Source organism: Diceros bicornis, unplaced genomic scaffold, assembly GCF_020826845.1.
Source record: "Diceros bicornis minor isolate mBicDic1 unplaced genomic scaffold, mDicBic1.mat.cur scaffold_55_ctg1, whole genome shotgun sequence".
NCBI classification, from domain to species: Eukaryota; Metazoa; Chordata; class Mammalia; order Perissodactyla; family Rhinocerotidae; genus Diceros; species Diceros bicornis.
In genome coordinates this window covers 5428634-5572812 of record NW_026691429.1, presented here as the reverse complement: position 1 = coordinate 5572812, position 144179 = coordinate 5428634, and the positions used below count along the sequence as shown (strand labels likewise).

The 144179-nt window shown below is 45.6% G+C and overlaps 2 protein-coding genes and 1 long non-coding RNA gene across 3 annotated transcripts; 2 read left to right on the top strand and 1 right to left on the bottom strand.

Annotated features, from left to right (window-relative positions):
• The first annotated feature begins 44536 nt into the window (after window positions 1-44536).
• LOC131403188 (ral guanine nucleotide dissociation stimulator-like) lies at window positions 44537-45490 on the top strand. The gene is made up of 2 exons (XM_058537498.1): window positions 44537-44887; window positions 45255-45490. Exons 1-2 carry the CDS (start codon window positions 44774-44776, stop codon window positions 45480-45482), a joined length of 342 nt encoding a protein of 113 aa, XP_058393481.1. The 5' UTR covers window positions 44537-44773; the 3' UTR covers window positions 45483-45490.
• Window positions 45491-61446: 15956 nt separating this feature from the next.
• LOC131403200 (uncharacterized) lies at window positions 61447-97303 on the bottom strand. The gene is made up of 3 exons (XR_009219288.1): window positions 97290-97303; window positions 66012-66147; window positions 61447-61585 (listed from the first exon to the last, which is right to left on the bottom strand). It is a non-coding gene; the product is annotated as an uncharacterized LOC131403200 (long non-coding RNA).
• A 42162-nt stretch (window positions 97304-139465) lies between these two features.
• LOC131403133 (PHD finger protein 21B-like) lies at window positions 139466-140917 on the top strand. Its single transcript, XM_058537471.1, has 2 exons — window positions 139466-139788; window positions 140615-140917. The coding sequence occupies exons 1-2, from the start codon at window positions 139735-139737 to the stop codon at window positions 140915-140917; spliced, it is 357 nt and encodes a 118-aa protein (XP_058393454.1). The 5' UTR covers window positions 139466-139734.
• The last annotated feature ends 3262 nt before the right edge of the window (window positions 140918-144179 follow it).

Below are 144179 nucleotides of genomic sequence, written 5' to 3'. Positions count from 1 at the left end.
TGCCCAGCAGAGGCTCTTAGGCAATTCTGAGGCCGACGCAGAGGAGGAAGAGGATTGACTGGCCAGGGTCCAGCCCTGGGGAAATCAGGTTCCAGAAGAGCACACTCCCTGCAGTCCTTCCCACACGATAGCCGCAAGTGCACACCCACACACACTTGCACATAGACATACCCATGTGCATACAGATGCACACAGCTGAATGGGCACATGCACACACGTGCACACACACGTGCATACAAAGGCAAAGGACTGAAACGGTGAACACTGCCTGTTAAGGGCACTCCTCAGTTTCCACTTAATTCTTAATTCCCTTAGAATTCATTCTTTTCCTGTAATTAACGTACATTGTCTTTGTAATAAAAACCTTTACAAAGAAAAACGAAATAATGTACTTCAGTCCAAAGATGAGTGATAAATGGATAACATTAACATGTGATTTTAATCTTGTTAGAATTATAAGAGGAATAGAGGCACATTCTATCAAGTTGAAACATCACGCAGGCCTCTAAAGGAGAAGAGAAGCGAGTGGCAATTCCCATCCCCAGAGGTGAGCCCCATGGATGATTTGGTGCGTATCTCTCTGGCTCTGTCTCTCTCTTTCTCTGTCTGTCTCTGTCGCTCTCTCACACACAGATTCATGTTCCTAGATGCATGTCTTCTGGCTGATATCACATATTAGTGGTCTTACAGATGGGACGGATGGATCCCATCGCCTCGCCATGGACAGTAGCGTTCCTTCCAATTGCTTGCTATTGCAACCAGTGCTGTGATGAATAGTCTGGAAAATACATCTTTGAAAAGTTGGGCAGGAATTTCTGTGGGATGAAGTCCTGGGATCAGTACCGCCAGCACAGGCGTGCCCCTGGGGACTGCGATGGGTCCTGCAGGTTGGTCTCCAGAGAGGAGTGTCCTTTCACACTTGTCTCTAGGGGTCTACTGGGGCCTCTGCTTCCTCACATTGTCACCAGGTCTGGTCGTCACCACACTGGAACCCAGCCCGTCTGATGGGGCCCAGTGCCCTCTCCACAGTGTCTCCATGTGCGCGTCTCCTCCTCGGGGAGCTCGCGCATCTCTGACACATGCTGCCCCTGTGTATCACCTCTCGTTGGCGTTGAATGTGTTTGCTCTTTATCTCTTTTTAAAACTCTGACTTTCGAGTGTTTTTTTGGACCACAAGGATGCGTAACATTTCCCTGGCCTTGTGTCATGAGGAATACATTCCGGTTTGTGGTTTGTCTTTCCAGCTTTCTACCCTTTCTTGTTTTTGTTTTGGCCGCAGGAAGAGCAACGCGTTTCGTGTGTGGCTTCTGGCTCTGGTGTCCCACGTAGAACAGCAGTCTGTACCCCAAGATTATGCACATATTTACCAGAAGGGCTTTCTTTGATACATCAAATCTAGACTCCATCTGGGATTTTCCTATCAAATTAGAGAAATTCTATTTCAAATAAAAACAGAAAAGGAAAACCTATCAGGCCGTGCGAAAAGAAATGGGCAGACACACATGGCCACCTATGGCATGATTTCACTTATAAGAAACATGCAGAACAGATTAAAAAAAAAACAAAACAGTGACAGAAAACAGATTAGGGGTTGCCAGGGCCTGAGGGAGAAAGTGGGAGTGAGTGCTTTTAGAACAGGGTGTTCTTTTGGAGAATGAAATATTGTAAACGCATACAGCGGTGATGGCTGCACAGCATTGTGAATGTACTTAATGCTCAGGAAGTGTACAATTTAAAATGAAAAACAGTAAACTGTTAAAAGATGAAAGTGAAATTTATTTTAAATAATCAAGATATAAACAATAAAAAAAGCAATGAAAGGAACCATGAAATAGAGAAACACAATTAGGAGGATGGGGAAGGAAATTGGTGGTAAGGGAGCAGGTGGAACAGGTGGGACTGGAGGTGCTAATGAGGGAGGTTCCCGAGCCAGCTCTCCCAGGCCTCAGAATTTGGCCTCAGCTGCCTCTCTGTCTCATGCAGGCGCCTGTGCAGAGCTTGACTCTCCTTACACAGAGGCTGGGCCCTCAGCCGCCTCCTGATCTCCTGCAGGAGCCTGTGCAGGGGATGGCTCTCCCTGCACAGAGGCTGTAGCCTCAGCTGCCTCCCTGTCTCCTGCAGGAGACTGTGCAAGGGATGGCTCTCCCTGCACGGAGGCTGGGCCCTCTGCTGACTCTCGTTCTCCTGCAGGAGCCTGTGCAGGGCATGGCTCTCCCTGCACAGAGGTTGGGGCCTCAGCTGCCTCCTGTTCTCCTGCAGGAGCCAGTGCAGGGGATGGCTCTCCCTGCTTGGAGGCTGATGCCTCAGCTGCCTCTTGGTTTGTCTTTCCAGCTTTCTACCCTTTCTTGTTTTTGTTTAGGCTGCAGGAAGAGCAACGCATTTCGTGTGTGGCTTCTGGCTTTGGTGTCGCACTTAGAACAGCAGTCTGTACCCCAAGATTATGCACATATTTACCAAAAGGGCTTTCTTTGATACATCAAATCTAGACTCCATCTGGGATTTTCCTATCAAATTAGAGAAATTCTATTTCAAATAAAAACAGAAAAGGAAAACCTATCAGGCCGTGCGAAAATAAATGGGCAGAAAACACATGGCCACCTATGGCATGATTTCACTTATAGGAAACATCCTGAACAGATTTAAAAAAAAAAAGGAAACAGTGACAGAAAACAGATTAGGGGTTGCCAGGGCCTGAGGGAGAAAGTGGGAGTGAGTGCTTTTAGAACAGGGTGTTCTTTTGGAGAATGAAATACTCTAAACGCATACAGAGGTGATGGCTGCACAGCATTGTGAATGTACTTAATGCTCATGAAGTGTACAATTTAAAATGAAAAACAGTAAACTGTTAAAAGATGAAAGTGAAATTTATTTTAAATAATCAAGATATAAACAATAAAAAAAAATCAATGAAAGAAACCAAGAAATAGAGAAACACAATTAGGAGGATGGGGAAGGAAATTGGTGGTAAGGGAGTAGGTGGAACAGGTGGGACTGGAGGTGCTAATGAGGGAGGGTCCTGAGCCAGCTCTCCCAGGCCGCAGAGATTGGCCTCAGCTGCCTCCCTGTGTCCTGCAGGCGCCTGTGCAAGGGATGGCTCTCCCTGCACAGAGGCTGGGGCCTCAGCTGCCTCTCGTTCTCCTCCCTGAGCCTGTGCAGGGCTTGGCTCTCCCTGCACAGAGGCTGGGCCCTCAGCTGCCTCCTGTTCTCCTGCTGGAGGCTGTGCAGGGGATGGCTCTCCCTGCACAGAGGCTGGGCCCTCAGCTGCCTCCTGTTCTCCTGCTGGAGGCTGTGCAGGGGATGGCTCTCCCTGAACAGAGGCTGGGGCCTCAGCTGCCTCCCTGTCTCCTGCAGGAGACTGTGCAGGGGATGGCTCTCCCTGCACAGAGGCTGGGGCCTCAGCTGCCTCCCTGTCTCCTGCAGGAGACTGTGCAGGGGATGGCTCTCCCTGCACAGCGGCTGGGCCCTCAGCTGCCTCCTGTTCTCCTGCCGGAGAGAGTGCAGGGGATGGCTCTCCCAGCACGGAGGCTGGGCCCTCAGCTGCCTCCTGTTCTCCTGCTGGAGGCTGTGCAGGGGATGGCTCTCCCTGCACAGAGGCTGGGCCCTCAGCTGCCTCCTGTTCTCCTGCAGGAGACTGTGCAGGGGATGGCTCTCCCTGCACAGAGGCTGGGCCCTCAGCTGCCTCCTGTTCTCCTGCTGGAGGCTGTGCAGGGGATGGCTCTCCCTGCACAGAGGCTGGGGCCTCAGCTGCCTCCTGTTCTCCTGCAGGAGGCTGTGCAGGGGATGGCTCTCCCTGCACAGAGGCTGGGGCCTCAGCTGCCTCCTGTTCTCCTGCAGGAGACTGTGCAGGGTATTGCTCTCCCTGCACAGAGGCTGGGCCCTCAGCTGCCTCCTGGTCTCCTGCAGGAGACTGTGCAGGGGATGGCTCTCCCTGCACAGAGGCTGGGCCCTCAGCTGCCTCCTGTTCTCCTGCAGGAGACTGTGCAGGGGATGGCTCTCCCTGCACAGAGGCTGGGCCCTCAGCTGCCTCCTGTTCTCCTGCTGGAGGCTGTGCAGGGGATGGCTCTCCCTGCACAGAGGCTGGGGCCTCAGCTGCCTCCTGTTCTCCTGCAGGAGACTGTGCAGGGTATAGCTCTCCCTGCACAGAGGCTGGGCCCTCAGCTGCCTCCTGTTCTCCTGCAGGAGACTGTGCAGGGGATGGCTCTCCCTGCACAGAGGCTGGGCCCTCAGCTGCCTCCTGTTCTCCTGCAGGAGACTGTGCAGGGGATGGTTCTCCCTGCACAGAGGCTGGGCCCTCAGCTGCCTCCTGTTCTCCTGCTGGAGGCTGTGCAGGGGATGGCTCTCCCTGCACAGAGGCTGGGGCCTCAGCTGCCTCCCTGTCTCCTGCAGGAGATTGTGCAGGGGATGGCTCTCCCTGCACAGAGGCTGGGCCCTCAGCTGCCTCCTGTTCTCCTGCAGGAGCCTGTGCAGGGGATGGCTCTCCCTGCACAGAGGCTGGGGCCTCAGCTGCCTCCTGTTCTCCTGCAGGAGGCTGTGCAGGGGATGGCTCTCCCTGCACAGAGGCTGGGGCCTCAGCTGCCTCCTGGTCTCCTGCAGGAGACTGTGCAGGGTATAGCTCTCCCTGCACAGAGGCTGGGGCCTCAGCTGCCTCCTGGTCTCCTGCCAGAGAGAGTGCAGGGGATGGCTCTCCCTGCACAGAGGCTGGGGCCTCAGCTGCCTCCTGTTCTCCTGCAGGAGACTGTGCAGGGGATGGCTCTCCCTGCACAGAGGCTGGGGCCTCAGCTGCCTCCTGTTCTCCTGCAGGAGCCTGTGCAGGGGATGGCTCTCCCTGCACAGAGGCTGAGGCCTCAGCTGCCTCTTGGAGTCCTGCGGGAGTCTGTGCAGGAGATGTCTGTCCCAGCACGGAGGCAGGGGTCTCAGCTGCCTCCTCGTCTCCTGCAGGAGGCTGTGCAGGGGATGGCCCTCCCTGCACAGAGGTTTGGGCCTCTTCTGCCTCCTGGTATGCTACAGGAGACTCTGCAGGGGATGGCGCTCCCTGCACGGAGGCTGTGGCCTCAGCTGCCTCCTGCGCTGCTGCAGGACATGGTGGGTATGATGGTTTTCCCGGGATTGAAGCTGGGTCTTCTGGTGGCTCTGAGGGTTTTATCACTGTCACTGCAGACCGTCTCCCGGTAGCTGCTGGTCCAGGCCTGTGGGACACCGGCGCCTCCATCGGGGAGATGGATGGAATATCCCCTTCCGCCAGCTCCACACTGATCTTCTTCGTGGAGCTCTGCAAAGACAGTGACTGGCTCCGTCCCAGAGGCATCAGAGCCCTGCCCAGCTGTCCCTGCTGCTCTTCTGCCCTCTGGTCCTAATTCTCCCAGATCAGGCACACACCTGTGTCTGCACATTATTCCACCCCTGAGGAAAGACCTACACCTCAGGGGCTTGGGATAAACCTCAGGCAGAAGGGCACCACCCCGCACTCCACATCCCACCCAGCCGGCCTTGACCTGGGCTTTGAACCTGACCGACCCCCCAAGGCTTCTAACACCTCACCGACTGCTCCTGCTCACGGTGGTCTACCCACATGAACCCGCCCATCCAGGCACACATGGGGAGGGGATGTAGGGCTGCCCAGATGGGACCACAGTGGTAGTCTGGTTTGGAATGGCCTTCCCTGGGCCTCCCGGTGTTACCTTTCCGTCCCTCCGGGTAAACGACCAGAGCCGTCGGCCGCGAGAGGGGCACCAGCATCTGCATCGGTCTTTGGGGGCTTTCCTGGGGCTCCGGCCCCTGGTCATTGGGAAGCAGCAACTAAACATGTTGCTAGAGAAGTGAGCTCGCTTGGGGGCTGTGTTTAGGATGTGGGTGCCTAGTTACCAGGGTTCCAAGTTCTATTGGGCTCTGTGAGGTCACTTCCTGGGATCTCCTTACCTAAGCTTCCTCCTCACACAAGACCTTCCTAAGGGCCCCCCGGGCTGCTGACTGCTCACTCTCCATCTCCACACCCTGTCCAGACACAGTCACACTGACACAGTCCACCCCACAGCCTCTGGGGAGGTCTGGACGCAACCAGGGCCCCAGCTTTGAGGACACAGAGTTGAATTCAGTCCCGCTCCTGCTTCTTGCCAGTGATGTCACCCTGGACAACCCTGCGCCTCTCAGGGCCTCCCCTCTCAGGGTCTCTCCTGTGTTCATGTCCCTCTCTGTAGTGGGGGTCATTCTAGCATCTACTTCCTAGGGATGTCATCAGGTGTATAGACCTAGAGATCCCTTCAGAGTCTGTGAATCCCGTGGGCTGCTCCCACACGTAGCTCCTGCACAGACTTGGCAGTGCAAGGATTACAGAAAGGGCTGGCTGTGGCAGAGAATACAACGCAAAGAGGCTTGGGTCTGCTGGGCGTCTGGGAGAGGCACTTCCCCTCTTGCCTGTTTCCAGTGTTCCTAGGGAGAGTTGAAATGAAATGACGTTCAGACATCATCTCCTTCTGGCTCGCAACCCTCCAGGGCCTCCTGTTATGTTTAGACTCAGGTCCAAGTGCCTGAGTGGTGGTCATCTCAGCCTATGTGGTGGGCAGCCCCCACAACGGCTCCCAGCGTTCCCACTTCCTAGGCACACATCCTATGTAATCCCCGCTCCTCTATGAGAATGGACTTTGCGGCTGGCTTCTAACCAATAGAATAGGGCCGAGTGATGGGATGTCACTTCCACGGTCAGCTTAATGAAAAGTCTGTGACTTCTGTGTGGTTCTGTCTCTCCTGTGTTCATTCTATCTCTCTGTCTCTGTCTCTCTCTCTCTGTCTTTGTCTCTCTCTGTCTCTGTGTCTCTGGCTGTCTGTATCTCTCTTGGTCTCTCCCTGTCTCTCTGTCTCTCTCTTTGTCTCCCTGTCTCTGTCTGTGTCTACTCTCTTTGTCTCTCCTCCCCATCTTTCTATCTCTGTGTGTCACTGTCTCTCTTTCTCTCCCTCTTTCTGTCTCTCTGATCCACTATTCAGGAGAAGCCATATCAGATATTATGAGCTTCCTTCCCTATGACACCCCCTAATGCAAAGAACTGGCAGAGGGTCCCGGCCCACAGACAGAAAAGGCCTGAAACCCCCCATCCAAACTGAATCCTACCACTGCCCCGATACTTGCGAATGATCTCCGAGATGGCTCCTGCCTCTATCGAGCTTCAGTTGAGAACACAGCCCCAGCCTCCTGCTAGACCTTGACAGGGAGCCTCCCAGCTGACCTGAGCCTGGACCCTGGTAGAGACACTGTCAGATGCTCAATGATAGGTCTCGTAAGTGCTAAGTGAGGCTAATGCTGTCACCCAGCATAGACAGCTAGTACCTCCTTCCAGGCCTGGGTCTGGCCCTGCCATCCTCTCTCCCTCACTTCTCTCCTCCCCAGCTCACTCTAGCCACACTGGCTCTTTTCTCACCTCCTCTCTCGTCAAATCCTCTTCTGCCTCCAAGTCTCTGTGCCTTTGAGCTTCCCCCCAGCACGCTGTTTGCAGACAGATGCAGGGCTGGCTCCTCTTGTCCTTCTGCTCAGGGCACAAATGTCCCCAGGGGGCCCTTTACACCCACCTAGGGGCTCCAGGCCCTCCCTCCTCCAGCACCCTGCTTCATTGCTCTGTAGCACCTTCTCTTCTTTTTCACATGGATTTGTTCATGATTTTGTCCTTTCCACCTCCAGGCTGTGAGCTCCTGGAGGACAGGGACCATGTGGGTGCTTTCAGCACTGCCCTCAGGACTAACATGGGCCCTGCTCAGGGTGAGTGCTGGGGCCACAGTAGCTGAAAGAATCATGAAAGGATCTCAGGGTCCCCTCCCGCCTCTGAGCAGCTCCCATTGTGGACGTGGATGCCAGTAATCAAAGGTGCCTGTTGCTTTGGACAGGGGAACACCCAGAACGAGCCCTGGGCGTCCCTTCCCTGCTCCACTTGCTGCATTGAGCAGGAGTGGACACAGGACACCCCTGGTGGTCAGCCCCAGCCTTGCAGCCCCAGGCAGGAAAGCAGAAAGCAAAACACACACATTTCTTTGTTTGGGGTCCTCAAGGCAGTGGTTCCACCAGGGCCGAGGACGCAAAGGAGCAGGACCTGTGGGCTCCAGGAGGAACGTGAGGGACCTCAGAAGCCTCTCTTGCTCCCCGCTTTCCCTCCACTGGCCGTGGCGTGTCCCGTTGACTCACAAGGCCTCCTCGCCCCAGCCAGGGCAATGACTCCACCTCACTTCCAAAGGAGGCCCCCAAGGCTCCGACAAGGATGGCCTTGTCCCTGGTCCCCAGACAAGTCGACCAGTGCTCTGCCATGTTCTTCACTGCCCGGGCCCCCAGTCCCCAAGCTCTCAGGCTGCCTTCTGCTCAGCAAGACCTCGAGGGAATGGAATGCATTTTACAAGGACTCAGAGAACAGTGGGTCATGGATGGAGAACGAAGGTCAATAGACTCTTCTACAAGCCTGTGGGACCCTTAGAGTCACCCCATCTATGAACCCCAATTTACAGAGGCGTAAGATCTAGCCTTCTCTGCTGTATCCCCTCCCCGCTAGGGGGTCACATCCTAGTTCCCAGTGCCCAGAGTGGTGGCCACAGGACGCCAGACCTGGTTCTCTACAGGCTGCTCTAGGGATGGCCCCAACCCCTGCATCCCCCTGTGTACCTTGGGGACCCCCTGCCCACCAGTCTGGCATCTCTCCCCTTCATGCTATGGGCCTGGGCATGTTGTTAGGGGACCGGATGCCCATGCCCCATGGCAGAGCTGCCTCCAACCTCTTTCTTCCTTCCTCCTGTCACCTCCCCAGTGAGCACTTCCCTTCTGAGACCGGGCTGGGCATTCAGAGTGTGTGTGTATGCTTGTGTGTGTGAGTGTGTCCACGTGGGGATGCGTATAGCAAAGGGCCCTACATGGGAGGGCGTTGGCAGGGGTCCCCCAGGGTATTAGGGGCTCTCATTCCCAAAGCAAACCCCTTGGAAGTGCTGAGGCTGGCCTAAGAGCTTGGAATGCTCTCTTCCCCTCTGGACTCTGCCCACCTTGTGGCCCCAAGGCCTGTCCCTGCTTCTCCTGGCCTCAGTTTCCCAACTGTCCTGTGAGGGTTGGACACGGAGCAACATCAGCCCCGATGAGCATGGACATGGCCCGGGATCTCTGCCCACATGAGTGTGGCAGGGATACCCTCACGGTCTCACAGGCCTCTCTCCTGTGCGGCAACCAGGCCTCCTGTCCATGGTCAGGCACACAGAGGGGCCCTGCAGACAGCACTTCTGGGTGACACAGCTCGCAGCACACACGTGTAACACAACGGTCCCTTGACATGGCTGCTTTCGTCTGTCCCCTCCCCAGCCAACTGCTCGGTGACCCTCACATCCCCTACGTCACAGGAACACGCCACAGAAGCCAGGTGGGCCACACGGTGCACAGTTGGGTAGGTTGGACATCTGGGGACGTGAGGGTCACTGAATATACACCAACCTCACTGTCCTGGTCCACAGACTCCATCCCAGGGTCCAGCTCCATGCATGGCTGGTCCTGCGGACACGAAGACAGTGGTGGACACAGACCCTGGGCAGGGAGAAGGCCAGGCTGCCCTTTTCCCTCCTCCTCTACACCCCCTCCCTACCACATGAGGTCCAGCCAGTCCCTGCCTGCAGCCCTGGCGGGTGTAGGAGGAGCTGAAGGGAGCCCAGCTGGGCAACTATTGGAGGGAGTTACTGTTATTAGGGAGCCCACTGGGTGCTGAGTGATTGCACCCCATTTTACAGATGACCAGTGGTCCCAGCATTCAAGGTCACTCTGCTCTAAGTGACCAAGTCCAGACGTGAACAGGGGACTAGAAATCCTTGATTTTCACCAGCATTGAGCCCAGCATTGACCATCGAGGCCTTGCCCTGCGTTGGGGCTCCCCCAGCCAGGCGACCTCCTGAGTCCAAGCACTTTGGGCAGCTTCGTCTCCCTGCTTGAATCCCAACACACCCTCCTGAGGTCAGAGTCACTGACCGCATTTTTCATGGAGGAAACTGAGGCTCCGAGAAGACACCACATGACCTTGCCTGTCACAGGGCTGTGAGGTGACCCAGCTGTGGGTTTGACCCCAGGTCAATCTGACCCTAAAGGCTCTGCTAGCACAGGAGCCTGAGGAGGTGGCCTGTGAGCCCAGCACAGAGGTGAGTCCATCCTGGATGGGGGCTCGGGGGAGGGGCACTGCAGGCTAGGAGCTCTGAAGGGGGCAGGGGCTTGGCAGGGTCCTTGGGGAGGAAGGCTTTAGGGAGGGTGGGGTGCGCTGAGGGGTGCACTCTGGGGACGGTGTCTGGACCAGATCACACAGGGCCGTGACTCAGGCAAAGAGTCGGGCTTCACTACAGGTTGGTTGGACTTGAACGAGCAGTCTCATCAGAGCCTCAGGCGGTTAGATCCTAGATTTGGAGGGAGCTCGGTGGGCACCTTATCCACCTCCACTCAAGCCCAGATCCCCAAGAACCAACAGGATGAGAAGGCTGCCTCCATTTCCTCCCGTGTACAGTGGGCACTGTGGCGGTCGCCTACCTCCTGCCTGGGCTGGGCCTGCTGCCTGGAGGGCCCAGAGAGGGCTTCTTGTCAAAGTAGCCATTGAGGACAGGTCTGTGCTCAGAGAGCTCTGAGTGACGGGACCAAGGGCACGTCCCACCAGTGGGCTAAACAAGATGCTCCTGTCCACGTTGCTGTTGTTTACTCCAGGTGGACAGGGATGATGCAGCATCGCCCACCGTGTGGATGGAGAGGGCCAGCGAGGAGCTATGGTTGAAGAGCCTGAGACACGACGCTTGTGTGTGACCAAAGCTGCCGTGGGTGTGGTGGAGGCCAAGATGAAACCAGAGACCATCGGGGACCAGGGGGCGGTTGATTTCCATAACTGTGGGGGGGTGGCATGATCAGCAGAGTCTCTGGACCCGGCAGGACACCCCAGGCCGGCATCCAGCTCCTGGGCTTCTTGGCCCCTTTGTAGGTGTCGCTGGGGAACACTGGTCCCGGGCAAGAAGGGACTGGGAGTGGGCTGTCAGGGAGAATGGGGAGGGCAGCCACCTTCTTTTCCTTGCCGTCAGGGGACTCTGGGTCAAAACTCATGTTGCTCTCCTCTACCTTGGAGCTGGAGGAACCAGCCAAGTGCTCGCTGAGCATTGGACAATGTCCCTGCCACTGAGGTCCTGGCCCCACCTGAGGTGTCCCAGCACTGGGAGTGGGAGCTGTGCCTGGTCCTGAAGCCTGTGTTGGGGCCTGTTGGCTTGGAGGCTGGACGGAAGGGCTGCATTTGCAGAGGTCACGCCCCCTGGGTGAGTGGGGACTCTGGGACACCTGAAGTCACAGATGCAAGTGACCCGCACCTGGGAAGGTGTGAGGGAGGTGCACAGAGGGCAGTGCCTCAGTGGCAGGCAGGGCTTCATGCCCATGGGCAGCACTCCTTGGCAAAGGTCAGCTAGTCCTTTGGACCCTAGAGGGCAGAAGGCACCTAAGGGTCCCAGTGGTCCACGGGAGGCCAGGACAGCCTGCTGACTGGCAGGCATCAGGCCTGCAGCACGAGAGGTTCAGGGTGAAACTGCTCCTGGGTAGCCTGGGCCAGCTGGTTGGACAGAAAAGATGGCCACCTGGTTTTTGTCACTCTAGTCTGTACGTGCTCATCTCACCAGCTAGCCAGACCCTGGGGAGGGTGGCCCTGTGGCTAAACAGCACTAGGGACTGAGGAGAAGGTGCCCTTGGCAATATCGAGTCCCTCTTCTTCATGTGAAGCAGGGTTGAGCTGGCTCCATGCCTGACCTCACCCCCTTGGTGACGGTGGGCTTCCTCAGGTCAAAGTCATACTAGGCATCGGGTTCATGGCACTGAACACATTGGCATCCTCAGGGGTCTTCAGCATGGGGGGGAGGGGCCAAAGGAGGGTTGGCTGTGCTCAGGACAGCCACACCAGGGACAGGGAAATGCACAGAGACAGGAAGCAGATCAGTGCTTGTCAGGGGATGGGGGAGTGGATATGGGGGCATGGCTGCTTCATGGGTACAGGGGTTCTGGTGGGGTGAAGCAATGATCTGGAACTAGATAACGGTGACGGTACACAGCATAGAGGATGTAGTTAATGGCCGGCCCTGAATTGTACAACTTTAAGTGATGAAAACATTAAACTTTATTGAATCTAAATTGGAACACATAAAACATAAGAAATCATAAAACATAGAAAAGGGAAAGACATCTCTGGGTGGGGGCTGGAGCCGGCCGGGCCTTAGTTGCTGGCGATGTGGGTGGTGCTGCAGCTGCCCTAGTGCCGGAGCCACTGCTGTGGCTGATGCTGGAGATCCCACCAGCTCTGGCTGTGCAACTGGCTCAGGAGCTGGACCTGAGCTGGGGCTAGAGCTGGGTCTGTCTCAGGCGATGGTGCCTGACCTGCTTCTAGAATTGGCTCCGGTCCTGAGACTGACTCTAGCTCTGCCTTATTGACAGATTTGGTGCGGGAGCTAGTGATGGGAATGGCTGCGGCTCTGGAGCTGGTCAAGTGTGGGAGCTGGAGGAGCTCTCGTTCTGGAGCTGGCTGCAACTGAGCTCTGGAGCTGCTGCCAGAGCTCTCACTAGTCCACAGCTGGAGCAGGATCTGCTTCTATGTGGCTCTAACTTTGTAGGTTGAGGTAACTCTGGCTCTGCTGCTGGTGACCGAGCCTTCTCTAGCTCCACAGCTGGTAAACAACGTGTCCTGACCTTTAGATGGTGTCAGTGACATCACCAACCCGTCATGAGCTGTCCATCAGATGATGGGAGCACTCCAGCAAATAGCATCTATTACATTAGTGTTATTTCATCTCAGTTCCAGTTACATATTTATTTTAAATATACTTAGAAGGAGAATAGGATAACAGAAACCATTTACTCTTTGCTGAGATTTAACAGAGCACACCTTATTGATGTCGTTTTTTAAGAAATATTACACAGTGGAAGACACCCTTCTCCTTCCTCTCTCTTTCCTCCCCAAAGGTAACTACTGTCTTGAAGTTAATATATGTATTCTATACACATTTTCTCTTGCAAAAAACAGTTGTCCCCAATTTGCTGAGATTTTTTTATGTGTCTATCAAAGATAGGCTTCTGAGCAGATGCTGTTAAAAACTCTGTCCTTTCAAAGTAAAGATGACAAGTCAACCATTAGTTGAGAAACTACCTGCTTTTTAGACATCATTTTTAAAAGAGAGGTTTGAAAATATCTCCATCATGTTACCATTGATCTTCCCTATTTGGAAGAGTTACATTCTATTAATTTTTAGCAAACACTGCATGAGGCAGACTGAACCAGGGCTTCTAGGGGAAGGACAAGGTTAGGTTTCTGCAGTCTTTGGTCGTGACATGTTTGGGAACCTATCAACGCATAGCCTTGTTTTATGTTTGTCTCTTTTGAAAAGACCTTATTTAGTATAGACTGTAGACACATTATTTGAACTCCCAGCCAATATCACTATCCATAACCCATGCCTGGAGGAAGCTCATCTAACGCAAGTGTTTTCTACATATGGCCCAGCACAGGCTTCCTGTGCTTAGGAACACTACACAACACTTCAGCACTATGTTTGAGGATCATTACAAAGAGGAAAAACAGCAGCAAGAAGCAAAAAAGGTGAAAAACGTACCATTTCATAGACCAGGAAAAGGACACTTGTTGCCCTGAGAGCTGAAACAAGAGTGTCACCTTGTTCTACCTCAGCTGAGAACGTGCGCCTCAGGCAACTCCCACTTTCTGCCACTCTGCACCCGTCCAGGAATTACCAGGGAAAACACAGTGTGTGTTGGGTTTGGATTCACCTGTAAATGTTAGTGACTAGGTGAATTCACGAATATCAAATTACTGAATAAGGAGGATTGACTCTGTTCTGTTGCCAAAAACAATGAGTGTGTGAAACTCATACTTCAGAACTTCAACATGGAAGGCTTTCTCATCTGCTTTAAAATCTACATGAAGAGTTTCATGGTTTTGAGCCATTTGTTAAAAATGTCAAAAACATCTTCTGATTGGTTTAAAAGAACAACTGATTGACCTCAGGAATGGCTGTGTGTACTCACCATCTCTGATTTCTCTCATTCTCTCTTGAACCCATTCCAATGAACCCCCAACACCCCACTACAACTCTTTTTTCCACGGTCACAAGTGACCACCACATTGCTAAATCCTACAGTCATTTGTCAGTCTGTGATTTACTTGATCTACCAGCACTTGACATAACTATTCACTATGTATGTTAATAAAGTCTGGTAATAGCCAATAAATTATTTTGGGACAATCAGATATTCATTTGACAAAATATTAATAAATATTCTATTTGGTCTCACATCACTCCTTAAAAATCAACTCCAAATCTAAATATAATAAACAATAAAAGTTGAATGAATATTAAAAGTATTAGATTGTTTTAAAAAGATTATAGAACATCTTTATATCTTGGATAATAGACAGTCTTGCTAAACGAGACTCAGAAAGCAGAACTCTAGTCGACAAGATTCATAAAACTAACTACAGCAAAATACAACTTTGTAAGACCAAAGGCACCGTAAATTAAGTAAAAAAACAGAAGAAAACACTCCAACATGTAATCAAGGGTTTCTCTGCAGACTATATGAAGAACTCCTGTAAACTAATGAGAGACAAACCATTCAGTGGAAGTGTGGCAAAGGACACGTACAGCCAAACAATTCTCAGTGGAGGAAATATGAAATGCCAGTAACCAAGAAGTGTTCAACCTTCCCAGAGATGACAGAAATACAAAATAAATCAACAAAGAGACATGCCTTAGATATCAGATTGACAAACATTTACAAAGTTTGTTTCAGGTGTTGGTTACATGGAAAAATGAATCCACTCATACGGTACTGAAGCACAACTTTTGGAGAACAAATTGAAAATACCTGTTGAATTTCTCAAATGAGCATTTTCTATGACTCAGCAGTTCTGTTTATTAGTATCTGCCCAGGAGATACCTTCACACAGATGCAAAAAGAAACATGTATAAGAATATTCTTCATAATATTGTAATAGCAAAAAATGGGGACAACCCAAACGTGCACCAAAAGAAGAATGGTTCAACAAGACGTAGTTTATTCATAGTAACATGTCAGAGTGACAAAGAATGGAGTAGATCCAAGCAAATTGTTACAGAAGTATCTCCCATACAGTTTTGGGTGAAAAGAGGAGGCTGCAGAATGAGGTGCATATTATACCATTTTCTTTAAACACACAAAACAAAAAGAAAAGAATATTTTTTCTACAGCGACAGATATATGTGGGGCTGTGGTTAAAGGAGCCTTTAGCTTGATCCATATATAACTTTTAATTAATTAATGTTTTACAAAGGTACTGCTTCATATATTATTTGTATAATGAAAAATTAAAATACATAAGACGACTAATTAAGTTCATTCTTTCCTACTAGAGAATTTCAGCTACCCCAAAGTAACTAAGAAATCAGAACGTCCACAGGAAAATGTCAGCATAGGTGGGGGACAATTGAGCTTGGCTAACATGAGCAGACATTTTTCATACATTAGGGGAGCTGATATTTTGCTGTAGGACCATCTTTGCCATGCAAACCTTGGGACAAAATTGCAAGTATTTGCCAGGATACAGCCAAGATATAAAACCAACCAGGTCTTGAAAATAAAACGGAAAAGCCCAGTTGTCACTCTAAATCTACCTCTTCATTGGCCAAAACCAGCTTTGAAGCTGTTTTAGCCTGGTTCTCCACGAACAAGAGCCACAAAATTGACGGGCCAGCATCACCACCTCATGGCTCTGCTTCTCATCACAGGGTCCATCACCATACCCTTCGGCCCCCAAATCTCAAACCAAGAGTTCTGTCTTTTGGATATCCCTTCAAAGTTAAATGTTTTAGAAATACAAGAGACCCAAGTAGGGTTATGGATTTTTTAATTTTGACAAGTCAAGATTTTTTAAGAGACTACTATCTATCATCATTGCCAGTTTGTAAAAGAACAGCTATTTAAAACCAAGAAATCAGAAAGGCCATAAACTCATATCAGAAGACAGTCCTGCTTATCAAAGAACAGTTGAAAGTGGTATACACATTTCATAAATACGTAAATATCCCATAACTATATTAATAATTGTGATCATTAGTTAGGCTGTTAAATAGGTCAACTTGACCAGGTCATGAGGTGCCCAGATCGCTGGCTAAACGTTATTTCTGAGGGTGTCTGTAAAAGTGTTTCTGGAAGAGATGAGCAGTTGAACTAGTGGGCTGAGTAAAGCAGATTGCCCTCCCTGTTGTGTGTGGGCCTCATCCAACCCACTGAGGGCCTGAATAGAACAAAAATGCCGAGGAAAGTTGAATTCTCTGTCTCTCTCTCTCTCTCTGCCTGAAGGTTTGAGCTGGGACATCAGTCTTCTCCCACCCTTGAACTGGAACTTATACCATTGTTGTTCCTGATTCTCAGGCCTGTGGACTCAGACTGGAACTACACCGCCAGCCTTCCTGAGTCTCCAGCTTGCAGACGGAAGATCATGGCACTCCTATGTCTCCTAGTGGTTCTGTTTCTCTGGAGAACGCTGATTAACACAATCATATTTACATACTTCTCCTTTATCAATCTGTGTCTCAGCTTTACCAATAAAGGCAGAGCTGGAGACAAGGTCTTGTACATAGATACTTAATTTGGGAGGTACCAGGAGTGAGAGAGCAGGGAGAGGTCATGAGTAATACTGTCCTTCTCATGGAGAGGTAGCCTTCCTTTGATCCTCATTGATCAGACTGGCCAGACGGCTCTGTCAGGTTCCAGGCACCCCCAGGAAACCACTGCTTGTCTGTCCTCACTCCTCCTTGTACATGGCCTGAAAATTGGCTCAGAGAACTTATGCAATTCACCAGAGATAGACTCAAGTTGGCCTGGCAGAAGAGGCATTGAAAAACAGGCTGACACATGTTCTGGTTCCTTTCACATCAGATTTTATTCTTCCCTTTACTCACTTATTCTTTCAATAAAAAATGTATCAATATCTACCATGCCTTAATAATGATAGCAACATTTATTGAGCGCTTACTATATGCCTGGTACTGTTACTGCTTTATAGGTATTATTTCATTTAATCCTCACAACAGTGTTATGAGGTAAGTGCTTTTAGTATCCCCCATTTTACAGATGAAGAACAAAACACAGAGAAGTTAAATAATGTGCTTGAGGCCACACAGTCAAGAAATGGTGGCGCTCAAATATGACTCGGGAGTTTGGGCTCCTTCCTAACTGCCAGATGTCAACTGTGTTTCAGCTGCTCTGCTTCCAGGTTTCAGGCTCGTGATGGGGCATAGAGAGAAAGAGAATGCACAGCGGGAGACAGGTGGGTGCCATCCCAACCCAACACAGTAAGTCGGATGGAAGTGGGCACCCAGGTGCCATCGGAGCATGGAGGGGTACTCTCACCCCAGAAGTTGGGGCCACTGAGCTGACTCTTGAATGACAGAAAGTGGAGATGGGGCGATGTAAGTTGGGGAGGAGTCCAGGCAGCAGAAATAACAGAAGAATACCACTGGGAACACCACAGAAGTGTAATGGTTTCAAATTTCAGTGCACACGCTCAGGTGGCAAACCATGCCATTGCCTTTTTTCTTTGGGACCTTAAAGTCCATTAGGATCCCCCATTCTCTAGGTGTCAGAAATAATCTCCTTCAATTCAGAGGCTGAGTCCACCCTGGCCCTGGGACCGTGTCCTCAACTGGGGGCTTCTGTGGAGCCATGGTATGTAACTGCATGGAGGACAAAGGTGGAGAAACCATCGTTACTCATCATCAGTCCACATGTTTCTGCTGACACTGCCCACAAGGGGTCCTTGACACAGAATACCGACTTGCTTAGTAAGCCTGTCTTATCTCCTGCTTCCTTGACCTTCTGGCTTCCTTCAGTGATGGCTCTCTCTCTGCTCTCCTTCACTGACAAGCTTCTCCAAAGACTCTCATCACCATGTCTACACTTCTTCCCCTCCCAGTCTTCATTCACTATTCAACACACAGTGATGTGTATTCTGTTCCTACAACACACCCAAAATGTTCTGCTAAGATCGCCACTGGGCTCCACGTTGCTAAATCCAATAGATGCTCTTCTCTTCATCTTAGCTGATTTCCTGGCTATATTCAACTTTCATGACCCGACACTTTCCTACTTTTCTTTCTACAATGTTGACCACCTCCAAAAGTCATCCCTGATTTTTCTCTCATCTCCTTGATTTTACCTCTCCCCAAACATTTAATCTATCACCAAGTTCTATCAATTGTATGGTCAAAAATTACACATCAAGTCTATCCACTTCTCTGCAGTTCCGCTGCTAACACAGTGGCATATGCTACAATTCTCTCTCCCCTGGATGAGTGAAACAGCCTCTTCACTCATCTCTCTGCTTCCACACTTGCCTCCAACAATCCAGTCTCTGCACAGTAGACGTGGCATCCTCAGTTCTGTGCAACATCTCATCATGTCTGGCTCCAGGAAAATTCAGGTCTGCTTTTCTTATGAAAATCTTTGGTTTTGTAAGATATCCTTGATGTTTTCTGGCATATAGTTTTATTTATCTTCATTTTTACTGTCAAAAGACACATATAATCACACACACACAGAAACTCTCATTAAGGGCCTATTACTTGTAAATCATTAGCTTGATATAGTGAGACATAAAAAGTAACCTCATTCTTTTAAAAAGTAACTTGATCACAGGGACTCTGGCTTAAGGAGCTCATGAATTGGTTGGAGAAAAAAATAAAACAATGAAAATGTAAGCAAAGAGAAAAAGGTGTAAACAACAGTCCACCATAAAATATCATCACAAGATGGCACAAGATTAGTTGCCAAATTAAATATGAACAAATTATTTGCTACAGAAATTCACAGGAAGGAAAATACTGGAAGCTGGACTGGAAAGAAAAAACTTCAGGGAAGACAGAAAATAAATTTGAATTGGCCCCTGAAGAATGAGGAGGATTTATAAAAGCACAAAGAATTAAAAAGTCATAAAAGCTCAAGTAAACTAGTTTTGCTAAAGAAGAAAGTATGGTTTACTGAGTCGTCAGAAAGAAGGCTCACAACAGAATGAGGTCAGCTCAGCGAGGACCACGAATGCCAGGGTGAGAAGTCTGACTGATTTTATAGGCAATGAGAGCCACTTAAGCATTCGATGTAGGGCTTCCCATGATCAATGTGGTACTTTAGGAAGATTATTCTGGCATGGTGTGAGACTGAAGGATGAGAGGAAGCTGTCACTAATCCACTCAGCCTCCCTATAGGGAGCTCTCATTTTTTTTTACATAAGCTTTGTGAACAGTTATCCTCCAACAACAGTTTCTGGATGAGCATCTCCAGGATGGTCATGGCTGCACATATCTTGTTTAATTGGAAGAAACCACAGATAACTAAATCACAGGCTGACACATTTATGATGAGACTGAAGAAGACAAGTCTTTACTCAGCCTGTGTCCACTGGGAAAGCAGGAGGTGCCCTCCACTCTGCTCCCTCCTCCCTTACATCCAGACAAAACACCAGCATCTCCAGGCCACCTCCCTTTGTTCCAGTCAGGTTCATCTGATGCTGTTCCTTACCTTCTCCTTATATCTGACGTCACTGCTCATGCTATTAGGTCCTAAGACTTTGGGACTTCAGCTCCTTTGGCCTTGCCTTTCTTTGGCTATGACAGCAATGGTCACCTCTTTACAGCTGAGACAAAGACCGATTATTTGCATCTTGGTCTCTCCTCTTTACCTTTTAGGGCTTCATCCTCTGGGGCAGATGCTACAGAAAGAAGAACGCCAAAATGCTTTTGCTATGTGATGACAATAAGTTATTTCTACTCTTCAAAGCCCTGTAGATCTATGGGCAGGTCTGTGCATTCCGTAGAACAATATCTTGAGAATGAAGCTCAAAATGCACTCACTCCCATTCTGTGCCAGGCATAAAATATACCCGCCAGCAGAAAACTAGGGGATTGCAACTCCAACACTTCAGTCTCAGACTTACCTTTAGTTTATTAAACACTTTAAAGTATATAACAGTTAATGATGTATCTTCCTGCTCAAATATTATCCATATCTCCTAATATTTCCAAATAAAATCCTTTGGGAGGAAAGAAACTAATACTTTGGGGGATGTCTTAAGTACCAGGCCCTCTTCTAAGCAGTTTTCATACATTATTTATTTCATCTTCTAAACAACACTTTTAGGTGGGTACTATCCCCGTTTTACTGAGGAGGAAACTAATGTTGAAGAAGGTTAAGTAATTTGGCCAAGGTAACACAGAATGTAAGGATTGGATTCAACCTAGCCCCATCTTCACTGTACCACCCGGCCCACTCTGACTTCACATGGCATTCAGGCTCCGGAGAGTGTGGCCCCAAACTGCCTCTCCAATCTAGTACACATTTTCCCATCTTTTATTTTGTTATATATAAATCACAGTTGTTTGTCCAATCTAATTTCATGATTTCAAAAACATAACATCATAGAAAACCAACCAGCAGCAGTTGCTAAGCTGAAATACACATACTTTACAACCTAGCAATTCTACTCCTAGGTAAATACCAAGAGAAACATGCACATATGTTCATCAAAGACAGGTACAGTACTCAGAGCAGCACTACTCACACGAGTCAAAAACAAAAACATGGGCATAACCCAAATATCTATCTACAACAGAAGGGACAGATATTTCTACAAGGAAAATACAAACAGCAAAGAGAACAAACCGTAGCCATACACACGTATGAATCTCACAAACATAATGCTGTGTGAAAGAAGCCGGGCACGAAAAAGTATATGCTCTATGATTCCATTTATATGAAGTTCAGAAACAGGCAAAACTTATCTGTCCCACTGGAAGCTGGGACAGAGGTCATCTGCCCCCAGGTGGAGGGGAGCAGATATGACTGGAGAGAGATGACGCCTCAGCACAAATCAAGGTGGTTGCACCAAACTATATTAGAGTCATCGTAGTCCTCACAGGCATGACCTCACGCTGGAAAAAAAAAAAAAAAAAAGCCAGTTTTACTAAAGAACATTCCTTTTTTGTTGTGAGGAAGATCAGCCCCGGGCTAACATCCGTGCCCATCTTCCTCTACTTTATATGGGATGCTGCCACAGCATGGCTCGACAAGTAGTGCGTCGGTGCGTGCCAGGATCCAAACTGGTGAACCCCGGGCCGCCGCAGCGGAGCGCGCTCACTTAACCGCTTGCGCCCGGGGCCGGCCCCTAAACAACGTTCTTGATGGAGCAGTAATATTATTTTTTAAAAAATTTTATTTATTTTTCCCCCAAAGCCCCAGTAGATAGTTGTATGTCATAGTTGCACATCCTTCTAGTTGCTGTATGTGGGACGCGGCCTCAGCATGGCCGGAGAAGCGGTGCCTCAGTGCGCGCCCGGGATCTGAACCCGGGCCGCCAGCAGCGGAGCACGCGCACTTAACCGCTATGCTACGGGGCCGGCCCGTATGTTATTAACTTTATTAAATCTTGACCTTGAATATACCTCTTTTTAATATTTTGATATAATACGTAGTATGTGATGAAATGGGAAGTAGGCGGGAAGCACTTCTGTTACGCACTGAAGGACAATGGCTGTCTTGAGGAGAAGCACTTGTGTGACAATCTGAGCTGACCTAGCCACTCTTGATAGAACGTCATTTTTACTTAAAAGAACGACTGACAAACTGAGGTTATTCAGTTTTGGGTATTTGGCACACATTTTCTCAAAAATTACCTCCAAGAGCCTATCACTTCAAGGAAAACAACTGACAGTATTTGTTGACAATGACAAAATTCAAGCTCTCAGCCAAAATTATGGAAAACTTACACTTGATACAAAGAGCTTGACAGCTTTCCACTATGTAAGACTTTTCTGATAGGTCGGGGGTAGTGTTAAGCACTGTATGCTATTTTGTTTTGTTTTGTTTTCGTATAATGAAATGTGTCAACACTTGGAAGATCTGCAGAACTCAATGAGCAGAGGTCTAGAATAGTAAATCCTTAGAGACGGAACAGTGGTTGCTTGGGGCTGGGTCAAGTGATGGAGCAGGAATGGGGAGAGATGCTAATGTGCTCGGGGTTTCATTTTGCGGTGTTGAAAATGTTCTAAAATTAGACTGTAGTAATGGTTATAAAACTGTAAATATACTAAAAACTACTGCACTGTGTACTTTAAGTGGGTGAATCGTATGGTATGTGACATATATCTCAAAAAAGTTATAAAATAAAAACTCTACCACCGTAATAACATTGTAACATCTGGAGTTTATTTTAAAAAAAACAGGTTGTCAACCCAAAGGCCATGGTTTGCTGACCCCTGTTTTATTGTACAATGTACCATCATCTTTGAGTTTATCATTCTAGAACATCTCTGGTGTCCAGTATTTCAAAGTCTATCTTTAATCTACTATTTTTTTATTCTCCCAACATGCCCTCCTTTTATCTGTGCATCAAAAAAATGTTCTTTAAAGTGAGAATTGCCTCTATTATTAAAACAAGCTTACTTCTAACCAACACTCCACAATCAACACACACAACAACAACAATAAAAGATATCAGCTGAGGCTACAGTCATCTGAAGACTTGATTGAGGCTGAAGGATCTGCTTCTAAAATCACTCGTGTGGCTGTTGGCACGAGGCCTTGGTTCTTCACCTCAAGGATTTCTCCATCTGTTGCCTGAATTTCCTCATGACATGTCAGCTGACTTCCTCCTGAGCAAGAAATCCAAGAGAGAGCAAGGAAGACACCTCAGTGCCTTTTCTGACCCAGTTTCTGAAATGTACAACATCACTTGTACTTTCTTCTATTTGTTAGGAGTGAGTAGTCAAGTTTTGCCCACACTCAAGGAGAGGGGAATTAGGCTCCACCTTTTGAAGGGAAGAATATCAAAGAATTTGTGGACATATCTTCAAACCACCATAGCCACCTTGGCAGTATACAAACAGGCTCTCATCTCCTCTGGGGGAAGGCAGAGAAACTGGGGACCAGGCCCAAGACTCAATGGTCAGAACAGCCAAACTCCAAAGAAGGATAAATTCCCAACAAAGGTAGGTCTGCTGTACCAAGGTCAGGGCCCGGTTGGGAAAAAGATGGATGGAGTTATCTAGATTGATGTCCCTGAAGATCCTGAATCCCCAGATTCCCCTGAACCCTCTGAGCCTCCAAAGGTAGCCCACTCATTTCCATTATGCACTAACCTCCTGTCTCCCACTTGCTTGGAGATGATGCAGAGGCTGCTTCCCCACAAGACAATGTTCACCCACCCACCTCCATCTCAGTGGGGTGTGGATATTCAGGATCTGCCCTTCCTGGCCACCAGGACTTTAATCCCTACAACTGTGATTTAATCTCAAAATTAGGATTAAGTCACAACATAACCAAGCTGCTGACACATTGAGGCTGACAAGGGAGCAAAGGGACTATGCACCAGGGAGCTACAAAACCTACCCAGCATGGACCAGCATAAGTCAGGAGAGCATGTGTGAGACTGGAGTCTAGGGTGCTTGATCAAGAGGACTGGAACATAAGTTGAATAAGGGAGAGTTGATCCATTTGCAAGCTCTTTCCTAGGATCCAGGATTCAACACTTACTCATCAAGAAAATGAATAGGCAAGCTACAGATTGGGGAAAATATTCTCAACACATGTATCTGACAAAAGACTTGTGTCATGAATATATAAAGAACTTCTACAACTCAATAATAAACAGACAATCCAACTTTTTTAAAAGGACAAAAAACTTGAGTAGACAGTGAACAAAGAAGAAATGGCCAGTGAACACATGAAAAAGTTCTCAACATCATAAGTCATCAGTAAAATGCAAATTAACCCCATGAGATACTTCCACACACCCATTAGGATGGTTAAAATGAAAAAGACCGACAACACCAAGTGTTGGTGAAGATGAGAAACAACTGGAACTCTCATATTTTGGTGTGTAAAATGGTACAATCACTTTAAAAAACTGTTAGGCAGTTTCTTAACTGAAACCCAGCAATTCCACTCCTAGGTATACATCCAAGAGCAACAAAAATTTAGGTCCACAAAAAGCCTTGTACAAGAATGCTTGTAGGAGTTTCATTCACAATAGTGCCAAAATTGAAAACAGCTCAGGCGTCCATCAATAGAAGAGATAAACTGTGGTATGGTCATATAACAGAAAACTACTTTGCAATAAAATGGATTGAATTACTAATAATCATAATTTGCCTTTTTATTCATATATCACATAGTGATTAAATCTCAACCTCTTTGAATCCATTCCCTCATCCATAAAATGCAGCACCTTCCTTGCTCACTCTACAGGACTGTCATGAGGACCAAATTGGTTAAAGTTGGTGAAAGCTCTTGAACTATGTGCTTCACCTTGGAAATATGGTACAGTGGTATAGTCCTAGTTCTAGAATGCTTTAGACTTGCAGTCAAGGAGTTGTTATTTGTGCACTTATCTTACAGTCACATGTCATCATGCTTTGAGGGCAGTAACTTTTACAATTGGCTTTCTTTCACTGGTATTTTGCCTTATTTAAAAAAATATGTTCCCAACAATTTATCACAAATGGTCAAGCAGATTGCACACTAAACACCCAAATACCCACCACCCACATTCTACAATTGCTAACATTTTGCTATATTACTTTCATCACTTATTTATGCAGATATCCTTCCATCAATCACCGCATAATGGGTCAGTTTATTTTTTATGGTATTTCCTTCTCTTCTCCCTTCTTGACCACATCCTTGATTCTTACCTCTTTGAAGCGTTTCTTTGGCAACCCTGCCTGAAAGTAAGATTTCCAATCTCTGGGAAATATAGTCATTTTACACTGATTATGTCTGCCATGTATGGTTACTATTTCATGTACTTACATCTTATTTCTCCACATCAGTGGTTCTGAACCAGGGGTGATTTGTACCCGCTAGGGGACATTTGGTAATATCTGGTGATATTTTGGTTTGTCATGATGGCAGGGTGAGGTTCTGGCATCTGGATACCAGGTTTGCTGCTAATCATTTTATAATAGACAAGGCAGTCCCCACAACAAAGAATGAACCAGCCCCAAATATCAATATTGCCAAAGTCAAGAAACCATGCACTAGATAAGTTATAAGTCCTCCAGCTTAGCAGCTGAAGGACAAGTGCCCATTGAAATACAAACCTGGAAAATACCCAAAAAGAATGTTAAATATGTGGTTAGACTGAGAGTGACCAGTCGCAATCTTTCCACCCATGATTTCATTATTCTAGGACACAAGTTACTTTATTCAATAACACTCTGTGGAAACTTCATGACTCCTGGCCTGTGTAGGTTCTGAAAGGGTCTTATTTTCATTGTGGTCCATGAATTTTTTTTGCAGAGACAACCCATTTTGAAACACATTCATCCAAGCAGATGCCTTGTGAGGAAGAGTGACCGGTGTGGGCTTACCCATAAACTGTGTCTCTACCCTCCGTTTCCGCTCTGTGGTTTGTTTCTGAGCTGCACCGTATGCTGCTGATTGAACACCCTGAAGACGCAGAGTTAGCACCACAGCCGTTTCTTCTTTGTCTCCAGAAGTTCCGTAGGCAGTAACGTTTGCGAGGAGATCAAAAGAATTAGCTATCCCCTGCCATAAAATATAGAAAATGTCACTAAGGAAAATGGAAAGAGATGCCTGAAACTGAATATTCTGTGCCCAAGACCTTTCTCTAGAGATTTGGAACTAAAGAAACACCTTCCTTGGGGATGCTTGTCTTCCTACATATCGAGATGATGGGTGCATTGCAACAGAATGCTTGGAAAATCAACACAATTGTTCAAACCTAGTAGGAAGTAACTGTTCTCCTGTTATCGGGTCGCTTCTCGAAAAACTATGGATGAATACAGCTCTGCCTTCCTGTCCCACATTCTGTCCTTTCTGTCATTATTTTTCATGTATGTGTTGCTTTTCTTGTTCACGGTCTCCCTGTTCTGCTGTCTGCTATTCTCTTACCGTAAATATTCATTGTTAACCAATTGAGTAAAACAACAACTATATTAAAAACTAGTAAAAATGAATAGAGTTAATCAATATGGTAAAAGAATCTGGTGAACTATCAGAGACTTCATGTATTGGGCCAGAAAAGAACATCTGTTTTCACCTGTTTACCTACTGAATTAAGCCAAATACATATACGTCTGTGGGCTTCTAGACTGAGGAACTTTTAGGGGGTGGGTGGAAGGAGAGAGAAGCATAGTATCCTCAGTGCAGACTCACAGACCCTCTTTTGGAAATAGTTTTAACTATTAAAATCTCTCCGAACCTCCTGTTCTCCTAGTGATTTGGATACTTATTCTGTATGTGCTCCCTTTTCCTTCGAAAATGAACTAGGATTCCAGTGATCTGGCCTGCCAGCCAGATGATTGAGAGGAAACCCTGGGAGCCATTTGTGATGGTTCTCAACCACCCTTGTATATTAGAATCATTTGACAAGTTAAACTATATAGACAATAGGGCTCTAACCTCAGAGATTCTGATTCATCAGAGACCCAGGTATAAGTACATTTTGTACAGCCTTCCATGTGTTTCTAATGTATGGTCAAGTTTGAGAATCACCAAGCATGAAAAGATATTAAAATATTAGAAAGGATTTCAAACCTTTAAAGAGAGTGTTGCATTCCCATTTCCACACCTATTTGAGAGCCTCACTAAGTCAGAGCAAATCCATTTATTGTTATTCTGATAATTTGTGAAAGTCAGCTAGTAAAACACACACTAGAATGGCAATTTGGACATTTTCTTTATACCACAGAGATCTGGGCTTCATAGAAATATGTGTATTTAACTTGGGCAGCCAAGACTTTGAGTGGCTGATAGTTCATGTGACCATGATGTTGACTTAAAGCTAATTATGCATTTATAGATGGTTAGTACAATTTGCCAGTAGTTTTCTCAGAACAAGTCAATATGTAAAAATCAAAATCAGTTATAAGAGATTTAGTATCTGAATTGACCACTCGAGGGATATTTTCTGGCATTCAACACATTTAGTATTAAAGAAAGGCATGCTCAACTGAGATTCAGAAAAAAAGGAAAATTTTTAATGCCATGACCTATGAGTTATTAAAAGATATAAAGCTGCATTAATTAAAAATGTTGTTCCTGTTAGGGAAATAAGAAAATAGGTGAAACGAAGAGAGCAGAGAGTGTAAGAACTAAATTCATGTGTGTGTGGGGGGGATGCCCAGCTCCAGGGCTGCAATAGGGCTAATGGTCACTTCCCCACCCAATTCACAAAAAAATTGCAAAACAGTACACAGAATTTCTATACACACCTCACCATGTTTTAGTTATCACATTGCATTTTGAAAAGTAGCATTTTAAATTAGCGGGTATCTAACGAATAAATAGAGCTGGTACATTTAGATTCGTATTTGGAAAAATGTCTACCACACAACATATTGAAAAATGTTGCGAGAGTCTTAAGTATATTCTATGTCTGCCCCTTCTCATGCCCAGTTCACAAGATGATGACGGTATGAAACTCACTTGGACTTCACAGTCTCTGGAAAATTTATTTTTGCCAAGTTGAGAAGAATTAGGGTTGATTTCTAAGAATGAAAAATAGAAGAGAAGCTGGAGAGAGTTACTTCCTCAAGGTCAGGAACTATTTGACCTTACAAGATGAAAAAACGTCTCCCCATTTTTCTTCTCACATTCCTGTAGCATCAAGTATCTAAACGTGAGACAGGATCAAGTTTTCTAAAAAAAAAAAAAAAATGTTTTGGAGACCCAGGGAAACAGAGTAACATTAATGAAGAATGTTTACCTTTAAATGTTCCTGAATATTTCTCTCAAACTCCTTATACCATCTCTATAGACTATTCCCTATACTAGCCACGGTCCCTGTTTTATTATATAAAACAGTGTAACCTATCACCAGCATTGGTGGGCAAGAATTCTTGACATGATTTTTATGGCGTGTCCCCTGCCACCTTTTTTGACTACTGTTGTAGGTTGGGCTAAGGCAGTGCTTCTCAAACTCTGGTGTGCATCAGCACTGCCTGGAGGGCTTGTTCAAACACGCTGCTGGGTCCCAGCCCCACAGATTTCAATTCAGTAGGTCTGGGCTGGGGCCTGAAAATTTGCATTCCTGACAAATTCCCAAACATTCCACTCTCCTGGCTGACACGGATGCTTCTGCTTCTGAAGCAAAGACAACTCTTACCCAACTTCATTAGTCTCTTCTCCTACATGAAAGTGAAAACATCCAGTTATCAACTTGCACTCATTTCCTGACAGGACCATTTACAGAAGAAACCCTTGCTTCTTTAGCTTTCCTCAAAGCCACGTGGCATAAGGCCAGACACTTCAATAAGCCCCTTCTAGCATCTTCTTACTGAGACACCGAAGCTTCCCAATGGGAGGTGCACTTTGCTGCAGCACATTAATAAACCTAACACTTTGGACATCATATGCATTCCTGGTGGTCCGCAGGCACTGGGATTTATCAATACTTACCCGTGCGTTCTTCCTCTTCATGTGTGAAGTTTGACTTTCCCTTACTTGGAGCCAAACCAGGTTGAGGGGTAGGAAGGTAGCTTCCAATTGGATAGGTCCAATAATTTTGGGGTGGTCAGTCAGTGGCATTCATCCTCATCTGTGGAATGCAGCAAACAGTTCATAATCAAACCAGCTGAATGTATACGCTCCACCTATCCATTGGCAGTGGTGCCCAAGACGTTTCTGTGGACTGACAGCATCAGAAATATTTAGAGATAATTGTTGAAAATATAAATCCCAAAGTAAATCTCAGACCCAGTAAAACGAATTTCAGAGAAGTTGGGACTCAGAATCTGATGTTTTCAGAAAAACGCTGGGTGATTTCATTCAGCATACAGGTTTGGGAGCCACTGATAAGGACAGCTGGACTGAAGAGATAAGAGATTTTCCTAAGATATTAAGAGCTTAAAAATTATCCGAGTGTATGTTCTTTGGGAGAATTCTTAGCAGTAACAGCCTGCTGTGCACAGAGGCAATAATTCTCCAGTATCATAGAGAGAATCAAAATGGGAATAGAAGACTAACCTGTTCATACAATGTCCACATCTAGGACAGGGACTGGATAAATGGGAAAAGTCAACTGTTATGCTGTTACGATTCCCATTTGTTTCCTGGGTTTTAATTTGATAATGTGCACAGGCTTCTCTATCTGCTTAGTAACGTTTCCAACTATGGATGGCCTTGGGCTTTGATTGAAAACCCTGCTCTATTAGGCTGTTATTGCAGAATGAGTTAAGACTCTAAGGTGTGGACTACTTTCAACATTCACTGTTATTTTTTTAAAGCAACCAATAAAAGAGAAAAATCAATTGTAGGCCTGGTGTCACATTTCGGTTCTATGACCTGTTTTCTTCCTGGCATCTTTGCTCACTTCGGTAGGTTTTCTCCAGAATTTCACGTCATAGTCTAAAGAACTGGTTCAATTTTGCTGCAACTAACTCTGTTCTGATTTTTGAAGGCTGTTACTCTGTTTGGACTTACCGTTGCAATCTTCTGTGCCATTTGTAAAATTCTCCCTTCCAGGACATGATATAAATCCTGTGTCAGTGGTAGATTCATAACCCTTTGTGATGGTATTGCACGTTGCATTTGGGGGACAAGTAGTGGAGACATTTTCACAGTCACAACAACCGCTAGAGTGGAGGAGAGGATAGGAACTCTGTTTAGACCCTGGGCTGCCTCAAGTCAACTTGAGTCTTGGTTACTTGAATCCTTTTATGTGCTGAGTGTGACACTCGGCAAGTGGTACTCACTTTGTAAACATTTGTTCAATGGATGATCAATGAACACGATTGGTGTTGCCAGCTTATGTTATTAGAAAAAAAAATTTTTCTTTCAGCAGGGACTCAAACTCTTTTGGAAAACATTGGAGCAATCCTCTTGAACTGTCCTACTCAAGGTGTGGTCTCTGGACCAGCAGCATCAGCATCACCTGGGAGCTTGTTAAAAATGCAAATTTCCTGGCTCCATCCAAGCCCTACTGAATCTAAGTCTGGGTCCTGGGCTAGGAATCTGTTTGAACAAGTTCCCCAGGGGATGACGATGATGCTCAGGCTTGAGAACCTCTGCATCTCAGCTGCTTCTAGAATAAAAGAGTTCTCTCATGAAAACCCTAAGAATTTTTAATAAGACTTGATTTAGAATTTCTTGACCTTTATTTCATTCTTTTACATCAACTCAGTGAGGTGTCATGAGTCACCCTGTCACTATTTAAAGCCATGGTTTTCCATCAGCCAAAATTCCCAGGTTCATATTGGACTTCTTACACCTCAGATTGTTTTCAACACCAGTTCTATTTCTAGTTCTTCCTTCTTTATCACCTCACCAAACCTATGACTCATTTTCTCTCTCCTCATGAAGCTTTCTCTCTAATCCCCTCCATCTCCTCTCCTTTTCCCAAGATCCAAGTCCCTTTCATATCTTCTTATCCATTGTCCTATCTCACACCCTTTCTCCATCATCTCTGGAAGCAGATGGCTATGATTCAGGGGGCAGATTTATTTGTATAAGATTTAATTTTTAAATTACTTTTAATTTCATTAGTTGTGATATTGAAACTTTTGTATTTAATCCAAATGAGATAAAATTATAAAGAAAGAGATTCATCCTCTAACATATGATAAAGTAAATAAAAATTTTTAAAAATGTGTGCCAAAACATGCATCTAAATTGTTCACCTGGGAGATTATGTACTCATTTAAATAAAATCACTCCATCTAATATCTTTTAATTCTTTTCTCTTCCTTTTATTTTCCTTTTTATTTTTCTGGTCTTCTTCCTTTTTTCCTCCCTCTTCACACCTATACAATTTGTCCTTGGACTTTATTGCTGAGAAAGACAAGAAAATTCACCTCATTTTCACTTTTTCTTCCAAATAGTATTTTTGAAAAGACATAAAAGACCTACCATCTTCAACTGAAGAAGAAACAACACTTTGAATACCATTTTGTATGATTTCTGACATTTCACTTTGACCAACCACCTGGGGAAAGGATGAAATGATCTGAATCCATTGAGCCCCTATGTAAGCCCTGAGTCCTGAACTCACTAATGCATTGCTTCTGCAGGCCTCTGAAGAAGTGTTCTTCATTGCTGGTGTGCAATAGAGAAGTCATCTTATTTCCAACATTATGATCAGTGTTTGAGTCGGAGGAAATAGAAACAACACTTATTGTGCACTTATTCTGGCGAGTACTGAAATAGGCAGTTTACTGGAGTTATCTTACTTAATCATTGAAGCAGGCCTCTTCATACAGTAACTCTTAAAGCCATTTTAGTGACCAGGAAAATGAGGTTCAAAGAAGTGAAGTCACTTGCCCTTGGTCTCCCAGCTGGTAGATTGCAGGACGGATAGAGTCTGGCATACTAGGGAAAAACCTTCATGGAGGCTATTACGGCACCATGTTTCAATGTGCACACGCATGATTGTGGACACACAACAGCAGTTGTAATGGGGTCTCATTTTAGGTTTTCCCAGGAGAAACTACTGATGGATAATTCTGGTCTTTAGATTCCATGTAATTTTCAAATTATGTACAAATATTTTGCACCCTCTTATCTTCCTTAACAGCTATAAATCCATATCCTTTCTGAATCTAAATCAGCTTCCATTTTAGCGAGTAATGGAATACTCAAATGCAAATACCGTAGATTTACTTTCCAATGAAAACCTATACATGCTCATTTGATTAAGGTGTTATTTTTAGGGAAAAAAAGAAGTATATTCAAGTAGACAAAAGAGCCATATATAGTCTGCAAAATATTGCAAAAATGTTACCTATTGTAGCTGCCCCTCTATGGCCGCAGGAAGTGAGGAAACAGTGAGATTCCTCTCTTCTGGTTATAAAGAGTGAGTATCAGAAGCATTTGAAGGGTCATGATTTTTACATAATGGAAACAATGGACAAAATGCCATTTTGCATTATTTTGTAATAAAGTTATTTATTAATAAAGGAGTGAAGCAATGTGCCTTCTCTCATTTTGCCATTAAGAATCTAGTTAAATGAAGCTTTGATTAAAATAACGCCTATCACTACTAAGCGTTTATCACACATAAGGCATCCCACAAAATGACATTCAGATGTTCTATTTATTTTATTGCATTTCCTCAAAATAGCCATAGCATGTAAATATTATCATTCCCATATCAAGTTGAGGAAGAAGCAACCTAGAGAGGTTCTATATTCTCCCCAGGTCATCTCTTGGTATCTATGGGAGCAGAGGTTCAAACTCACGATTGTCTACCTGTAGAGCAAATAGCGTTGGCCTCCATTCTCTGTGTGATATTCCCTTCATTACTTAAGAAGCTCACTTACCATCTCTATGCCACACTTTCTCCATCGGAAACAGGTTGAGGACAATGTTTGTCTTTCTTACCTCCAAATGGTTGTAGGATAATATAAAATCACACACAGGGACTGTGTTGAAAACCCAGTGCTGTAGAACTGCAAGAGGTACTAACCACTTCCTTCACCATCAACAAACCTTGGGTTGAACACTTTTGAATCTCAATGAAAGCAAGAAAGCAGTAGAGTCCTGAGAGAGAACAAAGATAATTTAGGTTAATAGCTGGCATCCACAAATGCCTTCTGGGTCTTCGAGTCGGCCTGGGGCTGACCTTTTTTGCCATCCTGCACATTGCAGAGTTCAGTACTGTCTCTTAGTTTCGGCCAAACCAGGTGCAGAAGTTCAATTAGGGAAATACAGTGTGCCACTGGCATAACTCCAAGATTTACACTCTAGCCAACGGCCTTTCACATTTTTGATCGTGGAGAGACCATTATAAGAGTGGATAATTGGCCCTTGGGAATCAGATTCGATGTTTATTAAGGGACTGTTTCCTAGGAGTTTCATTCTTTAGAAAATAAAGTATTGCCAAAAAAAAAGCAAAACACGAAAGTTGGACAGAAACTCAAGAGTGAAACAGAGTCAACAATTAGAGGTGTATTCTTATTTAGTTGGGATTGTCACCAATGTCACATTGTAATGACACAGGATTTTAAGGTGCATGTCAGATTAAGTCTGGTGGCTAGTACTTGTGAAGGCTCAATTTTATGATGCCATCTTTGCCATTATTATTTCCTTGACCTTTTCCCTCCTCTCCCCTTTACCTCGACACAAACAAATACACACACACACAACCACCACCAGCCTCAACAACAGGGGCGCATGGATGACACAGGATGGATAAGGCGATGCTGCAGCTTAGCAGACTAAAAGAAGATGAGATGATAACAGTGATCTGAAGACAACTGTCTTTTAGGTTCAGCAGTTTATCTGCAGGCTTGAACTGCACGTTAGATCATTTTCTCCTTGGAGAGGGAATAAGCTGTTTAAGCCCTTACTCCAGAAAAGCAGCACTCCTCTTGTTGCCAGAGATTTGAGCGCTGTTTCCTGACAAAAGTCAGAGACACACCTGATCCCTTATTTCTCCCACCGGTTTCATAGAATCTTCAGCGATGATGGTCTAGTCATGTAAAACAATACACAATTTTCCTTATTACCAAAATTGCATGATCATTTTAGCAGAAAATCGGGTAAGCAAAGAGAAAAAAAAAATGAAAACTGAGTCAACTGTAAGTTCATCTTTCAAAGATATTCCCTATTAATATTTTGGTGCTTTGTCTTCCAGCCAATTTTCCTCTTATGTAGATAAACATAAAAATTTCATTTCACAACGTTGGTATCCTATAATAGCTAAACTTAGTTTTTGCTCAAAAAATAGACTCCGATTTGATTTTTAATGTCTAGAGTACTTAATTTGAATTTATTATAATAGCTTTAACCGGCATCCTATCAACAGACACTTAAGAGTTGGGAAAATTTTCAATATTATAAATCAGCTTACATGGAAGGTCTTCTTTGGTTCATCATGAATTGGACAAGGTCCCATTTTTCTCAGACATCAGTGGGGAAGGGCAAGTCGGACCTGATTCCAATAACCTTGTGACGGCCTTTTCCCCAGTTAAGGACTCTTGAATCACAAATATCTCCAAAATTTCCAGCATAATAGTTAGAGCTCCGCATACCACTATCTCTGTCTCCTCAAACAGCCCAACATCTTCACCAGCTCCTGTGGCCCCAGAAAAACCACAGTGACACCAGGGACCTCTGCTACAGCAACCAGTTTTTCTGGAAACCACTCCAACCTGGAAGGAAGAGAATAAATCCCCCTTTTTCTGCCTCTGTTTTATGTTTCCTGTGTGACATGAGCTCTGCCATTTATACTTGTATGACTTTCCAGGGCTGCTGTAAGAAAATAGCACAAAGTGGGTGACTTAAAACAAAAGACATTCAATCTCTCCCAGTTCCGAGGCCTAGAAATCTGATATCAAAGTAGCAGCAGGCCCTTCCTTGACTCCCCCAGCTTGCGGTGGTGGCCGCTAATCATTGGTGTTCATTGGCTGCAGCTGCAACAGTCCAATCTCTGCCTCTGTCATGAAATGCTGTTTCCTCTCCAACCAGTCATATTGGATTAGAGTCCACACTAATGACCTCATCTTAACTTGATCACATCTGCAAAGACCCTCTTTCCAAATAAGGTCACATTCACAGCTTCCAGGGATTAGAACATCAACATATCTTTTGGGAGACACAATTCAACCCATAGCAATAGCCTTGTTCCAAGTCAGGAGAGGTGGGTTTGAGTGTGGGAGAACATAAGTTTATGAGGTGGTTGCAAAACCTAGAAGACTCTGCCTCAGCCAGAGTCTTGTGTGTGTGTGTAGTTGTGCATCTTGCAATTCCCAAGTCAGTAGCCATGTAAGCCTTTCATTTTTTTATCTTAATATATTTTATTTAACCCAACATCTCCAAAGAATTATCATCTCAACATGTAGTCAATATATAATTATCATTGAGGTATTATACATTCATATTTTTATATAAAAGCTTTGAAACCCATTGTGTATTTTACACTTACAGCACATCTCAATTTGGACTAGCCCCATTTTAAATGCTCAATGGTGACATGCAGCTAGAGTCTACCAGATAGGAAAATATGGTTTAAAAAAATAGATTTTATTTCTTATAACGTTTTACAGTTATAGGTTTATCGTTTTAGGTTTACAGAAAAATTAAGTGGAAATTATAGAGAGTTCCTATATATACCCTAATCCCCCCCAACATAGTTTCCCTATTATTAACATCTCATTAGTAATCTATATAACTTATATAACATTATTACTGTAACATTATTAACTACAAATTATTAACTTTAGTGTGGTACATTTGTTATCATTCCTGAACCAGTCCAGATACCTTATAATTAATGAAAGTCCATAGTTGGAATTAGGGTCACTCTTTGTGTTGTACATTCTACGGGTTTTGACAAATGCATAGTAATATGTATCCGCCATTACAGAATCATATAGAACTATGGTTTCACTGCCCTAAAATCCCCTTTGCTCCAGGGCCATAGAGGTGTGTAAGTGTTACCTTTGTCTTAGTCATAGATGTTTGGGGTGATGGGGAATACAGGGGCTCCTTCCAGCTAGTATCCTCTGCTTTAGGGTGAGGAAAGGGAGGAATTTCTCACAACAGCATTAATAATGGAGGAAACCAATGTTGAGGGTGCAGAAGTGGATCATCACAACATATTGATCCCGGAATTAACATGGTTAAAAGAACTGAGGAAAAGGAAAGGAGATCAATTTTTAGAAAATCAAAATGCAACTTTATTTCTGCATTGATCTTGAGTTACTGATTTGGAATCTTATAAATTCAGCATGACTATTGATTCCCCAGGCAGGGACTCATGGGTTTGTGGTGTTTCTACACTCATGATTGGTGTGCAGCCCTGCATGGGTCACACATAGAATGTTCTGTGGCTGCCCTGGGCCCTGGGTGTGTGAGTCTGTCCCTCCCTATCTTGCACTTTGGAGGCATTGATGCTGGATTGTTCTTGTCTGAGCCCTGAGTGGCATGGGCCCTGTCTGTCACCTTCACCTTACACCTGACATCGCCTCCTCTGATGCAGTTCATTTGCATCACTGCAGAGGTTGTTCATGCAAATGGCTTGTTGACTCAGGCTTGGGACCCAATCTAGCCAAGAGCAGATGGTCCCTGGAACCTTGTTATCAATGGACATGGATGAAATCATAGAGTTTAGGGATACCAAATAAAGGAAATGTGCATACCTCACTAAGACTCTATACACTCGTCCTTGGAGATTACATCCTGTGAGAGATGCATAAACACAGTCTCCTCCTTTCTTCCTTTTCAGGCACCTGAGAATGGCATCAAAGTAGACATGGTTTCATGTCTCCCCATCCCACACAGCCAAACCTGTGGAAATTTGTACAGTTCCAGCAGTGTTCCAATCTGGGCAGAAATTGCACATGTTGTTCCAGTAAGGGCTGCTAGAGACTTGCTCTCTCTCCTACAGGTGTAATTTGGGATGTCGTTGCCCAGCCCTGAGAGCCAAGTGAGTGAACTCTTCAGTGTCCTCTGTTCATAGTGCAGGACATTATAGAGATCAACTCCCAAAGATATGTTGGGTAAAAAATGGTGGTTTCTGTTGATTTCCTCAATGGCAAAAACCAAGGCCACAACATACTTATAGTTCTTGTACTGAAACCTGCTGAGACGGATGGGGCTCCTTAGGGAAAAGACTCAAACCACAATTATCTTCAAATCCAATGTAATCACTTAATTAAGGAAGAATGCCAAGCCAACTCATTCCATCTGTGGCAACAGCGCTCCTGAAGCCTTAGAATTTATAGCTAAATCAAGTAACATCACCTGGGCTCTGGAACATCCTTACTGAATTCCACACACATGGAGAAAAGTGATGAAGTTTATGAGAAAAGTTTAATGAATGGAAAAGCAGATCACATTCAGAGTGTGTTTTGTAAATGGTTCTTTGGTTCAGGATCCAAAATGCTTGTTCATTTGAACACGTCATCAAATGCTTCAGAGAACAGCAATAATATCAACATGAGATTGGAGATAGCCCTGGGGAGGAAGAGTAATTACAAGTGAAGGCTCTGGGACAAGCAGAGAAGCACGGCATCTGTGGGTTGAGAATGGGGCAGCAGAAGGCTGGCAATCAAACTGCCTAAACTTCTGCCCCATGAAACTCGTGTATCTGCCACTGTCAACAACAAGGCAGCTAGGAAGAGCTTCAGAGCTCCCATGAAGAAGGAATCACTGTAAGGCAGGAACATCTGGGAGAAGTTTGAAGGAGTTAAAACAAAACACTTAGGAGTCTAAGAGACACAGCCCTGTACAGTTTAAAAATTGAAAATATGATTACCAAAACTGACTCAAATAGAAAATAAAGAGAGAATATTATACAAATGTGGCCATGTGGTTTCAAGAGAACATTTGAGAAAAAAATTCCAAATATCCACCAGGCCTGGAAGAATTTACATGGGTCGTTGCCTGCACGCCAACTTGGCCAGGAACAAGGTCTCCTGAGCTGGTGTGAATGGAGAGCAGAGGGCGAAAAGAAAAGCATTCAGCCTTTCGTCCTGCAATGAGAACAAGCTCTCCCTCCAGCATCCAGGTGCCTGAAGCTGCGGGGACACATGAGTTGAGCTTGACTTCCGCCCCCAGGAGACTCACCCCAGACCTTCCCTGACAACACACGTGTCATTATAAATAACATGTCAGTACATTTGAACATTTAGATGAAATTCACAAATTGCCAGGAAAATGAAAGTTACCAAAACTGTCTCAAGAAGAAATGAGAATTCTGAATAGTCCCATATCTAAAGAAGAAACTGAATCCATAGTTTAAAACATTCCCACATTTCATCGTGGCCAACACCGCTGCTGGCAAATTCCACCAAACATTCAGGAGAGAAATAATACACATTGACTCTAGCTCTTCCACAGAACAGGAAAAATGGGAAAAACTTTTTTATTTATTTTATGAGAATAGCTTAACTTTGCTACAAAAATCTTACAAGGTCATTACAGGAAAGGAAATTTACAAGCCTCTTTTTTTCTGGAACTAAACTCATGTATTCCTAAAAAAAATTAACCTTCCAAATCCAGCTACATATTTGAAGCAGGCCACATCATGACCAAATTTGCTTTAAGCATTGCTATTCAGTGTGCTACTTCCTGAAAAAGGAGAAATAATAATCTGGGTAACTGCGGTTATTGTCTATTATATATATCATGTTTAATCTACTATAAATAGAACTGGTCATGTTCTGTTTGTTGGCCTGGGTGGTGTTAACACATGTGTACACTTTTTGATCTTTACACTTGGGTTTGTGCTCTATTCTGATTGTATGTCATATTTCAACAAATATGTTTATTAAAAAGAGAATGAAAGCACAACAACGAATGAAAACCATAACAGTTATCCAATTGAGAAGTGCCCAGAGGACTAACCAGAAAGTTGGGGGAAAACAAACTGAAACAGACCTAACAAGTTAAAATGCAGAGTTATTTAGAGTCAATACAAACCGGAAATTTACCTTATTGAAGGTGAAATTGTAGAGATATACACATGTGCATGTGAGTATTCTATCATGTATACATACATGTATGTGATATACATAGGTACATGCATTATATATATGTATGAGTGTTTGTGGACACACACGTACATATGCTTCTCTCTATATATAGAACTTATAGGGGGAATATTTATCTGTGTGTGTGTATCCATACATATACATACGGCGGCTCTGGAGACGGCGGGAGGGACAGATGTTTACTGACCACCTACAAGGTTTCTCAAACTTAATTTTTCCAACATTTGAAATGTCATTTTTTAAAACTTAATATATGTTTCAATAACACATTTGTATTTTAATGTGTTATACCAGTATAATCCCAGCATTTTTAATTTGTTCATTAATGGCAGAATTCTCCAGCTTGTATGCATTCTCTTGATGCTGTGATGTAATAGGCTGGGCGCTGACAGCCTCCCTTTTGTATTCCAGAGGTTGTGTGAAACCTCAAGTTTGTGGTCTCTCTCTGGCCTGCAGATTTGGACTAAGTTTCTGCACGTGCTCACTAGCTGTCCTCCAAAATTCACTCTAACCACCACTGTTGGGAGCATACACAGGGAAGAAGCCCTAGGGTGGAGGTGTGTGTATGTGAGGCACGCAGAGCACTGGGGGTGCCTAAGGGCCAGCTGGGGAGATCCATGGGTGAGGCATACCCCACAAGTCATGGGAGACTTCTTGATGGAGTGCTCAGTGCAGTTACAGGATCCACAGCCTTTAAAGCCCTCTAAGAGTACCTATCTGCCAATGCCCCCAAACTCTTCAACCCATCCACACTCATATTTTTGTGCTCCAACAGAGGGCTGGAACGTCTCTTCTTGAAACCTGGACTTCCACAAAGGCCCTCTCCTCTGTGTGTCATGATCTAAGACAGTGTTTTCAGGGGTTTCCATGCAGCAGCTGAAAGGAGCTTGAGCTGGTTCACGGGCCACTGCAGGGTCCAGAGCTGGGACGGAGGTCTGTCTGCCTATTACCAGATGCATGGGTGGGTGAGACGCCCTCTGGGTCCCTTGGCATATGGTGCTGGATCCCACTTCTCCCACAAAGGCACTTTTGTCTATGGATGGATGCCAAAGCATTGTTAGTGCAGGAGTAGAAAAACAGAAGGTGTCTTATTCCACCATGATGCTGATGTCACTCTCCTTCTTCGAATTACAGAGATTCAAATTTGACTCAGTTTTTCAGGAGCCTGCTATTTGCCTACAATTCTCTACAACCTCAGACCCTCCCAGACCCACTCTATGAAGGACATAGAAAGAATGTTCTCAGATCTACTTACAAGGGCCAGGCAAATAAAAGCCAACAAATTGGTTCTGGTCACTCTGCTGGGAACAGAGGGCAGTGGACGTCTCATACATTCTGGTTTGGAAGCAAGAATTCTTGTTCTCTGTGGAGGAATAAACAACAAGAAAAGAGAGCCTGTGGTAGGTAAATACATGCTTGATTCATCTGAAAAGATCATCTCCTCCCCTTCAACTTGAAGGTTAGTGTAGGGAGAGAGCACGGGTAGTTTCCACTGTTCACCTTCTCCCTTAATATTCAGAACAAAGAATCAGTTTTATTTTGGGTGGCAATTCAACAAACTAAAAGATAAAATTCCTAACCCCTCTTGCAGATAAGAGTGACCAGACCAAATTCAGGCCAATGATGTGTGACAAGAAGTATGGAGCGGGGGTTTGTGGAGGCTGCACAGATGGAACTGACATAGATGGGAGGTTCAGCATTAGACACATGTGACACCAATCCACAGGTGTCGTAGCTATTATCTCATATACACCTGACGATGATCCTAGAAAGCTGTTTTAGCACCATCCCCATTATGCAGGTTGGGAGACTGGGGAGATATTGAGAGGCACAGTGGCTTTTCCAGGACACAGAACTGGTAGGATAAAAGAGGTGTGACTTCAGCTCTGTCTCCTCAAAGCTGGCCACTGGTTCCACTCCCAAGGAGCTGTGGGGAGGGTGGTGATGGATATTTGTGTACAGTGATGGAGATGACATGGGCAAGGAGGGAGAGCAGCCAACAGCCTAGAGGGGGCTTTGGGTGGGTCTGATTGAAGGAAGGGGCCAAGTAATAGAACCTTGAAGAAGTGACCTCACTTCCTTGGTGACAGCCCCCAACAGAACTTAGAACTCTGGTTACCAGGCACCCACATTGTAACCACAGCCTCCTGTCCAGTTCATTTGAGTGGAGACACTCGACACAGCAGGATGTTCTCGTGTTGTCCCGTGACTTTCCGAGGCTCTGGCCCCCGGAAAGCCAAGAATGAGAGCATGTTAAGTCGCATTAGACATTGGCTCAGCCCTCACCTCGAATGTCTGTGGCCTTTTGGCAGGAGGAACCATCAGGTAACAGTGTAGCCCAGGGCAGGCCACTCTAGGTCAGGCCACAACTGTGATCCCAAATGGACAGCCCCACACCCCTTGACCCTCATTGTGTGTGTGTGTGTGTGTGTGTGTGTGTGTGTGTGTGTGTGGGAGGTGGAGTTAGAGAAGGTAGTATGAGGAGGAACCACCCAGAGCAGGAGCAGGTAGCTAAATGGTGGAGATCTGGTGGTGTGTCATGTTCATACTGAAGATTTGGCTGCAGGAGAGGATGGTGAGTGCTGGGGACCAAGCTCTTCTACCCACACGTGAATCCCAGGCCATCGAGGTGTCATCACATTCCTTCCCTGATGGAGACTATGCAGATGCCCCACTGTGCCTGAACTGTGGTGGGGTTTCCCTCTGTGGCGAAGTCCAGGCAGGCCCCTGATGCCTCCTGGCCTGACTTCTGGGCACTGTCACTGCAGAGCTGCACCCAAGTGATGGTTGAGGAGCTGGTAGATGGTTTCCAGTTCGCCATCTCCCTGGAGAGGACACAGGTGCACCAGTCCATCAATGAAGAGGGCTGGTCTGAGGTGAGTGTGGGTGCAGAGGGGTCTTCATACCCAGGACTCTGAGATGACCAAGGCACTACTAGAATGCAGACTCAAATCTGAGTCTCCCCTGGAACCCCCCAGGGTTTTCTCATTAGAGTGCTCCACAGTCCCACTCCCAAAGGAATCTGGACCTCCACTCCCTCCCACCAGCTACACAGGAGGGTAGAAAGTCACCTCAATCCTCCCGCTGGTTCACCATGATGTCATTGAGTGTATGTACCTCCTCCTCTCCCTCAGTGTGAGGATGAGTCCACCGTGAATTTAAATGAGGCCTGCAGGATGCGGGCCCTCCAGACAGGCATGATGGAGAAGCTGACAGAGTCCATCGCACCAGCTTTCCTGAGGAGGAACATCTCTAGCTTCACCACCTTCATGGTCAACTACTCGGCCTTAGACACATCCCACCAGGTCCTGGACCAGCTGTTTACTAGGTGAGTGGCCACTCCCTCCTCAGCACAGTGCTGACTCTGCCCCCTGCCAGCTGTGTGTCCTGGGAGTGTCACAGAATCTCTCTGAGCCTCAGTTTGCTCCTCTGAAAAGTAGGGTGGGAGAGGATAAATTTCATGGGGATCTTGTAGGAACTCATGGGATCAGCCATGGCGGGTGCTTACATGGTGCCTGGCTCTGCAGAGAGGGCTGTGGACGTGCTGTGGTTGTTCATGGTGTTTATTTCTCTCTTCCCCGTGAAAAGTAGTCTGCCTCACCCATCTCTGAGATGCGGCCTTTCTGAGTTTGGAAAAGCACATGGAAACCACCCTGTCAAGGAGTTGGAGATTCCATCCAGCTGGTCCTGGTCCTTTTCCTTGGGGTAGCCAATCAAGGATCTCTGGGGCAGCAGAGAGGCCCTAGGCCCACTCAGGTGTCTGGGATGGTTCTGGGTGGACAACATTTATTGAACCATGTAGATTAAGCACCTACTGCATGCAGGACATTTGGAGACAGTAAACTCAGTGAATGAAGGAGACACAATGCGTGGCCTCAATTTCCATCTGAGAGTCAGACATTGACATTCGACATCATTTGCAGGTCTTGTCATCCACCGTCCATCCCAAGGGATGCCCTCAGAGCCTCCTTTACATCTGGAGGCATCTCCCCTTATTCCAGCCAGGAGGGCAGAGCGCAGGACCACCTAAAAAAGTGAGTGGTGTTTGGGTGCAGAAGGACGGGCTCCTGTCTCTGAAGCACAAGCTGTGGGGGAGAGATGGAGGCTGTGGCTGAGGGGAGCCTGTCAGAGCCGCATCTCACGCGTCTGTTGGTTCCCATGGGAAGGCAGAGGCCTGGTGGCTTCCACTCCAGGAGGACAGGAGTCACAGAGCTATGGATGGGTGCCAGGACCCCTGGGAACCAGAGGGGTGGCTGGGCTGCGTTCTCCCCTAGAAACCCATTCCCACCACAGACCCATTTGAATCTGCCTCCCCTTCTCCACATCTACCTCTTCTGACCACCGCCTCCAGGCCCAGAACAGGAGGTGTGTGAGCAACCTGGTCACACATCTGTCTCAGTGCTCAATCCAGTTGCACAAGTGCATGGAGGGCTGGGGTGGGCTGTGTCCCAGACCTTCAGGAGAAGAGTGTCAGTGGGAAGAGAGTCACAACAGACTCTGTGTCAACCTGCTGGATAAGCAGGCCTGCCACTGCCAGGACAGCCTCACAGGGGTCAGGGCTGCCATGTGGCTCTCACCTGGATGGAGAGGGGCAGGCATAGGGCCCAGTCCCAAGCCAGGGTGCCTTGGGTGAGAAGCGTGGAGGGAAAGGCCAGGCCTCTGACTCTGTTGCCCAATTGCCTCCCCCAGTGCCATCTCTTCTCTGGTGGAAACCTGCCTGGACTCAGGGCAGGATTTCTGGGAGCTCCTGCACTATCCCTGCTTCAGCATGAAGCTGGCCTCTCTGCATCTCAGCTTGCCTGGCTCGGGGCTGCAGGGCCACGCCTACCTTCTCCAGGTCCAGCTGGAGCATCCACGGCCCATTGAGGCAGAGCTGGAAGGTGAGGCGACTGCAGTCTGGGAAGACAATTTGCAGAGTGTTCAGAGGCTTGGTTCACTTCAAGGCAGTGGGGTCTTTCCTGGCTTTGACAGGACAGGGGAAGTCAGCTATTTGAGTGAAACTGTTTTTTTCTCCTATTGCAGTACCATCTCCAGAGCTCCCTCCAGCTCCAGAGCCAGAGCAAGGGCCAGCTCCACGGCTAGATCCAGCTCCAGCTCTAGTTCCACCACCTGTGCTAGAGCTGGAGCCAGTGTCACCTCCATCAGTCCCTCCAGGGCCAGAGCCACCACCAACATCAGCTCCAGCCCCAGTGCCAGCTCCTGAGCTGGAGCCAGCTGGACCATTGGCTCCAGGGAGAATCCTCCCTCCACCTGGAGAGATAACAGCAGAGCCAGATCCAGCCCCAGAGCCCGCCTGCCCCTGGGACGTGACCACCAAGAACCTGCTGAGGGAGGAGAAGCCTGGCTTCTTGGAGTTCCCTCCCCGGCTGGTGGCAGAGCAGTTGACACTGATGGATGTGGTGAGCAGCGGGGCTCTCAGGGCAGGTGGGGCCGGCCTTCCCTGTGCCATCAGCTGCCCCAGACCTGCCATTTCCTGATCCAGAATCCCATGATCTCGGTCCAACCTCTTGCTTCCCCAGTTACCCTCATGTGACCTGAGCAGCCTTCTTAACTCCCAAGCCTTTGCTGTCCTCATGTGGACAGTAGGGGTGGACTTTGAGAGCAGCTGCCATGCAGAGCGGCTGTGCAGGTGGATGAGGTGGAGCAGAGAGGAAGTTGGGCAGAGTCTGCGCTTTGGTGGGGGAGTGGAGCACACTGAAGCGCTGTCTCGTCCTTGGGTAGTTCACTCATTTGCCCAGGAGGCCTCAACAGCCTCAACACTAATTAGGCACCTCATGTGTACATGACTACAAGGCAGACAAACAAAGCCCCTGGTTGTTGCTGCCTTCGGGGAATGTGCATCTGAAAGAGGAGTCAGACCCCAGGATGGTCACAATGGGTGAAAGATGCCCCTAGAGATGGTCAAGCAGGAGCCAAGTTCTGGTGCTTGGAGGAAGTGAGACTGGGCGGCGAGCAAATGCCACTTCCCTGCGCCACAGTATTGGTTCCTGGGTCATCCTGTGCTGGGTGCCCTCAGGGGACACAGGCAAGACCCAGGGACTCCCACAAGCCTCAGGCCGCATTCTCAGCTTCCTGAGCTCCAGCTCTCACCACTGACCCAGCCTGGGACTGGGGGCTGCAGATGCTGAGCTAGGCTGTGGCAGGGCTGGGTGACACTCCCTGTCCTCCCCAGGAGCTCTTCAAGACAGTGAGGCCCCACGAATTCCTGGACTCCATCTGGTCCCAGGGTGACAACAGGGGCATTGAGCACCTGGCACCGACCATCCATGCCACCATGACCCACTTTAACAGAGTGGTCGAATGTATCATCACCACCTGCATTGGGGACCCGAGCATGACGGCCCAGGACAGGGCCAGGGTGGTGGAGCTCTGGATCCAGGTGGCCAAGGTAAGATGTGGGAGGCCCTGGGAGCCCCTCTCTGGATTCAGGGGAACTGCCCCTTCTCCTTTATCAGCTCTCACGTTTGAAGTCCGTGGTCTGAGTCTTTGCACAAACTTTAGGCCCCTCCTGTCAGGACTCGATTACCTGACTCCTGGTCCCAGTGGTAGGAAGCTCACCACTTCCTGGGCTCCTTTCTTGGCTTGAGCTGAAATCCTCCTCCCTGGAAGTATTCCTCATCAGGTTCCAGCTGTGCCTTTTCCGGGTTACCTGAGCCGCTGTCTCATCCAGGACAGGAGACATCAATGAGGGGACAGAAGCCAGAGGAAGCAGGGCTTCAGCTCCCCCTCACAGCTCATTCTCTTCCCTTCCCCAGGAATGCCACGGCCTGAGGAACCTTTCCTCTCTCCATACGATCTTCTGGGCTCTGGAGGGCCCCTCCATTCAACGTTTAAAAGAGACGTGGAGACAGGTGTCCAGGTGGGTAGGCCTCTCTCCATGCGAGCACCACCTGGGTGGACCAGACACCCCCCACAGGGCTGGCATTGCCCTTCAGTCAGTTGGGACCTCCTGGGAGACAGCAAACCCTGGGGATAGGGTCTGACCTGGTTGGCAGGCTTCAAGTCTTTCTGAAAACTTAGGCCAGTGGTTCTGCCTCAGGAATCAGTTTCCCTAAGTGACAGATCATGGCTTGAACCAAATTGAAGATTTTCAAGTGTTTGCAGCAACAGAACTCTCTGTCCACATGAAATTAAGACTGTTTAAAACACATCTGCTGAGAAAATAAGAGAATGGAGGCCCCAGGTGACAATAGGAGAGCCCCTCCCCAGTCCCAGACACCTCAGGGCTCAGACGACACAGTGAAAATGCTCATCCAGGCTGTCTGGATCTTCTGGGTTTTCAAACAAAAGGGATTTACCCTCAAACCACTCCACAGTGTTTCTTTCGTTTTTTCCCTCCTCAGAAAGAACTGTAAAATAGTTAAAAAGATCTTCCAAACATGCCACCGGGAGAGCAGGAAGCTTCTTAAGGAGGTGAGTGGAGGCTGGAGATCTGGAAGGACGGGAGGTGAGGTGGGGAGGGACCAGGCAGGATGTGCTTTGGTAAGTTTTTCACTTAAGGTTCCCCGAGAAACAACGGTCTGTCTTGTCCAGCTGGACAGGAAGCGGGGGTGGGAGCTGCAGGGGCAGGTGGGGACTGTTTGGGGCAGGAGGCCTTGGTCACGGGATACAGTGGTGTCGCCTGGACTGTTCCAAGAGGTGAAGAGCTGGCAGAATGAGCAGGTGTCTGGCTTCCATGCGGACCCATCAGCTGGCCCTCATCATCCTCCAGGCTGGTGGGTGGATGGAGTGGGTGGGGGTTCCTTTCTTCCTAAAGCAGCCCAGTCTGTCCTCAGGAAGCCAGGCCCCTGCTGCTCCTTCTGTCTTCACTGCAGCTCGCAGGGGAGGGACCTCTGCCTGCCCCAGGGATGGGCACTGTGAGGTCACACAGGCCTTGTGGACACATGGGCTGCACAGCCTTGGGCCAAATGGTGGATCTGGGACAGAGCTGTGTGCTCTCTGGGACTGTGCAGTCTAGCCCGATAGTGGTCACTGCTGACAAACCAGTGAGTCTCCCCCGGGGCGTTGTCGACAAGGATACGCCCTAGATGGCAATCAGAATTATCAGGGAACCTACAGATTCTTAGTGGACCTTCCTGACAGATTCTTAATGGCCTCCATCGAGGCCCTGGCAGGAGGGGCCTAAGCATTGTACAAAGGCTCAGACCACAGACTTCAAACATGAGAGCTGAGAAAGGAGAAGGGACATTAGAAGTTTCCAAGTGAAAAAAGATGCAAATGTCACCATTACACAGTGCCGTGGTCTCCCCCTACACTGTCACTCAGATGTGGCACACGGGGGTCCCCTTCTTGAGTGAATAAAGGAGGAGTTCTGTGCAGGGACCATCCTGAGGGGATCCTAGGGAGCTGAGCACTTTGGCATGGCTTCAGGTCCAGCCTGGTGTCAGAGAATCCCAGGGGGCTGGAAAACACAGAAGCCACTTGCATGGGACCCAGAGACACCTTGTGCCTCTCCATCCATGGCTCAGGTTGACTGAGGGCCTCAACACACCCCGAGAGTCCAGAGGACAGGACATTGGTCAGAGGTGTGTCTGGAGGCGGAGTGAAGGCCAGGGGCCAGGGCTTCTGGCTGCGAGGGGGAGCGGTCTCCTCTGTGGGCCCCTTAGCAATTCACTGCCCCTCTGTGGGCCTCGGTCTCTTCATCTGGGAAATGGAGGGAGATGATCTGTGGTGCAGGCCTCACAGGGGTGATGAGGTACAAGGGGGAGAGGAATGTGCAGCAGCTTTGTGCTCCTCCTCCTCGAGGGGGGAGGGAACAGCACTGGTGACAGTCAGATGACACTGAGTCCTCAGGGGACCCTGGGAGGCATGGGGAGTCCTCCTCACACTTTCCTGATGAGGAGAGAGGCTTAGGGGCCTGGGCAGGCCTGAGGGCACAGAGGAGGGAGTGTTGGAGCTGGGAGTGATCTAGCATCAGGGCACCCTGGAATGGGAGCAGCCATAGACACCAGATGGCCAGGGTCCAAGATCAGGGCCCTGGGAGACACGGGGAAGGGAACATGGCCTCCCTGAGCCTGTCCTTGACCCTGCAGGAGGTGTCATCTGTGAGGGCCACCCATGAGATGGACCCGCAGGGAGCCCAGGAGAGGCAACAGCAGCAGGTGAGGTGGCCTGAGGGGGAGGGTCCAGGTGTCAGTGGAGGGGTCACTCTCCTCACAGCTGGAGGCTTCCCTAAGAGAGGGGTCCCTCCTCCTCCAGCCCAGCTCCTGGAGCCCAAGAGCCTGAAAGGCCTGCCCTGGAAGTGACCAGGAGGAGGCCTGGAAGGGCTGGGCCCAGAATGTGTTAGGGAGGGGAGGGGCAGGGACCACATACCCTGGGATTTGCCAAAAGCCGCCCCTGGGAGGTGACTGGGGAAGTTGGGTGGTCCTGGAGGGGGTAACTGGGGGGAGGCCGCTGAGGGTCCTAGGCTGTTCTCTGTGGGAGTCTGTGGTGGGCAGGAGGCTGGGGTGAAGGGATTTGGGGGAGGGTCCATGGGGGCACCTGAGAGGTTGGACTCATCTCACCACTCCCACCCTGATTTCACAGGGTGTCGTCCCCTTCCTGGGCATGTTCCTCTATCACCTGAAGCTGCTGGACATTGGGATGGAGGATGATGTGGAAGTGAGTGAGACTGGAGGTGGGGCCAGGGAGCAGGATCCTGAGGTTTGGGAGGCGAGAGCCCTGCACTGGGACCTGAGCTCTCAGTACCTGTCAAACCTCCTCTCATGGGAGCCCCATGGCCACCCCTGGGAGTTGGGGAGTCAGGCCCATCTTAGCAATGCGTGAATAGACGCTCTGCATAAGCCCCCCACCAGTCTACCTGGGCTGGTGAAGCTCATAGCTGCCTGCCTGCAGAGCTGCAGGAGGCTGTGTCTGAGGTGCATTCAGCCTCCCCCTCGGGCTGTGCCCCTGGGGGAGTGCCATCAGCCCCTGCAAGTGAGGAAGCACTTCTGTGTTCCAGCTGTCCCTTCCTCCCTGAGGCCTCAGTCTCCCTGTCTGTCATCAGAGAGGGTGTGCTACATAAGGTCTCTGGCCTCAGCTCCCCTGTCCCTCCTGCTCTGGAGCCCAGAGCCTGGCCCAGTGTCAAGTTCTCTTTGTGGAAGGTCTGCCCTCTGCTGGGCCCTGACATTCCTGCAGCCTGAGAAGGGGTGGGATGAGGCTGGTTCTGGGCTTAGGGGGCTGTTTCTGATGGACATTGGCTGTCTCCCTTCCAGGGAAATTGGGTCAACTTTCAGAAATGGTGTGACGTCAGCAGCTATGGGGAGGATGGGGATGTGGAAATCAGAGACCTGGCCTGGCAAGACTTTCTCTGGCCTCATCCCTTGGGTCTTACATTTATTGGGAGAGTCAGATCCACAAAGCTGGGAATCCCATCACGTTGGCGGGTGCGGGAGGGCCTGGCATCAAGGACACCTTCCTGGATGAGGAACTAATTCAAGCCAACTGTGACGACAGGCAAGTCCTGAATGGAGTGGGAAGGAAGGAGGGTTCCCGAGTAAGCAGAGACCCCAGAACAGATCCTCACTCCGCACAAGTCCCTGGCAGCGTTCCCCACCCAAGCCCTGTCTGCATCCTGTCCTTCCTCCCAGAAATTCACACTCATCCGGAGGATCCAGCTGCTGCAGCAGGCTGCAAATGCATATCACCTGGAGCCCGACGAGCGATTTGGGGCCTGGTTCCAGGCCATGGAGCCCATCAGTGTCCATGAGAGGTGAGGGGGACAGGAGTTGGGTGAGGGCAGGCCAGACTCTCTCTGATGGCCAGCTCCAGAGCCTGTGGCTTGGCTCGCTGATGAGCCACAGAACTCGTAGCGTGGTGACCCATGGGGCATCAGGACTCAGCTGCTGGCAGGCTCTGGGAGGGGCACCTGAGGTGTGGCTCCTGGTAGCTCACAGGTCCACTCTGTCCTGTAGCTACTGGGTCTCCTGCCGGCTGGAGCCCGCACACCAGAAGGCGAGCAAAATGCAGCTCTTCAGGAGAAAGAGGAACCGGACATCCTCCAGTTCAGGGCCGAGTGAGTGTTGGGACCAGGAGCGACTGAATCCAGGGGCTCAGTACAGCTTCGGGCTAAGCATGAGACTGGATCCCAGCTCCACTGCTGAGCAGGCCTGGGACAGGCCGCTCCCCTCTCCTCTCTGGGATTCAGTTGCATCCTCTGAAATGGGTGATGCTAAATGATGCCTCCTGCCTCAGGGACAAACGGGGTGCTGTTGATGGACTGACCACTCGGTACAGGGTTTGGATCAGAGTGCAGTGGGGCAGGGAGTTGTGCCATGAATCTCAGGAAGGTTCCTCAAAATAGTCTGTTTCTTCTCTTCAGCCACCATGCCCTTGGTGATGAGCCGTCACACTCTGGAGACCACAAGTGCAGCTCCTCCTGACCAGCAGGGACACTGGGACCCTCGGCGTGCACCGGGCCAGCTCTTCCCACCCTGAGTGAACGAGGACATCCTAAGACTTTCCCTGGTTCCCCTAAAGCCCCAGAGGGAGGGCCCCACCCCCTCCAACTCCCTGACATCTCCATGCCAGCCACTGTTAACCCATTGGGGAGAAGTGATATTATTTCTTTAATAGTAAATGATAGATTTGACTCTTACGTTATATCCTGTTTCTGTCACAGCCTGGGTGTTGTGGTGTGGTTCTTTCACTTCTTATGCTCATGTAAATGAGACACAGAATCTCACTTTCCTCCTTGAATGAAGAACTTGTGTATGGTCACAGCTTATTGTATGTGGGAGAAGGGAGGAGGACCAGCCTCCTCCCTGGCTACTGAATGAAACCCTCAAGTCCCCCTTCCTCAGAGGACAGGTGGATTTCAGTGTGGTTCACCTGGGCCAGGAGCAGAGACAGCCCCTCAGATCTCCCTGGATGTAGAGGTTGGAGGGACTTTCCCAGGCAGAGCAATAACCACTGAAATGTGGGTGTCTTTCAAATAGCACTTACCAGGACCATGTCCTTCCCCAGGACAGCGGCTGTCTTTCTACAGCTTTCCAGGAAGAAGGAATGTTTTTTGCTTCTCTTGTTGAGGTTTCTTTGATCAGATATTGGAACTTGCCGTTTTCTAATCAGTGTCTGGATTCGCATCAACACTAAATGAGGAAAAAATGTAAAAAGATAAAAGTTTGCATGTGGAACAGACAAGGACAGAGGAAGACCGTGTGCAGATGGAGTAAGGGCCAACAGGACATCCCCATCAGGCCTCCTCTAGGGCTCCCTGATCACCCTTCGCCTAGACTGGAATCCTCCTGGGATCCTGGCCCATGCCCGCGGAAGTCCTTTTCCTGCTTGTTTCATGTCACTTTATGATGAAGTGCTGCTGTTCACGCCCAACTCTAGAGCTTTATGGATCAGATAATACCCAGTTCATAACAGTCATCTCAGACTGTCCCATAATTAGGTATTTAGTCCCAACCAGCACCAAGTAGCAAGAAAGATGCCATTTCTCAAAAGGAAAATGGATATCTGCATGGTTTTGCTTTAAAATCCTAGGTGCATGCATTGTCATTCTCTTTTGGAGGGCTGCCAGAAGATCCCGAAAACAGCCCTAAATGCCAAAGACCTGTTGATTCATATGGCCTAAATGGTAGAATAGCTTATACTGTACCCTGGACCAGCTTCAGAGACTTCTTTTGCTCTGAGCCCCATTTGAAACTCAGTAAATATGCAAAGTAAATCACTCAAATGAGACACATATTGGCTCCAGAACCCAAAGAGGCCTACAAAGCATTGGATCTTTTTTAATGTTAATAGGTGGAAGATACATCAACTTAACTTTCACATTGAAGGAGGGATCTCAGCATGCCCCAGAACCCTAGAGCCCTGCAAACCCACCAAGTCTTCATGGGGTTTATCTCCCACTTATATATCTTACTAAAGCTTCCAGGGTATTTGCTACTTCCTGCCCAACAAATTTATTAGCATGATTTCATGGATTATTTAGCCTCGATTATGACAGAGAGGGCTAGAGCTGAAAGCAACAGTGAATGTTTTGTTGACCCGATCATGTGGAAGCAAATTACTTCTTGGTTGATATAGAGAGAATAAAGCATTTGCCAGAACAATAGTTGCATACCAGTTTTTAGAGACTGTGCTGTTTTGCTCCAGTAAGGAGACTACATCTGTAAAAGCAGCAGCATTTAGGATCACCACCTGATTAAGTGTAGGAAAATCTGCTACCACTCTCCAAAACCCCACTACCATGCATACAGGCCAAGTCAACACACTTGCATCTCTCAAGACTTGCATGGTGGCATTACTCTCCACAGACTTCCTCAGGGAGGCAATATTGCTTTTGATTTATTATTTTGGTTGAGCAGGGCAATTCCAGTGGTTTCCAGTTGGTCTTTCCTATTATATAAGCCATTGTTCTACAGGCAGGGAGCCAGTGTGAAGAGTCTGCTAGTTTGCAAATGTGTTCTTGAGAACTATAAATTCAGGTAAAATTTAGATACAAAGAGAATTCCTATTGGGTTGTATGTGTGGACCCACTGGGCCCACTGTGAGAAGGAATCAGACCAAAGAACTATTTATCATCTAATCTCTATCAATCTCCACTCTGACTATTTGAGCAAAAAGCATTTGGGATCCCCAGGAATTAGCATCAACTCCAATTCTATCTTAGTCGTTCCAAAAAATCTGGCTGTTTCCCTCTTCCCATGCACAGATACCTTGGTAAAGGGTCCCAGGTCACTTTCAGAAGGGCAAAGAGGAAGATTTACAGTATACTATGTTGGCAGGGTTATAGCATTCTTCCTCAAAGGGACCCCACTCATATCTCAATTTCGAATATCTATTCCTGCACCAGTACCAAACTGTTTCTATTAATACAGCCTTATAATGTGTCTTGAAAATTGATAAGGCAATTCCTAATATATTCAGAGATTGTTTTGGCATTCTTTTTTTTTTTTTTTGGAAGATTGGCCCTGAGCTAACATCTATTGCCAATCTTCCTCTTTTTTCTTGAGGAAGATTGTCCCTGAGCTAACATCTGTGCCAACGTTCCTCTATTTTGTGTATGGGATGCTGCCACGGCATGGCTCGATGAGCAGTGTGTAGGTCCGCGCCCAGGATCCGAATCCTCGAACCCCAGGTCGTTGAAGCAGAGTGCAAGAACTTAACCACTATGCCACTGGGCCAGCCCCATATTTTGGCATTCTTATATATTTTCTTGTCCTAATGAATTTTGGAATCCATTTGGCAAAATCCACACACACAAAAATTCTATTAGCATTTTTATTGAGATTGTTTGGATTTATAAATTAATTCAGGGAACACAGAAATTTTTCATAACATTAAGTTATCCCGTCAGTGAACATGATATATCTACTTATTTGGCCATTTTATATCTTTTATTAAATTCTATAATTTTCTCAGTAGAAGTCTTGTACATTTTTGTTAGTTTTAGTCCTAATCGGTCTCACATAAAAAATTTAAAACTTTTATGGACTCACATTCTCATCCAGCTATTTCCCTTTCCACTTTATAGCCAAACATCTTGAAAGAGTTGTCTACACTACATGTTTCCATTTACTCATCTCACTTCCTCTTAAACATAAAGCAATGTGGATTCAATGAGCTCCACTTCATCAAAACTGCTCAGTCACTGATGACACACACAACTTTAAAAATCCACAAGTTTTTTCCTGACCCTTATCTTGCTTGATTTTTAAAAAATTTATATGTTTTCACTTTCAGTTTCCAGTTCTGCTCGTAAGGAGCTTGGAAGTTACCGCTCCATCCTGATAACAAGCAAAAAGCTGAACAGACTGAAAAATCAACAAACAACTATTCTTGGATCCATAAGACAGGGGAGGACACAGGGTAAACTGCTGCCCCCAAGAGTAGAGAGATGGACAGGCAAATACAGAGAACCGCAGCTTACCAGAGCAGAGACTCGCGCGCAGAAACCACCTCCAGAACCAGGGCCAGGGTAGGAAAACCTGAACTGTAATGGACAGATTGGTGAAGGCTCAGTGTGGACAACTCTGAAAGTGAAGAACTCTGGGGTGATCCAGTCATAGAGGGGCCCCCAGAACATTGTGAGATTTACCTCCAGGAGCTTGACTAGGTTCCCACAGTAAATATCTGAGCAAAATCCCCTGGTGCTCCTGGCAGGAGGAGGGGAAAAGGAACCATTCTAAAATACTCCAGAGCACTCTGTTCTTCTTAACAAGGCCCACCCTCAGGGAAAACTGCCTAACAAGAGCTTAACCTACTGGAGTATTATCAGAGCCTAACTGACCTAGGGGAGGGGAAATACCCAACTCCAGCCCACTCTAGCCATCCTGTCTCACCTAAGGGGGCAAAAAAAAAACTGAGAAACAGTCATGAAGTTCACAGTGCAGAGGCATAGGCTCACTGAAAAACTGAGACCTAATCTTAGGACTATAGAATGCTTCCCCTCCCCAACACCTCACTGCCACATCACTAAAGGCCTATTTACAGCAGTTCCTTTTACCCAGTGCATCACATACAGCTATCAAGAAAATTTACCAGGCATATACCAAAACACAAAAAACATAATTTGAAGAGACAGAGTAAGTATCAAAATCAAACATGGCAAGGATGTTGGAATCATCAGACTGGGAATTTAGAACTGTGATTAATATGCTAAGAGCTCTAATGCATAAAGTAAACAGCATGCAAGAACAGATGGGTAATGTACGCAGAGAGATGGAAACCCTAAGAAGGATTCAGAAAGAAACGTTAGCAATAAAAATCGCTGTAACAGAAACGAAGAATAGCTTTGAGGAGCTTATTAGTAGGCCAGACATGGCTGAGGAAAGAATCTCTGAGCTAGAGGATATATCAATAGAATCCTTGAAAACTGTAGAGCAAAAAGAACAAAGACTGAAAAAAAAAAAAGAACAGAATATCCAAGGACTGTGGGACAACTACAAAAGATGTAACATATGTGTAATGGGATTACCAGAAGGAGAAAAAAGAGAGAAAGGAACAGAAGGAATATTTGAAAAAATAATGACCAAGAATTTTCCCAAATTAATGTCAGACACCAAACCACAGATCCAGGAAGCTCAAAGAATACTGAGCAAGATAAATGCCCCCCAAAATTACACTAAGGTATATCTTCAAATTATAACCAAAAATAAAGAAAAAATCCTGAAAGTAGCCAGAGTATAAAAACATCTTACCTATAGAGGAACAAAGATGAGAATTACATCTAACTTCTCAGAAACCATGCAAGCAAGTAGAAAGTTGAGTAGAATATTTAAAGTGTTCAGAGAAAAAAACCCACCAACCTAGAATTCTATACTCTATGAAATTATTCTTCAAAAGTGAAGGAGAAATAAAGACTTTCTCAGGCAAACAAAAATTGAGGGACTATGTTGCCAATAGACCTGCTCTGCAAGAAATGTTAAAAGAGGTTCTTTAGAGAGAAGGAAAATAATATAGGTCAGAAATTCAGATCTACATAAAGAAAGGATGAGAGTTGAAGAAGGAATAAGTGAAAGTAAACCAAAAACTCTTATTTTTCTTATTCTTAATCTATCTAACAGATAACAGTTTGTTTAAAATAACAATGTATTTGATTATGTACACTTACGCATATGTATGCTTATGTGTGCTTACATATAAGTGAAATGAATAACAGCAATGATACAAGGGATGGGAGTAAGGAATTAGGATTATTTTGTTATTATAAAATACTTATGCTACCCAGGAAGTAGTATAGTGTTATTTGAAAATGGACTTGGATTAGTTGTAAATATATATTGCACTCTAGGGTAACCACTAAAAAAGTTTTAAAAAACTGTAAGTGATATGCTAAGAAAGGAGAGAAAATGGAATCATACAAAATGCTCAATTAAAACCATAAAAGGCAGAAAAAGAGTGGAAGACAAAAACAGGAACAAAAAACAAAAGAAACAGGGGCCGGCCCAGTGGCGCAGCGGTTAACTGTGCGTGCTCTGCTGCGGCAGCTTGAGGTTCACAGGTTCGGATCCCGGGCGCGCACCAACGCACCGCTTGCTAAGCCATGCTGTGGCGGCGTCCTGTATAAAGTAGAAGAGGATGGGCATGGGTGTTAGCCCAGGGCCAGTCTTCCTCCAGAAAAAAGAGGAGGATTGGCATCGGATGTTAGCTCAGGGCTAGTCCTCCTCACAAACAAAAAAAAACAACACACAAGAGAAACAAATAGAAAACAGTAATGAATATAGTAAGTATATGTCAGCTATATCAAAAAACACTTTAAATGTCAATGATCTAAATGTACCAATTAAAAAACAGAGAACGTCAGAAGGGATCAAAAAACATGACCTAACTATATGTTGTCTACCAGAAACCCACTTTCAATCCAAAGACACATATAGATTAAAAGTAAATGGGTAGAGAGAAATATACCATGCTAACAATAATCCAAACAAAGCAACAGTAACTATAGTAATCTCAGACAGAGCAGACTTTAAAGTAAGGAAAGTTATCAGAGATAAATAAAAGCATTATATAATGATAAAGGGGTCAATTCTCAAAGAAAACATAACAATTCTGAACGTGCATGTGCCTAACAACAGAGTGTCAAACTATGTGAGGCAAAAACTGATAGAACTATAAGCAGAAATAGACAAATCCACTATAATAGTTGGCGACTTCAACACCCCTCTCTCAGAAATGGACAGATCTAGCAGGCAGAAAATCAGTAAGGACATAGTTGAACTCAACAGCATCATCAATCAACTAGATATAATTGACATCTATAGAGCACTTCATCCAATGATAGCAGATTACACTTTCTTCTCAAGCTTGCATGGAGCATTCACCAAGATAGACCACATCCTGAGACATAAAACACCTTAACAAATTTAAAAACATAGAAATCATACAATGCCTGCTTTCAGACCACAATGGAATTAAACTAGAAATCAATAATAACACTTTACATGTTTTAAATTTACATAATTCACTCTTTGTGATGTATATTTCTATGGATTTTGACAAATGCATAGAACTGTGTATACCATCAGTCATGATCCAAAAAGTTTCATCACCCCAAAAATTCCTGCTTGCTGCCTCTTTGTGATCAACCCCTCCCCACACCCCACTCCTGGCAACCTCAGATTTGTCTTCTATCTCAATAGTTTAGCCTTTCCCAGAATGTCATATAAATGGAGTCATACAATATGATGCCTTTGGGTTCTAGCTTCTTTCACTTAACAAAATACCTTTGAGATTCACACATGTTGTTGCATGAATCCATCAGGGTTACTTTCTCCCTTGTGTTGCTAAGTAGTATTCCAGTGTATAGCTATACCACAAACTGTTGATTCATTTATTCACATTTGAGTTGTTTCCAAGTTTTAACAATTAAAAATAAAGCTGAAATAAACATGCGTGTACAGATTTTTGTGTGCACATAAGTTTTTAGTTCTCTTGGGTAAATATTTGGGAGTAAGACTGCTACTCCCATATAAGAATAAGTAAACATATAAGCACTGTATATGTTTAAATTTGTTTGTTAAAAAAACTATTAAACAGTTTTTCAAAGTGGTCATACTGTTTTATAGTCTTATCAGCAAAGCATGAGGATTTCAGTTGTTCCACATCTTTGTCAACACTTGGTAGTGTCAGGATTTTTTTTTTTTTTACCTTCTAATAGACGTATAGTGGTGTTTCATTGTGATTTTACTTTGTGTTTCCATCATGAGTATTGGCATCTTTTCATATGTTTATTTACCATCAATATGTCTTTTTGAGTAAAGTGTCAGTTCAAAACTTATGTTTATGTTTTTTGAGTTATTTCTTGTTGAATTTTGTGAATTCTTTATATTCTGAATAAAAGTCTTATTTTATTCAGGTATAATTGATATATAACATTATATTAGTTTCAGGTGTATAAAATAATGATTTGCTATTTGTATATATTGGGAAATGATCACCACAATAAGTCTAGTTAACATCTGTCACCATGCATAGTTACAAAATTTTTTCTTGTGATGAGAACTTTGAAGATTTACTCTCTTAGCAACTTTCAACTATGCGGTACAGTATTAACTATAGTTATTATGCTGTACATTACATCCCCACTACTTATTGATTTTATAACTGGAAATTTGTACCTTTTGATCTCCTTCATCACTTTGCCCACCCCCCCACCCCTCAACTTTGGCAACCAGCAATCTGTTCTCTGTAGGCATGAGCTTGTTTTTTTGTTTGTTTGTTTTAGATCCCACATGTAAGTGAAATCCTACAGTATTTGTCTTTCTCTGTCTGACTTATTTCACTTAGCATAATGCCCTCAAGTTCCATCCATGTTGTCATAAATGGCAAGATTTCATTCCTTTTTATGGCTGAATAATATTTCAGTGTATATATACACCACATTTTCTTTATCCATTCATCCATCAGTGGACACTTAGGTTGCTTCCATGTCTTGGCCACTGCAAATAATGCTGCAATGAACATGCAATGAATATGAAGTCTTTTGTCAGAAATGAGACTTCTAAATATTTTCTCTCAGTCTGTAGGTTTATCTTTTCCTTCTCTTAACAGTGATTGTTTCAGAACAAAAAGTTTTAATGTTTATAATTGCTCACGTTTTGGCAGCATTTGACATTGGCTTTCTCATCCTTCAAGACTCAGTTTCAGGAGGCCTACCTGAATTAGGCTCCTCCAGCTCCTTTATCTTAGCAAATTTCTATCATATCACCCTACACATTTTCTTTATGACACCTCTCACAAACTGTAATTATTTTATTCATTTATTATGTTTATTATCTGTATTCCCCACTACATTATAAGCTCCGTGAGGAATGGGGGCTGCATCTGCTTTTTCACTAGTACTATCAATGACTAATACAGCGCCTGGCAAATAACTATGGAAAGGAAGGAAACAAGGAGAGAAAGAAGGAAGGCACGAAGGAAGAAAAGGAAAATCTTGAAGGAGAGGTCCAAGATTATTCTGAGAATTCAACTTCAAGAAACTAGCTAATTGTTATGATTTAAATGGAAATAGAAAATACAGGATTGAACAGCAACTCCCCACTTCCAGCCCACCCCCCATCAGCCCTTGGCAACCACCATTTTACTTTCTGTTTCTGTGAGTTTGACTACCTTAGATACCTTATATAAGTGGAATCATGCAGTATTTGTCCTTCTGTGAGTGACTTATTTCACTTAGCATAATGTCCTCAAGGTTCATCCATATTGTAGCATATGATAGCATTCCCTTCTTTTTTAAGGCTGAATAATATTCCATTGTATGTATGTAACACATTTTCTTTATTCATTCATCTGTTAATGAACATCTAAGTTGTTTCCACCTCTTGCCTATTGTAAATAATGCTGCAATGAACATGGGAACGCAAAATATCTTTGAGATTCTGTTTTCAATTCTTTTAAATAAATATCCAAAAGTAGGATGGCTGGATCATATGGTAGTTCTATTTTCAATTTTTTGAGGAACCTCATACTGTTTTCCGTAGTGGCTGCACCATTTTAATTACCATCAACAGTGCACAAGTGTTCCAGTTTTTCAACATCCTTACCAACACTTGTGTTTTTGACAATGGACATCCTAACAGGTGTGAGGTCATATCTCATTGTGGTTTTGATTTGCATCTCCCTGATAATTGGTGATGTTGAGCATTTTTCGTATAGCTGTTGGCCATTTGTATGTCTCAGCATCACAGACCCTTTTACAGGCAGAGTCACAGGGTCTGCACCAGCGCCAAGGGGAAGGTTCGTTTTCTCTCCTTTCTACTCCCTGACGTTGTTACTTCGTCTTATCTCCCCTCTACCAGCTCATCTCCACGTGAACACCTCAGGCTTCCGCAAGTCAGCCCAAGTGGCCCGAGTCCCAGCTGCCCCCTAGAGTCCCTTCAGAGCTTTACCTAGGGCTTGGCTGTCCCACAACATCAGGGGACCATCCCATGTAAGCAGCTCCCAACGGCTGGCTGTGTTAGGCTGACCTGGGACACCAAGCACTCTGGAGAGAAATTGAGAAGTAGAGTCCCCCTGACTTTCCCACATTCCCCCGACCTCAGGCTCCCTCCTCCCCCACTAACCTGGATGCTGCCTTAACTGAGGTGTGTACTAGAAGTTCTAGGAGCTGGAGAATCCTGCAAGGATTTAGGGGAGGGCCCAAAATGTGGTGAGCACCTGAGCTATCTTCCCAGAGAGGTGCGCTGGGGTTAGATGCCAGCTGGAAGCGGCCTTCCTCTCTCCAGGGCAGGGACCTAAATGCCACCAGCAGCTTGCCAAGCAGCATTCAGCTAAACCCGATACGCTCAGATCAATAAATCTACATCCCTTCAGCTAAGGGTCACTCAATTCCATCTCATTTAAAATCCTGAAATTCATTCCAGAGAGTCTTCCTCCACTCCCAAATACACTCCTGGAGCCTGAAAGAAAACCCAAGTGAGGATAAAGTATTCCTTCTTTCTTTCACACTCTGAAGCTTATGCTTTTGAAGCTGCTTGGGGTGGGCGTAGGTGGGAGATGAGTGGTGACTTCAAGTCTGAAAACCATTATTTGAAGGCAGAGAGAAGGCTTGCTCCCTGATTTAGATGTGATAAAACTGACTATTTGTACATAACCGGGGCTATTAAACAGTTTTGTTTTTGTTTTTGTTTTGTGAGGAAGATCAGCCCTAAGCTAACATCCTTGTTAATCCTCCTCTTTTTGCTGAGGAAGACCGGCTCTGAGCTAACATCTATTGCCAATCCTCCTCCTTTTTTTTTTTTTTCACCCCCAAAGCCCCAGGAGATAGTTGTATGTCATAGTTGCACATCCTTCTAGTTGCTGTATGTGGGACGCGGCCTCAGCATGGCGGGAGAAGCGGTGCGTCCGTGCGCACCCGGCATCCGAACCTGGGCCGCCAGCAGCAGAGCACGCGCACTTAACCGCTAAGCCACGGGGCCGGCCCGTATTAAACAGTTTTGAATGGCAATTACAGATTCTGGAACCTGAACAATCAAGAAAGAAAAATATAGAAATAATTATAATCTATCTTCATGCAAACGTAATACAAACTATCAAGTTTACCTTGTAATACATTTAAAACATTTTTATGTTTCTTATGTCATCATCTTTTTTTGCATAACAGGAAAGAAGAACAATTAAATGATGTTTAGGGAAACTTAAGTGGTAAACGTCTTAGTGAAACGCTGGGGCTGGCCCTGTGGCGCAGTAGTTATGTTTGCGCGCTCCAGTCTGGCAGCCCAGGGTTCGCAGGCTCGGAGGCCGGGCATGGACCTATGCACCACTCGTCAAGCCATGCTGTGGCAGGCGTCCCACGTATAAAGAAGAGGAAGATGGACATGGACATTAGCATAGGGCCAATCTTCCTCAGCAAAAAGAGGAGGATTGGCAACAGATGTCAGCTCAGCGATAATCTTCCTCACCAAAAAAAAGTCTTAGTGAAACATGATGGAGCAGACAAAGCACTGAGGGAAGAGGCCTATTACGGAGACTCTTACATGACCCAAAGCCCTCACGAGGTGGCCCGGTTCCCTTATACACTGGAATGTTATTGCATTGGTAATAATTAACACCACTGGTGAGTATTCAGAATCCTACTGTTAAGCAGCATAAAATTTTCCATTTCAGTGAGATTTAATAGGGCAAATTTTCTGCGTCTTTCAGAATAATTGAGATTTGAGACTGCTAAACATTTATGTATAGAAAAAACAACTCCATGAAGCTCAGAACAAAAACGGGGAGGAGGAGACTCCCTGTTTATATATATTTTTAATATGCTAATGTTTCAAGTTTGGGGAAACTGGATTTTTTAGAGGGATAGGAATTACACTAAAACTGTTGTTACTAAAAACCAACGTCACTATCCCATATTTATATTTTAAGAAGAAAAATGTTACTTTTGTGTAAATTTCTAATCTGTGGTCTGAAAACAAATTATATAAGTCAAGAAGAGTGTCTTCTGTGTTTTTTGTTTCTTGTTAATCCAGTTTTGTTTTGAGGGGGAAAAAAAAAGGCAGAAAAGCTTACTCAGTTTGGGTACCGGCTGCGTGTCCCAAAACTGGTATCTGTGTTTGGCAGCCTCATCGATATTCCTGGCAGGGCCCTGGCATGCAGATAACAGCTCCATGGCTCTCTGGATATCCTGCAACTTCTGCATTGGAATGGTGGGATTCTACAAAAGCAAAGAAACACAGACACAAAATATAAGGAAGCTGCCACTGCTCCCAAACCTGGGGCGGGTACACGTGCATCCGCCTTGGCGATTACAGCATCACAAAACGAGCAATCCTCCTCTATGCCCGGTCAGGGCCTTGGGCTCAAGTATGCTAACAGATGAAAATATAAGCAAACGTTTTGTTAAAGATAAACAGCTTTGAGTTTTAGTGGGGCTCTAAGAGTTGGGGAAATCTAACATAAATCAAACCACCATTTGCTTCAGTATCCCACCCACCTGCCAATGGCCCCCACCATTACTCATCCTGGCGGAGCAGCAAAGAGGAGTGACATGCAGTACATGCATTACTGTCACACAGCAGCCAGTCAGCCACTAGCCTTGGTTTCACTGTTAGGGTTAATGCTCTGCGGTAGCAATGTGGGGACAAAGGAAATAACTTCTAGAATGGAAACCAGGCAGAGAAGGGGAATTTTAGTTCATTAAAAAAAACGAAAGAAAGAAAGAAAGAAATCTGAATGTAGTGCTGAGCTAGGAAAGAAGTCAATCAAGAAAGGAAATCTCCAAGGATGCCTTTCTCCTGGACCACACACTGCCCACCCCCAACACTGACGCTGCTCCAGAGACAAACCTTCCAACACGAAGAACGAGCAGTTTCCACTATGAACTCAGATCCTTGGCAACCACAGCCTGTTCTCCCCAACCGAAGTGTTGGAAACCGACCTCCTTTTCAAGTAAAACCTATTCTCAGGCTAAATACCTTTAAATTCTAAAGTTCCTTCCTCAAAGCCAATATTCCTGCCATCTCTGAAGATTCCCAGCTCTTTTTTTTGGAAAATCCCTCAAATAATGTAATGCTACTCGGAAAATGAGACTATACTTGAAATAAGACAGTAATATAGTATGTAGGACTGGATGTGGAAATCAGGGAGTTTTTCCGGTATGTGAAATAATTGATTTGCTTTAGAATTGTGATGCCACACAAAGAGCACTCTTCCCTGTGGTTCAGAAGCGGTTAGAAGGAAATTTCAGAGCCCTTGGGTTTCCTGTATGTCAACACACCATGGGCACCAAGGAAAGGTACCATCGACCCTTGGTGGGTTATAAACAGCAGCTCTGAACTTCTGCTCAGTTTTGAACCTGAAGTCTGTGGTCTGGAGCAAATCTTTTACCCTGGGAAGCTTACCCGTTTCACAGTACAAAATGGGGTTTAATTAATACAGCCCAACCTGTGGTTGTGTTACTTAATGGGTTTCTTTAGGAATCTTGCCTCTAAAATGATTGAAGGAAACAAAGTACTGGAGACTAACCAGAGGCAGGTTAAAGTCTTAATGTCTCCACTTAACAAGTCTAACAGCATCGCCCAGGGCTGCCCAAATTTTTGTAAGCTGTTCATCTTATATTTTGATTGAGGTCTAAATCATAAGGTCATATCTCAGTTACACATACTAATTTAACAAAATACTTTCGCTGTTCTAATTCATCGTATTTTTAGATTTTTCTTGTTTGGGTCTCTTGTAGACCTCCAACATAAAAGGAAATGATGTCTAGCAAAATGAAATTTACACCCATTTGAACCCCCAACAACACAATCTATGAGGAAACCTACAACTTAAATAGGAACTGAGAGCACAGCATATTTCAACCAATAAGGCCTGAACATGCATCCACTTATCTTTAAAAAGGCAAAGTGGAACCCAGTCTTACAAAAATATACCTACAGGATCTGCACTGAATTTGTCATGCTAATTCTTCTTTCCTGATATTTGAGTTAAATCCTCCAACACTAAAATATCAAACTCAGACTTCTGTAACAAACGTGAATCAGCATCTTTGCTCCAAAGGAGCCAATGATATCCCAACTCCATGAAGAAGCCCTCGGAGTGGATTCTACTCGACTGAATTGGCCTCATCAGGTTGACCAGCAGTCTTTACACGAAATCACCATTCATGAAACAGTTTATCCCAATGGTCTCTATTTCCATGCTTTCTTAAAGCAGATTCAAGTAAGCACAATTCTCAAATCCAAGGTGACAAAGCAGTAAGGAAAACTCAGCTATGACAGACTCGTAAACCTATCCATTCACCTTCCGTAGGAGCACCACCTGGGGAGAAATGAATTAGTGTTAGGAAAGGTGAGCACGTCTATCAACCCCACGTTAGCATCCCACTATTATATTCCTAAGAGCCAGGCACGCCTCTTCTCCTCCACATTGCTCCATGTGAATACTTAACACCAACTCTACTCTCTACCCATTATTTTCCAAATTTAATACCTTGGAAAAAATGTCCAAGTCCCCTACCACTAAGAAGTCTCCAAGAATCCAGACAAATATCATTTTATTTTGGTTCTTGAGTGTAGACCAGAACAGTCTCTAAAGACAGTCCACTATAATGTACCGTGTCACCCAAAGCTGACATTAGCTTAAGGGAAAGAAGCCTTAGTTTTAAAAAACGCAATGGAGAAAAGCTCCCATTAAGACAATTTAGACAATTAAAAAAGAAAAGAATTTTTGTATCATATAATGCTACCAGTTCCTCCTGCCTGGGCTGGCTCTAGTTTCTTCTAAGTGACGAGAGGTGGGAGAGGGCTCAAAATGACAAGGGGTACAGAGATGGGCAGAAGCTGATGGTGATGACAGAAGCAATAAGATATCACAACTGCATGTAAGTAAGGCCGCATTTACCTGATGAAGCAGCGCTCAGAAATGGAGAGAATATCGGGCAAGCTCATGGGGGACCTTGTATGAGTTACCTTGGAAATGATGTCTGGTGGATAGAATATTTATTACCTGAGAACCAAGCTGAAAAGCTAGGGAGGAAGATTCCACTTTCTTCTCACCCCACAGAGGCAGGCAGGGAAAAATTGGGGCAAACAATGCTCCTTCTCAGTGATTCTTGGTCCTTACGTGTAAACAGGTAACACCAACAAAAACTACCTGTAAGACTCACTTCATGTGATACAATGTAAACTTTGTACAAGAAAAAAACTTAAACCCCATAAAACCTGCATCTTGCGAATAACGGCCACGGAGACAGTGCTCTGTAATATAAAAACCATTTAATAAAAATGATCTAACTATAACCTCATAACAGCCCTGTGAGATGGGGAGAAGGCATCATCCTCATTTTGCAGATGAGGAGATAGGATTATGGGGGTGCAGAACCTTGTGCAAAGGCACACAGCTTGAGAGCTGTGGGGCCAGGACTGAGCCCAGGATGCTCACTCCACTTCCTGAGCCCTTTCCACTACACCACGCATTACCCAGGACCCCAGGACAACTTATTTGGAGCTTTGCTGTTAGTGCTCAGTCGATTCCAACTCCCAGCACAGCAGAGGGGACCCCTGGCCGTTCCTGCGCCATCCTCTCACCATCGGGCACTACATCAGACAATGCTCCGCTGCTATCCATAGGGTTTTCATGGCCAATTGTTGTGGAAGTGGGCGGCCAGGTCCTTCTTCCTAGTCTGTCTTAGTCTGGAAGCTCCACTGAAACCTGCTCACCCTGGGGGCCGATATTTGAAATCCCAGTGGCAGAGCTTCCAGCATCATGGCAACACGCAGCCGCCACAGTATGACACCCGACAGAGGGGTGGTGGGTTCCCTGACCGGGAAACAGACCCAGGCCAAGGTGATGCAGGGCTGGCTTATTTAGAGCTACGACCATCAAAATATGTCATTGTACTTCTAACTCTACCCCTTTTCACTGCGAGCTGCTCACACCAAGAGGGCTCTGTGCCTCCCTGGGCCCAGCACACAAGGCCTGTGTTCACAGCCAGGGCGACTGGGGTTGGCCCACAGAAAGGGGTGCCTGCCCTCTGCACCACCACACACACGAGGCCGGCAACCTGCCAACACAGGGCCCAGCCGGACAACTTCTGCTTTGGTCTAAAATTGGTGTGTTTCTTCAGGGGGATCGTTGGGAGCTATTTCCCACCCTTCATCAAGATTGGCCACTGAAGACTGGTCCGATTCAAAGTCAACGTAAGACTTACCTGGGGCTGCTCCCGCTGAAATCTGCTGCCAGATGATGATGTGCTATTCAGGTAATTAGACAGACACCCAGAAAAATTAAAACGTGAATATCTTCTGAACTAAAAGTCATCAAAGATTAAGTGTAACTTCAAAAAAAAAGAAAAAAAACTAACGAGCTCACATGAGACTTTCTTCTAGAACTACAATCAACATACTAATTCACCGAGAAAGGGGCAAAATGCAGGCAGAATCCACACGCACACACAAGCACAGTATGTACCTCCTAGTTATTCGGGTGCCAGCGTCAGTTCGAGCAAGGCCATAAATACCTCCAGTTATAGTGGCATCTATACACAGTCACAACACAACCCTGATGACACCTCTGAGCTGCACAAACCCCTCTCGCACGCACAAGAAACCACAGAGGTAAAAATAAACCGGGCCTCTCACTTTTGAAGGCTGCTGGATTTTAATCTCCTGGGAATCCGATGCCGAGTCGGACTTGGTGCCTCCGGAATTTGGTTTCTCCTTTTTTCTCTTCTGTTTCTTCTTTTTCTTTTTGGCACCCAAATCCCCTCCGGGACTTCTGTTAGTAAATTCACAGAGGGTAAAACAACAACAACAACAAATTATTATATAAGATTAATCATCTAGAACAACACACATTATACACAGGAAAAAAAACTATGTTAGGATGTGCAATGCTGTGATTTATAAGAATAGATGTATATATTTTTGATCACTCAGATGACCAAATATATATTTCTCACATATTTGCTCTTTATCCATGGTTCCCGGCTTACAGCTCCTAAAACTTGGAATTTCCTAAGCGATGAGAGCTTAAAGGTGTCTCAAGTTAATGCGGTGACTTTTAGAAAGATGGGGGCTGGTTGCCAGTAGAGCCAACCATGTGATTAGAGAGTGGGAACTTTTAGTCCCAGCCCCCAACCTCCAGGGAGGAGAGAAGGGCAGGAGAATGGCCAATGATTTAATCAACCATGCCCATGTAATGAAGCCTCCATAAAACCCAAAAGGAGAGGGTTCGGAGAGCTTAGCTGGTGAAGACGTGGAGGTACTGGGAGAGTGGTGCACCCAGAGAGCATGGAACCTTTACGCCCCTTCCCACGTACCTTGCCCTATGCATCTCTTCCATCGGGCTGGTCCTGAGTTATATCCTTTTATAATAAACCGGTTATCTAGTAAGCATAATGTTTCTGAGTTCTGTGAGCCACTCTAGTAAATTAATCAAACCCAAGGATGGGGTCGTGGGAACCTCTGATTCATAGCCAGTCGGCCAGAAGCACAGGTACCAACCTCGGCTCTTGACTGGTGCCTGAGGTGGGGGGGTTGGAGGGGGTGCAGTCTTGTAGGACTGAACCCTTAACTTGTGGAATCTGATGCTACATCTGGGTGGACAGTGTCAGAAATGAGTTGAATTCTCTGACACCCTGCTGGTGTCCAAGAATTGCTTGGTGTTCTGTGGGAAGCTCCCCCTCTACACACACACATGTTGGAATCGGGTCCAAGAACCCAAAACAGGACGTAAGCAGGGAATGAAATTTAGTCAGATTAGGAAGTTAACGGGACAAGTAACTCAGAAGAATATTAGCCTACACTCAGTCATACTGCAGGGTGCTTAGATGTCAGTTAAGCAGAAAAATTGTGGCTATAAACCATATTTATAACGGAAGTCAAATAGCCTTCACAGTTATCATTGCTCCATGGATCTACTTTATCAGCCTTTTAAGAGAGAGATACATGTTGCAAAAAATTCCATTATAATCATCTCTCGGGTACAAGAAACCACTAATTTTGACACCACAGAACCAAAGAAAATGCTTCTCTGCAGAGGGAGGAATTCTTTCTGATAAAGACTTTTACAAAAGAGGCCGGCCCCGTGGCGTAGCAGTTAAGTTCGCATGCTCTGCTTCAGTGGCCTGGGGCTCACGGGTTCAGATCCTGGGCACGGACCTACACACTGCTCATCAAGCCATGCTGTGGCAGCGTCCCATATACAAAAAAAAGGAGAGGAAGACTGGCACAGATGTTAGCTCAGCGACAACATTCCTCAAGCAAAAAGAGGAAGATTGGCAACAGATGTTACCTCAGGGCCACTCTTCCTCACCAAAAGAAAAAAAAAAAGATTTTTACTAGAAGGATTAACAATTAAAAAAACTCTACGTGAAAAAAACATTAACTGGTAAAACATTTCCGTTTGGAACCCTCGTCATCCGATGGCAATCATCTTCTGAAAGAGCAAAAGGAAAAAAAATACACAAGGAGACTTAAATTTTCCATTTGTTTGGGTCTACTCTACACAGTATTCCCAGAAGGTAAATTAAAATTTAGAGTCAGAGATTATTATTACATTATTGCCTGATGTAGGGAAAAGTGATGGAAACAATCAGTTCTGTTCTATTGTTCTCAGTCATCTCTATCTGTCCCTATTTTCTTTCTTGAATTTTTACTTAATTATCAAATACATATTCATCACACAAGACACAAATGTCATTAATATATATTAACAGCCTTATAACATTGTCGCTCAAAGGCAGCCAATAGTTTTTCTGGTATATATTCTTCCAAAATTGTCTTTCTTCTCTAAGCATGCCCTCGTTTTTACTGTGAATAAGTTTTAAACAAAAACTGAATCTTAAACATACTGTTTTACAACTTCCTTTTTTTCTCCTTCCACTTAACAACGTGTCTTGAACGTCTCTGTATCTTTTCAAGATATATTGAGCTACTTCATTTCTTTTTAGCAACTGGATAGCATTCCATCGTGTAAATATAGCATATTTTATTTAACCCTTTCTATATTAAAAATGCTGCAAAAAAATATTCTGATACATCTTTGTGCATTCATGCTAATAGGTCCAAAGGTAGAAATGCTAGGTCAAAGGGCATGCACATTTTTAGTTTTAATGGATAATTAAGACTGCTTTACTAAATACTGTACCAATTTCCATTCCATCAACAGTAAATCAGTTTCCAGTTCTGCACGGTAAAGAGCATGGAAGTTGCCACTCCATCCTAACAACAAGTAAAAAGCTGAATAGACCGAAAAGTCAACAACTCTTCTTGGATCCGTAGAGAGAGAAGGATGCAGGGCAAATTGCCGCCCCCAAGACTGGACAGACAGAGATGAAAACAAGGAGTCACAGAGTGAGAGGAGAGACTCACGAGTGGAAACTTCTGTGGGAACCAGTGCCGGGGTAGGAAAACCTGGACTGTAACTGATGAACTGCTGTGGGTTGAGTGTGGGCAAGTCTGAGAGTTAAAAACTCCAGGGGGACCTGGTCACAGGGGTCTCCCACACTTTTGTGAGTTTTACCTCCAGGAGCTCAACCAGGTGCTCAGAGTAAATATTGGAGAAAAATCCCTTTGTACTTCTGGCAGCTGGAAGGCAAGAGGATTCATTTTGAAATAAGTCAGAGTGCTCTGTTCTTAACAAGGCTTGCCCCCAGGAGAAACTGGTTAACCAGAGCCTAACCTGCTGGAGTGTTATCAGAGTCTACTTGACCTGCAGAAGGGAAATACCCAACTCTAGCCAGCTCTAGCCATCCTGTCCCACCTACGGGGGGAAGAAAACTAAGAAGCATGTGTGAGGTTCACAGTCCAGAGGCACAAATTCACTAAAGACTGGGACCTGATCATAAATTATGGAACGCTTCCCCTCCCCCCAGCACCTCACCACATGACTAAAGGCCAGTTTGCAGAAGTTCCTTTTACATGGTACATCATGTTCAGCTATCAAGAAAAAGTTACAAGGCATACTGAAAGGCAAAAACACGGTTGGAAAAGACAGAGCAAGCATCAGAACCAGCCATGACAGGGATATTGGAATTACCAGACCAGGAATTTAAAACAACTACGATTCACATGCTAAGTGCTCAAATGGATAAAGCAGACAACAGGCAAGAACAGATGGGCAGTGTAGGCAGAGAGACAGAAATCCTAAGAAAGAACCAAAAAGAAATGCTAGAGGTAAAAAAAAAACTGTAACAGAAATGAAGAAGGCCTTTGATGGGCTTATTAGTAGATTGGACACAGGTGAGGAGAGAATTTCTGAGCTTGAGGATATAGCAAAGGAAACCTTAACAGAAACCACCAAAGCTGAAAAGCAAAGAGAACAAAGACTGAAAACGCAGAGCAGAACATGCAAGGACTGTGGGATGACAGACAAAAGGCACAACATACGCGTAATGGGAAAATCAGAAGGAGAAAGAGAGGAGGAACAGAAGAAATATTTGAAACAATAATGACTGAGATTTTCTCCAAATTAACTTCAGACACCAAACCACAGATCCAAGAAGCTCAGAGAACACCAAGCAGGATAAACACCAAAAAAACTACATCTAGGCATGTCATTTTCAAACTACAGAAAATCAAAAATAAAGAAAAAAATCCTGACAGAAGCCAGAGGGGGGGAAGAAAACACCTCACTTACAGAGGAACAAAGAACAGTGAACAGGAACATCAATTTCCCTACATCTTTGCCAGCACTAAAATATTACCATTTTTTCCATCCCTGACGGTCTTACAGGTAGAAAAAAATCTCATTGTAGCTTTAATTTCCCTTTATTTAATCAGGAGTGAGGCTACACATGTTTTCTTATGCTTATAGACCATTTATATTTTTCCATGAATTGCTCATTCATATGCTTTTTTTATTAGCTGTCTTTTAAAAAAATTGATTTATAGGGGCTCTCTATAAAAGCATGGATAGAACTTGTCATTTATTAAGTATTTACTTTGGGCACTTTAATCTCATTTAATCTTTGAAATAGCCTTATGAGAGAGATTCTACGTTATGCTTATATTACACTGTCTAGTTTGTTGTCTATTATTTACATTGCAAATACTTTACCCAGTTTATTTTTTAGCTCTCGGCTTTATTTATGGTCTCTTTTCCTGTACAGACATTTAAAATTTTTATGGAGTCTAATATTTAAAATTTTCCCCTTGTGGCTTCTTGGCTTTTAAATCTTGCTTAGAAAGGCCTTCCCTATTCCAAGATTACCTAAACATCTTTCTATACTTTTTTCCCTATTAATTTTATGTCTTTTGGGAATAAAAAATTTAGTCTTCTAATTCATTTACAATAAAATGTGTATATTGTGAAGTACTGTGTCCCTACTTTTCAAAAATATATTATAAATACAAGAAAGCCCTATTAAAACTATTACAGGGGTCACACTGTATTGTCCAAAGACTAATAAGCAGATATAATCAAAGAGGCAGACATGCCTGCTTATTGGATGCAGTTACGTAGTGAGGTCCTCTTTTTGCCAGACACTGCTCCAAGTGCAAGCAGTTTCAAAACATGTCCAAAAATTCTGATACTTCTCCCATTGAAAAGTGGGATTTCTTCCCCTTCCCTTGAATCTGGGCAGCTTGTCACTTGCTTTTAATGCAGCAGAAGTGACACTATGTGACTTTCGAGTCTGGGTCACAAAAGGCCATGCAGTTTCCACGTGGCTCCCTTGGGATGGTCATGCTGGGGGCAGCCAGGAGCCATGGAGGAGGTCCGACTGCCCTGAGATGACAGCTGGAAGACAGTGAGGGAGACAGTGCAGCTGAGCCCAAGGCAACCTCTGAGTACATCTGCATGAGAGACCCTGACACCAAACCTCTTAATCTCAAGTTTGTGTGCCCAATGCACAATAAGCCAATCACTGAGACAGCAGTGTTTGGAGGTGGAGAAAGGTTTATTGGAATTGGCCAAAGTGAGAAGGCGGGAGGATAGGTTCTCTCAAATCTGCCTTCACAAGAGAAGAAAGCAAGGGGTCTTTATAGAGCTAAGGGGCTTGCAAGGAGGAGTTTTGAAGAAACAGGGGAAACCCATGTTTCTTTCACTCCGGATAAGCCCCTGGGCAATCAGACTTCTGGGCCTCAAGGCAGCTGGGGGCTGGTTATCTGGTGGTCCTCACTTCCTTAAAGGCACGCTTTTTCTTCTGCAAAACAAGCTCATAAATCCTTGTGACCCTTGAGCTACTCCTCAGGTTAAACAAGAAAACAGCAAATTAACAAGAGTAGCTTCTTTTCATCTGTGTCTGTGTTGGGAACCAGGTCAAAGGGTAACCATGTTCTTACTGAATATTTACAGTAACCCTCAGGTACCCTGCTTCAACCCCAAGTGAGAAACGGCCTTTTCCAGCTTCTGACCCACAGAATCCGCAAGAACAATAGAGCGACTGTTGTTCTATGTCACCAAGTTTGTGGTGATGTGTCATGCAGGGATAAAAACTGGAATGGAAATTCGGCACCTGAAAACGGAGGTGGTCTGCGACAAAAACCTAAAACATGTGGCTTCAGGACCAGGTGGAAAGACCCTGAGGAGACCTGGCAGAAGCCTGAGGGCCCAGAGGCGGCTGTTGGTGAGGGCACAAAGGAAAATAAAGGAAATATATGGGAAGATCCAGGGAAGGAGACTCTTTGTTATGTAACAGAGGAACGGTTCCTAAAACTGTAGCCAGAGATAATGTGGAAAGTAGAAAATGTACCTAATGAGCGTGATGATCTAACTAAAAGGATTTCTGGGCAGAGGGTTGAAAGTGTTGGCTTCTCCCAGCTGTCTGAAATAAAATGAAAGAGGAGAGATTAAGGAATGAGCTATTCAGTTTTTGAGTGGAATTTGGAGAAAATATACACCCAGCCTATAACCCAATCTATAAACTTGCTAGATTCAAAAATACAACTGTTCCTCAACCCCAGCATCTCCAGAAGGCAAAGCATTTGCACATTAAGAAATGGCCTCAGTGTAGTGGTTCAAGTTCGGCGCGCTCTCCTCCGGCAGCCTGGGTTCACGGGTTCAGATCCCAGGCGCGGACATACACCACTCGTCAGCCATGCTGTGGTGGTGACTCACATACAAAGTAGAGGAAGGCTGACACAGACGTCAGCTCAGGCTTAATCTTCCTCAAGCCGGGGCGGGGGGGGGGGGGTGGGGGAAGCAATGGCCTCAGGGCAAAAAGTCAAATCTGGGGTGGAGCTGTAAGACCGTCGTTTGTCAGGGCCTCAGGAAGACCTAAGGTGGTGCCTCACTGACCATCCCAAATAGACAAAAGGCCTTCTAAGTTTCTGAAGCATGCGTCCTGTATATCCTCTCTCTAAACAACGTGGCTTCTAAGAACCCTTAGGTCATTGGGCCTCACAGGGAAGCCAAGGGAGAGAAAAGCTTACCTCGAAGACATTTGTGGTGGGGGCTTTTGTCTAAACCCATGACATTTTTGAAAGAATTACCTTGAAAGAGACAGAGCAGAACAAAACAAAAAGAAGCCTCTGGAACCCAGCCTTTCACAGGCAGGAAGCAGATGGAGGTTACTCAGGTGCAAACTCAGTTTTCTTTTAGAAGGATGACTTAAAGGCGGAACCAAGAGCCCCAAAGACAGAGGCAAGAGCCACGGAGAACAGCTCCTAAAGGATACGCGTGAACTCAAGTCAAGGATCTGGCGACATGTTACTGTCTGGAGTTCAGAAGTGCTGTGGACCACTGACTGCTGTGTGCTCTCTGTTTCCCCCTTTTTGAATGGAGATATCTATAGTGGCTCTCCTACATCTGTCCACCACTTCACAATGGGTGTGTGGGGAGCAGACGATGTATCTGCTCAGTTCATGGATATTCATATCAACCTTGAGGGGCGTCATCCATACCTAGACTTGGTTTAGATGATGCGATCCTGGACTTCAAGCCTGCGCCTAATACATACACCAAAACATGACATGATTTTGGGGACGATCTTAGGGAGGGTAAATGTATTCTGCATGTGGGAGAATATAAATAATTTTTGGCCAGAAGATGGACTGTGGTAGTTTTCAACATGTCCTCAAATTTTTTAAGACTCCTTCCAATGAAAGATGGAATCTAGTTCCCCTCCCCTTGAATGTGGACAGGCTTGTGACTCACAACCAATCATTCACAACAAATGTGTCAATATGTGACTTCTGAGTCTAGGTGAGAAAAGGCCACACAGCTCCCACCCACTTCTCATAGAATGTTCTCTCCGTCAGAAGACCTCGAGACCCGCCATGCTGGTGAGGCCACGTGTAGGCATGCCGGATAAGAAACAAGCTGAGCTCCGGCCAAGGGCCAGCCATGTGAGTGAGCTACCTTGGGTGTCCACTCCAGGGAAGCCTTTGGTTGACTGCAGCCCCAGCTAAAATCTGACTGTGACCACATGAGGGACTCCCAGCAAGAACCCCCTCCAACTGTGCCCTTTCCAAATTCCTAACCCACAGGATCTGTGAGTGTTAATAAAATGGTTGTTGGTTTGTTACACAGCAATAGTTACTGGAACATAAGGATACAACCACAAACAAAGCAAAGTCCTGTCCTGTGGAACATAGAGTCTTAAGGCAACAGATAACACACAGATGGGAGGTCTACAGGAAATTAAATGAGACAGGGCCTGTAAGTGTGTAGCCTAGTGGCTGGCATGGAGTAAGCCATTCAATAAATAATAGGTACTACTATTATTACACACTTAAGCATGTTGTTTCCTCTGCCAGGACACCCTTCTTCTTCACTTCCTGGTGAACTGCTTGTCATTCAAGATTCAGGCTAAGAATTACCTCCTCCTAGAAACCTTGCTCCTCCCCTAATCTGAATTAGGTGCCCCTAACTCAATGATCCCCCTGCCATCTGAGCATCCTTCCATCTAGCACACTCTAAATTTGGTGTTCTTATCTGCTTTTTCCATTAGAGTGTAAGCACCTTAAGAACAGAATGTCTCTCAATTCTCTATAAAATGTGTGAAATAATAGAAAAATATATATATTGGTCTCTGCCCCTGCTTCTGGCACAGAGCTCCTAAAACCCTTGGAATTTCCTGGTTAACAAGAGTATCTTTTGCTCTAATGAGGTGACTCTTGGTGGGCTCCTGGATGAGGGTTGATCACCAGAAAGACCAAGTCATGATTAGAAGCTTGGAATTTTCAGCCCCACCCCCCATCCTCCAGAGAAGGGAGAGGAGCTGGAAATGGAGTTAATCCTTGATCATGCCTACACGATGAAGCCTCCATAACCATCCCAAAAGTACAGAGTTCAGAGAGCTTCTGGGTTGGTGAACACGTGGAGGTGCTGGGAGGGTGGCGCGCCTGGAGAGAGCACGAAAGCTCTGCGCCTCTTCCCACAAACCTTGCCCTATGCATCTCTTCCATCCGGGAGTTCATCTGCATCCTTTATCACATCCTTTTACAATAAACTGCTAAACAGTAAGTAAACTGTTTTCCTGAGTTCTGTGAATTCAAATTAATCGAACCGGAGGAGGGGGGCATGGGAACCTCCAATTTATAGCCAGTGGGTCAGAAGCACACGGGACAACTTGAACTTGCAATTCGCATCTGAAGTTGGGGGGGAGGGCAGTGTTGTAGGACTGAATACTTAATCTGTGGATCCGACACTATTTCCAGGCAGATAGTGTCAGAATCTTATTAAATTGTAGCAAGTCAATCCTACAGCTAGTGTCGCAGAATTGCTTGGTGTGAAAATGCCGCCACATCTGGTGTCAGAAGTGCCGCGTGTGTGGTAGCAGTGTGAGAGTAGAGGAGAAACACAGGAGGAGACCTGGGTTTTTCCCACTCAGATGTGTAGCAAACAGTCGTGCTCACCAATATTTCTGAATCTCCTCTCCTGCGGGCACTTGAAAGTATGGGGCATACACTTCATGGCCCCCTTGATGTCAGGCACGGGCGGCAGTGTGCTCAGCAATGGAGGATGAGTAGAAGGCACAGGTGTCCCTCCCATGGGAAAGCATCTGAGAGCCCTTACACTTTCCTCTGTGCTGACTTCCCTCACTTTCCTTCCAGCTGAGCCCTACAGCCTTGACAAGATGACGGCATCAGGAGGTGACAGAGCCTCCTTCAGCACAGGCAGAGTCCCCTACACGCATGCAGTGTAGGTGGGAGACAAACTTTTGCTGACTCATGCAACAGAACTGTGGGGTTGTTTTTTTACCACATCATAACTCAGAGTATCCTAACCCATACAAAGTGCTGGTCTTATCATCCAATACCTAGGTCATAAAGAGACTCCTCTTTCTGTCGGTTATTCATGTATTAAAATCATAAACTTTCAAATTCAGAATGGATAATTCATTCCTCTGGGAAGTCAAAATAGGAAAGGTACGTTCAACAAGGAGAAAACTGTTTAAGAGACAGGCGCTTAGCTACAGATTCATAGTTCCCTGTTCCTAATGCTAAAATAGAAAGTCGTGCTCGTTTTCGGAGACACATTAAGACCCCGCCAAACGGTACCCTAGAGGTCTACAAATAGTAAGGCATTCCCACCCCCAAAATGAGCAGTTTATATTCATCAAATCTGAGTAGAATCCAATCTGTACTATTGTGGTGTTTATATTTAAAATCATCTGGTGGCCCATAAATATCTGACTAGCAATCGGACTTAAACAAATATATCACAGCCAGATCCTGGAGCTCGAAATATGCCATGGGTAGTATGGTTTTGTGCTTGCTCTGCTTTGGGAGTCTGAGTATTTCAGGCTCTCCTCCCTCCATGCTCCCATGGCTGGCACCCTGGAAAGCAGCAAACTTGCTGTGCTGTGATTACGTGATTTATGTACGCATTTGTGTCGGGGTGTGGGGGATACAGAAGAAAGCTATTCATCCTTGTATCCCTAAGCTCTCTAATGCTTCAGTGCCTGACACTAGTAGATTTCTATAACAAATGTTTGTTGAATGAATGAGTGAATGATTCTGGCTCTTGAGGGGGCTCCAATCACATACTGCCAGGCGGTAAAACAGCTCTGAAAGCTACAACTCTCTCTACCTGGGTGGTGAAGCCTATTGCAGCCTAGTATCATGTATTTATACCTGCTCAGCACTGTGCTGCGTGCAGGGAGGGTCGCAGTAACTGAAGTCATTGAGGACATGCCCTTAGGTTTGCAACCCAGGGAATCATTCCTCGCCTGCCTCAATCCTTTAACTGCTGCTGGTTATGGCTTTTCTAGAAATCACTCGACCTCAGAGCTTTTCTGTCCAATACACCCAGTGTAAAATATCTCCAAATTTCCAAGAAGCTTCCATCCAGAGGGATATAGACCAAGAGGTTAGGAATGGTATGGATGCCTATCCAACTGGATGGAAATAATATCCACCAATGAAGAATCCAGGAATTTTTGTCCTGAGTGTGACCCCATTTTTTTCTAAAACAGACAAATTAAATTCATGGAAGCTGGAGTGAATAGAGAGACATAAAAAATAAAAACAGCAGACTATCTCACCCAAAATTCCTTAAATATGTTCATAGCACCTATCCTGTAACTTACAGGAGACCTGCACAATGAAGTGTTCTGTTAAGTTACATTGTTGGAGTTAATTGATAGTACACACTAACCTCTCACTCAAACTGTATTATTAAAATTATACTATCTTATTTTGGTAAAATGGAGAAACTGCAATCATTTTTGTTAACTCTAGTTCACCAAGGCATTTTTTTTTCTTTCTCTCCCTCTCTCATCTGAACTTTAAAAACAAACTGACAGGGACCTACACTGCTGATGGGAGTGCAAACTAGTGCAGCCACTATGGAAAACAATACAGAGATTCCTCAAAAAATCAAGGATAGAACTACCATACGATCCAGCTATTCCACTGCTGGGTATTTATCCAAAGAACGTGAAAACACCAATGCGTAAAGATACATGCACCCCTCTGTTCATTGCAGCGTTATTCACAATAGCCAAGACTTGGAAGCAACCTAAGTGCCCATCAAGGGACGAATGGATAAAGAAGATGTGGTATATATACACAATGGAATACTACTCAGCCATAAGAAACAATGAAATCCAGCCATTTGTGACAACATGGATGGACATTGAGGGTATTATGCAAAGTGAAATAAATCAGAGGGATAAGGTCAAATACCGTATGATCTCACTCATTAAATAGTAGTAATAACAACAACAAACAAACACGTAGAGACAGAGAATGGGTTGGTGGTTACCAGAGGGGAAGGGGGGAGGGAGGAGGGCAAAAGGGATAATTAGGCACGTGTGTGGTGATGGATTGTAATTAGTATTTGGGTGGTGAACATGAGAACTTGATGTAATCCATGCAGAAATAGAAGTATAATGATGTACACCTGAAATTTATACAATGTTATAAGCCAGTGTTACCGCAATAAACAAAAAATAAAATCAAAAAAAAAAAAATGGCAATAAATTAACCATCCCCTCCTCCAAACTCCCAGACACATGTCATCATTATATAATGATGAGAAGCAGAACTCCCCAACCCTGGAATGAGGAAGAGCTACTTTTCCATTTCCCAGAAGCCTCCAGGAGACGAGAATTTGGGAATGGGAGCTGACGGGGTACACCTTCACACTCACTAGGGTAACAATAATCGAAAAAGGTAACAACAAGGTTGGTGAGGATGTGGAGAAATCAGAACCCTCGTATCCTGCTGGTGGGAATGGAAAATGGTGCAGTCACTGTGGAGAACAGTCTGGCAGTTCCTCAAAATGCTAAACATAGAGTTACCACAGGACCTAGCAATTTCACTCCTAGGTATCTACCCAAGAGAAATGAACACACACATCCACAAAGAAACTTGTACGTGAATGTCCATCCATAGCAGCATTATTCATAACAGACCAAAAGTGGAAACCACTCAAATGTCCATCAACTGATAAATGAATAAAGAAAATGTGGTGTGTATATATATATACACACAATGGAATATTATTCACCAATTAAAAAAATGAAGTGCTGACACATGCTACAACATGGATGAACCTTGACTTTAGGCTAAATGAAAGAAGCCAGTCACAAAGGACCACACAGTGTATGACTCCATTTATATAAAATGTCCAGAATAGGCAAATATATAGAGAGAAAATAGATTAGTGGTTGTCAGGGGCTGGGAGGATGAGAAGGGTTGGGAGTGATGGCTAAGGAATGCGGGGTTTCTTTTTGGAGTGATGAAAATGTTCTAAAACTGATTGTGGTGATAATTGCCTAACTCTGTGAATGACTAACTGTATACATTAAATAGGTGGATTGTAGGGTATGTGCATTATACTCAACAAAACTGTTAAAAAAATTGACAGGTGAAATTCCTATCCCCGGGGGTGGCAAATGATGTTAAGGCCCCAGGAGATCAAGAGTTGGCTATGGCTGCCTAGTGAAAATCTGTGCTCAAGAAGACTCTTCTTGGAAATCCAATCGAAGAAAAACTGACTCAGACTCTCAGGGCTTGAGGTCGTTTACTGAATCACTGAACTTTAGCCATAGAAATCACACAGCCCTTTTATAGAGATCTCTTGGTCTTTAAGAACTGAAGTCCACTTCCTGCTTCCCCAAGAATTCATATGAAAGATCCACAACAAAGAGCCTCTCAATTTCGCTACCCCAGGAAGGACAGATACTTTCGTCTGTGTCTAGAAAGAATCTCTGCCATATTCAAGCCCCAAGTGTAATCTAATAAACTCCTTCTCGCCATGGAAATGTCAAATATTTAATAAGAACATCCAGCAAATCTCTTTGAAGTGTCCAAGGATTCAACAGACAGGACTTGATGGAATGAACAAAGGAACATAGCCATGTAAACATTTTACGGATGTTCCAGGAGAAAACAAGAAAGGCAGGGACTCCAGCTGCTCACAAAATCCATCCCCTCTTTCTCCCTGGGCTCACAGCTGGACTATATCTCCCAGCTCCTTGCAGTCAGGGATGGCCGTGTGACTGAGTCCTAGCCAGTGGGATGGGAGTAGAGGTGATGCCTACCACTTCCTGCTGGCCCAGAGACCCTCTTGGGTGTGGTCCTCCATGCTCTTCCTTCCTCGGGCTGACTGGACACAGGTGTAGGATGAGACACTAGAGGGACGGCAGAGCCACGTGATGTGAGAAACCTAGCCTCTGATTGACAGAAGAAAGGCAGGTCCCCTTGCCATCCATCTGAGCACCTGTCCAAGACTGTCATATGGATAAGAAGGAAACTTCCATTGGATTCAGCAATCACACCTTGGGTGATTTTGCTATTTGTTATAGCAGCTTAGCCTATCATAACTAATACATTAATTTTAAGAGCAACATCAAAAGAGCTCAATTTATGGTATGTGAATCCCAAGACACAATTTTAGACTTCATAGGATTCCACCAGCGAGATCATATAGCTCCTCCCCACAAGAACCATTAGTAATTTGATACAATTACGTTATACTTTTTCCCCCTTGATTTCCAATTTCCTGCACTGAAAATGGTGAGATTATAGGTGATTTTAATCCTCATTGTATTTTCATGCATTTTCTAAATTGTTTACAATAATCACAACACCTCTGCAACTAAAACCTTATTAAAATACAACAGAGCTCAAGAACAGACAAACAGATCAATGAAATAGAACAGACAGACCAGTGCCAACCACGGTATACAGGACCCTGAGACATGATAATGATTACATCACCAAGAGTAGCAAAAAATGAACTTATTTTAATAAAAGTATCAGAAAAATTGACTTCTTATATGGAAAAAAATAAAATTAGTTTGCAACTTCCCACAAATTACAAAAACAAATTCCAAACGAGTTCAAGACCCAAACTTGGAAAACAAAATCTTAAAACTGAAGGCAGGGCTTTTTGGCAGTTTCATTAACATCTCCCCAGTGTCTAGAACAGCGTCTGGCATATGGCAAATGCACGAGTAAATGTCTGTTGAATGAATAACCAAAAGAGTAAGACAATAACTCCATAACATCAGTGAAGGAAAGAATTCCTTAAACAAGGACCCAAAAGCACAAACCACAGATAAGAGATGATAACTTGACTACATCCAAGTTAACTATTTTGTGGCAAAGGGATTACAAACAAAATTTTAAAACTACAGAACAAGGGAAGATATTTATAAAACACATGATAAAGTATTATTAATAGCCAGAACATACAAAAAGTTCTTTTTCGCTTCACATTTTATCTCCAGCTTAGTAGAGAGAGAGAACATAACATCTTGGTCAGGATGCAGACATTAGCTAGAGTCTGACCACCTGGTTTTGAATTTCTGGCTCCACTACTTTCCAGCTGTGTGACTTGGAGTATGTTACTTAACCTCTCTGTGCTTCAGTTTCCATAGCTGTAAAGGATGAAGTTCTCAATAAAGAGTATTACCACAACTGTGAGGATAAAATGAGTGAATACGTACAAGAACTTAGTATAATAGTTGGCACATAGAAATCACTCAGTCAATGTTAGCTATTATTATGACAGTCCTGCCTTACTTTTTTTCGTATAACTTATTGCTAGCTAAAATTGTATTATTTATTTGTTTGTCTTCCTCTAACTAGAACATAAGATCCTTAAAACAGTGTTTTCCTTTGTATTCTTAGCACCTAAAACATATAAAAGGTCCTCAATAAATATTTTTTGGAGGAATGAGAAATCAATAAAAAAAATCACTAAGAAAAAGACAAAAAACTGACAGAAGGACGGGCTGAGGATATGAATTAGCGCGTCACAACAGAGGAAACCCTAACAGCCAAAAAAGTTAGGAAAAGACGCTGTACCTCACCAGCAGCAAGGAAAATTAAAATAAAACCACCTAAGATTCGACTTTTTATCCACTGATCTGCCAAACACTTTCAAGTCTGATAATATTGGAAGAATGTGAGGAATGCTCATATACTGCTGGTGACATGTAAACTGATACAACCACTCTGGAGAACAATGTGGCACTGCCGCCGCCGCCACCATCACAGCAGCTAACACTTCAGCGTGCTTACTGTAAGTCGGGCACTGTCTAGGCACCTTACAGATTTCAACCTGGGGCACTGTCTCAACAACTTTGTGAGGTAAGTCCTATTACTACTGCTATTCCCATTTTAGCCACTCAGCAGAGGAAACTGAAATATAAGGAGGTTGAGTACCTTGCTGAAAGTCACATGGCTAATAATGCAGAGCCAGGACCCGAATCCAGCCACTCTGGCTCCAGAATCCACGTAATGACTACGCTGTATTGCCTCTCGCTTATGCGTTTCCACTGGCTGAACATCTTTTTAGATACTTATTGGCAATATTTAGGTCTTCATTCTATTCACGATCTTTGAATATTTTTTATTAGCCTATTTGTGTTTTAATGATTGTAACAGATCTTTGGTACTGTGTGTGTGTGTGTGTGTGTGTGTGTGTGTGTGTGTGTGTGTTCTGTTTGAGATACCAAATCACTTCCCTAGAAGGAATGGCACTACAAGGGAGAAATAAATGAGGAGGTTTTGGTGCAGTTTATGGAAAACAGTAAAGGTGACCCAAAGGTGCATGGCAGTGCCCTGCTGACGGAAGAGAATTCACACCCAAAGCTATGGGAAGTCAGCCAAGGCAGAGTCAGATTCTCCGGATGTACTGGCCACAAGTCCATCCTCAGGCTGGACCCGGGGCACCCATCTTACATGAGCGCATCACGTAGCCACTCAGCTCAGCAATGGATTTCACCTGCAGTTCAAGTTCTTGAAGAAGTCACATGAGTGAGTCTGGTTTTGTCAGCGGCTCATCTATCCTTTCTTCATCCTTTTTCTCCCCAAGTGTAATGCACAAACCAGAGCCAACCTTCCAGCTGTCATCATCTGGCTTCCTCCTGACCTGATCGAAAGTAAGATTTCAGTGGCTTCATGGGTTTGGTAGCGGCATCCCTTTCTCAGCACGCTCCTTCTCCTCTTGGGACTGACGTAGAAAATACCAGAGGTTCTTCAAAGCCACACCACCTCCGGCCAAAGCAGTAAGTCACGGACAAGCCCTTGGAAGGCTCAGAGTCAAAGCTGCCCCCAAAGATTATGGCCAGTGAGGGGCAGAGATCATTACAAACGGCAGCCAAGGGGGCAGGTGGCTGCAGCTACTGAGGCTGAAGCGCTGGGTAGAGGTCACGGTGGGACCAGCCAACAATTTCAATATTTACATGGGTGTTGGCAGCAGAGAGCGGCTGGCTCTGGGCAGTGGCTTCAATCAGCCCGGGATTCAATCCAGGCCTCGCTGGAGTAGAAGAACGTGGATGATGCCCTTTGCCAGCTTCTGGTCTACAGTTTGTTAACCAATCCTCCTTTTTCAGTTATTGGGTTGTTTCCAAGCTTTCAGTCCTTTCAACTCTTGCCATAATCTAAATGTGGGAAAATGTATCCTACCTCATTAGCCTTCTCTTTCCACAATTATTTCATTATTACCAATTTTCACGCCTACTTCCCATAAAACCCAATTCTGATAAGAGTTAATATTAAATTTTAATAAAACTTGATCAATACTCATTGGCCAGAAACTAGTCTAGTGTGAATTTTAGTTTGTGAAGTAAGACCTGTCATTGCAGATAGCCCAAGATCAGAATAAAAGAGGAAATATTTAAAAGGCAAAACAAAATTTGTTAATATATCTTCAAGATCATTACATATAATTGAAAGACTAAATGTAAATTGTTCAGCTATTCAACAAACACATTTCCTAAAGGCTTAATTCTTTGCCTCTTAGGTAAAATTGTTCTGAAAGATGAAATGATGCACAAGAAGAAAAATTAAATTTTTAAAAAAGGCTTGAGAGAGTTGGCAGAGTATATCCTTTAAGATACTCCAAATCAGTGAAAAATTACCCTATTTCCTACAGCCTTTTGTCACCCATGCTCACAAATGTTTTCCTGATAAAATAAGAGACATACAGTAGCTCCTACTCATATGTTTTTTCTCATTTCTAGGTCTTTCAGAGTTTACTAAAGGCAGATAGTTAACAAGTCAAAAACAAATCATTTTTCTGGCTGAGATTCATTTCAATATTGTATTAGCAATTCAGTATTGGATTTATCATTGTATTTAATCATATTAATATGTGTCAGTAAAGTTAACAATTTGATGTACTTTTCAAATTATATTCCTATTTCTGAATTCCCTTGCATATCAAATTTTCCGTTTTCACTTCTCTTTTCTATATCCCGATGCTGATCATGGACCTAGTCAATTCTTTCATTAAAGGAATGTTCCATATTTAGATGAAATCCTTGTAGTTACAGCACGTGGCAAAATATGCTCTTCTCACCCAGAAAAATCTGGTGAAGAAGTAAGGGCTGAGATCTCATGGTGTGGAAGGAAATCTGCCATCTCAGGCAGTTACATCTGGGAGGAGGGGCAATGAGGCTACAACAGCAATAAGGTAATCAAGCGTCAATTCCTAGTCAGGACAGAGCTGTGGCGGACGCGGGTTAAGAGACTCCGGGAGACTGATGGCTCAGAAGGAGTAGAAAAAAGAATAGAGAAAACGTGACAGCTCGATCCAAGGGAGAAGGGCTGAGAGATGAGTCTGTGACATGTGACCAAGAGCAAAGGCCAGAAGCGAGACAGACAGAAAACAGGATTGCAATGGACGTAGTCAAGGGTCAGGGGCCAAGGTGAGGCTGTGCAGGGGCACCTGTCACCGGGAATCACCAAGGTGAACTGGACTTCTCACACAGAAGGATACGAGCTCCCAAATCCAGAAGGGAGCTAAAGGTCATGGTCCACTTTGGGGTGCTAGAGGAAAGAGACAAGGACATTTTTTAAAAGCTCAGAAACACCCTAGAGCTCAGAGAAATTGTCTAAAAGGAAAGGAACAAGTGGTGGTGCCGAGAAAGAACGGCTTCAATCTGGGACAAGCCAGGAGAGGAGGCAGGACTGGGGTCTCTTTTTTTTGCCAAAATTTCTCTTTTCCCCTTACCCTTGGGCTGTGATAGCAGAAAGTTAATGCGAGGAGCCCACTGGGGCCTGATGGGCGCCTAGGGCACAGGTCTATGGTCCCACTATCCCTGAGGGTAGGGACCGGGCCCAGGATAAGGTGTATACTTGCTAAATCATAAGACTTGGAGAGCCAAACTCTTCAATTTCCCGATGAAGATACTCACATCCAGAGAAGTGAACTGACTATTCCAAAATCAAACTGAGAGTCAGTGTCAGAAGTTTCTTGATTCCTGGTTTAATACCCATTTCGACACACCACACTGCCTCCCTAAAACTGGTTAGCTAAGAAAGATTTTAAAATATTCATTAAAAAATATTCTGGAGAAGTAATATATATACAAGGATATTAATTTCAGCACAAAACATTGGAAACAGCCTTAGGATCCATTAACAGGCACAGATTAAATGAATAGCAGCACATCCATTCAATGACATGACATACAGCCTTTAACAAACGAGGTTGGTCCACGTGTTCTGATACATATAATGATTTCCAAAATACACTGTAAAGTGAAAAATGCAGGTACAGCAATGGTGTGGCATGCTACCGTGTGCACTGAATGCATGTGCAGGCACATGCATGCCCGTGTACGCGCACACTTATCCTTGTATACGTCTGGAACACCAGCAGAAGGACACGGCAAGAACTAGCAACAGTAGCTGCTTATGGGAAGCGAAACTCAGTGCTGGAGAATGAGACTTGTCACTGGATGCCCTCTGGTGCCTTTTGAATTTTGTACCATATGCTCCTACTACCTACTTGAAAAATAATAATTAAGAAAATAATGCTGTCTACAAAGACAAAGCTAACATACAGGTGTTATATTAGTCAGCGTACAGGTCAAACTGTGTGGGGTAGAGGCTCAATAACAGCAGCATCGAAACACAGGAGCTCACTTCTTTCCCTCCGGCTGTCAGCTCCCCACGTGGGAGTTCTGCTGGAAAAAGACAGGCCAGCCTCCCTCTGCGTTGTTCTCGGCCATCCCTAGGGTGTCTGCTGGCTTTACCTGGTCCCAGGTGACTTCCCCTGACATGCACATCCCGGCAGTGGGAGGGAAGAGAAAGACACTCAAGTGCCAAGAAAAAACGGTGTTGCTTTGGAAGGAGGGGTCCAACAATAGGGCGCTAAACAGATGATGGTGCCATACACGGAGCCGCACACTGGACTAGCCAGCCATCTCACAGGACTCAGGGGAAGGCTGTGCAATGCCCCAGAAGGTCTTCCTGGTATATCAAATGACAAACAGGAATTTCCAGGACAATAGAAGTAGTATATTTGCATTTTTATAAATATATATGAATAGAAAAAGGTATATATGAATATACCAAGGCATTGTCTTTTTGCTTGATGATACATTCTAATGTTCTATATTAAAAAAAAATGATGTGCTTTTGCAAAAAGAACTTATTTTTTTATTTTTGATTTATTTTTCTCTTTTGGGGGGAGGGGAAGAGGAGGCAAGACAGAGAAGAACAAGAATTTTTTTAAAAACTTCATTTGGAAAAACAAAAAGAACGCTGCTTCCACTAGTTCCTTCTTTGGTTTCTTTAAAATGTTAATAAATACCCAAAGGGTAGTGAAGAACAAGTATCCTTCCACTCCAAAAAAAAAAAAAAAAACACAAATGAAGAAACTATGGGAAATTATCCTATTAACTGAGTCGTCATCTTTCTCTGGGAAAGTGCTATATGAACTTGAACACTGAGAGAACAAGCCGTGGGAATAAAGGAGCCCATATTTCGCGTGTGTGTGTGTGTATGTGTGTATGTTTCAGCCAGTAACAGAAGCACCAACGTGCTAACAAAACAGAAACTGTAAAGTTAAAATCCCAACTCAGTTTGAGACCCCCAGCGAGTGACTGTGTGCTGGGTTTTCTCCTGTGGCTGGGAGAAAGCACTTCTGGCCTCAAGCGCTAAATAGGTGGGCTGTCGAGCTGGGTACCAGCATGCTAAGTGGATTCCTCCAGCAGCACTCTCATCCAGAGATGCACAATACCAGATTCCTGCACCCATTCTGGGAAACTGACTCTGCGGACGCCTGAACCATGGCAGTGCTCGGGGGCTGGGGGGCACCAGGGAAAGGATGCTGATATGTATGAGGCTACAGTGGGGCAGCTATAGAACTTGAACCGGAAAGGAGATGAGACAGCCATGAAAGAAATGTAAAAGAAAAAAATCTTATTGCAAATTATATTGATGCTATCATTAGAAGTCCTTTAAGAAACCTAAAGAGAAACTCAAAAGGGTTCTCTATAATCAAATTGCAATATTTTTTTAAACAAGGGAATATATGGATTTATTTACTTTTTTTTATGTATATCAAAGAATAGGATGATTAAGCAAGGAAGAGTCAGAGACTGGGGAAAACATATTTCTTAAAAAATATGGCCATTCTATTATTTCAGGGCTGCTGAGCCTAACAGAATACCAGGCCTCCTCTGAATTTCATAGTCCGTAGCAAGTCAATTTTGGGTCATCCCATCCATTTTAAATGTATGAAAGAACCATATAAGACATACAAGGGGGACAGAAGGAAAAATATTTTGGAATATATAAATGTTTATTAATATCAGCAGCAATATCAAACTTAAAATTTCTTAAATATGTAAATGCCAACTCCCACTGTATTTCTTTTTTTTAAATTGAGATATAATTGACATATAACATTATATCAGTTTCAGGTATACAACATAATTACTTGATATATGTATATACTGCTAAATGATCACCACAATAAGTCTAGTTAACATCCATCACCACACAGTTACAAATTTTTTTTCCTGTGATGACAACGTCTAAAATCTATTCTCTTAGCAACTTTCAAATACGCAACACAATATTATTAACTATAGTCACCATGCTGTACAGTACATCCCCAGGACTTATTTATTTTATAACTGATTTATTTACTTTTAAATTCATTGACATTTAGTGTTCCCATTACACTGGTGAATTTTGGCTGCAGAGGCACTCGAGTTGGTAATGTATGACATACGGGGAGATAAGCTTGAAACATTACCAAACTAATTACTCTTTATTTATTTATGGTCCATGAGACCACGCAGATTAGTGCAAAGGCAAGAGTTTAGAGTCAGACAGCGAAAGGCCCAAGACCTAAGTCTGTATCTGAGATGCAGCCCCGGCAAGTTATTTCAACTTGGATAAGCCTCAGTCTCCTTCAAAAAATTAGCTATTATTTTACAGAACTGAGAGCCCAGAAATAAACCCACACATCTATCGACAGCTAGTTTTTGACAATGGAGGCAAGAACATACAACAGAGAAAGGAAAGGGTGTCCAATAAATGATGTTGGGAAAACTGGACAGCCACAAGCAAAAGAATGAAAGTAGACTATTATCTTAATCCATACCCAAAAATTAACTCAAAATAGATTAAAGACTTGAATGTAAGACCTGAAACCATAAAACGCCTAGAAGAAAACATAGGCAGTACACTCTTTGACCTCTGTCTTAGCAGTATCTTTTTGAATACCATGTCTCCTCAAGCAAGGGAAACAAAAGAAAAAATAAACAAATGGGACTACATCAGACTAAAAAGCTTCCGCACAGCAAAGGAAACCATCAACAAAATGAACAGACAACCTACCAAGTGGGAGAAGATATTGGCAGATCATACATCCAATAAGGAGTTAATATTCAAAATATACAAGGGACTCATACAACTCAACAACAAAAAAACAAACAACCCGATTAAAAAATGGGCAGAGGATATGAACAGACATTTTTCCAAAGAAGATATACAGATGGCCAACAGGCACATGAAAAGAAGTTCAACAACACTAATTATTAGGGAAATGCAAATCAAAACCACAATGAGATATCACCTAATGCCCATCAAAATGGCTATTATTAAAAAGATGACAAGAAATAACAAGAGTTGGAGACGATGTGGAGAAAAGGGAACCCTCACACACTGCTGATGGAGTGCAAACTGGTGCAGATACTATGGAAAACAGTATGGAGATTCCTCAAAAAAATAAAAATAGACCTATCATATGATCCAGCTATTCCACTTCTGGGTATTTATCCAAAGAAGAGGAAAACACTAATTCGAAAAGATATTTGCACCCCTATGTTCATTGCTGCATTATTCACAATAGCAAAGCCTTGGAAACAACCTAAGGGCCCATCAACAGATGAACGGATAAAGAAGATGTGGTACATACATACAATGGAATACTACTCAGCCATAAAAAAGATGAAATCTTGCCATTTGGGACAACGTGGTTGGACCTTGAGGGTATTATGCCAAGTGAAATAAGTCAGACAGAGAAAGCCAAATGCCGTATGATTTCACTCCTATGTGGAAGATAAAACACCAACAACACACACACAGATACAGAGAACAGACTGGTGGTTACCAGAGTGGAAGGGGTTGGGGGACGGCAAAAGGCGTACATGGGCACATGTATACGGTGGGATGGCAGCTAGACTTTTGGTGGTGAACACGATGTAGTCTATACAGAAGTTGAAATACAATGATGTACACCTGAAATTTATATAATGTTATAAACCAATGTGACCTCAATAAAAAATAAATTAAAAACAAAATAATAAATAAATAAACCTGAATAAGCCTCAGTCTCCTTCAGAAAATTAACTATTATTTTACCATGTTGGGTCCTATACAGCATAGAACACAACTAAGAAATCTACAACCCAAATCCTTTCAATGAGAATTGGAAAAAAAAAAAAAACATCTTTCACATATTCCTAATGCACATAGGGGAAAATTTTTTAAATTAGAAGTTAATTTGTCAATGGAGATTAAGAACCACTAGAATCCTGGTGGCCCAGGTTCGGATCCCGGGTGCGCACCGACGCACTGCTTCTCCGGCCATGCTGAGGCCGCGTCCCACATACAGCAACTAGAAGGATGTGCAACTATGACATACAACTATCTACTGGGGCTTTGGGGGGAAAATAAATAAATAAATAAAATTAAAAAAAAAACAACAACACTGGAATCCATTCAACAAATCTTTATTAAGCTACCAACTGTGCAATGTACCAGATATTGCAAGGATTGGAGGCTGCAAATGTGGTCTCTGCTCTCACAGTCTACCTGTGAGCAAACAGGTAGGCACACGTCCATCTTCTGCAGGCGTGTTTGGAGATGCCAGCCTTGTTCACTATCTTTCTCTGAAAACTATTTTGATCACAGACCTCAGTAAAGGTGTGACCCTAAGTGGCCATGTTGTACCCCACGACAATCCCCTCTTTCCACCTTCCCACCTTCTGCCCCAGCTGACTGGACCCAAGCCTTGCTGGCCAGAAACCAGCAGACGGTGAGATCCTGTCTGGAAAATCCAAACTAAGAAACAGAAACTAAGAAACTGACAGAAGGCGGGAGCAAGGGAGGGAAGGCTAGAGAGACAGACAGACCTTATGCTTCTCACCTTCTGGTCCCCAATGCTAATAAAGCTCATTCACACTTGATTTTGTGATAAGCTACTGTATGTTTAAAATAAAACCCTCCTTTATTGGAACCAGTTTGTAGAAGATGTTACACACACACATTAAACAACAGACACAAAGAACTCTGTTACCTACTTACCAGCCACGTGACCCTGGACAAGCCACTTATCTCTATGAGCCACAGCTTCCTTCGCAGTAAACAAAGGTCTGCCTGAGAAGACAAGTGGGGAGATGGGGGGGCGGGGTGACTGGTGGAAAGGTGCCAGGTGAAGGATACGTTCAGTAAGGGCTACGGGCCTTTGACCGGGGTTATCACCCTGGGTTATAATGACCACGGGAGGCCTCATGAAAGAAAAGGCCCTCGGAGCTGGACCTTGAATTTGGAGAAGAGGTGGAGGTGGGCCGACGAAGAGACCACTCTCAGAGGGAGAAAGGACTCCCAAGAACGTTGCAGGCAGCTGAGGCCTACGGAGGGCACGGACTGTAATAAATCCTTTTAGTGACCAGTGATGTCTGACATTGAATCTGAAGTTGTTTTCTGCCCTATGCGATGATCAAAGAGATGAAAGACAGCTAACTGTATTCCACCCAGGGCCAAATGTCTAAGGAGAAATGCTAAAGGACCCAACGTGTTAGGAAATAGTGATGGGGGAGCTGGTGGCAGGACCACGAAAACCTCAGCTCCCAAGACACCCCATCAATACGTATGAGCTTGGGCCACTGTGTTTAGATATTGAAGAGAGTGATCCCAGGAGGTCAAGGATGTGGAAACCCTTGGGTTATAGAAAGATGGGAAGAAAATCCTACAAGCTGCTAGACTACAAACAAGTCAAAACAAAGAAAAAGAAGATGGTTACCTATAAAAGAAAGAGAAGCAGATTGGCAGAGAAACAACATCTGTACCACTAAATGCTAGAAGAAATAAAACAGTGTTTATGGAGTTTGAAGGAAAATAACTGTTATCAGAGAATTACACGCACACCCAGACTATGGTTTATGCATGAGGCCAAAAGAAAGGCAGCTTCAGACATAAAAAAATTCAGAAAAAATATCATCTGCATGCGCTAATAAAAATATTAAATGAGGGGCTGGCCCAGCGGCATTGTGGTTGAGTGCGGTGCACTCCGCTTCAGCAGCCTGGGGTTCATAGGTATGGACCCCGGGCACAGACCTACACCACTCATCAAGCCATGCTGTGGTGGCATCCCACTGTTATGAGAGGTTCGGGGATTCGATCGGAGATGTAAAAGACACTTTCCACTCCAAACAAATGGACTGAAGGTATATTTTATTATATAGAGGATAGTAAAGGCGATAGTCTGCAAACAGATCCAAATAGGTCAAATATTAAGAGGGAAAAAACATCAGCCCGACTGGAAAGGGAAAACACCCACATCGGCTGAAGAGAAATGACACAAATCAACCAGAAAGAGAAACACCAGGTTAACTGAAAAGAGAACACACCAAATCAATTACTTCATATTAAATCAATTACTTCACATCAAATCAGTTACTCACAACATCCACGCCCCACTGCCGGGAGAGCTCTGTCAATCGACGCGGCTGGGCAAGGATCACACGTCCTGGGCAAGGTGTCCCTTCCACAGGTGAAACTCTCACCGGGGCTCAGTTTCCAGCAGTTTTTATACCATCAGTAATTTTCAGAGTAAGCAATTACAGAGTTTGCAGAGCAAGCATTTAGTGTTTCCATGCACAAATGGTTATCAGTGGCGTACGTGCACTGAGCCCCCTGGCTAACGTCCCAGCCCAGTAGTTGTGTACGTGCATTGTTCTCTTTGGTTATCATCTCAGCCCGGCACAGATGGCCAGTCCATTCCGGGCTACAACGCTCCAAGAGCCTTGAAATGTTACAACTTGCAACTCTCTCGGTGGGAGAAGGGCCAGTTCCCACCACGCAGAAAGCAGCTTTGTATTTCTTTTTGTGCTGGTGGCTGTAGGTCAATGGAGCGGCCAAACATGGCTGTACTCATGTCAAGACACCCACATACAAAATAGAGGAAAACTGGCACAGATGTTAGCTCAGGGCCAATCTTCCTCACCAGGAAAAAAAAAATTAAATGAGAAAGTACCCAAAGAAGAAAAGCAGAGGGTGTAATTTATACGGAATAGTGGTAATCAATAAAGACAGTCAAGTGTCAGAAAAGTAAAGTCTAAGACGTTTTTGATACTATGGATGTCAATATAATGTAATAGTTAAGAAAAAAAAGTTTTAACAAGGGCAAAAATAAAGAAGCCACATGGAATTAAAATTCCAGATTATTTCAACAAAACCTATGAAATGTAAAGGAAGGAGAAGTCAAAACATCCAACACATTTTGTCTTGTTTGGTAGTAGAATATTTTGGAAAATGGTTAATTTTTGACATTGATAGAGAAATACAGAGAAAAGCACCCGTGTTCAAAATTTTTAAATAGTTCCCAGAAGAAGAAAAGAAGGATACAGAGCCTCCAAACTACTAAAGAAAAAAAAAAGGAAAAATGAAAACTTGACATATTCTGCAAATCACAAGGAAAGAATAAGGAAATACTTTGAGTACCACGAAAGCTTATAAAATTCAAAGGCAGGATATGATCTGTGCTGTCCAATATAATAGCCACTACCCACCCTGGGCTACTTAAATTTAAATTAATTAAAATTAAACAGGGCCAGCCCGGTGGCTTAGCGGTTAAGTGCGCGCGCTCCGCTACTGGCGGCCCGGGTTCGGATCCCAGGCGCGCACTGACGCACTGCTTCTCCCGCCATGCTGAGGCCGCATCCCACATACAGCAACTAGCAGGATGTGCAACTATGACATACAACTATCTATTGGGGCTTTGGGGAAAAAAAAAAGGAGGTGGATTGGCAATAGATGTTAGCTCAGAGATGGTCTTCCTCAGCAAAAAGAGGAGGATTAGCACGGATGTTAGCTCAGGGCTGATCTCCCTCACAAAAAAAATAAATAAATAAAAATTAAATTTAATTTAATTTAATTTAAAATCCAGTTCCTTAGTCACACTAGCCACATTTCAAGGGTCTATCGACCTCCATATTGGACATTTCCATCATGGCAAAAACTTCTAGCAGACAAAACTAATAGTCAGTGAAAAATATAAGATAACAAATGAGTCCATGTTAAGTATGATCCTATTTATGTTAGATATACACTTCTATATATATATATATATATATAAATGTGACCAGATTAAACTGTCAATGGTGGTTTCTCTAAGAAATAAGATGACCAGGGGGTTCTCACTCTCTATACACTTTATTGCTTACATTTTTAATAAGCATATTTTATTCTTATAATGAGTAAAAGTCATTGACATATTTTCAAATGGAATAACAAACCAATCAACCAACCTCCTTCTTGAACTTGGTACAGAACTTGGTTCCAGTCCCTGAACTAACCAAGTAACTGACTTCAACTTGTATATATTTTACTGTGTACACTTGTATTAATCAACAATTTCAAGATGGCACTGTCTGTGTCCCGTACTTAGAAATTTTCTATAGTTTCGCCAAGCTCTGGAAAAAGTTTGTTCCGGGCCCCAGGGCGATATCACCATTTCAGATGAAAGTCTGAGCAGACATTTGATAATTTCAAACTGTATTTCTTGAACTGAGAAGGTTGCTTGGGCAGAAGCTGTGAACACACCATTCCATTTAGATTTATATAGTTGATAGATCAAACTTCAGAAAGGGCAGCTTTGAATTATCCCTTAAATTTTCCATGACAAGAAAAATCTATTGAGAGTTATGGCAATTTTTTGCATCTCCCCACCGATTCCACACAGTTGATTAAGAAGTTCCCACAGGGGCCGGCCCTGTGGCTTGGCAGTTGAGTGCGCGTGCTCGGCTGCTGGCGACCCAGGTTCAGATCCCGGGTGCGCACCGACGCACCGCTTGTCCGGTCATGCTGAAGCTGCGTCCCACATACAGCAACTAGAAGGATGTGCAGCTATGACATACAACTATCTACTGGGGCTTTGGGGGAAAAAAATAAAATTAAAAAAAAAAAAAGTTCCCACAGCCAATCTCAACAATACACAGATCAAGTCAGAAGCAACAACATACCACACAGAGAATAACTTCACTTTTTTTTCCTAAATTGGGGGTGAGAGAAGAGAGGTTATGTTCTTTGTTAACAGAATTCCAAAGTTTTAATTTTGCCAAATACCAGATCTTTAATTTTTCTAAGAAAAAAAATTATATTAAAAATATCTACTGAAACTACTTCATATCTACCCCAGGGAATAACTTAGTGATTTATCTGCCAACAAAAGCATATTCATATATGCTTATTTTATCCCCTATATAAATATTCTTGGTGGCTGCCTCCTATTCCACCATAGTGAATATGGAAGATAAAAGCTCTCAGAGGAAAGGAGATGAACAACATCAATTTGTCTAGGAAACATGCATTCTGAAAGTCAGTGTTGGTAAAGCAAGGAGAGAGATTTGATTTTGTTGCCAACTTGAACACTAATTTTATTTGGGGCCAGCTGTGTGACCCTGTTTCCAACACTGGACAATAACTATGCTTAATGTGCGATGATAGGCTGAGTAAGAGATGATGACCACTACCCATGTACTGCACAAAGGGAAAAGGTGCATATCAATGGGGCAAGGATAAGAAGATAGTTAAAATTAATTTTTATCTACGTAGAAAGTCTTTGCTAAGAAAATAACAGTATAAACAAGATTATCTTAGAACTTTTAATTAGCTTGAAAGTTTTCAAGATCCTTCAAGCTTTTTACAAAGACCTACTTACTTCTCCCAAATGTAAATCAAGTGTTAAAGCAAGTTATTTAAAGAATCTTTCTGGGTAATCCTCTATTACTCTAGCTCTAATTGCTGCGTATTGTTTGAAGATAATAAAACTACACTGCTTTGAATATAGTTTCACTCAGTAAAAGGGACAATCCTTCTCCTCCCTCATGTTTTTTGGAATTATGAAATTTTTGTAGTGGTATGCCACTTGTCAACCAAAAAGCTAGACAAAGAGCACATTTTCCATGAAAAATGAGATATAAAGATAGCAAGATGCAAGTATTCTATCATACTTAAGCCATTGCTTTTAATTAAACATAAAAGCCACTGCTTTTAATTGAACATAAATATTTCATTCATGGTTTTTCAGCATTATCCACAAAATGAAATACTCTTCTTAGCCCATAAAGAAAATTCTATGAAAATGAAAGAAAAACCTACACAGTAATAGTCACATTTTGGGGCAAAATCATCTAATTGGGTATTTTGTTTTTATCTGAGGCCGTAGTTTTAACTTCATATGTCTAAAATAACTAGTAAATACATTATACTCAATTACGGGGGTAAATTAATTCCTTCAGGCCACAAGGGTACTATTTAGTAAATTATTGCTTTATGCACTGACCAATACCTAGTGGCTTCAAAGCGATAATTCACCTTTAAAAGGTAAAGTGTTCACCTACTCATTCCTCCAAAGGCTCATTATTTGTCAATTCATTTAAATTGGTGGAGACGAAGAGGCCAAGCATAGAAAAGAGGAGTCTTTCAAATTTTTAACATTTACAAACTTGAGCTATTTAAGAAAAAAAAAATCTAGGTTTCTACTGAGCCATACCATCAGTACACGAGCCAAATGAAACACAATCACCCCCAAATTTGGCGCACATCATCTAAATCCAAATCCAAAAAAGTAGTCCCACAAGCGCAGCAACTTGGATTTTGACTAATCTCCTTACATTTTAACAGACTACAATAAATCCATTATATCCACCTCTTCCCACTAGGAGCTGTTATCATGTTTCTGCTCTTGGTTATAACATTTCAGTCCCCTGGGCGTCTCTAAATGTTGAGTAACTGTGCTAACATATAATTAATGTGCTGATGCACAAAACTGAAGGCCTCTGAAGAGCGCATGGAGATGCCTTTGGGTGCTAATCTGGGAAGTTCACACAGCCCACGGGCTCCTGGGGACAGGCCCGGATCAATGGACCCAGAGATGAGTAATTCTTTGTACCATAGACATTCTTGACTGTGTAAGCAAAGAAGTACTAATGAAATCTTCAAAAGAACGAAGAACGATCAACAGAAATTACAGTGGAGAAGAGAAAAGTCCAGGGTCTCGTCAGAAAGATAATGGACAGATGCTGAAATTATCTGGGTAATCCATCATATTTGCATCTGGGTCCATTTCTGGCACTGGTGCTATTGTTTCAAAAACATATCTATATTTAGCTACCTATCACAGGCAAATTTCTATCACTGCATAAACAGAACTTAGGCTCAGATTTCTGTAGAATCTCCTTTCCTCCGTTTTCAAAAAATATTCTAGACTTGAATTATAACATTCGGTACTTGAAGCTGCCACTAAAGTACGTATTCACTGCAAAAATAAAAAAAGCAGTTCGCAAATGCGAGATACATTTAGTCAGCTTTTTTCTTGATCTCTTTTAATATTTTATAACACGTTAAGGCTCAGTAAAAGTTCCTTTCTTAGACAAAGCTTCAAACAGATGTTAGAATGCAAACGCTTTACGCTTTAAATCATCAATCACTTAAAGAATTCTCTCCATGAACTGAATAAATAAGCCATCTGCGACTAAGGCCTCCCTATCATGTGTTTAAGCTGACCCACTTCATCAGTCACCATGGTTTGCAAAATCTCACCTCTAAGGGGCAGCATTAAGTGCTCCGTGCCAGCGCATAGTTAGAATCCAACAGGGCGAAAGGATAATGTAAAGACCTCTCTTTATTTAACATGACCCCCCTGCCTCTAAGAACAGAACTTCAATACCACCCTTAACCGGAAGCAATCTTTTCTCCAACAGGAGGGCAAATCAAGTCTGCGAGGGAGAAAGGGAGCCGGTGAATGGAGTCAGAAACCCGATCAGGTGTTAAAACGCACGGTGTACCTGGCTTTGGAGACCGAACACCAGTTTTGCAAGCAGGATCTGGACAGGTCTGCGGGAACTGCCCCCACGACAGAGCCTAAAGCAGCGGATCGGACCTGCCCTAGAAGGCTCTGCAGTCACCTCGGCGGTGGCAATCCTGCGCAGCCCCGGGAGCGGCCGGTCAGCAGCGCCGAAACGAGCGGGGACAGATACCAAGCCACTCCCCACCATGGGCTCTTCTTTTTTCTGGTGGCGGCGGCGGCTGGGGGAGGGGTGGGAGGGTCTGGAGGGACTTAAGGAGAGGATGACAAGGAGCAGAGAGAAGGACGACTTGCCACCACCGCGGCCGCCACAAAGGGAAGGGCGACGCGCCCCCGCTCGGTCCCACTGAGTCACACGCCGGCCAGGGCAGCGCGGCGCACCCGCGGGCTGGGCGGGCGGGCGGCGGGGATGGGCGAGGGCCAGCCGGCCGCGCGGCAGGTGACAGCGGCGTCGCCTGTCCCCGCACCTCCCCGCCCACCCCGGGGCCTCGCTGCACCGCGCCGCTCCACCCGGGAGCTGCGCGACCCGGACCTCCCCACGGTCTCGGGGCCGGACGAACCCCACGCGGGGCTGCCCGCCCGCGCCCCGAACCCAGCGCCCGAGCGGAGCCCGAGATGCGCGCGGTCCCCGCAGCCCCGTCGCGCCCCGTGGCGCCCGCGCGCCGCGCGCCTACCCCTTGGCGTGCTCGGTCTCCTCCTCATTGTCCCCGTCTATCCCGCACGTGTCCTGGTCGTCCAGCTCCAGGCTCTGCTGGCTGGCCGCAGACTCGCTGTCCCCGCCATCGCGGCGGCGCGGACCCGGAGGCGGCGCTCGGCCCGGGCGTGGGGCCGGCGAGGCGGCGGCGGCGGCGCGAGCAGCTCCCTCTAGTGCCGCCCGCCGTCTCCTCGGAGCCCGGAGCCCGGGGCGCCGCGCCCCGCCCGCCCCGCCCGGCCTGGGCCCGCCCACCGCGATCGGGGCGGGGGCGGGGGCGGGGGCGGGGGGGGCGGCCGCGCATCCCCGATCGCCCGGGGGTGGGGGCGCGGGTGGCAGTCCGGGGTGGTCTCGAGCTGCGGCCGGGCGCAGGAGCCGAGCTCCAGACCCCGCAGCCTGCACGCGCCTCACCCTTGGGCTCGGCTCTGAATGCAGCAACGTGCACGCTCCAAATCCGAGTCTTCATTTTGGGAACACAGGCCACGCGATTTTACATCCTTAATGTTAGGAAGCGCTTTTACCCAGTGGAGGGATTTTTTTTTACTCAGGAGTAGGCGTGCCAATGATTTCCAGAAGCTTCCCACACACACACATATGTACACTTTTTAAAAATTCCATTTCACGTGTCTATATCTATCTTTCCAATACACTATAAAATCAAAGTCAAAACAGTGCTTCCAACCTTTCCACCTCCCCGTTCCAAAGATGCTGGAGCTGCCCCAGTTTTCGATGGACACCGCACACAGTCGGCTGAGACCAGAACAATCATCTTGAGGGAAATGGGGGCGTTGTCCATGATTCAGGGGGATTTGACAGTGTCAGGTAGGCCACTCTGGCTTCCGCAAGTCAAAGTCATGACCTAGACCTCAAGCAACGGAGTGGCTTTGTGGGCTGAAATCCCGTGTCTCCAGGTGAACGGAGGAGGGGCAGGAGGCACTCCATGGATTGCCCAATAAAAGGCAGGGAAGTTTAGACTCATTTGCTCTTGCAGCCTGCACCCAGCAGCGCTTCCTTTGCTGTCCTGTAATGGGTGGTGTTCAAAGGTCCCGCCAGGCCCCGGGAAGGTTTTACAAAGGCAGTGGAAAGTTACCAGAAACTGTTCAATGAGGAAAGTGAGACTTGAAAAAGCTGGCTGAAATTGTTGGTGTGGGTCCTATTTTTGCAGGAGGTGTTGGGAGCATTTTGCGGCTTTTTTTTTCCCATAAGGGAAAAAATGCAACAAGACAGAAGTATCTAAAGACAAAAATTGCAGAGCGATTTCAAAGTTCACCAGCCTTCTGTCACTGACTGATGTTGAGCCAGCTAAGTTTCTGTAAGAAGGGCAAAGTGGGGCCAAAACACAAAGGAAATACAAAACTTTCACAATCACAACTATTTCTGAGGCAGAAAGTCCCACGTGGCCTCTGGCTTCAAACTTTAGGATAAACGTGGATAGAGATGAGTGAGTTTCCTGCAGCTCATCCCTATGAACATGAGGAGTTGGATAACTAACCTGGTTGGGTAACAGCAGGATCCTGACCAGGAGTAAGTCTATCAGATCAGTCACTATAACCAATTGGAAGAGTTCTCTAAAAGAGTTTTAAAAAACAAAGCAAAAGAAACTCAGCAGACATATATTTATTTGAATGTTTGAGAAGCTTTGACTAAGACCATCTGAAAAAAGAATAAGAAAAATAATTCTGGAGAAATAGAATGAGGGCATCGAAAACCAGCTAAACACTAGAAAACGATGACAAACGGAACATCTGTTCCCCAGAATGGAAAGAAGTTGCCAAGACGTCTGTTCAAGACTAGAGTGAGGTGTTATATAACACCAATGTTTGTCATTATTAATCATTGGAAGGTGGACAAAGTTTGCCAATGACCCTGGAGACTCCTAAATCCTATTGTCATGTATAGAAACTCGCTTTGTTTCTAAAAATGTTTGCTTTTTTCCCCTGGTTTAATCCCAGAGTTTGTGGAATTGGAACAAAGTGGTACCTTCTAGAATCTCAGATCTAAGATTTATTTGGGGTAAGAGAGTAGTGTAGAAGGACTACAGTGTTCAAAGAGGCCCTTGGGAATTTCCTATGTTGTCTGACTCATCTCCTATTACAGATGTAAGACCATAGTTGTATAATTGGTCTTGTTTGATTTAAACTATTATAACTTTTTTGCTTTTTTAAAAATTATGGTAAAATACGCATAAGACAAAATTTACCATCTTAACCATTTCTAAGTGTACAGTTCACTAGTGTTAAGTATATTCACGTTGTTGTGCAAGCAATCTCCAGAGCTTTTTTTATCTTGCAAAACTGAAACTATACCCATTAAACACTCACTCTTCAGTCTCCCCTCTTCCCAACCCCTGGCAGCTGCCATTCTACCTTCTGTCTTTATGAATTGGACTCTTCTAGGAACTTCATGTACATGGAATCAGACAGTCTTTTTGTGACTGGCTTATTTCACTTATCAATAGTTTGTTTGTTTGTTTTTCCCTTTCCTGCACTTTAAATTCCCACTGTTATGTTTTAAATTTGCCAATAAAGAGGGAGCCCACAAAACCCTAGACCTCCACCCTCCACTCCAATAAAAGCAGAACCCCAGGCCCATGTACTCTCTCTCTCTACCTGCAGCTTTGCTGTGTGGCCCCAGGTGTGCTGTGTAATTTCCAGGTCCTGCAAGTAATCAACCTTTATCTTTTCAAAGTTTCCTGATGGTTATGTCACAGACTAGGTGCCTTGAGAAACTCAAAGGTGGGTTTGGAAGCAATTAACTGTTTTTCCAATTTGTTTCTTTTCCTTTTGTGTGTTAAGGAGATGTAACCACCAGCCATCCTGAAACTGACCAAATGAGGCACTCAAGCCAGATGTAACCACCAGCCACCCTGAAACTGACCAAATGAGGCACTCAAGGGAGATGTAACCACCAGCCACCCTGAAACTGACCAAGCCTGACTACAAGAGCTAGGCCCATGACCTTTGCCTTATTTTTAATACAAAGATCTCTCCAGGAGGAGCTTAGGCCTCATTATGTGGAAGCATGTTCTCCAACTGAGCCTGTGCAAGCGAATCCCCGTCTCTCCCTTTTGGATATTCGTTCTCCAAGCAAGTAAAAGTTCCTGCTTTCCTTTGTTTGGGGACGCCATGACTTTGAAAATGATTCCTCATGGCCTCCTATTTGCTGCAAATACACTTTACTTTGTGAGACAACTTCCACTGGTGTAGAGTCTTATTTAACTCACCAGGAGGTGAACCCACTTGGTTTGGTATCAGTTATTGCTGAAGGGCGTCTTGTAATCATAATAAAAACGACAAGGGCCTGTCCACCCACAACATTGGTTATCAATAGGCTGAGACTGGCACAAAACAATGCTGTATAATAATATAATTAATAACAGTAATAATTATATTTATAATTATTATATCAATAATTAAATTGTGTATATGTTAATATATAATAATTATATTATTATTGTGCACTTTTTTCAAAATACTTTCCCTTATTTTGTTTTATTCTTATAGCTCCTCTGTTATGTCTCTATATTAAGTTATTGAGATTTCCCCTAACAGGTGACATCACCAGGCCTGAGGGAAGTGACATCCCTCACCTGAGATAAACACAGACACATCATTGGTGAAACCAGATCCAGACTCTGGCATCCTGACTCCCAGAACAGCACTGTCTCCACCAGCCCAGGATGCTATTCGGAGCCCTCACGTTTACGAACTGGGATCCACCTACCTGTGTGAGTGGTATTCCCTGTCGTCGTCAACTCTCATGCCAGCCTTTGTTAACAAAGGCAGTGACAGAGAAAATGTGCCTCAAGTTCCATGGCTGTTAGTCTTGAATACACAATCGATATCACAGTGCTCTGTCTGGCTAGCTGGAAGTTCAAACATATCCTAACGGCTCCTTCCAGGGAATTGAATAAAAAAGGAAACTCTCCCCCTGAGAAAAAATAAATGCACTTGGAGCAGAGAAATACAAGCCCCCTTGCAGGTACTGCTGGTGCTGGTTGGAAAGGGGGCCCTGAGGAATTGGCACATTGTCATTTGGTGAAGACACAGGACAAGATTCCATGAATGAGCCCTTGTAGAGGGAGGGGGTTGCCCAGGGTCTCAGAGGATGTCACAGATCCATGTCAACCAATTCTGCACACACCTTCTGTTCAAAGGGTGCCTCTCTCTGGGTGGGTGAGAACAGCAGTGCAGAAACAACATTCTGCTCTTGTATGTGTCACAGCATCTCTGAAGTTAATGTCATCACTGAAGGTAAGATTAGGAGGCTCCAGTTTCACCACAGTCGGCAGCTTTACGCTACCTCACTCACAAGAGCCCAGTTTCACCATCTGTGACCCAGTGCTCTGGTCTCGTCCTGCCCATAAGGCTATTAGAGTTAAATCCAGGAGTTAGAAGACCACTGGAGTGCTGTGTTCAAGTGAGAGCTACCCTCTTCCCCCTTCCTCCCTCCCTCCTTCTCCCCCTACCCTACCTCCAGAAGCCTGGTACTAGGCGCTTTGAAATGTCTAGAATAGCGCATTCATCTTGCCTTTTGACCAAGTGAGTTGGTTTCTCCGATCCAAGCTCTGGTCCCTGTTTAAGGTTGAGAAAATAGGATTATCTTTATCTTGATAATCATTCTACAATGTCTATGTATATCAAATTATCATGTTGTACACTTCAAATATATACAATTATATTTGTCAATTATTCCTCAATAAAGTTTTTTTTTTGTAAAGGTTGAGACATATGTAACAGGTGCTGGTGAGGATGTAGGGAAATAGATGTGCTCCTGCACTACAGGTGCAAGTGCAAGTTGATGCAACCTTTCTGGGGAACAATTTGGAAATATCTATTAAAATACAAAATCCCATGCTGGAATTTACTCTTTGGACATACTCTCAAAAGCTCACAAAGATATGTGTGCAAGAATATCAACTGCAACGCTGTTTGAGTGATGGGAGATTAAAGGGACATCTCATGTTGTCTCAGAAGTGAGGCTACAGCCCCAAAGCTGAGAATAAGAGTGGATAATCCCTGTATCTGAACGACCAGCTAAGAGGTGGCAGGACACGTTCAGTGGCCGATACTGTCCTACCTCCTTCAGCTTATGTGAACCCAAGTGCAGGGGTTAGAGGACCACTGGAGTGCAGTGTCTTCCCTCCCCTGAAGCCAAATGAGTGGGCTCCAGAGAACCTCCAATGGAGGCTGAGTGTGCCTGAAAGAAGGGAAGGCGGACATCTCACCTGAGCTTGCTAAGAGGCAGGGATGCACGGGCCCACCCGGGCACTCCCGTTGTTGCAGAGCTTGGTGAGAGAGTTCTGGGGAAAACCAGCTATATTTCCTCAGAAGTTTGAGAACAGACATGAAGATAGAGACCAGTCCTTGCTTCTTGCTTGGGTAATTTTGAAATACAAAGCTTGCTGGAGCAATCAGAGTTGTGTGCATGTCCCAAGGGCTCAAGCAGAAACCAGGAATAGTAGCTGGGTTTGAGCTATCCTGCTGGTACCCTGCCCAAGAGGGCGGCTGTCTAGCTAGAGGGACCTCAGAAATAATAAGTGTGAAGTGTACAACCAGGTGCAGGGGCTGAGGTGAGAGACTAGAGATCAGCTAGCTAGGAAACTTTCGGGTTGTCCAAAAGATTTGCACAAAAGCACCATGAAAGAACCGACATCTGGACACCTGCCGCATAGCGGGCATCAACAACCATGAGAAGATTATATCTGCACCAATTAAATAAAACAGCTTACATACACCATTTTGTCCTAATCCCTCTTCCCTCCCATCTGGACTCTGGAGAAGCCAGAGTCCCGGAGTGTGAGGAGATCCTGTGAGCCACAGAAAACGCCAGAACCAAGGGTGGGAGTGGATTTGGCATTGGACAGGAGATTGAAGATTTAAACAGAATGTGACTGGAGTGAACTTTTTTTTTTTGGTGAGGAATATTAGCCTGAGCTAACATCTGTTGCCAATCCTCCTCTTTTTGCTGAGGAACACTGGCCCTGGGCTAACATCCACGCCCATCTCCCTCTACTTTATACGTGGGACGCCTGCCACAGCATGGCTTGAGAAGTGGTGCATAGATCCGCATCCAGGATCCAAACCTACAAACTCCGGGCTGCCGAAGCGGAGTGCGCGAACTTAACCCTAAGCCACTGGGCTGGCCCCCTGGAGTGAACTTTTTAAAACCTGAAGTGCCGAAAGCTCTAGAATCTGCCCAAGATATCACTAAGGGTGGGGGAAGGGAGACTTGAAAGAGCATGATTGAAAGTAGTGATTAAAGAAAACATACAACCATCTTATTTTGTAAAAACAAAAACAAAGCTGAAAAACCCTATATATCATTTTATTTACTTGTAAGTAGCATATCCAGGCAAAAACAGTATCATTCTTTTAAGAAGAAACTGTAGATTGATTCAGAGTCCTGAACCTTTTTATTTGCATTTATGGCCAAGGAAGATTCACATGTGCTACATGAAGCAAACTTCAGTATGAAAATTGGTTGGGATTATAGCCTGGCTGAATTTGTGAAAACTCTGACGTGAAGAATGGTTGTGGAAATTTGTGGAAAGGGGTTTAAGTCATACTTTTTCATTAGACGCATCCATTTGCCCACAAAGATTTCTGAATGTGACCCTTCTTGCCCCACCCACAAGGACAGCCACTTCCTTGTTTGCTCGGCAGTGGAAATGGATTGGTGCTGAACCAACCACATCCTCTCCAACTCATTTGCCTCAATCTTCTCCCCTTCACGTAACGGGATCTCGCCTATTGGAGGTACAGCTTGTAGCCATCAACAGAGTAAACTGACTTGACCCTTGAGAGAAGCCACTCCATAATGTTGGAGCTGTTTTGCCCCCATAGCCTAGCTTTTAGAAAAAGAAACAAATGAGGCAAAAAACTTAAAAGCTGAGCCAGCCCTGATGGCCTAGTGGTTAAAGTTCCTCGCTTTCACCACTGCTGCCTGGGGTTTGTTTCGTGGTCTCGGAACCATACCACCTGTCTGTCAGTTGCCATGCTGTGGCAGCAGCTCACATAGAGAACTAGAAGGACTTACAACTAGGATACACAACCATGTACTGGGGCTTTGGGGAGAAGAAAAAAAAAGAGGAAGATTGGCAACAGATGTTAGCTCAGGATGAATGTTTCCCTGCAAAAAAAAAAATCTATCCCTGTTCAATGTGGCTGATAAAAGTAAAAGTGATTAAATAATGAATAATAATTAAAAAAATTTAAAAACTTGTTTCCAAAGTAAAGTTACATATACTTTTCTGTTCTTTACTCTTCCCCATCTGCAATCTTTTATTTTCTTGGCAATCCTTTATTGAATGGACAACTTGAATGGTGTCCGGCATATGAATATAAATTCCACAGTAGTGGATGTATTTTTCAAAATGCTGTTCTATGCACAAGAGAGAGTATGTTTCTCTCTTTTGCAAGGCACCATCTAATAAAAAAACCAGATTAGACATTCTTGGCATATCTGTGTCACTCATTGTACCTGAGAGAGTCCATCTGTAGTGAATAGATTTGTCTTTCCATAGTAATAGAACCAAAAAGACAGAGAGAATAGAAGTCAACTCCAGTGAACAGTGGTGTGTGGACGAATGTGGAAATCATGTCAGGAAGATGATTAAAGAGTATCTGATCATCCTGAAAATCTTGCCTTATATCAGACATTCTGGTGGTTTTAAGATCAAGTAATTATACCAAATAATAATAATAATAATAACAATGTCGTGCTTCTATATTGTTTTCTCCCTCCATGATCTCTCATTGAACATAGATTCCCTTACCTCCTACAACTGGGCTCAGTTGAAATGAAGTACATATTTTTTGTGTTCAAATTTTTATTTAGCAACCATATGTCAGAAAAAATAATGCCTTTCTCAGGAAACTCGAATAGGGCGGTGGTTGAAAGCACGAATCTGCAATCGCTTCCGGCTCAGCTGCTCATCAGCCATGTGACTTCAGAAAAGTTACCTAACTTCTCTATGCTCATATTTCTTCTTCTCTTAAAAAAAATAAAAGGCAATGATTGCTAGCATTTATAGATGACTGAGCACTTTCTGAGCACACGTGGCTGTGCCAGTAAATCGGGCAGAACTTGCTGATACGTTGGATGTGGGTGGACACGGAGAGGGAGAAGCAAGGACGACCCCCAGGATTATGTTACACAGAGGTAGCGATACACTGAGTCAATTTCGCTAAGCTGGAACTACATTTCCCAGACTTCCCATTCCATGTAGTTCTGGTTTATATAGGCTCGGAGAGAGATTTTGTGTGAAATTTGGCAGATGGACGTAAAGCAGCAGCCGTAATTTTTTACTCTCTGAAGGTGGGCGCGGGGCACCAGCCAGCAGGGCAGCTCACGCACGTTGTAGCTCACCTTCTAGCTCACCTTTCGGGCAGCGGGAAGCCCCGGGACCAGCAGCGTCTGCAGCATCTGCAGTCTCCTCCTGCAGCTTCTCCAGGCCCTGGGCCAGGTGCACGTGCAGCTCTGCAGCGCAGGGCGCCGCCAGCTTCCCCTGCACGTCACCCTTAGCCGTGAGGCTAGAGTGGATGTTAGTTGCTTATCCCAGCTAGTTTCCTGGTTTCCGGTTGCCCCTCACTGGAGCCGGTTCTTCCTCGAAGCTTCCGGGTTGTCCTGGCCCATGCCGCATGCACCTCCCCTTCCCAGTTGCAAGGCTGACTGACCTGTAGCCACTTCTGGCTCTACAGTCGAGGCAACGTCAAGATTCTGCAGAGACTTCTCCCCTAAAATTCAGCACCCACAATTGTGTAAGGTCTAACTCCTGTAATAAATCTCTTTTTTATACCACTCATAGAGGTTCTGCTTTTCTGATCAAACCCTAATACAAGATGTCTTGTCTCTTGATATTCCAAGATTACAGTATCAGCAGTAGGCAAAAGCATTCATTGTGTTTTCAAAGAAGCTAGTTACCTAAGTTTTCCTTATCAGTGGGGCAGGTTCCTAATGATGCTGGAATAACCTTATTCTAAAGGATCTAGCTGGGGCCATATAAATACGCAAAGGAAAGCCATTATGCAAATGTATCACCATTCACAGAGATTTTACCTTGAGAAGAATGAGAGGGTGATACTGTTATTAAGCGTCCTTTAAACACACACATGCACAGATAGGTTCTCTATATGATATTCATATTATTTTCTCAACAGAATCTAGGATAGTGGTTAAGAGCAAAAAGGAGGAGGGGAAGGGGAGGGGAGCAGAACAAGGGTGAAACACGGGGACCCCAATGAAGAGGTGGGCAGAGGTGGCCTGGGAGGGAGACAGTGGAACACACAGGTAGATCTCAGAGAACCACGAAAATGCTGTATAACCTAGGAGGCAAGAGACTTTCCAGAAAAGACCAACCCGTCGGTGGGGAGAGAAGAGCAAGGTAAGAACTAAACGTGGGATCTTACTGAGAACAGTTTCCAAAAAGCGTTGAAGCAAAGGCTGGACTACAGAGGGATATGGTGCCACTGGGAGGTGAGAACTTTAAGACATGGAGAGGAAAGAGAATGAAGAAGGAGATGGAGCTGGAGAGGTGGGGTTGAGAGAAAAGAGGCTTGAACACGTTGATGGGGTGGATGGAGAAGGAGCAAGCTAGGGCGAAGATGGTGAGGTCCAGGAGAGAGACGGTTTGCCTGGAGGGTGTGGGAGAGGATTAAATGAAGGCACCAGTAGACCATGGGCCCCCAACCCAGCAGAAACACCCTTTCCTGGAAGAAGGAACAATGGGGATGAGTGTCGCTCACCCCAAAGTCCTCCTCATCCTTCTTCCTCTGCCTGCCCCATGAATGCATGTGTCCATCAGGGCTCTGCCCTCTTCCATTTAAACTCTACACCATCTCCCCAGGCAAGCCCTAACCTCATCTGTTTCTGCATCAGCCTGTCTCATTCTGAATGTCCTATGGAGATCTATACCAACATGTCCAAAACTATCCAATCCCAGCTAGCCCACCCAAAAGAGAACATTCTGTAAGTCCCCCTACATCCTCCTACATTCTCTAGCTGCATTAGTTATCAGTCTTAGTAGCACCACCATCCATCTAGTCATTTGAACTAGCAAATTGGCTGTTCTTTGCTACATGGTTCCTTTCATTCCCCCCACGTCAACCATTTACCAAGTCTTACTGAGCCTATCTCCTAAATCTCAAACGTATTTTCTCTCCATACCCAGTGCATCTGCCCTACATCAGATTCGCATCATTTCTTGCCTGCCTCATTCCCATCCAATCTACCCTCCATATTACTCTAATCGTCTTTGATAGTTTTACTCCCTTGCTTAAATCCCTCAATGGTTCACCATTGCTTTCAGGATAAAATCCAATCTCCATAGCATGGGAAACAAATCATTTAATTCCTCCCTAACTTGACCTTTATTTCTTCCTTACCTTCTCTGCCTTCCTATGTTTGGTGAACACTCCACACAGTTTCCCAGCTCAGAATCTTTGCATAGGAGTTTTTATTGTGCCTAGAATATGTCCCCCATAACCCTGGCAACATTCCCAATTTTGAAATCTTTCAAAGTCCAATTTCCATGGAATCTTCCTTGATTTCCTCCCTAGAGCTGTACTCTCTGCCATGCTGCCTCTGGACTTGGTATATTTTGTGATCATCATACTCTGTTAAATTATCTGTCCTGCATCTGCGTCTCCTCTGGACAGTGAGTTCCTTAAGAGCAAGATCCATTGTTAGTCATCTTCGGTGTCTTCTTTCAGGCACATAACGAAATTGTGTTGAGTTGAATTGCATTTAGATTCCCTCCACTGCTGTGGTCTTTCCCAGGAATCACATGCACAATTTTCTGAGAGTGGTGTGTGAGGGCTACTGAGCAGAGTGTTCCAGGGCTGGGGCGTAGGCTCTGGGGCTCAGCACATACGGTTCTACTTCCACTTGATGAGTGAAATGCAATAGTATGTGTCAAGGGCTGGGAGGCGTCTGAGATGTTACCTGACTTGCAAGCTAACAAGTTAGCTTGTCACAGTTTTACTGCTTCTAGAAGATGAGATTCACCGAGATTCCTGGGTGAGAGAGAAAGGACTTGGTCTTACAGCACAGCAAACAGCAAGAGCATCAGCGTGTTTGTGTCAATTCTCCTTGTCCCCAAGTCCCACAGGGGCAATGAGGATACATGGCTGCACTACTCAGGAGAAGAACGCTGAGCTTAGGGAACCAATTATTTTTTTTATTAAAAATTTTTAAAATTGTGGTTAAATATAAGTAACATAAAATTTGCCATTTTAACCACTTTTAAGTTCAGTTCAGTGGTATTAAGAATATTCACATTGTTGTCCATCCATCTCCAGAACTCTTTCCATCTTGCAAAGCTGGAACTCGGTCCCCGTTAAACATTAACTGCCCATTCCCCCTCCCCTCAGCCCCTGGTAACCACCCTTGTACTTTCTGTCCCTATGAATTTGACTTCCCTAGGTACCTCATATGAGTGGAATCATATAGTATTTGTCCTTTTGTGTCTGGCTTATTGCACTCAGCATAATGTCTTCAAGCTTCATCTATATTGTAGCATGTGTCAAAAGTTCATTTCTTTTTAAGGCTGCATAATATTCTGTTTTATGGATATACAGCATTTTGTTTATCCATTCATCCATAAGTTTCTTCCACCTTTAAGCTATTGTGAGTAGTGCTGCTGTGAACATGGGTGTACAAATATTTCTTTGTACCCCTGCTTTCCACTCTTTTGTGTCTATACCCAGAAGTGGAATTGCTGGGTCATATGGTAATTTCATTTTTAATTCTTTGAGGAACCACCATACTGTTTTCCCTAGCAGCTGTGCTATTTTACATTCTCATCAACAGTGCACACGGAGTAACCAAATCTTTTATAATGGGAAGTAAGCATATCTGCCCACTGCTCCAAAGCGAGACACTATCTCTATCTGTTCGCTATTTAAATACCCTTGAAAAAATAGTCCAGAACAAAGGGCAGTCAGTGCTCACTTGTAAGACATGGAGAAATGAGTGACCCATGGAGAATTGTCTCCAAACAGTATGTCTTACCTCCTCAACTCCATTATAATCTTCTTGAAGTCAGCAGCCGTGTCCTACTCTTTCTGTAATCCACATCTGTAGTCAGTTGAACAGTGGTCCCTAAAAGATATGTCCATGTCCTAACCCCCGAAACCTGTGAATGTGCCCTTATATGGAAAAATGGTCTTTGCAGATGTCACTAACTTAAGGATCTCAAGATGAGATCATCCTTGATTACCCAGGTAGGCCCTAAATCCAATGACAGGTCGTTCTAATAAGGAAGCAGAGGAAATTAGACAGACAGAAGAGGACACACAGGCACACAGAGAAAATCCCACATGAAGACGAGGGTACAGAATGGAGTTAGACCATCCCACGCCAAGGAACGCCAAGCCAGGGGAACACCAGAAGCTGGAAGGGGCTACGAAGGATTCTTTCCTAGAGCCTTCAGAACGACTGTGGCCCTGATGACACCCTGATTTTGGATTTCTGCCCTCCAGAACTGTGAGAGAATGAATTTCTGTTGTTTTAAGCCACGAAGTTTGAGGTAATCTGTTATGGCAGCTCTGGCAAATGAACACAACATCGCACTTAGCAGGGTGCTGGTCGGTAAGTATATGGGAGTGCAAATCATTATAACGGGCTCAGGAAAAGACAAATTAAAGAATGCAAGTGCTGGGGCCGGCCCTGTGGCTTAGCGGTTGTGTGTGCACGCTCCGCTGCTGGCGGCCCGGGTTCGGATTCCGGGCACACACCAACGCACCGCCTCTCCCGCCATGCTGAGGCCGCGTCCCACATACAGCAACTAGAAGGACGTGCAGCTATGACATACAACTATCTACTGGGGCTTTGGGGGGAAATAAATAAATAAATAAAATTATAAAAAAAAAAAAAGGATGCAAGTGTTGATCTTCATCCCTCCCATGGTTGATAAGCCATTCTCAAGAATAAATTCAATGGGTATGGTGACTTAGCAGACATTTCCATGGGCCATGCATATACCACAGAGGGCAGCTGGGGTCAATAGAAAGAGTACTGGACTGCATGGTGGAAGGTCAACAGGCATTCAAGGCTCAGACCCTACTAGCTGTGTGACCTTTGCAAGCCTCTTAACACATAGAGTGTCAGTTATCTTAGCAAGAAAATGGGACAATATGATCCACTCTACCTGTACCCTATGGTTGTTAACGCTGTCCAGCTCATACAAGAAGCGGTGCAAGAGAAAGTTCTTTGGAGATTTTCAAGCACAACATAGATGTTTAGAATTACTACAGGCTAGGTGTCATATTGAGCATGGCAGAGCTTACATTCCAGGGAAAAAGACTGCCAGTTTATCACCGTCTATTGGTTTCTCAACCTTGTTGAAGACCAAAGGTTCAAATGGTCTTGTTTAGTGGGACAAATATGACTTCACAGAATTGCTGGTATGAATTTCCTGGAGGAGGTCGGCTTTGAGATGATTTTTGAATAAAAGGAAGAGTGCCTGGATCTTGGGTAGAGAGCAGGGGGCTCTGATGACATGTCAGAGGAGAAAGAAGGAAACCAAACATCTTTTGCATAGTTGGCAGGGAAAGGATCCATGAGTGGAACTGCGAGGCGATATAATTAGGATAATTTGATAAAGAGTCTCGGAATCAAATGTGAATAAATCGAATCCACTGCAGAAGCATCCACTGATTATGTTGTCAAAGAGGCAGGTGGGAGAAATGGATTTAACTGCAGTGTCTTGAACCTCTTGTAAGGATCAGAGTCTGGAGGCAAAACTGCCGGTTAGTGTGATTTATTTCAGATGAGAAATGACCCCAGACTGTCCCAGAGACTCTACATGGAGGAAAAAAATCAAACACACAAAACATTTAAAAAGCAATAAAAGTCCCCCAACATTTTCGCAATGAGCCAGTTGCAGGAAGGAATGGGAAATTATTCAGAGGTTCCATGCCTGAGGGAGAGGGACAATGACAAGCAGATGGTCTCGGGGACGTGTGTTAGACGCTCACATGTAGTTAAGCATTTACGAGAGCTTTCTCGTAAATGCAATGAGCATGACTGCATTGAAAATTACTTCCTCACATGCCAGCCTTTGAATGTTTTGTATTTACTTTTACTTTGCATGTCAAGCTGATTTTTTTACAACAAATATCCAAAAAAATTCAAGAGGATAATGTTCCAGGTAAGTGATGTTTTAGTTGGTTAACAAGTATTTATTGTGTATTTCCTCTGCAGGTGATGGAGGATGAAATGAATGTGTATTTGCTGTATGTCAGGTATCGAAGCAGAGACTTTCTTATATATTCTTTCTTTCATCTCTACAACAGCCCTGTGATGTAGGTATTATTCTCAGTTTCCATTTAGGAATCTGAGCCCCAAAAAGATTGTGTAACTTCTCCACAACAGTGTTTTACCAAATTCTTACAGCACTACGATGCAGTTGCCTGTTTTCCTGTTAGAGCAAAAACTTGCCCACACAATGTGCTACCCTCTACCTGTCATCAGCATCCACTTGCCCCAGTTGACATTGTAAAAGCCAGCAACTCACTCTCGCTGCCCTTCTAGCAGCTAGAGGTGGCACTATGACCTGTTTTGTCAATGAGACAGAAAGATGCCTCCTGCCAGCCATTGGGGGAATCTGAATGTGTGATGCATTCACTGAACTGCTGTAATTACCCTCCAACCACTTGGCAGAGGGGAAAGATGTGAAGAACCCGGTCCTCAACAAGGTCACAGAGACTCTGAGCTCTAGGACCACCATCTGCAGGCTTCTTGTTAGGGCAGAAAAAGAATCTCCTAGTGTTCCTTGTATTTGGATATTCTGTTACTGGCAGCCGAGAGCATTCCACCAAGAGAGGCAGGGCAGGCTTGCCTCAGTATGCGTGAATTCTCACCATCCGCTTGGAGGGAGAGGGCCCTGCCCAGGTCACTGCCAGGGAAAACAGGGCAGCCTGCCAAGGGCTGGCCGGACTATTACACTGACCTGCATTAAAGCATCCACCGAAAGCGGGTTTAAAGACCAAATCAGATTCTCTCTTTTGGGAATTTGAACTGGAGATATAGGGAGATGGTTGTTTATTTAGCAGAGGAGGGAAAAATTGAAAAAAAAAAAGAGAGAGAGAAAAGAAAAGCAGAGGCTAAGAGACAAGCTGAGTCATATCATCAGGGTGGAGCAATACACTCCAGTGACCGCCATCCATCCATAAACTCCTGATGCCCAGGAGGAGGGGATAACCAGCGGGGACAACTCACGGTGTGCGCCAGTTATCCTTGATCACGCCACGTTCTGTAGAGCAGGCCTGAGGCCTCAGCTCCTGCCTCAGCTGAATTCTGCTCTTTAACGATCCTCTGTTCTCAATTTCATTTTTACTTTCTGGGGAGAATTGGCTAACGGGGAAGAAGGTAAGTGAACCCACGCTGAGAGTACTGTTTAGATAAGTTAGCTCTGCTGTTCGCTCCTTAAGTGTGGAAGAGCGTTGGAAATCAGGCCTCGGTGTCAGGAGCTCCCGGAAGGCCTTGGATTCTAGGAAAACCCCTGAGATCTGATAGATGCTGAGGCCACTGCAACCCAGGCCAGGGACTCGTGGAGCACAGAGCAGCCTAGCCTTCCTCTCCACCATCACAACCATGCTGTTTCCTTGCCCCAACCCTATGACCTCATTTAACCTTAATTACTTCCTTGGAGCTCCCATCTCCACATACGGCCATATCAGACATTAGGGCTTCAGTATATGAATTTGAGTGGGAGGACACACAATTCAGTCCAAAGTGCCGTGAAAGTGGTAGCCATGCCTGATTCAGCTTTTAATCCCCCATCAGAGCACAGTCGTGACATACCACAGTGTCAATAAATGCTAGTTCAGGGAAGTCATGAATGAAATGACAGAGCTGGGATTTTAACTTGGGTCTTCTAACCACCAACTCAAAGGCTGGGCTTCATAGCTGGACATCCACGGGGAGTTAAAGGAGGCATAGGACTTGGCTTGCTCACTAGGAGCTTAATCTTGTTATGGTGGCAAGCTATACAATTGAAATAAATTATATTGTGAAGCACCATACCATGGTGAGTGGGCCCAGTGGGAAGTACGGAAGAGGTTCTAGAAGTGGTGGGGCATGAGCTGGCCCTAAGAGGCTGGTTTGCTTTGGGACTTTGCAGAGTACATGGGAGGAGAAGGAAGGACACTCCAGCCAGAAAACCTGGGGACCCGAGATCAGAGATGGAGGTCTGAGATTCAGCATGGTAGTCTAGGATGCAGTGAAGAGACCAGCTGGGCTAGAAGAGAAGTGCAACCTGGGGTGAAAGTTCAAGAATAATTGGGGTGGGAGGGACCAGACAGTAGGATGAAGATCTGGAGAGTTTTGGAAGATTCTGAATGAAAGGATGACATCTTAAAGTCTCAAGTTAATCTCTCCACTCACAACAATAGTTCTGACATTTTAACCAACCATTTAAAAGTTACTAGAAAATGTAATCCTTTCCTTAGTAAAAGGAATTATTTCATGTCCATGATAGTTAATGAGGAATAGCTTAGGAAAGATTTTTTTTATCATATGGATTATTGATGTGGCTGTGCAGAAGATGCTACCATTTTAAAGTTAGAAGTACACCCAGGGCCGGCCCCATGGCTTAGCGGTTAAGTGCGTGCGCGCCGCTGCTGGCGGCCCGGGTTTGGATCCTGGGCTCGCACCGACGCACCGCTTCTCCGGCCATGCTGAGGCCACGTCCCACATACAGTAACTAGAAGGATGTGCAACTATGACATACAACTATCTAGTGGGGCTTTGAGGGAAAAAATAAATAAATAAAAATTTTAAAAAATAAATAAATAAAAAATAAAAAAGAATTGAAGGAAAAGAATTATTTAAAAAAAAAAAGAGTACATCCAATACTCATGAAGAAATTTTAAGTGAATTCTTTATACAACTAAGTATATCTTTTCATATATTTTTTTCACAATATATCAAATTGTATAACACCCACAATCATGCTTCATGCTTTAATTTGTACTTTGTTTTTCTAAAATTATTTACTGTTTGGGACAAGCAAACTCATGGAAATCTTTCAGAGATCAAGCCCAACTCCAGCATGTTCATATATATATTTTTCAGAGTTTTCAAGAGAAAACTCTAAGAATAGTATATTTTTCAAAACAGCATATCATGCAAGGTTGCATGTTCAACGACACGCAACTCCTTAGCAAAATTATTGAAAACCACACCTACTCTTGGGAAAATATTCAGATAGTGTGATAAAATGAACTGCCTCTAAATGTTAAGAAATTCAAAGCTTGAAGGCCACTGCGCTCCCACCCCCCACTATTTATAATGTGCCATCATCTCCGTTCCCCAACACCTCCCATGGGGCCGCCCATGGAGACAGAAATGTTTGAAAATTATTGCTGAGACATTTAGAGTCTTTAATAAAATTTTAAATAAGCCAGAAGCTTTTAGGAAGTATGGGTATTTGAGAACGCTCCTTCCTAGGTGGGTATGTGTATGTCTGTGACTCTTTTAGTGGTCTAGCATGAAGAGAAGTCAGCTTTTTAATTTTTCCATTGCTTTAAGATTATCCTTTTTATTTTATTTTTTATTTTTTGGTGAGTAAGAGTGGCCCTGAGCTAACGTCTGTGCCAATCTTCCTCCATTTTGTATGTGGGACACCACCACAGCATGGCTTGATGAGCCGTGTGTATGTCTGTGCCCAGGATCTGAACCTGCAAACCCTGTGCCACCAAAGCAGAGTGCATGAACTTAACCACTACGCTACTGGGCTGGCCCCAAGATTATCTTTTTTGATAATGCCCATATTTAGTTAATTGGTTGGCACATTCATTCTTCTATTTAATCTTTCAACATTCGAATGCATACCATCACCCCAACTTTGGGCATATTTGGGGCTTAGGAGAATAACTATTGGGACTATCAGAGTCAAGCTAAATCCCCCGAAGCATTAAGTTGAGCAGTCAATTTTGGATCGAATGTTCTACATCCCACAATTTTACATCAAGCCCTTTCTGGCTTTCATCCCTCTTCAAATCAGCGTATAGTTGCCCTGCCAGTCTCTGCCCTTAGCCTCCTCCTTCTCCCTTTCTCTCCCTTTGGGGAAAGTAAAAAGAAATGACGGCTGGTGTCACTGTACGTTTTGGAGACTTTTCCCCAGAGGGCAAGTACAGTATGAGAGAGAGTGAAGGTCAAGTTGACTGTGGTGAAACTCAGGACTCTGTTCGGCCATGCTGTGGGTTCCACCGTGGCCTGAGCCCTTCACTGCCGCAGCTCTTAGCAGAGGAAGAACAGCCTGGTCCTCGCAAGCCCTGCTGCTGCTTTCAACACAGACTAGCCTGATGGAAGGACAAAGAAGAGCATGGCTGGGTTTCAAGGAAGCTGCATTTCCAGTTCCCTTTCAAACTTCCTGTGAGCCATCCTTTCTCCTTAGGTAGAATATTCCAGTATTCTGAGTCAGGATACTGAGGGTTGAGGATAGACAAAGACACCAGCTCCCACTTCCCTCCTGCCTCCTGCCTGAGCGCTCCGTTTCCCAACCAGGCCCTGGCTGTGACTTGACGCTTGAATCGGGACTGTTAAGTCAGGGTCATTTGATTTCTGGCTGCGAACTGCCTGCTTCTTAGTTTACCCTCGGCTGACGTCTTGCATCTGGCTTGGATCCTGGATTTCAGAACTGGTACTGCTTCCTCCCTTCTGATCTCCTAGCCTAGATTTATTCTCCCTGCTGTTCTGGATTCTCAACCTGGGTTTCTGACAAGACAGGGCTGGGAAACATAACTGGTCCTCGGGAAGGGAGCGGGTCCTGGGCTCTGTGTGCAATCGGCTATTGGACACGGCCAAGCAGACGCCGTTTGGCTCTGAGGCTCCAGTCTCCTCAAGTCCTCCAGGTGAGCTGCCCCACAAGTGGCTGTACTTGGTCATGGGCTGTAGAAGGTCTCAAAGGAGCCCTTGGATGAGGATTTGAAGGCCCAGCATTATCTGGGCCGAGAGAAAGTGTCAAGGAGGCCACAGAAGGCCTGGACTTGCCTGGTGGCGTGAGCCGTGAAGGCCATCCTTCTGATTGGGGTTGAGTTGTAAACAATGGCTCTCCTTGCTTGTGGCGCCCCCCGCCTCAGGCTTATGCAAAGAAGGGACAGCTTGAGCCTGCACTGGCCCCCTCCCACTCCCGGCATCCTGGATTTCCATCTTTGGATTCCGTCAGAGACAGTACACCATCCCATCCGCCAGGACGCTAGAGTCCCAGAAGACTTTTATTTCACTTCAGCTTTATAAAATAATGCCCTTCATACCCAGGGCGTCCCCATGCTCCATCTCCCCCTCCACATGACATGATGAGCAGGAGCAGGTCTAACCTGTCCCTCTCTCTAAGCGGTTCTATGACCCACAGTAGCTCGGAGTCTCAGGACCCGGACTTGCCTGCCCTGCCCCATCATGCTGAAGGGGTGTTCAGACATTGAGCTGGAGTATGTTTCAACATCTCCTGGAAGCTGGTTACTTCAGAACAGGCTTTTCTGCTTCCATGTATGCCCTGAGGGAACTCTGTTCTCCACTACTGCTATTGACAGGAAGGGTCTACACATGGGGTTCTCCCAGACAACCCCTTCCCTGGGGTGTCAGGCTGCCCCCAGAAGAGATTGTGGGGGCGGATAGATCTATTCCTGCCTTGATTTCCCCTCCTCACTCAGAGCAGTGGCCTACTCACTGGTCTCATTTTGTTCAATCCTCACAATCATTTTATTTCGGGGATCTTATAGATCTTTATTGTTATTTTTTTTTCATATGTAATGGGTCCCTCCACAGGTTTCCCTGACTTTAAGTACTGCAGAGAAGGGATTGGGGTGTGAGTCTCCACCCCGAAATGGCCCTAAGCACCTTAGGTAGATGGGACCACTCCCTAGGAAGACAATTTTGCCAAGCCCAAGACAAAAGGTCCTTCTAGACCTTTCTCCCAGGTCAGTGGATGCTGCTTGCCTCACATTTATGCAACTTAAATGATTCTTCCAAGAATTAAAAAGGTCTAGCTAGGTTTCCACCTTTACATACTACCAGTAAGTAGGAAATTTCAATAGCAGCTTCCACCTTTATAAAAATTTGGGTATAATGTCTTTCCTTCTGCTCATTGCCAGGGAAGGGATATGAGAGCCTCACCTCCAGCATCCAGGAGCTCTCCATTCTACATCTTATTTTCAATTCCTCTCTCTTTGACAAGGCAGAGAGTGTTCCTCATGTCTGCCTGTGAGTAGAACAAATCCTTTGGGCTGTGGATCATTAGAGATGAGGAAAGAAGGTTTACTTTCATCAAAATTTTCTAAATTCCCTGTTGTACTGAGAGCTCACATCACACTTCACTTTCTTTTTAAATAACTGTGACAGTGTGAGCTATCACACAGCACACCCTACACACCCCTACTTTGGCATTTCTTAGAGTCGTAACGCATTAGAGGTGACTTCTGGGGGCTCACGTGAAGAATCTACAGACATTCCGTTTCCATTCTCTCTCATAATCCAAGTGACTGATTCAACTAGAGCGTTCTTGAACACCAGGCTTTAGAAAACTAACAAGCCTATTTATGACTATGCGAACAAGGAAAAGATAAAAATTGCAAATGAAAACTTTGGCCCAATTCTAATTTCATAACCCTGGTCCCATGGTAGAAGGTTCTCAAAGGTTGGACATTTCTCTTCAGGAAAGATGTGGTGGGAGAATGATACAATGATGTCGATGACTTCCTCAAGCCAGGACTTGGCTGGCCCTGGGACTTCACTCCCAGTTACTTTTTTTGTTCTTATGTAAGTTTGGAAAGTGTCAAGTTGGCCCTCAAGATGTCATCTGAAGAAGTAAGATGTCTTTGCAGCAGCCCCACACGGCTCAGCCCTCTTAAAGAGCTGTTCTCCCAGCCCAGGTCCTTCAGAGCATCCTACTGGTTCTAAGGCTGGCACAGCAGACAGGAATGTCTTGTCTTGTATTGCCCCATTTATTTTTACATAGGTATACAATATTCATCGACACCAGACCTCCATACATTTCTCTGTACATCTTGTGCTGACCTGGACATTCCATGGAATGTCTTAAAACATTTCTCCTGAACCCTGAACATCAACACGGCCATAAGAATTTACAACAGGAAAAGCCCCAACACAGAGGAAAACTGCTTTAGCTCTCATGTTTCTAACAAGGTGAGATAATCACAAACAGAACTTGGAAATGATCTGCTACACTTGACATGAGGATTGCGGACAGAGAACGCTATCACATTTATCTCTGTATCCCCAGGACTTGCATGGTTAGTACTTGAGAAATAACTGCTAAATATCGAATGATATTGCATGAACTAAACATACAGTATTATTAGAGAACTTGTCCTCAACTGCTTCAGCCTTCAAGGATGTAGACATGTGGAAGAGGAGTCAATAGAAAGACGGGAAAGATACAGATGGACTAAATCTAACTCTTATTCAACAAGAATTATTGCTTAACAGAATTTATCCACCTTCTCCAGTCAAGAAGGCAACGGGGAATAGTTAATGCAAATTCACTTTTTTTTTTTTTGTGGGGAAGATCAGCCCTGAGCTAACATCCGTGCTAATCCTCCTCTTTTTGCTGAGAAGACCGGCTCTGAGCTAACATCTATTGCCAATCCTCCTCCTTTTTTTTATCCCCCAAAGCCCCAGTAGATAGTTGTATGTCATAGTTGCACATCCTTCTAGTTGCTGTATGTGGGACGCGGCCTCAGCATGGCCGGAGAAGCGGTGTGTCGGTGCGCACCTGGGATCCGAACCCGGGCCTCCAGTAGCGGAGTGCGAGCACCTAACCGCTAAGGCACGGGGCCGTCCTGCAAATTCATTTTAAAAATAGCAACGTGTAGAGGCCAGCCTGGTGGTGCAGGCGGTTGAGTGCTCGCTCCAATGCGGTGGCCCGGGGTTCGCAGGTTTGGATTGCGGGCGTGCACTGACGAACTGCTTGTTAGGCCATGCTGTGGCCGTGTCCCATATAAAGTAGAGGAAGATGGCCACAGATGTTAGCTCAAGGCCAATCTTCCTCAAGAAAAAAGGGGAGGATTGGCATCAGATGTTAGCTCAGGGCTAGTCCTCCTCACAAAAAAAAAAAAAAAAAAGCAAGGTGTAATTTATGCATAGATATTTTTCAGCCATTACTCCCCAAAACATCTTTGGTGTTGAATGCTTTGGGTAGATTATGCCAGAGAATTCATATGTAGGGCAAATAGCAAGGGAAATAGTTCGCTAGTTATATCAAGTTCCTGATGTACTGTCTTTGAAGGTCCTCAAATAATTCTATCTTTAAAGAATATCCATTTCCAAAGGGCTCAACATGGGCTGGCTGGCCACTACTGCCTTTCACGCATGTAGGTCGACTATACGTGGACAGTGAAACCAGCTTCACTCTAACTTTCATTAAATCTGCAAGTGAGGAGATTGGACTGGGTGACCCAGCTGAGTCATCCAGCTAGATCTGGAAGCAGCGACCCTCTGTCTGCATGTTTTGCTCCTTATTCCTCTGAGTTGCAGCTTTGAGGTTAACTTTTTTAAATCCCTTAAAAGGCTCAATTTTAGTAACTCCTGCTTGTCCTAATCCTTCCTTGAGAGCCACTGTAGAAATCTTGCTGCTCCCCAGCGGATGCTGAGTGGACAGGCCCCCACTTCCTTCCTTCCTCTGGGTGTGAACCCCGCTCCACAGGCAGTGACATACCCTCCTCTACTACGGAGGACGGCTGCCAGCCTCCACTTCCTGCTTCTCTCCAGGTCTCTCCTTCTGACACCTCTTTTTAAAGCCTAACAGTACAACTACTAGCCAAGAATAAATCCTTGTTGCCATTGCCTAGGACGATGGTTTCTAAACATTATTATTTTTTTTTTAAATGGCAATCATTTTAGAAAAAGTAATTGCACAAGATCTCTAATATATAAATCAATAAAGATCAGAAAATCCTGTCCAGCTGGCTTGGCCTCCTACCTCACAGAGCCCCGGGACACTTCAGAATAATTTAAAAACCAATTGCTTAGGGTATTGAAGCAGCAGAAATTGTGGAAAAAAAAAAATCAGTAAAAACTCTTCCTGCTTCGTTAGCGGATACAAATGTACGGTAAAAGGAAGTAAGGCCAACTTAGGCTGACTTTTAAGAGAGCGTTCTTTTTGTTCTTTCATTTTCCCATTCATATTTATGGAGGCAATATGACCTGGGTCAACCAAATAAAGAAAAAGAAATTGGAGGAGGAAGCCAAAGACTGAGAGTCATACAGAGCGATCTCTTTACCAGAACTAGGCCCAATTAAAAGAATGATGAACAGGACATGTCCAATATCATCACACGAGGTTGAAGTTAAAGAAACAAACTCTTCTTAAGTATAGCAAGAATAGAGTCCACTTCACGGGCTTGGAACCAAAGCCAGAGAGCATGTCTGTTGCAGCCTTTCCATCTGGAACTATCTTCCTGTGAGCTGTACTTTATCCATCCCTAGTCCTTGGTTCATAGCCATGCTTCCATCTAGGTTTCTGCCCCAGGGAATTCAAAATGATGACTTAGGATGGGGAGGCACAGCTACTCTGTCCCCTGCTTCTACGTGACAACCCACCATCCACGCGACTGGAGTCACTGTCTCTATGTTTACGAGTAAGAATCACGCCTCCCTCAAACCCTGCTCACCTCCCCTGCCAGATTTTCCTCTGCTGATGTGATGTAAAGAGTTTGGCTTTTTCAACCATATCAGACTCCAGATTTTGATCCTCTCACAGATATCTTGAATTGCAGGCTCCGTTAAGACATTTGCTAACATCATATTTTAGCAAAATGATTTCCTTTTCTGGTAGCCTACACACATCTCTTGTTAGGATCTTATGGAAAGCTGCAATAAGTAATCAATACACCCCAACATCTTGAATTTTTCTACCACATCTTCTGTTAGATCTTGACTGGACCCAGTTTATTACCACTATACAAAAGGACTGCCAACGTCCCAGCCCAGTACAGAGTTGTGTTCACTGTCTTCCACTCTGCTTACTTCACTTAGCCAATTTCACATTTTAGGGTCTGTTCCATGTAATTTCCCTCGTCACGGAACCAAATTTTACAGGTCAGGACGGAGCAGAAAACACAATTCAAACAGACTTAAATAATAAAAGGAATTTATTAGATCACACTCCAAAAGTCCAACGGCATTGGATGGCTTCAGGTTTGGTTTGATCAGGGCTCCAATTCAGTTTTCTCTGTAATTCCTCTGGCTTGCCCTCCTGCTTTTTGTCAGTTGCATCCTCTGACTTCCTTCCTGGTAGCGAGATGACTCCAGCAGTTTCAGTTTTCACTGTACAGAAAGAGAAAGTTTCTTTTTCCTCCAGTAGTTGAACAAGAGTCTTTACTTTCATTCTAATTAGAGCCACTTAGACCATGTGCTCATTCCTCAACCAATCACTAGGTGAGGAGGATGTGTTTATGTTCATTATCTTTGGCCAAATCAGGGCCCACCTCTACAGTCAACCCTACCCAAGCTGCACAGCTGCTGTGCAGTATAGTCCGGAAGGAATGGACCATGTGCACTATGCCCCTTGGAGAATCTGTGGACTAATGGGAACAATGTTGTGTTCTACAAATGTGGCTGCCAGTTGCCCACTCCTGTGGCCTAGGGATGGGGTGCGATGTGAGAGCAGTTTCCAGAGAGAGGGGCCTGGCAGGCAACTCCAGGGGTGTCTGCTATACCAAGAGAAACCCACATTCTCCTGCTTCTTCTAAAGGGCGCCCTAAAATACCATGCCTGCCAACCCAATAGGTGCTTTTTATTACTGTGGAAACAAACTTCTTGGGAAGAAAAAAAATTTTTAGCAGCACAAAAAACTAAATCTTGGAATTTGAAAATCATCAATTGGTGACCATCTCAGTCTGTTGCCTGCCCGCTGATCATTTCTTTGATTGCCCATCAGATCTTAAGGCCAAAAGTTTTCTCGCTATTGTGATGGTATGGCTCTCCATATGCAAACTTATAGAAGGAATATGTATTTCTTTGTTTTTGAGGGCTCCTAGATGTGATTCTGAGACCCAGACCCCTGGATTAGTGGGAAATTCAATCTCAGTCATTATGGGGACACCTCCCCTCCCTCAAGATTGCACAAAGATGCCCAAGGGTCTTAAATGGCACCAGTGCATTGGGATGCCAACTGGGGACTCCTTTGAGGTAGTCTTTCCTCATGAGTTTCTGCTGGACACTTGTGGTCTAGGTTTATATGGCTCTTCTTGGTCTAGCGGCACTATTGCCTCTGAGTCTGTTAGGACAGGGGCATCTTGGGCAAGACTGGCCACTCTGGCGCCCAGGGCCCAGTATCCATCCACATACCCCCTGCCTTCTCTGTCTTACCACACATTTTCAGCCTCCCTTACCCCTTCTCTCTACTGTCAATCTTTTAATCCCTAAAAATATCATTCCTCTTTCTTAACGACTGTCAAAGGCATTGTTAACACAATCTCTTTAAATTAGCTGACGCTTTTACAGGATATGTGAACCTAGATGCTCCAAAGAAATGGAACAGATGCTACCTGCTTGGAGAAGAGTGGAGGAGAAAATATAGGTCACACCAGTGTACCCATGATGTCAGAGAAGTCTGACTTGTCACACAATCAAACGCAACTTAAACTTTGTTTTTCTCCTGCTGTCCTTCGATGGGGGCGGGGGAAGTTTCCTCTGTCCATCCATTAAAAACTGTCAGGTTGGTGACATTTCTGGTCACTCTCAAGGAACAACAGTCTTACAGACAATTAGGTGACAAAATGAGTTTCATTTATTAATCAGAATGGTCAGTCCTGTGAGTAATCTTCTGCTTGCTTTGGTGTTAAATCTTTTCTCTTCTTCCCAAGTGGGGCCGGCCATAATGAGAACATGTGGTCAGAGAGGAGGGCTGTGGTCAGAGCCTCTCCTCCTGTGACTCCAGCCTCTTTGCTCACAGAGGTTTCTGCTCACTCCCCAGGGTCCAGCCCTGGGCATGAGGGCAGGCAGCTGGAGTTCACCACTGTTTTATTTAAAGAAATCCTCCAAAATGCTCCCATTCTCTTTCATGACCCTTTTACAGTTCCCAGACATGGCCTTTGTCAATTCTGCACACCGACGCTCTGCTACACCAGCATCAACTTCTGCCCAAGTCCTTTCTCTTTCTGATTCATTCAAAGCATTTTTCGCAAGACTAACTCATTCTTGAGAGAATAAGGCTGAAGTTTGTAGATTAATCTGTGCCTGACCTGTCTGACATCTCTGAACTCTGTGCCATGTGCAGCTGCAACATTATTTAACAAGAGGCTCCCTCCTCTGGGCGTCCACACAGAGACAGCTGAGACTCCACTCTAAAGAATTCCATGGCATGGTTTTCTCTAACAGTCAGAACTTGTCTTCCAAAGATGCTCACTCTGATCACAACTTTAAGATCTTGGACAGTTCTAAGGGAGAAGCATGTGGACTGTACCTGTTAACTAACTAGTCCCACAATCTTCTGGGGTTCCAGGGCTTCAGTCCCACAAGGACCTACACTATTCTTTCCCTTTAGTTTTTCTGTGTGAATTAGCCTAAACTCAGTCATCCCTCAGGGTGGGACAGTTTCCTACACAGACGTCAAAGTCTTACATCCTGTCTACTTCCACTGTTCATTTCTGAAATACATATATTTGTTTCCCCAGCAAAACTGTAAGTTTATTAGGAGAACCAAGGGTGAGAGCCCCACATTCCATGGGAAGGAGCCCACTCCTCTTGGATCACAGCAGTTTTACAGGGAAAGTTGTTGGAGAACATTCCACAGAAGCAAATGCTGTGGCTACAGGACTTGGGGGACCTTGGACTGGTCAGGAGTTCCACAACCGGAAGCAAGAATGTGAATTTCCTATTCACATCCATTTTAAACAACTTAAAAACTTTTTTGTTTTTTTGTGAGGAAGATCAGCCCTGAGCCAACATCTGATGCCAATTCTCCTCTTTTTTGCTGAGGAAGATTGGCCCTGGGCTAACATCCATGCCCATCTTCCTCTACTTTATATGGGATGCCACCACAGCATGGCTTGATAAGTGGTGCGTAGGTCCGCGCCCAGGATCCGAGCATGCAAACCCCAGGACACCAAAGCGGAGTGCACGAACTTAACTGCTACGCAACTGGGCCGTCCCCCAAAACTGGCGCTGATTACACTTGGGAGGAGGAGCCAGATAGAGTCATCACCCTGTTATGGTCTCAGCTCTCACACTAGTGTAGGAATAGATGACAGAAGTGCAGTGATATGATTTTATCGGGAGATTCTCACATTGGAATAATCCGGAGTGACTTTATCAAAGGAAACAGATAAGGGATCATCATCCTCGTGAGTAATCCCGCTGAGAATGTGGTGACTTCATCCATCCATCAAGCGTTTCTGGAATCCTGAATTCCTAGGGCAGGTCAATGTTACAGCCTCAGAGGACAGAGGAAGAAAAAAATATCAAGTCATACTAAGGCATTTTTCTAATTATTCCAAAGGTTATTCTCAAATAAAAAAAAATCATCATTACTGTGGTATTGCTGAAAACCAAGAGATTCTGACTCACCACAGATGCCATCATCTGACAGCTAATGTCCCCAAGGATGAAGTTAAATTTCCGTGTGTGTGAAAGGATTCCTACCATTTAGTTAACACATCCATCACCTCACATATTTATCTTTTTTTTTTTTTTTGGTGAGAACGTTTAAATTCTACTCTCTTAGCAAATTTCAATTATACAATACAGTGTTAACTATAATCACTATATTTTACATTAAATCTTCAGGCCCTACTCATAACTGAAAGTTTGTACACTCTTACCAGCCTCTCCCCATTTTCCCCACCCCCAGCCCCTGGCAACCACTTTTCTACTCTCTACGAGTTTGACTTTTTTTTTTTAGATTCCATCTATAAGTGATAGCATGCAGTATTTGTCTGTCTCTGACTTATTTCACCTAGCATAATGGCCTCAAAGTCCATCCACGTTGTCACAAATAGCAGGATTAAAATTTTTTAATTAAATTAAAATAAATAATTAAGGTACAGTTGAGAAATTCAAGATGTTGTGTGGTGGTGAGTTCAGCTCTCCATCTTCTAGGTACATCTATCTAGGGTCTTAGGCACAAAGAATAAACATTCAAAGACACACAACTGGGGAACGGGATAGCTGAGTCCTGGCGAATAAGATTGGAAGTGGACCTCATCCTGCTTGGTCCGTTTTCTCACCTGTCTCTGAAGACTTTCACACTTGACTTTCTAAACTGAGCAGAAGTCTAACCTCCTCCTTGGATCTTCCCAGATTCTCCTTATCATCTCAGCCCTTAACTATTTTACCTCTGGACTTTGGTTAAGTCTACTGCGCTTTGTCTCAGCAGAAAAGGTACCTATTCTTAAAGGACAGCTGTGATTGACCTTGACATAGAGAGCTCCATCAGGGGAGTGGGTCATACGTTTATTTTCTGTCCTGTGGGCTTATAGTATAGTTAAGGCAACATGCAATCATAAAGTCAGTCACAAACGGATTTGTCCCCATGCAAGTTTATAGATGTCCCTGCCAAGGTGTATCGAAAGTTTGATGTAGGGCTACAAGGAACAAAAAAGATGAGTTAGTTAAGGAAAAAAGGAGGAAGAGGAGATTTTTAAAATTAATTAAAGGGGGCCGGCCTGTTGGCATAGTGGTTAAGTTCTCGTGCTCTGCTTTGGCGGCCTGGGGTTCGCGTGTTTGGATCCCAGGTGCAGACAAACACACCACTCATCAAGCCATGCTATGGCAGCCCCCTATGTAAAGTAGAGGAAGATGGGCACGGATGTTAGCCCAGGACCAATCTTCCTCAGCAAAAAAAAAAAGGGGGGGGGGAGGACTAGCAACAGATGTTAGCTTAGGGCTAATCTTCATCAAAATAAATAAATAAATAAAATAAAATTAATTTAAAAACAATTAAATCAACCCAAACACGGGATTTAAAAGACAAGTAAATTAATTTAAAAACTCACTCTCTGTTAATCAGAAAATTTCTGCATCTTAGCTTTGATGACAATCTTTGTTCTCACTCCCTCCTTAATATCAAGGACAGAGACTGTGTTTTTGTGAACTGAGTTAGAGAATGATTTTGATTACTATTCACAAAATTCATGATTCTTATGTACCTTCTCTGTATCTATCATGGGAAAACACTATAACTCAAAGGCAGGGAAGTCAAGAATGCTCCTTAGTTATCATTTACAGAATGGAGAGCCTTTAAAATGTAGCAAAATGGGAATCTGTTGTTTTGTCATGGCGACTTATGATTGCTATTGTGGTGACTTACGAGTGTAGTACTTGCATGGCATGAGCTATCTAGGACTTTATGAAGAACATTTTCATACACTTCCATAGAGGTCAGGTTAAAAGCTTCTAGAAGTATATATTCCAGTTTATTTACCTTTTTACACACAACGTGTCTTCAAATATCTAAGTCATAACGTGTTTGCACAACTTAATGCAAATAGAGATCCCATTTTCATTGACTACTTTATTTCAAGAGCTGAGCTGCCAAGTGTGGAGGTGCTCAATTAAGATCACACGCCAAACTGGAAGTAACAGCCAAGACTTTAACGACTTACCACTTAGTACAAGCAAGAGGTTAAACAGGAAAAAGTGCCAGGTCCTCCAGTGTTCCATTTTCCCCGAGGAATGGCGCCAGGCGAGGCTCAGTGGGTCAACAGAGACGTGAGGATCATCTTACTACAGAGGAGGCCCGAGCAGGTCCTGCATTTCATGGACCCGGGGGCAGGGGGCGCCTGCATCCTTGACTGCAAGTCCCCTTAGAGACTGCGTGCACAGATGGGGCAGCAAGTCTGGGGTGGGGAGGGCAGCCTTCCCCCGTGAGGCCTGCCCGGTAGAGCTGTGTAATTGCCTGTGGTTGGACCTGAAAAATCACCCACAGATTTTCAACCAGGAGCAGGACTTCTCAGTTTATTGGGCTACATCGAGCCTGTAGGATGTTTTATTTTGGGTCTCGGTTAGGTACTAGTGACAAACTTGAACTAGCTGAAAACAAAGGGGACTTTATTGGAAGGTTATTGGAACATTTTAAATAATGGAAGGAAGGGGATGAATAATAAAATGAAGGGAATGACGGCGACACAGTTGAGCTTTGGAAGCAACTAGAACTGGAGTTTTGAACACTGCCAGGACTCTCCTCTCAGCGTGTGTCACGTTCATTCTCTCTTATTGTGGCCTGGCTGTCTTAGGCAAAATGGGAACTTCTCTGGAAAGTTAGTGGAGTGGCTCAGATAATTAAAAAACGTGACGATTAACAACGTCAGAGTCTCGTATATGTAGCTCCACTTCCAGCCCTACCCTTCCCAGCTCTAGTTAAAAAAAAAAAAAAAAGACAGAGAACAACTCTGATTGGCCCCTATTTGGATCAATCACTGCGGTTGTGGCCCAATCACTTTACTCCCATAGTGGAAACATGGCCATTGGGTTCCACCCTGTCTGGAATTGGCATCATTTCCAGAGAAGAAGGAATTATTAGCCAGAAAGAGGCACAGAAAATTCCTCTTTAAACACATGTAAAGAATTATCATTTTGGTATGATGTCTGATAATTTGAAGGAAGAAGGATTATTGAGAAAACTTAGTAAACAGCTTTTCGTCTGGCAAATAACTTACTTGTTTTATAAATAGAGGAAAGAGCGAAAGTCACTACATGCTTCAGTAACTTTGTTTTTATAACTTTTTAGTAAATTCATTTATCAGGCAGTGTTTCTTTTGAGCTCTTACATACATTGTCTCTCTTCTCTTTTACACACACACACCCCCACATACACCCCACTGTGCAAGTCTCAGGATATAAAATGAATGAAAAGACGAGGTTTCTGCTCTTAGAAGCAATTACATTTCCTCTTTCCCTCTTGATTTGCACCTTCGCTGTGTTAAAATTTTAGTTGAATAAATAGCCCATATCATTAATTCAGTAAAGGTGTCTCTGGATATATATGTGCCTTTTCCAACCATAAGATTTTCCTGAAGGTCCACATTTTATTCTAACAGCCCAATGAAAAAGTCAAGTTTAAAACACCGTTGTATTCTTAATAGACCAGAAGGAACGACCATAGTTCTAGTTCATATTGAGGGAGAGCTGATACTCACATAACTTCAAACTTCATTGCAGTTAACGAGGACATCCTTGGCTATTTATTTTTTGATACTCTGTCTCATTCCAATACTGATTTGAGAGGATCTAGCTTCAGTATTATAGAACAACCTCTTATAAAACAACTTTCACATGAGACTCTGCTCTCTGGCCAAGAGTTATCTCTGCTCTGTGATGTTCCCTCTCTGAAGATGCCTTCTCCAGCTTTCTTTCACCCTCCAATCCAGAAAAAGGCAAACCTCCTCCCTAAGAAATAGTTTACATTCCTCTTCTCTCACTCAAGAAAATGAAAATATGTCTTTCTGGCCTCCTTGAAGGGAAAATGAAATTGATCTCCAGTGCAATTTGAGCTCTTCTCTACTTCCAAGTAGTTCTTTTATATTCTTCAACAACACGCCCCTTTTGTGTGTCTCCTGATATCAAACATGAAATTTTCCACTACTGGCGTTTGATTACACTGTAACCTACTTTCTACCTTGTCTGGCCTTTAAGGAGTGACTAATGTCAAAGGACTGCAGAATTTCCCACCCGCGGGAGTAAGTACCAAGTTATCTTTCTAAGGCTCATGGGATCAGTAACCACAATGTTTCTTGAAGGAATTTATTATTATGTCATACTATTTGTCAAATTGTTAGCATTCTTGGAAATAAAATTTTTAGCGTTCCATAAGAAAATAACACTATTTCACAAGCATTGCAGGATGGCAGAGAGCATAGGTCCATACAGTAAGTAAATCCGCTTCTCTACTTTCCCTGTCTGTGCAATGACAGAAGTATTGATCTCATAGCTTATGGTGAGACCAAATGACTGACGGAGTTGACCATGGGAAGTGCTTAGAACTCTGCTTGAAACATGGGAAATATTCAGTGTTAGGCTGTTACCATCCCTGGAATTAATTTCTGTGAGGCAGCTGGGTGTGGTGGGGAGAATATCGGACTTCTGCGCAAAGTATCTGGGTTTCTGTTCAAATCCTGGGTCTTTACCACTGTTTGGGCGATACACTTAATTTCAGTATCTTTGGATGCAAAAGTGAGTTAACATCACCTGCTTTAGCTATAGGATAGGGCAGTTGTGAGAATCCAAACAAGACAATGCATTATGCAAGCAGCCTATAAACACGAAAACATGAAAAATAACCCCTTCATGGGGTTATTATTACACTTTGTCTTTTGTGCTTTGGTTCCCTTATACAATTCTGACCCTACTTCTGATGTGTGGGGGTTTTCCAACACCACCAAGCAATTCTCCAACACCAGCTGGGTGTCCTACAGTTTAACTCAATTCCAGCACTATTTACCTGGAAGCCACAGGTTAAGGGCTCAGTCCCACAAGACTGCCCCCACTTCAGAAGCCAATCAGAAGTCCAGGTTGTCACCTGTGCTTCTGACCAAAGGGCTATAAATCATAGGTTCCCGTGACCCATTCCTCGGGTTCCATTAATTTGCTAGAGTGGGTCACACAGAACGCTGAGAAACAGTTTACTATCTAAGTTACCGGTTTAGTATAAAAGGATATAACTCAGGAACAACTAGATGGAATAGATGTATAGGGCAAGGTATGTGGGAAGGGGCGAGGAGCTTCCATGCTCTCTGGGTGCACCCCTCTCCCCAAAACTCCACATGTTCATCAACCCAGAAGCTCTCCAAACCTGGTCCTTTTGAGTTTTTATGGAGGCTTCATTACATAGGCATGATTAATTAAATCATTGGCCACTGGGCTCAATTCAACCTCCAGCCCCTCACCACTCTCCAGAGATCAGCGGCATGGGACTGAAAGTCCCAACCCTCTAATCACATCATTGGCTCCCCTGGCAACCAGCCCCCATCCCAAGGCGCTTTCCAAAAGTCACCTCATTAATTTCAACTCTGGTGTGGCTGGAAGGGGTGTGTTATGAATATCCACAAGTTCAGCTCTCCATCTTCTAGGTATATCTGTCTAGAGTCTTAGGCACAAAGAATAAACATTCAAAGAAATGCAGCGGCAGAATGGGATAGCTGAGTCCTGGCGAAAGATTGGAAGTTGACTTCATCCTACCTTACTCGGGTTATCATCTACTGTATACAGAATGTGAACAGACGGCAGAGGGTACGGAAGAACACAGGGGATCGAGAAGTGGCCTGAGGAGATGGACGCACATAGGGCCAGGTGGCAGGAGATGGGGCCCTATTCCATGCCATAGCATGGCGTCCCCCCAAATTCATATGTTGGAATCCTAATGCTTGAGGTGATGATATTAGGAGGTGAAGCCTTTTGGAGGTGGTTAGGTCATGAGAGCTCTGCCCTCATGAATGGGATTCGTGCCCTTATAAAAGAGACCTTACAGGGGCCAGCCCAGTGGCACTGTGGTTGAGTTCAGTGTGCTCTGCTTCGGTGGCCTGGGGTTCCTGGGTTTGGATCCCAGGCGTGGACCTACACTGCTCATCAAGCCATGCTGTGGCAGAGACCCACATACAAAATAGAGGAAGACTGGCACAGATGTTAGCTCAGGGCCAATCTTCCTCAAGCAAGAAGAGGAAGATTGGCAACAGATGTTAGCTCAAGGCCAAACTTCATCACCAAAAAAAAAAAAAACAAAAACCAGACCCTACAGAGATCTCTCACCCCTTCCACCACGCAAGGACACAGCAAGAAGGTGCCAGCTATGAACCAGAAAAAGGGCACTCACCTGATCATGCTGGCACCCCGATCTTGAACTTCTGGCCTTCAGAACCATGAGAAATGATGTCTGTTGTTCATAAGCCACCCAGCCTATGGTGTTTTTGTTATAGCAGCCTGAATAGACTAAGACACCCCATGTGTTCACTTACTACCTGCATGGGGAGGACACCTCAACATTTTTGGCTTCAGTTTCCTCCCCTGTGAGATTTAAGGCTCTTTCCTGTTTCACTTTCTCAGGTGCTCTAAGTCCTGTTCATCCTGATGAGGTGTAAATGACTACAGGAATGCTTATCAGCATTAAACAAGTCACAATCACTGTAAAGAATGACAAAAACATTTACTGGGGCTTTTGGTGTGTATTTATATCCATAGCTTTGAAAATACAGTTTTCAGGGGGAAAAAAAAGCTTGCAATTTCTCCTTCCCCTAAAGAGCTCAGCTGGATCTCTCCCTTGGCTCTCACGTCAATTGCTCCTTGTCCTCCACTGCCCACCTTCCTCTCCTACTCCACGGATCACGACAACCATCATGCCTACTTCCACAGGTTCTCCGTGACGCCAAGGGCTATCATCAAATCCCAAAACACATTTGCAACTTGCTTTAATTATAATCTTAAAATAGCAAACAAAAAATCATGGAAAAGGTGTAAACTTCCAGTTACAAAATAAATCAATAAGTCACGGGGATGTAACTTACAGCATGGTGACTGTAGCTAATAATACCATATTGCATATTTGCAAGTTGGTAAAAGAGTAATTCTAAAAGTTCTCATCACAAGAAACAACATTCTATAATTATATATGGTGATGGATATTAACTAGACTTATTGTGGTGATCATTTTACAAATATATAAAAATATTGAATCATTATGTTTTACACCTGAAACTAACATAATGTGTCGTCAATTATACTTCAATTAAAAAAAAATCTAAAGACAAAAAAACAAATTGTGGAATTTCAAAACAGCTGAAAATCACCAGACAGTTCTATCTATAACTGTACTCATTTTTATCCCCTTGTCCTCCAAATACAAAGGTCTGCAAAAGTAAAACTTAAGACGGTGAACACAAGAAATTGTAGTTTATCATGTTGTGGTCTGATTATATTTAGGTTTTTATGATATATATCCTTTTTGGTTCTGGTTTCATTTCCTTGGGTGTTTTGTCTCACTGTTTTAGCATTTATCTGTGTTCGTTTATACTAAGTGAAATTCCAAAGGCACAGGGTCTCCGTCATTTCATGACGTGCCTATCTCCTGGCGTGGTTTGAGGAACTCTCTTTCATAAATTCCTCCCAAGTTCTGCAGTCAGACTTGAACCACGAGAAGGTGCGTGGTCCTTTCCCAGCGAACACTGCCCGTCTTGCACCCTGAGTGACGCTAAAGCCTAGCGGGCAATTGCACCTCGATTTTTCCGTCCTACTTAAGGGTTTCCGCGTGAAGCTTCAAAAAGCAAGAGACCGGGTTTGGAGCCAGGCAGACCTTTATTCCTACTGCGGCTCCTCCTAGCTCGTGGCGTGCCGGAGCAGACGCGCGAGAGACGACTGGAAATGTCAGGAAGTTTGCAAGTCAGTTGTTAGACAAAGCCATGAAAAATTATATTTTACAAGTTTACGATTACATAATAATTTAACCTGAAAACATAGTAAATAAATTAATTTAACTGAAAAGAATAATTTAAGAAACAAAGGTAAAAATCACTTGAAGCTCATCGCTTCCTAATTATTTACTACAGTCCATTCTTGTTATTCGCAGGAGTTATGTTCTATAAAGTTGCCTCAAACACTGAATTAATGAATACAATGCTAGAACCACTGCTCCTAGGAGAAATACAGGGTTAGGTTCCTGTGAGCCTCTGGTCACAGCACTTTCATCAACCCATCAACACATCACCTTGTTTTATGTGTGTTTCTGTTCAAAGACACCATATTTAATACATATTGCTGATATATTAACAGTAAACTCAAGGCCAAAAGCACTGAAACTCAGGCCTGAACCAGCTGATCTAACACACATATTTTCTCCGTTAGGCACAGTACAGCCTTCTCGGCCTTAGGAACACTAGATAGCACTTCAGTACTGTGCTTGGCACCTTCAACATTAAGCCACTGGTGTTTTCCAGGAGGTGGGGCAAACAAGCTTTGGCTCATTGAGCTCCATGTTCTAATAGGCCAGCTAAAGAAATGAGTATTTACACACCACACAATGCCCCTTGGGGCCAGCAACGCTGTGGAATCTAATCTTCACTTGGGCGATAAGCAATTTGTCCTTCAAAATCAAAATGAGCAGCCTCAGGATTTTCTGTCTTAAGCGTTTGGTCGGTTTGCTTTCCTGTGTAGAGCTTGGCGGCCTCACCAGTCCATACTGAGGCTCAAAGTGTTTCAGAGTGGTGACAGCGTTAGTTAAACCCTTTCTCACCCTAGAACAGAGGAACTGGCTGCCGGGTAAGTTTGATGCTCACACTCATTTGGCAGCAAACCCTGACCCGAACCGATACGAGGCTGTTCAGTGGCTCTCGTTCCACTTCTGGCGAGTGTTCATACGTTCGGCTGTGGAAATATCGAGGTGTTTGATTATTGAGTAATGCGCTGACCCCGCTGGAGAGGTAAGGGAACGTTTGGTACACGCATCCTGTGGCTTTTCTAAAACCTGAGAAATTCTGGGCCACTATGGATCTGAATATTCCCAGCCCCGTGCTGGGCGCTCGATACATATCGTGCTCTCTTCTCCTGAGGAGACACAGGAGCGACGGTCAGGGAAGCTCCTGCAAGGCTGCAGAGCTGCGGGGCAGTGGGACCAGGAATCCAGTCTCTGCGAGTCCGTCTACTCATCACAATGGAGGGCTCGAGCTGTGTGTGGGTTTCCTGGGGCTGCCATGACGAAGTACCACGGACTAGGGGCTTAAAAGAACAGAAGTGTATTCTTGCACAGTATGGAGGGCAGAAGTCCTAAATCGAGATGTTGGCAGGGCTGGCTCCCTCTGGAGAATCTTCCCAGGCCTCTCTCCCAGCTTCTGGTGGCTCCAACAATCCTTAGCATTCCTCAACTTACAGACTCCAACCTCTGCTCTGTCAGCGCACGGCATTCTCGCTGTGTGTGTCTGTGTCTCTCCTCTTCTTATAAGGATGCCAGTCACATTGGATTTAGGACCCACTCTGATCCAGTACGACCTCATTTTAACTAATTACATGAAGTGTATGTGATATGGGGCCTGAGAGAGGAGAGATTGATTTCAGGAGCCGATGGATGGCGCTGCTGCCCTGTGTGGCTGGTGAGCTCAGGTTAGGGCATGTTGAGCTGAGGTGCCCAGTGACATCCAAGGAGATGTTCAGGGGGCAACTGGGTTACAGGCCTGAGCCTGTCGGTGTCTGGCAGATGTCTCTCAGATATACTGTGCAGCCTCTGAGCCGGTGGGCAAGTGACTGGACAGGGCCTGGCCACCCATTTTGCAGGAAGCAGAGTGACAGTCTGTGATGCTGCAGTTGGTCCTATGGCTCGACCCTGGTGGAACCTGAGTCCCCTACACCAGTGTCCCCGGCTCCAGACAGTGCCATTCCCAACCTCCGGCCACTGCTCTAGACCAAAGGGCCCTTGGTCTATGGCCAGGGTAAGACAAAGTAGAGTTTTGGCAAGACAGCAGGCTCTGGAGTTTTGAAACTGGAGGGTGAATTCTGTCTCCATCCCTACCACTGGCTGACCATATAATTCATCATCCAAGCCGGGACACATTGGAGAGTAAAAGAAGGCACATTAAATATTACCTAGGACAACAGGCATAAACAAGACTGTCCTGGGCCCCTGACATGTGTGGATGCCCCATAGCTGTGCAGCTTGGGAAAGTTACTGAATCACTTTGAGCCTTAGTATTCTCATCTGTAAAGTGGGGACAATTGTACTCACCTCCATAGGATCAAATAAAATAAAGAATGCCTTCAACAGAGGGCAGAGGGAAGGCTCGCTATAAATATACCTACAAGAGTAACACTAACAGAAAGTCAAATTTATTCCCTCCCTGAAAGCTCACTCATATGGGTGTACCACACACCAGACATTCAAGCCCCCTCCTGCCACAGCCCCTGCACTTCCTCTGTGCTCAGGATGTGCTGGCCCCAGGGATCTGCACCTGCCTCCCCTCTTCTCCTCCAGGCCAGATATGGGCACCTCTCTCCTGGATCGTGGCCTCCACCTCCCAGCTGACTCCCACCTTCCCCTGCATCCTTCCCATCACCATGCAGTCATCTCAGAGCACAGACCTGATCATGTCGCACACACCTGTGCAGAAACCTTGGGCAGGTTCCCTCTCCCCGGATAATGCATTTTACTCCGCAGCCTGGCATTCTAGACCATGTAGTCTGGTCCCACCATCTTTTCTGTCCTACTTCTCTCCACAGTGACCCACTGCAGGTCCCCTGAGGCAGCCTGCCTCAGGACGTTGGCTTATGCCACTTCCTTAGCCAGAATATCCTTCCCTGTCTTTGGAAACCAATCCATCCTTCAGCCAGCTTCCAAAAGTAGAAGAGCCTAAACACCTGCCCAGGTCTCCTCTACCTCAGTCTGTGCATCCACGCCAAGTCAAGCTAGTGTCCTGAGCCTCGGTCCTCCAAATTGTAAAATGGGGGCACCGACCTCCCTCCTGGGACTCTGGCGAGGGTCAGTGAGATCACAGATATGGAGAATGCCTTGTAATGGTAAAACCCGGAACCAAGGGCGTTATTACCTTTTCAAAGCTCTGTTCAAATGATTTCTTGACAAGCCCCTCTCGGACCACCCCTCCCAAAATGAACTTTCCTCTCCTGTTCTCCCATTGCTCTCACTCTGTTCTGTTTTTAATGCAGGCCCCCCCGAATTATAGTTCCTCACGTCTGTACTTTCTCTGCCAGAGCCCCCACTACACCTTGGTGTCCCAGGGCCTGGGACCCTTCTGACTGGATGTGAGTCACATAGCAACTGGTGTAGGGCCTTGTATACCACAGGTGCATACTGAATGCTTACTGAGCTTCTTTTGAAGTCCTTTTTCAAGATTCATCTTGGCCTTTTGTAGGAACCTTTCACATGGGGGAGCAACCGAAGACCGATTCTTGAGTCTGAGAATATTCGCTGCTCTTTTTGGTTCTTTCCAGCGCACTAGGGCTTTCGTAGGCATGACTCATTCATCCTCACCAGAACCCTGTGGCATGATAGCTATTGCTATTCCCCTTCTTAGCCAGGGGGTCCTTCGAAAACAAAGGCAAATTAAAGCGTGAAGTCTCTTTTGGAGGTGCAGTCCTAGGGCGCAGGAGTGAGGGGACAGGACCAGAAGGAAAGCGACAGCAAGGTGACGGATTACCGGGCTGTCCACTGCTGTTTGCGGGGTATGTGGGCTGTGTTACAGAGCATTCCATCCAGCCAAGGAAGGGAGCGATATTGATTTGCTGGCTCCTTCCGGAATCCTGTTTCTAGTTGGTCCAAGTTCATTGGATGAAGCCCTACCTAACTCCCCCGGAATTCTGAGTTGTGTTACTCAACCCCTTGGCCGGCCACAAAGCTTCACTCAGAAACCAGAAGAGCGGGGAACAGCCGGGGTCCCTGTGGGTCCACAGGGTTGGACGGGGGCCAGAGCCCTGCAGCACCCCCTCCAGCAGCCATACTGAAGGATGGCCCGCACCTCGGGGCCTGTTAGGCCAGTGAGGGACTGCGACTGGGGCTCTCCACTGAGCAAGTAGCCAACGTCCGGGGCCTGGAGGAGCTGAGTGGGTCTGGGGGTAATTGTAGTTGGTTGGATAATTCCCATTTTACATCTGAAGAAAGGGAGGCTAGGAGACGTGGAGTAACTCGCCCAAGGTCACGAGGATGTTAAGGGGTGGACCCAAGTCTCAAACCCAGACATTCAAGCTTCAATCCAGGCCCCCTGTCCACCTGACCACAATGCAGGGGAAGAGAAATGTGGATGCTGGAATGAACTGTAGGCACTGCTCATTGCTAGGGCCATTATTAACAGCCCCCCCTTTCCAAAAATGGAATGCATTTCTCTTTTAGCATTCACTCATTCATTCACCCCCTCACTCACTTATTCACCCTCTAAGCGCCTACTTGGCCCTGGGCACACCGTGCCTCCCTTCCGCATACACACTGTGCTCTGCCCGGAGGCCAGGCTCAGAGTCAGCTCAGGCTCCGCGGGAGGAAAAGTTACCTTCATTGTGGGACAGGATGCCCCCATGCGAGGTAAGCTCTGCGTGGTGTGGCAGGTCTCCAGGGGAGGAGTAAGGAATTTACACGAGGACATTAGAGGAAGCTTCCCAGAAAAGGCGGCATTTGAAGTGAATCTTGGAGGATGAAGAGGATTTTAAAAAGGTGAGTTACAAGAGAAGGGGCATTCCAGATGGAGGCCACAGCACGGGCCACAGGAGGGCAGCTGGAGTGCAGGATGCGCTCAGGGGAAAGTACATGGGCGGCAGCAGCACCGGGCTCCCCGAGCATCTGCTTACAAGAGCTGCAGCTCGGTTTTCCTCCACATACCCGGTTCCCCCATCGTCAGAGGGCACCCCAGCCCCTGGCGTTTGTTGCTTGCTCAGGAATTAGGTGGCTGTGAAAGCAATAGAGGGGCATGTAGATGATCACGACTGTAACCCGAATTAATTACAGAAACTTGCAGACAACACTGTAACATCTCTACAGTGTGAGCCGCTCTCCTCCAGCCAGCCTCTGCCTGAGTCTGTGTGAGTCATGGACGACCCGAATATCCTCTCTGTTGATTTAATTACATACATGGCCAAGGAAATTATTATGAATTTTTACCAAAAAGCCAGTGACATTTACAGAGATTACAGTAGGAATCCTCTTGCACGCTCTCTCTCTCTGGCTCTCCAAACACTGGTCCCCTGGGCAGTCCACTTTACCAGACTGGTGTCCAGGCCAGCAAAGCACTAAGTACGGGGGACACCATCCTGAGTTGGGCTGAAGCCGGAGTGGAAGGAGCCAGAGCCTCCTCAGGGCACCCAGAATCACCCTTCAGTTTTGCATTTGGTGAGCCCTGCTTCCTCCTGGTTTGTGCTAGACCAAACTGATCATGACCACTTAGAACATGTGTTAGTTTTACTCTGATAACAAAGCTCACAAATTAACCAGCGATCCCTTGCTGAGTGCTTCCTAAAGTCTGGGTGCTGGGGTCAGGGATGAGAGCCCCCGGTGTTTGAGGGGTCCCAACAGACAAACACATAAGTCACTGTGGCAAATGCCCTAATAGAGGCCAGAACAACATTGGAGTCCTCACCTGAAAAAAAAATGCCAACAACTTCTGCTGACAACAGAAGTAATGTGCGGCATGTTGGCACGTGTTGAAAGGGGCCTTTGTGGATTGTGTGTGCCTGGGTAATTTTTGTGCTGTGGAGGAAGATGAAGTTATAATGACTTATCAGTTTAAACGTTTACTTCGAAATAAGATCGCACCGTTTCTCTCCAGCATCTTTCAAACATACCAGCACTTTACCAATGCTACTGGAGCAGAAAGCATTCCGACCTTAATTGACGAGGGTGGTGACTCCACTTCGGTAACATCGACTCGGAGACATTAACCTCCTGGCTGCGGGGCTGGGAGTTTTGAAATGCGATCTCCGCAGCTGTAGTTATAATCGTTTTATGTCACATTGACCGGGCACGTTTACAATTTTTAACAACTGTCTTAAAAAGTCCAGTGACATCTGTTGAGAGTTTAATTGTGAATGTAAAAAAAAAAATCATTAAAGGAACAGTCAAGAGATCGGTTTTCGCACTGTTGAAACAACACGGTGGCCATGAGGCGGTGGGGAATCTGCAGACAGGACTCATCTCATCTCCCAAGTCGCAGCGCTGGGGCACAGGGAGGCAGGAGGGGATGCAGGCAATTGAAATAAAGTGGAAGGGGGAGAGGGAGAAGGGAAAAGAGGGAGCAGCGAGAGCCAGAGCAGAAAAGAAATGGAACAATGGGCGTTTTTCCCTCCACCGGAAAGTATTTATAACCCGAGATTAGGCCGGGCGCCCCGCTTTCCCCGGGTTTGGCTGGGGAGGGGGCGGAGGGAGGAGGAGCGCCCGGCCGGAGCGGCCCCGGGCTGGCCGCCCCCAGCGGCGGGCCGGCGAGTTTGCGCCGCTCCGCGCGGCCGCTTTTGTTCTCCGCTCGGGGCGCCGGGCCGTGGCGGGGCGGCAGTGCGCACGCGCGCGCGGGGCGGGGGCGGGGCGGGGTGGGGGCGGGGCGGGCGGCGGGCTCCGGCACCGCCCCCCGCCGCACCGGCCCGCTCCATCCGGGCACTGCCGAATTAGCATCGAGCCGAAGCACAACTTTGCCGAGGCCCAGCGAGATCCAGGCGCGCGCGCCGGAGGAAATATAGTCCCTGCCGGCGGGCGGCGGCGGGCGGGCGCGCGCGGGGCTGCGCGGAGCTCCCGGCGCCGGGGGGGCCATGCGCCGGGCCGCGCCGGCAGCCCGGGGACCCGGCGCAACTTGCCGGGCAGCCTGAGGAGTTGGGCGGCCGCGGCGCCCGGCCGCCTTTCTTCCCCCTCGCCAGACCCCCCTCCCTTTCGGCCGTGGGGGAGGGGGCTCGCGTCCCCCCGGCCCGGAGACCCGGTGCGCGCCCGCCCGCTCCCGCCCCCGCGGACCCGCGCAACTTCCCGGGAGCCGGGGCCAAAGTGAGCGAAAAGTGCTGCCCAAGTTCCCGGGATGGAGCTGCAGAGCCGGCCCGAGGCGCTCGCCGTGGAACTCGCGCGCCACCAGGTAGGCGGTGGGGGCCCCAGGGACCCGAGCCCGGCGTCCTCTTCCTCGTCGCAGGATCTGCATGGCTGGAGGTGTCGGGAGGGGGCCCCTCCTCGAGCCTGCCTCGGGGTGGGAGGACTGTGCACACGCACGGACCGCCTCTGCGCTCCTCCTCCGCCCCCCTCTCCTGCAATCCTGCACAGTTTGGGGGTCGGGGGCCCGTGGGACCAGAGCCCGGCGTCTTCTCATTCTCGACGCAGGGTCTGCAGGGCTGAGGGTGCCGGGAGGAGACCCCTTCGTGAGCCTGCCCCGGGGTGTGCGTGTGAGTGTGTGCGCCGACCCCCTCCGGCCCCCGTGCAATCCTGCACAGTTTGCAAAAGTAGTTTTGGCGATGGTTGCTCGGGCGAGCGGCGGCGCGGCGGCCGGAGCCCGAGCGGTATTGCGGCGTGCGCGCGTGTGTGTTGGGGAGATTAGGCCGCGACTTGAGTATTTATGAGCTTTGCTCGACACGGACTCGCCGTGTTTACTTGGCTCTTTGTTCCTCCCCCCTCCCCCGGCACACACTCACACTCACACTCACTCGCACACGCACCCCGGCCTGCAGACTTGCACGGCTCGGGGCGCGCCGCCGGGTGGCCTCGGGCCCCGCCCCGCCCCGCGAGCTGCCCCGATGAGGCGGCAGCCACAGGTAAGCGGCCCCGCGCGGCGCTGCCCGGCCGCCGCGCGTGCGGGACGCGGCCGGGAACTTGGGGCGCGCTGCGGGCGGGGGGCTGCGGCCCGCGGGCTGCCCGGCGCACTGGAGCCCCCGGGGCCGCCGGCCTGAGCCCGCTCCTCCGTGTTTCCGCAGAACGGCGACCTCGAGAAGCAGCTCCTCGAGAGGCAGCCGCGGATCGCCGCGCTCAGCGACAAACAAGTAAGCGAGCTGGAGCTGTCCCCCACCCCGCGCTGCGGGACGAGGGTCGCCGGGCACTGGGGCGGCACCCTACAAAGTGCCGGCCTCGGCGCCGCACGCTCAGACTCCCAAAGGAGTCTGTCTCCAGCCTCAGAGCTACCCGCCCCTCCTTTTCTGGAAAGAAAGAGCCGGGTTCTCGGAGGCCGAGCGGAGAGCGCGCGGCTCCGGCAGTGGTCGAAGGAGACAGGCTGCGCTTAAAAGGCGGCGAGCAGCGCGGCGTCCATTTTGAGTTGGTGGACATGTTTTTGGCATGTGGAAATTTCTCCCGGCTCCATGTCCCCCCTTCACGCCGGTGTGAGGCTGGGGGTAGACAGAGGGTGGCGGTAATTCGGGCCTGGACACCAAACTCCTTGGAAGCGGTTTCTGGGTTCCATTGCAAATCTTATTTAAAGAATCGTTCCTCTGGGCTCGCCCCTCCCCTCCGCTTCTCCAGCATCACTTTTTATTCTTGGAACCTGACGCCAGCTCCCGGGAACAAAAGAAGGGCGCCCCCAGGACCCCCCAGTTCTGCCCCAGCTTTGATCTCCGCGCGTCAGGTGTCGATTGGGACACACCGGAGGCTCCTCGCGGTGGGGGGCCCGGCCGCCGACCCCCCTCCGGGCCCCTCGGGGAGGAAAAGTTGTCCATTGTGACTTAGTTGCGCTGAGCTCAGCGCTCGGGGTTTCAGCACCACGAACAGATGCCGCCGCCGGAGCGCGGCCGGCCGCGCTCCCCCGCCCCTCCCTGCCCCCCTCCCTGCACACACGCCCCCGCCCCCCCGCCCCTCCCCCGCGCCCCTCCCCGCACACGCACTCCCGCCCCCCTCCCCGCACACGCGCTCCCGCCTCTCTCCCGCGCCGCCCCCCTCCCCGCACACGCGCCCCCGCCCCTCTCCCGCGCCGCCTCCCCTCCCGCGCGCCGCCTCCCGAGCCGAGAACTTTGAGCGGCGCAGCCAGTGGCGCTCTCGGGGCTCCGAGGCGGGCGGGGGCGCCGGCGCCCGCCCCGCGGGCCCCTCCCCTCCCCGCGCCCGCCCCGCGGGCCCCTCCCCTCCCCGCGCCCGCCCTGCGGGCCCGCCGGCCGTCGATCGCGCTTCCTTCGGAATGCCGGCCGCCGTGAGCACCAAACTTGGACAGCGCCCGCCCCGCCCCGCCCCGGCCGCGGAGCAGGTCCCCTTCCTGCTCCCCAGCTCCGGGCCGGGCGGCCGGATCCGGTGCCCCCTCCACGGAGGACTTCTCGGAGCGGGGGAGACGAGATTGGCGGGGGTGGCGGCGACCCTGGAGAGGAGAACTGGGAGGCCGGGTGTCCTCGTGGAGTCTTTCAAGTTGAAAAGTGGTGGGAGGGGGCGTGCGGGAGAGGAGGGGGCCGGGGTTGCGGAAGGAAAGAGGGCTGTTCCCGCGGGCCCGCGCCTGGCCGGGGCGCCTGCCTGGACTCGCGTTGACCCCTCTCTGGCGGTGCCGCGGCCCCCTCCCCGGCCGCGCGCGCCCCCGGCCAGGAGTGGAAGCTTCCATTCCCGCCGCAGGGGGCCCGGCGCGCGCCCCCGGCCAGGAGTGGAAGCTTCCATTCCCGCCGCAGGGGGCCCGGCGCGCGCCCCCGGCCAGGAGTGGAAGCTTCCATTCCCGCCGCAGGGGGCCCGGCGCGCGGCCCCGGCCAGGAGTGGAAGCTTCCATTCCCGCCGCAGGGGGCCTGGCGCGCGGCCCCGGCGAAGTCGGGGAGTTCGCGGGGGGAGGGGACCAGGCCCGGCGTTACCATTTTGATTGCTTTGATGCCATTTTTGGAGGGGGAGGGGTTGGAAGAGCACAAAGGTGTTTAATCACTGTGTAGAATCAAATCAGATACTTTCTTTAAAAAAAAACCCACCGCTACATCTGGTACAGTGTGATAGCTGAGGGTTACTAAGCCCTTTTTTTTTGCTCGGAGTAGAAGATTTAAAAGAGAGAGAGCAAATCCAATAATCCAGCAGCTTTTATTGCAACAATGTCTCTCTGTGTGTGCTTCCACGTAGCAATAGTTTCGCTGTTTGTAGTGGCTTTCCGGAGCTTAGGTTTGATCATTTCTTCTGTATTGTAGCAACTATTTCAAGGCTATTTAAATTTTTATGATGATAGTAAATTAGTAGCTATTTATTATCTGGCAGGCTGGAATTTAGATGAGGCTGAGAAACATTTGAAAATCCTGTTTGAAGGCTGCGGTCCAGCTCCGCGAAGGAGCTGTCCGACTTCAGGCTGCCTTTGCCTTTAAATTTGAACTCGGGGAAGGATGCTGGCGAATGGAATGTACCTCCATCTTTTTGTGTGTGTGTGAGTGTGTGTTTAAAAAGAAAAAAAGAAAACAGCGAAAACTTTTGTTCTCCGGCCTTTTAAAAATGTTTCTTTTAAATGACTAAAAATAACATCTGGTAAACAGCCAGGGTTTGGCCTGGCCATCAGAACTTGTGTTTGTAACTGGAAGTGTGTTGTTTTTCCTTTTCCCTTTGTGGCATGTTATGTAACAAGGGCTCATAAAAGAGGGAGTGGAGGGGGCTGAGGCTGTGTGCAGCATGCTAATAAAGCTGCCTTGTCTCTCCCAAGCTGGGCGGTGAAATCTTTCAGAGGTCACCTATGAAATGAGTTGGGTAGACTTAACATTTAGTCGTCTCTCTCTCCTTGGGAGAGTCTGGTGGTGATTGGCAGCTTGCCGGGGAAAGGTCGATGAGCAAGCTCTTGGAGGTGATTCTGGGCTGCACCCAGGGTCTTGAAGAGGAGCCGTGGGGCTCTGCTTGGTCACCCCAGAACCTGCCCAGGAGAAGCTGAAATGTGGGAGCAGGTATGAAAAAGCCAGTATTTCAGAGTTTGTTCTTAACTCAACATAAAATTAAAGGTGGTGTTCATTTATAGATATGCTCGGGGAGAAACTCATACCATCTCCACCTCCGGAGATGTGTGCTTTTGTGCCGCTCCCACTTGGAATATGGGACATAAAGGTTAAGTTTCAATTGAAAGGGCACATGTGGATGATGAACTGGATAGTAAAATGAATGGATGACCCCATTATCCACGTCTGTTAGAAATACAGGAGCAGCTGAGTAATATCTTTTGGTGCCCAGCCATCAGTTTCCCATTCATGCCCTTGGCACTGGAATTTTTTCAGTTACTTCTGGAAACATGGGCAGGCGTTTAAAGATGTTTATCGAGGACTCCTGTAAGTAAATAGATTGTTGATCAGAAGTAGAGAGAGACAAATTCTGTAGAACTCCCCAGTGTTTCTCCTACCATTGGTGGACTAGGGAATAGACGGGAAACCAGCTTCCATAGGACCTGGCTGTTTGAAAACGGAGTTCATATTTTTCCTTAAAAAAAAAAAAAAGGAGGTGTGGGGGAGGTGGTCAGAGGTGAGTTGTGGCCAGCCTGGAGTGGCCGGGCTGCATCCCCAGGTGTGGCCTCGCCTGGCTGCTGGGTTGTGATTCCAGCGGGGCACAGACTCTGCGTCTTTAACGAGATATGAT

Bases quoted from the DNA above. Each gene is read 5' to 3' on its own strand.
- LOC131403188 (XM_058537498.1), top strand. From the start codon at position 44,774: ATGACCCACTTTAACAGAGTGGTCGAATGTATCATCACCACCTGCATT. The intron at 44,888-45,254 runs GTAAGATGTGGG...TCCCTTCCCCAG, and splicing joins TCTGGATCCAGGTGGCCAAG to GAATGCCACGGCCTGAGGAA.
- LOC131403133 (XM_058537471.1), top strand. From the start codon at position 139,735: ATGGAGCTGCAGAGCCGGCCCGAGGCGCTCGCCGTGGAACTCGCGCGC. The intron at 139,789-140,614 runs GTAGGCGGTGGG...GTGTTTCCGCAG, and splicing joins TGGAACTCGCGCGCCACCAG to AACGGCGACCTCGAGAAGCA.